Source organism: Mustela lutreola, chromosome 3 (genome assembly GCF_030435805.1).
Source record: "Mustela lutreola isolate mMusLut2 chromosome 3, mMusLut2.pri, whole genome shotgun sequence".
Taxonomy (NCBI): Eukaryota; Metazoa; Chordata; class Mammalia; order Carnivora; family Mustelidae; genus Mustela; species Mustela lutreola.
The window spans coordinates 36,526,110-36,670,288 of NC_081292.1; the positions used below are offsets into that span (position 1 = coordinate 36,526,110).

General features: G+C 41.5%; 2 protein-coding genes and 3 long non-coding RNA genes across 12 annotated transcripts in view; 3 read left to right on the forward strand and 2 right to left on the reverse strand.

Annotated features, from left to right (window-relative positions):
* The first annotated feature begins 13,033 nt into the window (after nt 1-13,033).
* Nucleotides 13,034-72,386, forward strand: SNX31 (sorting nexin 31). Of its 5 annotated transcripts, none has more exons than XM_059165910.1 (14): nt 13,034-13,272; nt 13,384-13,458; nt 23,522-23,636; nt 28,130-28,194; nt 35,671-35,781; nt 39,706-39,796; nt 40,747-40,834; nt 44,084-44,153; nt 50,169-50,261; nt 54,883-55,086; nt 60,528-60,641; nt 63,525-63,602; nt 69,455-69,511; nt 72,102-72,386. In XM_059165910.1, the coding sequence occupies exons 1-14, from the start codon at nt 13,207-13,209 to the stop codon at nt 72,192-72,194; spliced, it is 1,320 nt and encodes a 439-aa protein (XP_059021893.1). In that variant the 5' UTR covers nt 13,034-13,206; the 3' UTR covers nt 72,195-72,386. The 5 variants fall into 5 exon arrangements, with proteins under 5 accessions (XP_059021893.1, XP_059021894.1, XP_059021896.1 ...); XM_059165911.1 differs by having other exon boundaries at nt 69,458-69,511; XM_059165913.1 differs by lacking the exon at nt 54,883-55,086.
* Nucleotides 72,387-77,789, forward strand: LOC131826544 (uncharacterized). Its single transcript, XR_009351641.1, has 3 exons — nt 72,387-72,944; nt 76,765-76,946; nt 77,048-77,789. It is a non-coding gene; the product is annotated as an uncharacterized LOC131826544 (long non-coding RNA).
* Nucleotides 77,790-83,229: 5,440 nt separating this feature from the next.
* On the forward strand, nt 83,230-117,130 carry ANKRD46 (ankyrin repeat domain 46). 3 transcript variants are annotated; one of them, XM_059165915.1, is made up of 5 exons: nt 83,230-83,315; nt 106,285-106,385; nt 109,150-109,487; nt 110,686-110,844; nt 115,139-117,130. In XM_059165915.1, exons 3-5 carry the CDS (start codon nt 109,177-109,179, stop codon nt 115,353-115,355), a joined length of 687 nt encoding a protein of 228 aa, XP_059021898.1. In that variant the 5' UTR covers nt 83,230-83,315; nt 106,285-106,385; nt 109,150-109,176; the 3' UTR covers nt 115,356-117,130. The 3 variants fall into 3 exon arrangements, with proteins under 3 accessions (XP_059021898.1, XP_059021899.1, XP_059021900.1); XM_059165916.1 differs by lacking the exon at nt 83,230-83,315 and adding an exon at nt 83,401-83,521; XM_059165917.1 differs by lacking the exon at nt 83,230-83,315 and adding an exon at nt 83,551-83,574.
* LOC131826547 (uncharacterized) lies at nt 83,521-118,802 on the reverse strand. 2 transcript variants are annotated; one of them, XR_009351643.1, is made up of 4 exons: nt 118,407-118,802; nt 97,332-97,434; nt 93,360-93,511; nt 83,521-83,920 (listed from the first exon to the last, which is right to left on the reverse strand). It is a non-coding gene; the product is annotated as an uncharacterized LOC131826547 (long non-coding RNA). The 2 variants fall into 2 exon arrangements; XR_009351642.1 differs by lacking the exon at nt 83,521-83,920 and adding an exon at nt 84,422-84,791.
* A 21,327-nt stretch (nt 118,803-140,129) lies between these two features.
* The window catches only part of LOC131826548 (uncharacterized), a 17,513-nt gene continuing 13,463 nt past the window's right edge, over nt 140,130-144,179 (reverse strand). Inside the window, exons 2-3 of the long non-coding RNA XR_009351644.1 lie at nt 141,252-141,322; nt 140,130-140,516 (exon numbers count right to left, since the gene is read on the reverse strand). This is a non-coding gene — a long non-coding RNA (uncharacterized LOC131826548). The remainder of the gene's footprint in view (nt 140,517-141,251; nt 141,323-144,179) is intronic.

Here is a 144,179-nt window from a genome sequence, read left to right on the forward strand (position 1 = left end):
TAAAAGTACATCCCAAGGAGCTAGAAAAAGAACCAACTAGGCCCAAAGTCAGCTGAAGGAAGTAAATGAAATCAAAGAAATAAATGAAATAGACAATGGGGCAAAAATAGACAAGGTTAACAAAATAAAAATAGCTTCTTTAAAAATACAAAGAACTAAGAAAACAAAAACCAAAAAAACCTAAAAATCTATAAACCTTCAGCTAATAAACTCACCAAGGGGGGCGGGAAGAGAACTCAAAAATCAGAAAGAGGAGCCATTACAATTGATAGCACAGAAATAAGAACAAAGGATTAGAGATCACTATAAAAAATTATACACCATGAAACTGGACAGCCTAGAAGAAATGGATAAAATCCTACATACAACCTACAGACTAATGAAGTATAGAAACTCTATGCAAGCCAATGATGAGCATAGAGATGAAGTATTAAGAAACAAACAAAACCTCCCAACAAACAAATTTCAGGACCACATGGCTTCATTGGTGAATTCTACAGAACATTTAGAGAAAAACTAACACCAATATTTCTCAAACTCTCCCCCAAAATTAAAAAAGCACTCTGAATCTAATTTTAAAAGACCAGTATTACAATGATACCAAAGTCAGATAAAGACACTACAAGAAATGGACACTGAAGATCAATATCCTTGATGACCATAGGTGCAAAAATGCTCAATGAAATAATAACTGAATTCAACAATATATTACAATGATCATGCACAAGGACCAAACAAGATACATACCAGAAATGTAAGCAAAGTTCAACATACAAAAATATACATCATATTAATTAAATGAAAATAAAATCTTATCTTATTAGATGCAGAAAAAGTATTTTGACAAAACCCAACATTCATTCATGATAAGAACTTTCAACAAATATAAAAGGAATGTCACACAAAAAAGGACATGTATGATGGGCCCAGGGCTAACATTGTACTCAAGAATGAAAGGTTGAAAATTTTCCTCTAAGATCGGAAACTAGACAAGGATGCCCACTCTCACCACTTATATTCAATATAGTACAGGAAGTCCTAGCCAGAGCAATTAAGAAAGAGAAAGAAATAAAGGGCATCCAAATCAGGAAGAAGTAAAGTGGTCACTATTTGCAGATGACAGGACATTGTTTATAGGAAATCCTTAAAATTTCATAAAAATACTGTTAGAATAAATGAATTCAGTAAACTGAAATGGTTCCAAATCAATGTACAAAAATCAGTTGCATTTCTATACACTAGCAACAAAATATCTGACGAAAGAAAACAATCCCATTTATAATAGCAACAAAAGGAATAAAATACTTAGGAATAAATTTAACCAAGGAAGTGAAAGATCTGTATACTGAAAACTATAAAACATTGATAAAAGAATTTAAAGAAGACATACATAAGTGGAATGTTATCCCATGTTCACAGATTGGAAGAATATTTTTGAAATGTCCATTCTCCCAAAGCCATCTATAGACTCAATGAGATGACTATCAAAATTCCAGTGACATTTTTCACAAAAATAGAGGAAACAATCCTAAAATTGATATGGAACTACCAAAGACTCTGAAAAAGAACAAAGCTGGAGGCATAACACTTCGTGATTCAAACTATATTACAAAAGTATAGTTAACATAGTATGGTATTGGCATAAAAACAGACCTGTCAGTAGAACAGAATGGAGATCCTAGAAATAAAGTTCCATACATACAGTCACCAATATTTGACAAGGGAGCTAAGAATATGCAAGAGAAAACAGTGTCTCCAATAAATTCTTGTGGAAAAACTGGATATTCACATGCAAAAGAATGAAATTGAACCCCTATTATATACTCCTCATAAAAGTTAACTCAAAATGGACTAAAGACTTAAACATAAGACCTGAAACCACAAATCACACAGTGAACACATACAGAAAAAGCTCCTTGATATTGGTCTTGGCAATCAATTTTTGTATATAGAACACCAAAACACAAACAAGTAGGCCTACATCAAACTAAAAATCTTCTGCACAACAAAAAATAAAAGAGCATTTTCATCATTTCATCTCACATCATGAAATGTGAGAAAATATTTTAAAGCCATATATATGGGAAAGGGTTAATATGCAAAATACATAAGATAATTCTGTAACTCAATAGCAAAAAATAATCTGACTAAAAACATGGGCAAAGACAAAACAAGTCTTTCTTTAGAAGACTGAAATCATATTAAGCATCATTTCTAAGTATAGTAGTAGAAAACTTGAAATCAATTACAGGAGGAAATGTGGAAAATTCATAACTACATGGGGATTAAACAACATGCTACCGAACAACCAATAGATCAAAAGAAATAAAAATAAATACCTTTAAGGCAACCGAAAATGGAAATACAACATACCAAAACTTATGGGATGCAGCAAAAACAATTCTAAGAGGTAAGTTCATAATGATAAATGCCTATATCAAAAAACAAGGAAAATCTCAAATAAACAACCTAACTGGACACCTCAAACAAGAACAAAGCCCAAGGTTAATAAAATGGAAGGAAATAACAAAGATCAGAAAATAAACAAAGAGAAAAGTAAATAAAACAGACTACAGGGGCAATAGAAAAAAAAATGACTAAGATCTGGGATTTCTTTTTTTTGAACAAACAAAATCCACAAACCTTTAGCTAGACACACAAGGGAGTGGGGGAGAGAGACAAAAATCAACTACTATCAGAAATTAAGGAGGAGACATTGTATTCTGATGATACAAAAATACAGAGGATTGTAAGAGTGCTATACCAATTATACACTAACAAATCAATGTAGAAGAATGGGTAAATTGCTAGACCCATATAACCTACCATGGAAGTACTTAAGCATGAAGAAAGAGAAAATCTGAAAAGACTCAGTACTAGTAAGGAGATTGAATCAGTAGTCAAAAACCTCCCAAGAAATGAAAGTCCAGGATGAGAAGGTTTAGCTGTTGAATTCTATAAAACTTTTAAATAAGAATACCAGTCTTCTCAAACTCTTCCAAAAATAGAAAAACAGGGAATACTTCTACAAATCAAAACCACAATGAGATATCACCACACACCAGTCAGAATGGCTAAAATCAACAAGTCAGGAAAGGACGGATGCTGGCGAGGATGCGGAGAAAGGGGAACCCTCCAACACTGTTGGTGGGAATGCAAGCTGGTGCAACTACTCTGGAAAACAGCATGGAGGTTCCTCAAAATGTTGAAAATAGAACTGCCCTATGACCCAGCAATAAATACTGGGTATTTACCCTAAAGATACAAACGTAGTGATCCAAAGGGGCACGTGCACCCGAATGTTTATAGCAGTAATGTCCACAATAGCCAAACTATGGAAAGAACCTAGATGTCCATCAACAGATGAATATATATACACAATGAAATACTATGCAGCCATCAAAAGAAATGAAATCTTGCCATTTGTAACAACATGGATGGAACTAGAGCATATCATGCTTAGCAAAATAAGTCAAACGGAGAAAGACAACTATCATATGATCTCCCTGATATGAGGAAGTGGTGATGCAACATGGAGGCTTAAGTGGGTAGAAGAATAAATGAAACAAGATGGGATTGGGAGGGAGACAAACCATAAATGACTCTTAATCTCACAAAACAAACTGAGGGTTGCTGGGGGGAGGGGTGTTGGGAGAAGGGGGTGGGGTTATGGACTTTGGGTGGGGTATGTGCTTTGGTGAGTGCTGTGAAGTGTGTAAACCGGGTGATTCACAGACCTGTACCCCTGAGGATAAAAATATATGTTTATAAAAAATTAACAAAAACAAAAACAAAACAAAACAAAACAGGGAATACTTCTAAACTCACTTATGAGTTTAGCATTATCTTAATATGCATTAATTAAGTTAGCATTATCTTAATATCTAAAAAAAATCAGACAAGGACACCACAAAAATAAAACAAAACAAAAACAAAAAATTACAGGCCAATATACCTGATGAACACAGATGCAAAAACCCTTAACAACAAAAAAATTTTTAAAGATTTATTTATTTATTTATTTGACAGACAGAGATCACAAGTAGGCAGAAAGGCAGGCAGAGAGAGGAGAAAGCAGGCTCCCTGCTGAGCAGAGAGCCCGATGCGGGGCTCGATCCCAGGACCCTGGGATCATGACCTGAGCCGAAGGCAGAGGCTTTAACCCACTGAGCCAACCAGGCGCCCCCCCTTAACAAAATATTAACAAAAAAAATTTAACAATACATTAGAAGGATCACACCATAATAAGAGAGATCTATTCGAGGGATGCAAGCATGATTCAGTGTCCACAAATTAGTCAACACCACACTAACAAAGGATAAAAATCATATGATCAATAAATGCAGAAAAAGCATTTAATGAAATTCAGTATCCATTTATGATAAAGAAAAGAGAATCCCAACAAAATGGGCATAGGGTGATATGCATAAACATAATAAAAGCTATAGAAGAGAAGCCCACAATTAATATATGCAATGGTGAAAAGCTTTTAGCTTGTCAGAAAGGGAATAACACAAGGATGCCTACTCTCCCCACTTTTATTCAACAATTTAAATATTGGAAGTCCTAGCCAGAGCAATTAGGCAAGAAAAATAGAAAGTATCGAAATTAGAAAGGAAGAGGTAAAATGGTCACTATTTGCAAATGACATTATATGTAGAAAACGTCAAAGTTTCCATGAAAATGGTTAGAATTAATAAATCCAGTAATATTGCAGTATATGAAATCAATATGAAAATCTGTTGTATTTCAGTTATCAGATATCAGAAAAATTAAGTCATAAATTGTAACATAAAGAATAAAATACGTAGGAATAGGTTTCACCAAGGAGGTGAAAGACTAGTACATTAGATCGTATCAGACACTAAGTAAAAGGAATTGAAGAGGAGACAAATAAATCAAAAGATACCCTGTGTTCATGGATTGGAAGAATTAACGTTGTTAACATGCCCAAACAATCTAATGCAATCTACAGATTAAATGCAATCTCTATCAAGATTCCAATGGAATTTTTCACAGAAATAGACCAAAACAATCCCCAAACTTGTATGGAACCATAAAAAACCCTAAATAACCAAAACAATCTTGAGAAAGAACAAAGCCAGCAGCCCCATGAGCCCAGATTTCAAGCTATATTACAAAGCTACAATAATCATGTGGTATTGGCATAAAACAGACACATAGATCAATGCAACAAAATAGCCCAGAAATCAACCTATGAGGCAAGAATGTACAGTAAGGAAAGGATAGGCTCTTCAATAAATGGTGCTGGAAAAACAGGACAGCCAAGAGTAAAAGAATGAAACTGGAGCACTACCTTATACCATATACAAAAATTAACTCAAAATGGAATTAAAGACTTGAATGTAAGACCTGAACCCATAAAAATCCTAGAAGAAAGCTTTGCAGTAACTCCTTGACACCAGTCTTGGGGGGTGGTTTTTTGAATTTGACACCAAAAACTAATACTACAACATAAACAATAAACAAAGTAGAACTACATTATACTAAGAAGCTCTGCACAACAAAGGAAACCATCAATAAAATGACAAGGTATCAGTGAAATACTAGCAAACAGAATCCAATAAGGCATTAAAAAATCACTTACCACCATCAAATGAGATTTATTCCAGGGATACAAGGATAGTTCAATATGTACAAAATCAACATGATACATGACATCAATGAGAAAAAGGATAAAAACCATACAATCAGGGACGCCTGGGTGGCTCAGTTGGTTAAGCAACTGCCTTCAGCTCAGGTCATGATCCCAGCGTCCTGGGATCGAGTCCCACATTGGGCTCCTTGCTCAGCAGGGAGCCTGCTTCTCCCTCAGCCTCTGCCTGCCATTCTGTCTGCCTGTGCTCGCTCTCTCTCCCCCTCTCTCTGAAGAATAAATAAAATCTTAAAAAAAAAAAAAAACCATACAATCATCTTAATAGGTATGGATAAAGCATTTTACAAAGTACAACACACATTCATGATAAATGCTTTCAACAATATATATAAACCCACAGCTAACGTTATACTTAATGGTGAAAAACGGAGCTTTTCCTTTAAGATCAGGAACAAGACAAGGATGTCCCCTCTTAACACTTCTATTCAACATAGTACAGAAAGTCCTAGCTGTAGCAATCAGGCAACAATAAAATGCATCTAAATTGATAAAGAAGCCAAACTTTTGCTCTTGGAAGATGACATGATACATCTTAGAAAGCCCTAAAGACTCTACCAAAAAGCTATTAGAATTCATAAATTAATTCAGTTAAGTTGCAGAATTCAAAATTAATACACAAATCTCTTGCATTTCTCTACACAAATGATGAAGTAGCAGAAGGAGAAATGAAGAGAACAATCTCACAAGTGTACCAAAAAAAAAAAAAATAATAATAATACCTAGAAATAAACTTAACCAAGGAAATAAAAGACCTGTACTCTGAAAACTATAAAACATTGGTGAAAGAAATTAAATAGAACACAAATGAAAAGACATTCCATGCTTATAGATTAGAAGAACCAATATTGTTAAAATAGACATACTACCCCAAGCAGTCTACAGATTTAAAGTAATCCTTATCAAAATACCAATATTTATCACAGAACTAGAATAACAAAAATTTAGGTGGAACCACTAAAGACCCTAAATAGTCAAATAATCTAAGAGCAGAGCTGGAGGTATCACAGTCTGACATGAAGATACTGCAAAGCTTAAAAAAAAAAAAAAGATACTGCAAAGCTGTAGTAATCAAAACAGTATGGCAACACTGGCACAAAAACAGGCACATAAATCAATAGAACAGAATAGAGTGCCCAGAAAATAAACCCACCCTTACATGGTTAATCTGTGACAAAGGAAAAGAGAATACATGATGAGTAAAAGATAGTATCTTCAAGAAATGATGCTGGGAAAACTGGGCAGCTACAAGAAAGAGAGTGGAACTGGCCACTTTCTTACATCATACACAAAATAAATTCAGAATAGATTAAAAACCTAAATGTGAGACTTGAAACCATAAAACTAGAGGAAAATAGGCAGTAATTTCTTTGATACCAGCGATAGAAGCTTTTTTTTTTTTTTTTTTTTTTTCTTTTTTTTCTGGAGGCCTCCTCAGGAAAGGAAAACAAGAGGAAGAATAAACTTTTGGGACTACACTATCCAATAAGAGGCTAATACCCAAGATCTATAAAGAACTTACAGAACTCAATAGCCCCAAACCAAATAATCCAATTAAAATGGGCAGAGTGGGGTGCCTGGGTGACTCAGTTGTTAAGCATCTGCCTTCAGCTCAGGTCATAATTCCAGGGTCCTGAGATCAAGCTCTGCATCTGGCTCCCTGCTCAGGGGAAGCCTGCTTCTTCCTCTTCCACTCCCCCTGCTTGTGTTCCCTTTCTCGATCTTTCTCGGTCAAATAAATAAATATTTTAAAAATAAAAATAAATAAATAAAATGGGCAGAGGACCTGAACTGACATTTTTCCAGTGAAGATCTACAGATGTCCAACAGACACATGAAAAATGCTCAACGTCACTCATCAGGGAAATGCAAATCAAAACCACAATGAGATACCACCTCACATCTGTTAGAAGGGTGAAAATCTAAAAGACAAGACATAATAAGCATCGGTGAGGATGGGGAGAAAAAAGGAATCCTCATGCACTATTCATAGGAATACAAATTGGTATAGCCCCTGTGGAAAAAGTACGGAAGTTCCTTAAATAATTAAAAATAGAATTAGCATATGATATAGTAATTCTAGTATTGGGTATTTACCCAAAGAAAACCACAACATTGATTTGAAAAGACATAAGCATCCTTATGAGTATTACAGCATTATTTTCAATAGCCAAGGTATGGAAACAACCCACGTGTCTAACCATAGATGAATGGTTAAAAAAAGGTATGTGTGTGTGTGTGTGTGTGTGTGTGAGAGGATGGGGGTTAACAGTACTCTTATCACAATGAGCGCTGAGTAATGTATGAAAATGCAGCACCCTTATGTTATACAACCGAAACTAATAACACTGTATGTTGATTATACTTCAATTTAAAAGGATTAAATGGCAAAAAAAAAAAAAAAAAAAAAAAGGAAAAGAAAAGGCAACCTACTGTATGGACAAAAATCTTTGCAAGATACATATCTGATAAAGGCTTACTACACAATATATATAAAGAATAACTACAGCTCAATAGCAAAAAAAAAAAAAAAAATCCTAAAGTATGCAGAGGATCTAGAAGTTTTTCTGAAGAGGACTGATGGCCAATAAGACTTGAAAAGATGTTCAACATCACTTATCAGGAAAATGCAAATCAAAACCACAATGAGACGTCACCTTACACCTGTCTGAATGACTATTATCAAAAAGACAAAAACAATTGTTGGCAAGGATATTGGTGAAAGGAACTGGACCCCTTGTGCACTGCTGGTGAGAGTGTGAATTGGTGCAGTTGATATAAACAGCATGGAGTTTCCTTAAAATATTAAAAATACTAACTCAAAAAAATACTTAATCCCCCCCAGTCACTGCAGCATTATTTACAATAGCCAAGACATGGAACCAACAGAAGTGTTGGGTGAATGAATAAAAAAAAAAGGGGGGGGGGGTGTGGGCAGCTCAGTCAGTTGATCACCTGCCTTTGGTTCGGGTCATGATTCCAGGGTCCTGGGACCAAGCTCAGTATGGGCTCCCTGTTCAGCAGGGATCCTGCTTCTCCCTCTTCCTCTGCCACTTCCCTTGCTTAAACATGTTAATAAAAATCTTTAAAAAAAAAAAAAAAAAAAGAAAATATGGTATATGTATATTTGTAGGATATATTTGTCATTTTTTTAAAAAGGGAAATCTTTTTGAGAAAATCATTTGAAACAACATGGATAGACCTTGAAGGCATTAGGTTAAATGAAATAAGTCAGACAGAGAAAGGCAAATACCATACCATCTCACTTACTGTGTGGAATCTAAAAAAAAAAAAACAAAAAACAAAAAAACAAGAAAAACAAAACCAGAAAAATTCTAAATCCATAGAGAATAGTGGTTGCCGGAGCTGGGACTGGGAAAAAGTAATGTGAGAAGGTAGTCAAAAAGGTACAAATTTCCAATTATAAAACAAATTTCTGAGAATACAATGCACAGCAAGGTGACTATAGTTAATACTGTATTGCATATTTGAAAGTTAAGAGTAAGTCCTAAAATTTCTTATCACAAGGAAAAAAAATTTAAGTATATGTAGGAATGGATGGTAACTAGGCTTATTGTGATGATCATCTCACAATATTTGCAAATATTGAATCATTCTATTACACACCTGAACCATGTTTGACATCAATTATTTCTAAATGTTAAAAAATGGGCAAAGGGCCTGAATAGATATTTTTCTAAAGGTTTACAAATAGGCAACAGGTACATAAAAAAGTGCTCATTATCACTAATCATGAGGGAAGTAAAAAAACCACAAGGAGATGTCACCTCACACAGTTAGAATGGCTGCTATCAAAAATGAAAGAGATAACAAGTATTGGCTAAAGTGTGGAGAAAAGGGAACCCTGGTGCACCAATTCAGTGTTGGTGGGAATGTAAGTATAGCCACAATGGAAAGCAGCATGGAGATTCCTAAAAATATTAAAAACAGAACTACCACATGATCCAGCAATCTCACTCCTGGCTATAAGGAAATGAAATCACATTGCAAAGAGATATTTTGGGGCAACTGAGTGGCTCTGTTAAGCGTCTGTCTTTGGCTCAGATTGTGCCTGGGATCAAGCCCCACTTTGGGCTCCCTGATCAGCAGGGAGTCTGCTCCTTCCTCTGCCTGCCACTGCTTGTGCTCTTGCTTTCTGACAAATTAAAAAGGGGGGGGGGGGGAGAAAGAGAGAGAGAGAGAGAGAGAGAGAGAGAGAGAGAGATTTGCACCTCCAAGTTCATTGCAGCATTATCATAATAGTCAAGAAATGGAAACAATCTAAGTGTCCAGGAATGGATAAATTGATAAAGAAAATGTGATACACACACGTGCGCGCACACACACACACACACACACACACACACACGAGTGTTAATTGGCCACAATAAAGAAGGAAGTCCTGACATTTGCAATAACATGAATGGATCTTGAGGACATTATGCAAAGTGAAGTCAGATAGAGAAGGGCAAACAGATGATCTCACTTCTGTGTGGAACCTAAAATAGCTGAATTCATAGAATGAGTAGACTGGTGGTTGCCAGGGATGAGGGGTAGAGGAATGATGGACAACAGGTAACCGGTTCCAGCTGGGAGGTGAGTGAAGTCTGGAGATGGCATATACAGCATATATTGTATATTTGAAAGTTGTTAGGAGTGGATTTGAAATGTTCTCACTACAAAACACCCAAATACAAAAATACAAATGGTAACTAGGTGAGGTGGTAAACATATTACCGCAATTACTTCTCAATATGCACATATATTAAAAGATCATGTTGTACCTCTCAAACTTACACAGTTTTATAGGTCAAGCAGATCTCAGTAAAGTTGGGAAAAATAAGATACAAAATACTCTGGCAAAAATGTAATGTTCATTGAATGAGTCAAGAGCAAACTGGAGGTCCTGTTCCAGATCTGGCTTAGTGATTTGAAGGAAGTGGCAACTTGGACAAGGCTAGGAGATAGAGGCATACCCCAAACAGGTGGAAGAAAGTTTCCAGGAGGATGGGCTCTGCTTTGTTGTCCTGAAGACCAACAGGGCCAGATCTCAGAGCCTACCTGATCAGCCTCTACCAGGGGACACCCAAGGATACTCCAGGTCTTGGTATTAGGTGGCCTTCCAGGTCAGTGATGGCCTATCGGCACGGGAAAACCCCTAATGTTCATCTACCCTGGACTGAAAAATCCCAGAGTACAGGTTTTTTTTTTTTTTTTTTTTTTCAATTTGACAGAGGGAGAGAGAGTACAGGCAGAGGGAGAGGGAGAAGCAGGCTACCGGCTGAGAAGAGCAGGGATGCAGGGCTCGATCCCAGGACCCTGGGACATTTCAACTGACTGAGCAACCCAAGTACCCCCTGGAATACAGGTATTAACATGATTTCATAAAGGAAGAAAATGCAGTGTAAGAGTCCCCTAACTTGCCCAAGGCCCCACAGCTAAAAGCTACTGGAATAGGAATTCCTCTTGCCATTCTCTTAGGCTCTACACTACACTGCCTCCCTCACTTAACAGCCCTAAGACTCCATTTCCTTTCTCAGAACCATCAATGCTTCCCAGCTCACAATGTCTGGGGAAATTCAGTGGTAGAACGAACAGAAACAGGAGAGCCCAGGACTCAGTAAGCGAGCAGGAAATAACGGGTGTTCGGCAAGTGTTGTTTCTCCTTTGCTAGTCTCAGATCCCCCTTCAGGCGCTCAGCTCTCACCCAGGGAGGACTTGCATTACAGAACAAATGGAGGGATGATGGAGGGAGCTGGGCGGGGGATGGGCGAGGTGGATGACAGGGATGAAGGAGGGCACTTGTTGGGACCAGCACTGGGTGTTCTGGGTAAGTGATGAATCACTAAATCCTATACCTGAAACCAACTTTACCATACATGTTAACCAACTAGAATTTACATAAAAAACAAAACAAAACCAAAAAAGGACTTTCAGTGTTATCACGAATCCTAGAATAAACTACTCAGACCAGTGGGCGAGGGGGAGGAAATCACATGTGACCTTGGAAAAGGTCTTCCACTCTGGACCTGTTGGGTCAGTGGCAGGAAGGTGCTCTGGATGTTTGCCCATAAGAGTTAGGAGATTAAGGAACAGGAGGAAGCATGGAGGCAGCTCAGTGCCTGCCTAGTGACAGGCACACAGGTAACTGCAGCCTCCCCTTACTCCAGTCAGTGACCTTGATCATGGTGGTGGAGGGGGACAGGAATTCTAACTTGATTTCACTAGAATAAGGGAATTAATAGGATTACTTTACACAGCTACTAAAGATGAAAGACTGTTAAAGGAACTTGGGCTGGTTATTCTAGAGGACACAGGTTAGTCTAGAGGACTCCGAGCCAACTGGGCGCTGACACATTTTAAATGCAGGACTTCCTGGGAATCAAGAGAGGCCCAACCCCTTTTCATCTGATAAGGTTTCTGTTATATTAAAGGGGGAAAAATGTTGAGGTTTCCGGTATATTAATGGGAAAAATCGTTTTTAAAGGAAAAATATTGTGTTAAAAAATACTAAATCGGGGTTATAAATACCAGTGTTGGATTTAACAAATGTTACCACACAAAACTAAAGCTAATATAATTACGCAGGTCCTAGGGCAACTAACTAGATTTATGTATTTCTGGAAGATCTTAACTCGCAGAGCACTGCAGGCAGGCACCGGTAACGGGAAACAAACGTTTTTCCGTCCTGTCGGAGCACCTACTTTGAGAAAAGGTCAACTTATTGAGCTTGAGGGCGCATCTGCATGGAATTGGGTCTCTCACCCCCTCTCCCCCTGCTTACACGACAGGCCCATTGGAAGGGGGGCGGGACATTCTACAAGCCGCGGGGTCAGAATGCGGCCCTGGAGCGGACACTTGGAGAGAGGTTTCTCCTCGGCAGGCCTTCCTTCTCCCCCCACTCGCCTCCCCCGCACCCGCACCCCCCTCCCCTGTACCTCCCCATCCTAGCACCTAGCCCCATCCTGAGACCTTGGGGCAGGGTGAGAAGTAGTTACATGGTTGGCACATGGGCAGGACATTTATGTAGCTGTAGCAACCATTTTAAACTTTTGTAGGTTCTGATGAAAAATTTTTTTAAAAACCTAGAATCTTCTCCCCAGAAGATTTCGCTCTCCCCACGCAAGCACCCACTCAGCCACCCACGCAGCAGGATTTTCCCGCCAAGGAGCTCGGAGAGGTCTACACCCCGGGGTGACCCCCAGCGAGCTCCTACTCCGTCCCAGGCCCCACCTGGCCCCTGGGAGGCGAGCTGCCCGCAGGCCCGGGGCCGCTGCGGCTCTGCGGGGAGCTGGGCGGGGCTTGGGGGCGGTGTGGCCCGGGGCCAGCCCCACCTGCGGACGCCGGGGGCGGCGCGGCCAGCCAGCTCTGCACCCCGCGGCCACCGCCCGGGCCACCGCTCCGGGGCTCCGACCCTAGACCGCGCGGCTGCAGACCCGCTGCGCAGCTGCTCCCGGATCCCGGACTCGCGGACGCGCCGCCACTGCCGCCGCTCGGTTTGCCACCGCTGTTCCCGGGCCGCCGCCGTGGCCATGAAGATGCACTTTTGTATCCCGGTATCCCAGCAGCGGCTGGACCCGCTGGGAGGCCGCTACGTGGTGCGCGGGGGGGTCAGGGTCCGACTCGGCTAGGGAAGGTCGGTGACCTGGCGGGGCTGGGGGGCTCACCTGCTCGCTCAGCTAACCGGGGGCGGTCTGTCTCTGTTGCAGCTGTATTCGGTGTACCTGGACGGGTACCTCTTTTGCAGGGTGCGCTACAGCCAGTTGCGTCGTTGGAACGAACAGGTGAGCAGGTTTGAGGCAGCAGAGTGCTCCCCAGACGCGGGACTTCTTGAGGACTCTAAATTCCTAGTCTGTAACTTGGTATCGCTTGGCGTACCTCTCCATGTATATAGGTGGCCGCTCCTAACCATCTACAGCTGGGAGATGAGGGAATCGGGCTCAGGTCCTTCTCCTAAACTCTTTTCAGCCCAACGATTCCCCAGCGGCCCCACCTGGCAGGGTGCTGGGAGATGGTGGGCCCCATTCCAGTGCCAGGTGTTTCCCCAGGACAATGTCCCCATTCAGAATGAGCATACTCAGCCTAGACCAAGGTGCCTTAGTGATCTTGTACATAGGTATTTAATCTTCTTTCTCCCAGAGTTTCTTAGGCTTCTTAAAAAGGTGTGTCTATTTTGTTTTCAAAAATTGTATTTATAGGCTTCAAGTACTGGCAGGCTGGAAACCTGGGAAACAGATGAATTATCAAGACAGGAGGCCATTTCCCACTATAGTTTCTCACTCAGATGTGCTGGTGGCATTTTCTTTGGGAGGCAGCCTGATTTATTAACCTGCTCTAATGGGTTTTATTGTCCTAATAAAGAAGTGTTATAAGTCTTCAAAGTGGGTTAGAGGATTAAAAGAAAGCTTGGAAATAAACTTCACCTCCCTTCTGCCTCCCTGCATAGTGTTTTCTTTTTAATCAATTCTTTTTTTAGATTATATACCCTGATTTTAAAGAGAATATACCTAAAATTAGAAAGAAAGAAAGAAATAAAATCTTAAAAAAAAAAAAGGGGGGGGGCGCCTGGGTGGCTCAGTGGGTTAAGCCGCTGCCTTTGGCTCAGGTCATGATCTCAGGGTCCTGGGATCGAGTCCCGCATCGGGCTCTCTGCTCAGCGGGAAGCCTGCTTCCTCCTCCTCTCTCTCTCTGCCTGTCTCTCTGCCTACTTGTGATCTCTCTCTGTCAAATAAATAAATAAAATCTTTAAAAAAAAAAAAGAAAGAAAGAAAGAAAGGGGAGCCTGGTTACCTCTGTGGGAAGAGCATGTGACTCTTGATCTCCGGGTCCCGAGTTTGAGCCTCAGGTTGGGTGCAGAGATTACTTCAAAAATTAAACTCAAAACAAAACCGAGAAACAGACTTGTCCAGGCTATTAACATTTTGGGGAGAATCCTTCCAGGAAATCTGGGTTTCTAGTGAGTCGATACACCTTCTGTTGAAGGGCAGCTGTCAATATCATTTTTTCACTAAATGTTGTGTTTTTTCACAACATTGCAGTAAACCTTTCTGCTCATATTAGAGGGCGTTGGAAAAGTCCATTTTCAAGGTATGATTACATTTCTTTGGAATCAACCAAAAACAGGTGTAATGCACTTTTGTATGGTCCTGTCTGAATTGCTAACACCTGCTGCAGTTGCCCCAGAAGGTTCTCAGCAATGATGGTGGTCTGATTCAATAAGAAAGGGCATGGATTCAGACTTTGGCAAGATTAGAAGCTACTTGTGACCAAAACGTGTCTGGGGATTTGAGAGGACTTAAGGAAAGAGAAAGTATAGGTGTGTTATGTATTTGGAGGAAAAGGTTGAGTCATCATCTCCCCCACTAATCTGTCTTCTCTAATGTGAGGTGGGGTTGGGGTGGTTGCCATTCATAGCACATAAAGCATGAGACAGCAATGGGGAGCAAGGGGGTTGTGGAATTGACTACTCCCTGGCTCGTCACCTTACCTTCTTTCTGACCTTCAATGTTTTTCATCAAAAATAAAAAGAAGATAGGTGGCCATGGGTATCCACTTTCCAGGGTACTTGTAAAGAGTACGGGCCAGTTCCTCCCAGAACCTGGGACATGGTACGTGCTCAGTAAACATTTAGGGACTGAGAGTCTTAAAGTCCTGAATCTGGCCCTTCTTAACTAACAGACTCAGAAAAATGCTTGTTTTCAGAAAAATTAAGACCTGTTGAATCTTAGCAGGTTCAGAAGCAGAGACATAAAGTGAGTAAACTTTTACTCTAGATCTTCTATTTTGAAGCCATTAACAACAAACTGTTATTCACTTTTTTTTTCTTAAAGATTTTATTTATTTGTCAGAGAGAGAGAAGAGCACACAGCAGGGGGAGCAGCAGGCAGAGGGGAAGCAGGCAAGGAGCCTGATGCTGGGCTTGATCCCAGGACCCCAGGATCATGACCTGAGTGGAAGGTACATAGTTAACCGACTGAGTCACCCAGGCATCCTTTTTTTTTTTAAGATTATTTATTTGAGGGAGAAAGGGGTACCTGTGGTGGGAGGGACAGAGGGAGAGAATCTCAAGCAGACTGCCCATTGAGCATGGGGGACTCAGTCTCAGAACCCAGAAGATCATGACCAGAGGCAAAACCAGGAGTTGGACGCTTAACTGACTGAGCCACCCAGGTGCCCCATTTCAGTGGACTCTTACATATTGAATTGCCATAGCCTGGTGCTCAACATGGGGTATAGTATAGATATTAATACTTCATATTAAGGAGCACCTGGGTGGCTCAGTCAGTTAAGCCTCTGCCTTCGGCTCAGGTCATGATCTCAGGGTCCTGGGATTGAGCCCCCTATTGGGCTCCCTGCCCAGCAGAGAGTCTCCTTCTCCTCTCTGACCACCCCCCGTCTCAAATAAATAAATAAAAATAAAAATTATTATTTAAAAAATACTTCATATTTGTCTCAAATTTTTCAAAATCCTAATGTAGAGATTTCTTTACGCAGTTTCCAACTATCTTACATCTGGTACTTAGCATTTTTCTCCTTTCAGTAGGAACAACTTCATTTTAAAGAAACTATTTAGAATTTAGGTGGTTATTTGCATTGTTAACTTAAAACCACAACAAGCAGTAACTGTATGTTAAGGTTGGTGCTGAGGGCTTTACATGTAATATCATGTTTAATTTTTATAGTAGTTCTATGAGCGAGGATTATAATTAGCCTCATTTAACAGAGGAAAGCCTCTGAGGCACAGCTTGCCCCAAATCAAACTGCTAGTAAGTATTGGAGTCAAGATTTGATCTCCAGAACCTGCTCTGGCCCCTTATATTTTGTGGTTTATTACTGAAGTCAACAAAATAAATTGTATCAGTAAAACAATTGGGTCCTAAAGTAAAATTAGAACATTAAAAAAAATGTCCTATTAGAAAAATAACATAAATTTTCCCAATTTTAGTGTTCAGTGTGGTGAATTTTGGTAAGTGTATACACTACTACCACCATAATCAGGATAAAGAAAATTTTGCCCTCTGAAAGTTCCCTTGTCCCCTTTGCCCTCGATCCTTTCCCTCCACTTCTTTTTTTTTTTTTTTTTTTAAGATTTTATTTATTCATTTGACAGACAGAGATACAAGTAGTCAGAGAGACAGGCAGAGAGAGAGAGAGAGAAGCAGGCTCCCTGCTGAGCAGAGAGCCCAATGTGGGGCTGGATCCCAGGACCCTGGGATCATGACCTGAGCAGAAGGCAGAGGCTTTAACCCACTGAGCCACCCAGGCGCCCTCTCCCTCTACTTCTGACCCCAGGCAACCAAGCTCTACTTTCTGTCTGAGTTCTGGGCCCAGGATTGTATCCGACTGCCCAGCCAGCCTCTGTGGGGTCCACAGTACGCTCATCAGCATGACTCCCATCTTGTATGTAGTCTGAGTAAGGTTGTCGGATTCAGCAAGTAAAAACACAGGCTCCCCAGTTCAATGTGAATTTCAGATAAACAGCCAAGAAGTTTTTAGGTAAGTAGATTCGTGCAGTATCTGGGACATACTTAACTGGGCATCCTGTGTTTTGTCTGGCAACCCTGAGTCTGAGAAAATCTAGAGGACTCCTCTCAGGCGCTTCTCAGCTAGATCTTACTCTTCTATTCCACTGGAGATTTGCAAATGGCTCAGAATTCTTAATCTGACTTACTACAAAATGCTTTTAAAGAGGAAACAATAAAAGGCCCCATCTGTGTGTGCGCTGGAGTACATTTCCTAGGAAGTTCTGTATCCTGATAGAACAAACATGTCATCTTAGAGAATTAACTGACTTATTTAAGAAATATTTACTAAGTTCTTATTAGATGGCATGCATTGTGGTATATTACATGCAGATGGAACTTCAGGACATGTGATTTTTTTTTTTTTTTAAGACCTTATTTGAGACAGAGAGTGTGTGTTTGAGAGAGAGAGCACAAGTCAGGGAGCGGGAGCAGGAGAGGGAGAAGCAGGCTCCCCGCTGAGCCACCCAGGTGCCCCATTTCAGTAGACTCTTAAATACTGAATTGTCACAGCCTGATGCCCAATGTGAGGTATAGAGTAGATATTAATACTTCATATTTGGGGATGCCTGGGAGGCTCAGGTCATGATCTCAGGGTCCCGGGATCAAGCCCCACATTGGGCTCCCTGCCCAGCAGAGAGTCTGCTTCCTCCTCTCTCTCTCTGATCCTCCTCCCCACTCTCTCAGTCTCAAATAAAAAAGTAAAAATAAAAATAATTACTAAAAAATACTTCATATTTATCTCAAATTTTTCAAAATCCAAAATAGAGATTTCTTTATGCAGCTTCCAACTATCTTACATCTCGTACTTAACATTTTTCCTCTGTCAGTAGAAACAACTTCATTTTAAAGAAACTGTTTAGAACTTAGGTGGCTATTTGCATCTCAAGCCTCACCTCCCCTGGGAAGTCCTCCTTGATTGCATGAGATGCCTTCCTCTGATTCCTGGGTCACTTCATGTTTAGACCTTGTCACATTCCTCCTTGTGTGTATATATTTGCCTTCCCCAGGTTATTTAGTTACAAAAGCTAAATATTTACAAGAAGGAATGAATGAAGGCTGTGGGTATGGTATACCCAGCATGGACTCCTTCTTTAGTAGATGCTCAACAGAGATTTGGTGAAGGAGAAAAAGAAAAAATGAGAGAGAAGGGAAAAGTAATGAAAATCTGCCATTCCTTAGTTTATAGGACCTTAGATCTCCCAAGCTTCAGGTTTCTGTGATTATAGTGTAGCTTTGATGTGAAGGTGGAAGGATGACATGTTGATGGTGGCAATGATCGTCTACTCCACGGGACTATTTTGAGGACCAAATGGAAGAATACGGAAGCTCCAGGCTAATGTTCTTTGGATGCCACAGATGCCACAGTCTGGATTGCTTTGTGCTGTGGTCCTTTATCTGGTGACTCTGGGGTTTTGATTCAAAGGGGCCCTAGAGAGGTGGGATGGATAAGTCAGCATTAGAAAGGACACTGTGTCTGTAATTCCACTTGTCCCAGGTCACCACTGTGGGGTAAGCGTGGGGGGCTGGGAGTGCATAAGGCAGGGAAAGAGAGGCTATTTTCCATTGGCCAGTAAAGTCCTCTTCATGTTAAAAAGCAGAACTGTCTGATGGAGAAATGCAGGAGATTGTGCTGGGATTAAAAATATATATTATCGGGACGCCTGGGTGGCTCAGTTGGTTAAGCAGCTGCCTTCGGCTCAGGTCATGATCCCAGCGTCCTGGGATCGAGTCCCGCATCGGGCTCCTTGCTCAGCAGGGAGCCTGCTTCTCCCTCTGCCTACCATTCTGTCCGCCTGTACTCGCTCTCTCTCCCTCTCTCTGACAAATAAATAAAATCTTAAAAAAAATATATATATATATATATTATCTAAACATGGCCTTTCAAAAACAAGCAAAAACCCCAAATAAACAATACATCGCATAATAAACAAAAGAGGTGTGCTTTCCTTTGGAGAACTTTGAAGAATCTTTAAAAAGAGTCTTTGGGCTACACTCAAATACCAGGCAATTCTTAGCATGCTGTTGGTTTTAATGGCGAAACTGTGTGCTGAGACCAGTAGAAAAGGTCATATTTTGCTGGAGTTGAAGAACTTGGGGAGTCAATGATTGATGTTTGGCAGACGTAACTACTCAGTTTATTATATGTTTATCTTCTGCCTTAAACCAGTATTAAAGAAAGGAGGGGAAAGATTCCTTGGGAAGTGAGCTCAGGTTGTAAAACCGGCTGGGAGAGTTTGGGCTGTGTTGGGTATTTGAACCTTAAGCCATGGTGACATTTCCCCTAGCTCTTGGACTTATGGTAGGGACTTCCCCAAGATGCTTTCCTGCCCATGGAAAACACAGATGGCTCTGGTGGCTCAAGGCTGCTGTGATTCAAACCAATTTGTGAACATCTTCGACATTTATGAACGCATGCCTAGGAAGACAGTTGCCTTCTAAAATCGCTTAATCCATGGATCAAGAAATAGTCACATGCAGAGAAGACCCTTTTCTGCTCCTATTTCATTGAGTTAACAGAGATGGGATACATAAATCCCAGGTTGTTTGAGCAGTCTTGCCTGGTTTGATGCTCCAACTGGGGTGTCTTTGGACAGTGTTTAACATAACACAAAAATTGCCTTGAATTAAAGAAAACTGTTGCTGTAACATTTTATGCTAACAGATTTAAGGGAGGAAAGGATGCAAACTTCAATGGCTCTAGGGGTCGGGTAGGTAATTGAAATGAGAGGCGGGTGCCAGGTGAAAGGCGATGGGGACTGGTGGAAACTCCTTAGGCCTCCTCTAAAGGGGATGATTACCCAAGGAATGTGAACCCAGTGATTCCAGAACCTCTGATTTTTCAAGAAGCCAGAGCATCAGGATTTTGTTGTTTTGTTTTGTTTTCAATAAACTTTATTTTGGTGGATCAGTTTTAGATTTACAGAATAATTGCAAAGACAGTACAGAGAGTTCCCATATATTCCCGCACCAAGTTTGCCCTGTTGTTTTCCATTAGTAGGGAACGTGTGTTACAGTTAATGAACCAATGTTAACACACTATGATGAACTATAGACCACAGTTCAGTTCTATTTCTTTAGTGTTAACCTGATGTCCTATGGCTGCCCCAGAATCCCATCTAGGACCCCACATTACATTTAGTTGTCTGCCTACTCTCCTCTTGACTGTGTCAATTTCACAGACTTTCATTGTTTTTAATAAGCTTTTTGAGGGGCGCTCATCAGTTATTTTGTGAGATGTCCCTTTGTTAGAATCTGAGATCTTTCACATGATCAGGCTGGCGTTATGGAAAACCACAGAGGTCCAGGTCGTCCTAATCACATCACAGAAGAGCATCTGCATTAACGTGACTTACCACTGTTGATGCCTCGATCACCTAGCGGAGGCTGTGTTTGTCAGGTTTGACCACCGTGAAGTTGCTCTTCTTTTCTCCCCTTCCCAAAGTGTACCCTATGGGAGGCAGTCACTCTGGGCAGTCCGCACTGTGAGGATGAATGCTCTGTGTCCTTGTGGAATGAGGATCGATAGAGATTATTCAGGATTCTTCACAGATTTTTCTCTTCTCTCCTACATATTTATTCAGTAATTGATAGCTGCATAGACTTCTGGATATTTACTTTAGACTTTGGGTTATACTTTGATACTGCTTTATTTTGTTATGTTAGCTGTTCCAGCTTCAACGGAAGCTCCTTCAAGTTTGCTCCTGGAACTTTTTCGCATGGGCCCACTGTTGCTTTTGTTGTTGTTGTTTTGAGCACTTTTTTGTTTTTTGGTGCTACAAGATGCCCCAGACGCCTCTTCTATATCTCCTGCATCAGTCCTAAAAATCAACTATTTTCTTCATGGAACCCTGGTTGCTTTAGTTGGGGAATGGTTAAGAGAAACCAAGATCTTGGACTAGGTATGTTCCTTGCTACTATGGTATTATCGCTTCAAGGTCCTCTCAGCTGACAGAGCAAGGAAATAGGTGTATACGTGTAGCTATAACTATCTTTATATGTAACCATCTGTGTTTATGTTAAGCTAAACATGAGTTCATATCGACATCTCCAAATATAATCCACCACCACATGGGTCATTCCAGCCTAGTCCCCTTGCTTTTGTAAAAACTCTCACTTCAGTAATGAAAAACCTGATTCCCATCACTTACCATATTACTTAACGTATTTTACCTATAGGCAGGCATTTACTAACTTTTCTAGCTCTTGGACCAGTGCTGTCCAATAGAACTTTCTGTGCTCATGGAAATGCTCTATGTTTGCTTTGTCCAGTTCAGTAGCAGCTTGCCACAAATACTGTTGAGTATTTGAAATGTGCCTAACAACTGAGGAACTGAATTTAAAATCTTATTTCATTTTAATTTATTTAAGTGTAAGTAGTCACAGGCGGCTAGTGGACATTCTATCGAATGGCATAGCTCTTGGCCATTGCAAAGATATTAGCTTTTCCTTGAGTGAGATAGGAAGCCAGAAGGATTTTGAGAAGCAATGGATTGATCTGGCTTACCTTTTTAGAAAGTTACCTTAGATTCTGTATTAAGAATAAACTGAAGGGGGCAAGGGCAGAAGCAGAAAGTTCTGTTGTGAAGCTGTTGGAGCAGTGAGGCAAAGAGACGACAGTGTTTTGGACCAGGATAATGACAGTGGGGGTGGAGAGAATTGGTAAGTTGTCGTGGTTTTTATTTTATTTTATTTGAAAGAGAGAGAGGGAGAGACAGAAAGCATGAAGAGGGGCAGGAGGCAGAGAGAGAAGGAGAAGCAGACCCCCTACTGAGCAGGGACCCCCCCCCCCCCATGTGGGGCTCCATCCTTGGACTCTGAGATCGTGACCTGAGCCAAAGGCAGACGCTTAACTGACTGAGCCACCCAGGGGTCCTGAGAGCTGGTAAGATTCTTGATGTATTTTAAAGCTAGAGCCTATGCAAGGTAAATATTCACCAGATACACACTGTATTTGTGACAAAGGCCATGGAATTAAAATTCCTGCCTGTTTGTTTCTCTTAAATATGTTCTCATTTCCTTTAAGCTACTGACTATGACAATATTAAGAGTTTTAGTCCTTCTCCCAAGCTAGGGGCGCCTGGGTGGCTCAGTGGATTAAGCCGCTGCCTTCTCCCAAGCTACCATGTTTAACCCTGATTTCTGGCTAGTTTTCTTTCTCATATTTTATTTTTCATTTATTTTTAAGATTTACTTATTTCAGAGAGGATAGGGAGGGACAGAGAGAGAGAGAGAATTTCCAGCAGCCTGAGTGTGGAACCTAACATGCGGCTCCATCTCCAACCCTGAGATCATGACCTGAGCCAAAGTCAAGAGTTAGAGGCTTAACCCATCCAGCCACCCAGGCGCCCCTTCTTTTTCTTACTTTAAAGAGAATGATGTCATGCCTTATCTTCAAGCTGCTACTGTAAGTGTAGGGCTGAAATGAAGGAAGATGCACTTTTGATCATCTAATTTAAAACATATTTTTGACATATCCACTATTTAGCTTGCATAAAAATAACTGCCACCTTGGTCTTATGTCAACATTTGGGTGGGTAGAAGCCTGGGAAGGGCCTCACTGGATTTCTACAGGGATCATATGTCAGTCTTATAGGAATTTTACAAGCCAGCACTGTCCTATAGAAATATAATGTGAGCCATATATGTAATTTAAAATTTTCTGGTAACCCAATTAAAAAGTGTGAAAAGAAACAGGTAAAATTAATTTTAATTAGTCGATCTAAAATATTACCATTTCAAATATAATCAGTATAAGGGGTTATTAGTGAAACATTTTACTTTTTTTCCCTCTGTACTAAGTTTGGCAGTCTGGAGTGTATTTCATACCGATGGCATATCTCAAGTCGGACTAGCCATATTCCCAGGGCTCATTAGCTCTAGCTAGGGGATACCTTATCAGATAGCATGCTGTAAACGTCTGTGATGTTCAGACTTGGTAGAGGTGGGATGGGGAATTAAATCCCTAACTATGCTCATTGGTATCACAGATACTATTGGAGAATGAGTTAAAGAAACATTGTATGGTATGAGTAGTGGGCACTCTTGCAAAAACAAATGAAAAATTAAAAGGTACCCCAAATCTACCAAACTCAGGCTCAAGAGGTCATTCTGTAGTATGTCTAACAGTATCCCCAGAAACCTATCTTGAAATAAACTTCTTGGGAAAACCAAAGCAACCCCTTTTCTTCCTTGTGGCCACCAGGAGGGGGTAGTTTTAAATTAAGTACTAGAATGAGACTTGCCTGAAGAGGGGATGCTTTGATGTCTCATCAACCTTGAATTGGGGGTTCTTTGCATTAACTGTGTGCTTTCTGCATTTCAGCTGAGGCGGGTCTTTGGAAATTGCCTGCCTCCCTTTCCACCAAAGTACTATCTTGCAATGACCACATCCATGGCTGATGAGAGGAGGGACCAGTTGGAACAGTATTTGCAGAATGGTAGGTATTTGCATTTTATGTTTACAGATTTATTGAGATACAGATTATAGACTGTAAAATTCACACATTTAAAGTGTGCAGTTCGGGGGCGCCTGGGTGGCTCAGTGGGTTAAAGCCTCTGCCTGCAGCTCAGGTCATGATCTCAGGGTCCTGAGATCAAGCCCCGCATCGGGCTTTCAGCTCAGTGGGGAGCCTGCTTCTCTCTCTCTCTCTCTCTCTCTCTGCTTGCCTCTCTGCCTACTTGAGATCTCTGTCTGTCAAATAAATAAATAAAATCTTAAAAAAAAAAATAAAGTGTGCAGTTTGGGGTACCTGGGTGGCTCAGTTGGTTAAGTATCTGCCTTTGGCTCAGGTCATGATCTAGGTCCTGGGATCGAGCCCCATGTCCAGCTCCCCGCTCAGTGGGGGACCCTGCTTCTGCCCCTCCCCCTGCATGCTTCTCTCACTTGCTGTCTCTTTCATATAAACAAATTAAATCTTTTTTTTTAAAAGTGTGCAATTCAATGGTTTTTAGCATATTTACAGAATTGTGCAACCGTCCACCATAATCTGAGAACATTTTTGTGACCCCAAAAGGAAACCTTGCACCTATTATCAGTCACTCCTTATTCCTCTCCCCCACATGCCTCTATCACCATCTATATTAATTTCTGTCTTACTAGATTTGCTTGTTCTGGACATTTTATATACATGGAACATACAAAATACGGCCTTTGTATTTGGTTTTAAAAATATTCTGCTTTCACATTTGCTTTTGGGTGCTGTATATTAGCATTGATTAAGAAGTCAAAGACCTATTCCCTGGATCAAGACTGAAATGGAGGGATGAGATAAACTGTCTTCCTGAAAGCTCTCAGGAAATATCAGAGATGCATTTCCATCTCTGTCCTTGCCAGGGAGCCTCCCAGGTCTGCTCTGACCCTGGTGAGGCTTGAAGTGTCCTAGTCCTTGCCCCTTGCTTGCATTCTGCAAATGTTGTGCACAGCACAACATGTGATTGGCAAAATCAACCATGCTCAGAAAGGGGTTTTGGGAGAAATAGCAAAATTGGCATTCAAGTATTTAAAGATTTTGAGAAGAGGCAATAGTAGGTACACGAAATATTTTAAAACTTGAACTGTCTCAAGAGTATACAATGAAAGGTACATTCCCTTCCAGGCCAAGTACCACCCCCCCCCCCCGCCCACCCCTAGGCCTCTAGAAGTAAACATCATGGCTTAAATATTCCTTGGAAACAATTTCTGTGTCTACTGGTGGGTATGCACATCCCTATTTGTTAAACACAAACTGGAATGTACTCTCTATGCTTTTTGGTACCTGACTCTTATTTTTATTTATTTATTTTTTTTTTGGTACCTGATTCTTAAAAACTTTATTCTGAAAGAATTTCTGTCTTACAAAACACGTGCAGAGATAATGCAAAGAATTTCTGTATAGTCTTCACCCAGATTTCCCAAATGCGAACATTTTATATTTGCTTTATCATCCTCTCAATTTCGTGGTATGTGTGTATTATATGTATATAACTTTTTGAGAGGCCTGGGTTACAGACATAAGCCACTTTCCCCTTAAATACTTCTGTGTGTATTCCCTAAGATCAAGGACATTCTCATTGACAACCTCAGTATAGTTATCAAAAGCAGACAATTAATACTGATATAATAATGTTATCTAATCTAGAGACCTTTGTCAAACTACACCAACTAACCTACTGATACCCTTCATACACAAGAAAAAAACGTTTTTTTCTTCTGTAAGTTGATTTTTCTCTCTTAAAAATCTGTGTTTTATAGACCATTCTAGATTAGCCATTATAGACTTTATTCATTACCTCTCATGGTGGCACTTGTTTCCTTAAAGATAGTCAATAAAAATTCTAGAAGTTATCTATTTCCCATTCATCTTTTGTAATGAAGAATATGACTCTTTTAGACCTGTTAGATAAGCCCTTTCAAACTCAAAAATGTAATATCTGTTGAATTTTTCTTCTCTCTTGGTTTGATATCTCATATCTGAGGGAAATAACTCCTTTAACTACTGGCCTTTCTGCAAATGATCACAGAGCCTACAGGATTGCTTTTCCAGGCCTGGCCTTTGTGCACAACATGGGGCTGTCTCCTGCCTCCTCTTCAGGCAAGGCAGAGCAAGGAGAGAGAAGAGCTTGGTGTTGGGGCTAAGACATGGGCTCTAGAGTCAGACCCAGAGTCAAATCCTAGCTTTGCATTTCACTGGCTGTATGACCTTGGGCAAGACATTTACCCTCTTTAAGCTTTAGTGTCTGTCTGTAAAATAGAGATAATATTTATCGTAGGGTTTGTTGTGAAGATTAAATGAATTAAAATATACGAAGTGCTTAGCAATGTACCTGGTTCTTAACAGTTGCACAGTAAGTACTAATTGGATGAACATTTTTTTTTTAAAGGTTTTATTTATTTATTTGACAGAGAGAGAGACAGAGATCACAAGCAGGCAGAGAGGCAGGCAGAGGCAGAGAGAGAAGCAGGCTCCCCGCTGAGCAAGGAGCCCGATGCGGGGCTCGATCCCAGGACCCTGATCATGACCTGAGCCGAAGGCAGCGGCTTAACCCACTGAGCCACCCAGGCGCCCCTGGATGAACATTTTTTTTAACAGCTTTCCCCATCTCCAAGAATCCATGCTAACAATTATGTTAATTTGCATATCTACCACATGGATTCCAGAAAATAAGACAGGGCTCCCCACATCCCCAAATCATCTCCCTTTAAAAAGAGGGAATACCTTGTACAAAAAGTTTCTTGTAATACTGGAGATCTTCTTTTCATTATTTTCTTTTGAAAAAATGTTGCATTGTTTGGGAAAGATACATCTTTTTTTTTTTTCTTTTAAGATCTTATTTATTTATTTGAGAGAGAGAGTGAAAGAGAGCATGAGAGGGGAAAAGGTCAGAGGGAGAAGTAGACTCCCCGTGAGGCTGGGAGCCTGAGGCTGGGAGCCTGATGTGGGACTCAATCCGAGGACTCCAGGATCATGACCTGAGCCAAAGGCAGCCACTTAACCAATTGAGCCACCCAGGTGCCACAGGGGAGATGCATCTTGAAATGACTTTGCCAGTGCTAGTTTTGAATGTTAGTAGAAGTGACAGTGAGGCAATCACTTGAAACAGCAACAAAGAAAGAAGGAAAGGAAAGGAAAAAGGGAAAGCAAGAAGGAAGGAGCGAGGTAAGGAAGGAAGGAAAGAAACAGAAAAAAGAAAAAGAAAGGGAGGGAGGGAGGAAGGAAGAAAGGAAGAGGCATGGCAGGGCTGGGGGGTGGAGGGGTAGGGGGGTGGGGAGGGCGGTGTGGGAAGGGAAGGGAAAGAGAAAGACATTTGCTATAGATTTAGTAAGCATGCAAGTTTGGTTAGACTGCAGGGTCCAGGAGAGGCCTTACAGGGAAAAGGGTAAGAAATGAGACAGCAGGGGCGCCTGGGTGGCTCAGTGGGTTGAGCCTCTGCCTTCAGCTCGGGTCATGATCTCAGGGTCCTGGGATCGAGCCCCGCATCAGGTTCTCTGCTCAGCGGGGAGTCTGCTTCCCCGCCCCACGCCTGCCTCTCTGCCTACTTGTGATCTCTCTCTCTGTGTCAAATAAATAAATAAAATCTGTAAAAAAAAAAAAAAAAAAAAAAAAAAAGAGACAGCAGGCTGGGGAGCACCTCCTGCAGGAGTTGGAACTTTTCACGGGAAAGCTTCTGCCCCTCTGCTCTGACCACAGCACCTGAATATTGGTATCTGAACTTTAAAAACTATGAAGGCGAATACTTTTACAGGTATAGAAGAATAGAAACCTTGAAATCGCTGACAGCCTTCTAATCACTTCTCTGGGGATAACCTCTTGAGAGCTCCTATCCCTAAGCAAGGTACTCGGAATCAGGGTTTCTTGGTTGATTTCAAATTTTCAAATTGAGAAATGTCTTGCCAAAGTAGGAGTTCAGGTCCAAGTTTGAAGATCTTTTTGCCTTTTCCCATTAATCCCATCCTCACTCTGGTATACAGCAGCAAGCTGTAGAGTGAGCGATACGGGGGTCTGTGAATAAAGTGGGACTCCTGGAACGGATATAATGGTTTCGTGTTGCTGTCGAGGCTGCCTAGAAGAGGCAATCTTTGTGGATTTGCATGTATTTGACAGGTCATAGCTCTGTTTCCCAAGGAGACAGGGGTGCTCCGGGAGGACCTTCAGGGCTCCCTAGAGGACAGAGAAATTTTTTTTTTTTAAGATTTTATTTATTTATTTGACAGAGAGATCACAGTAGGAGAGAGGAAGGGAAGAGATCACAGAGAGAGAGAGGAAGGGAAGCAGGCCCCCTGCTGAGCAGAGAGCCTGATGTGGGACTCGATCCCAGGACCCTGAGATCATGACCTGAGCCGAAGGCAGCGGCTTAACCCACTGAGCCACCCAGGCGCCCCGAGGACAGAGCAATTTAACAGAGAAGTCAACCCAGCCCCATGCTAATCTAACTCACCATCCATATTTTTCAGTAACTGTGGATCCAAACATGTTGAGAAGTGACATCTTCATTGACTTTCTAAAATTCGTACAGCTGGTAAGCATGCTCTTCTTTACTAAGATCATTTTGCTGCTGAACATGTCTCTTAATTACCATGTGTGTGTTTCTGGCCATTGACCTCACAATGGAGGAATTGGAGAATGCTTCCTATTTTAGCTTTTTTTTGGGGGGGGGGGAGGTTTAGATTCTAGAAGGAAAGTAAGCATGTCACTTGACCTTTGAACTTAATTAAGCAGATACTTTTTAATCCTGTAGTCTAAGCATCGTACATCTCAAAACTGACCATGGGGAAGAGAACCTTTTATTATTAAGGGCGCCACAACAATTCGGGGACCTCCTTCTGTAGCTGGGATCCAGTGTACCATAGTGAAGACATCGAGACAGCAGTAGGAGCTGGACCAACTGTTCCTTGTATATTCTCTGCTCCTGACTTTGTTGTAAGTGGATCACAGAGAAAATTCAGTGTGAACAGAATGGCAGAGCAACTCCCTTTCCTTTGTTGGTCTACAGAACCACTGGCCACTTGCCTGTAGAGGCTGGAAGTTTGCCCAGTAGGCTTGGTTAGCACACTGCTCATTCTCGTTGTACACGGGGAAACATTTTTATGCCTACAAGTATGTTCTTGACTGAATGGAAAGCTTTGCGAAGATTGAAGTCATAAGAATAACATGATTTTTTTAACTGGATCCCTAGCTAGGGGAGGAATGATACTTTGATGGGGTTTGTAAAAAATGGAAGCAAATTTCATTTATTCAGTGGTCAACCGTGTTGGTATAGTAACTGGTCCATTCAACCTGAGAAGTGACCCTGGAGTCTCCCATTGTGTCACCATTCATATTTTCAGCTGTATTTGATGGCTTAAAAAATACGTATTTTCTTTTTCTTAGAGTTTGTTGTTGAAGTGTTGTAAAATTCAAGAGGGTTGTAAAATTCAAATAGCACAGAAGGGCGTATGATTCCACCACCAACCTCCAGCAACCCTCTTCAGAGGCAGTAGTTTCCAGTTTATTTTTTTATTTTTTATTTATTTTAAGATTTTATTTATTTATTTGAATATATGTATATAGAGAGAGAGACAGAGAGAGAGAAAGCGCGCGCACGCGCATGCGCGGGAGCAAGCATGAGTTGGGGGGAGGGGCAGAGGGAGAGGGAGAGGGAGAAGCAGACTCCCTGCTGAGTAGGGAGCTTTTTGAGAGACTTGATCCCAGGACCCTGGGATAGTGACCTGAGCTGAAGGCAGACACTTAACTGACTGAGTCGCACAGGTGCCCCAGCTGTTTCCAGTTTAATGTGTGTTCTTTCTACACATTTCTGTGCATCCACATGCATTCATATCTATGCATATCCTTTCTGTTTTACAAATAAGCACATATTCCACACACTTACTGAAACTTTTTTTTTTAATTCTCATCTTGCAAATCCTACGCCAGTCCCCAGAGGTACAGTGGCCTCAGTTTTATTATCTTTTTTATGTACATTGTGGCTTTTCCATTTAGCACTTTTTCAAAAGCCATTCATGGGGTATCAGTGTCTTGGAGCTTTGAGTGTCTTTTCTTCTGATACTCTGAAAGATTTTTGCCTGGTTTTAGTTCTGTTAGTGTTTTACCTTACCTTGCTTTCCACAAGGTTTCCACTTTTGTAGTGGCTTCATTTTTCTCCTCTATGTCTTCCATCAACGTGGCCAGCTTTTCAACCTTTTTGTTATTGTACCTCTTTTTTGAGGCCTTCATCTCTTCTTTGAGGTCTTAGTTCAGAGAAGCTCTATTTTTATTAAGATATCTATCACTGGCATCTCCTTAGTGGCATGGTTGGAGAATATAGTTTTTACCCTAAGTTGGTAACGATTCCTCCTCCTTCCCGGCAGGAGTTTTGCCGAGGGCTCTGGCTATTTCTCCTCTGGCAGTCACTCAGCTTTGGAAGGGTCTGTGCTTCATGAGTCAGCTGACACTCAGTGTTGGCGAGGAGCTGGGATTGAGTCATTTGAATCTGTCCATTGTACTTCTGGATCTTACCTCTTGTTTCTGAGCACTTTCTCTAACATTCTGCCCAGAGCGCCGAGCAGTGTATCTAGCAGTGAAGCCATAACCACAGTTCCACACATCATGATCTAGCATTTTAAATCCTCTTTTTGGGTGCCAGGGTGGCTCAGTTGGTTGGGCATCTGCCTTCAGCTTGGGTCATGATCCCAAGGTCCTGGGATAGAGCCCCATGTTGGGCTCTCTGCTTGGTGAGCAGCCTGCTTCTCCCTCTGCCTGCCACTCCCCCGCCTGCTTGTGCTCTCTCTCTCCCTTTCAAACAAATAGATAAAATCTTTAAAAAAATAAAATAAAATAAACCCTCTCATTGACTAAGTAGTTTTAGGACCGGCTCAGTGTTTAAGAGTGCAAGGTAGAAGTGTGATGACCCAGGTTTCAATTTTGGCTGCCCAACTTTCCATTTGTATGGCCTGGGGGGCAATGTACCCAGCTTCTTTGTATCTCAGTCCCCCAGCTATAAAATAGGGGAATCATTCCTGCCTCACAGGGCTATTTTGAGGATTGAGTAAGCCTTTAGTATCTTTTAAAGCCCTTAAATATCATCCAGCAAACTAACACTTACGAAGTACTTGCTACCATTAACACTGGTCTTTTCTTCTCTTCCCAACCATGCTGAGAGATTGCTTTCTGCAAAGAGAGTGTGTCTGTACATTTTCTTTTTTCGGCCTCACCTGCCACCTGGTAGTGTCCAGTTGGCCTGTAGTTATATTCCCAGGCACGCTAGTCCCTGGGGATTAACTCCTTGCAGCCGGCTTCCCTGTGACTTGAGCTCCCTGGTACCTCCACCCTTCTGCTTCTCTCCTCCCCAGCCAGGTCTGATTTCAACTGCGCTGGGCAGCCCCTTTGAAAACCCAGTAGTGGTTCAGGCTCCAGACAATTTTCAACTTCTCCCAGGAGGATCTTCCTTCCGGTTGTTTTCTGTCTCCAAAAGAAGAGCAGGATGGATGGTTTATAAAGAAGCTTGATGATTTTGAAAAAGGAGTTTAAATCAGGAAGGTGGTTCCATCTCCCCTGCACCCCTGTCCTGCCTTATGCTGTCCTTTATCATTCACACATGGAGCAAATACCTAGTGAGTAGTGAATGCGCTCTGAGAGCCAGCACTGCTCTAGAGGTGGAGGAGACCCCAGCAAATAGCACCAAGTCCAGCTCACAGAGTTTACTGTCGTCTTGGGGAGACAGAAAAGTTACTGGGCAGGGCACTAAGTGTAATGAATACTGTGAGATGGGACCACACGCCATGATACAGGAGCACGCGCCATGATACAGGAGCGCGCACCATGAGATGGGACCGTGCATGGTGACGCAGGAGCCTGTGCTATGAGATGGGGCCATGCACCATGATGCAGAAGCACACATTGAGACGGGACCACGCACCATGATACAGCAGCGCACACTGTGAGACAGGACCGTGCACCATGATGCATGAGCACGCACTGAGATCGGACTGCGCACCGTTTCGCAGAAGCATGCACTGAGACGGGACCATGCACAGTGATACAGGAGTGCGCACCATGATGCAGGAGCACACGCTGCTGAGCCGGGACCACGCACTGTGGATGCAGGAGCACCTGCTGTGACCCGTGAGAAAAGGTCCAGGAGACACTGCCTTAGGATGAGTGTGTGTCTGGGGGACTTTCTAAAGGAAGTGACAACAAAGCTGGTATTGGAGATTTCTGGTGTGGGCAGGGGTATCAGATTATACTCTAGCTTTTTTCTTTCGGTTAGGGACAAAACACATAGTGTCTGGCCTTCTGGAAGCCTCAGGACTGATATTAGTAAAAGGGAAGCAGTAGCCACTTAGCAATGGGGGTGAGTCTACTCCAACTTCCAGGAATCCCTTCCACGACCACCTTGCAGGGCCAGAGGGATGTACTGGCGGTAAATAAATGCAGTAAATGCAGAAGAGGTCAGCCCACCGAGCTTGCAGATAGATTGCTTAGTGCAAGGCGCATGGGAGCCGGGAGAACTGGAATGAGCAGTGGTGATACGTGGATTTGCCAGACTGTGAAATGAGACTGAGGAACAGGGATTGGCCGTTTTGCCCAGGTCAGTATTCTACAGACCTGCATATTTGCACCTCTTCTGATAAGTGCTTGGCCTGCACTCAACAAGTGATTATTGCCAGGTAATCACAGGCTCCCAGGCCGGGCTCTTTGGGCTGAGCAGTACAAGAGTATCTTCTCTCTGGGCAAAAACACAGGACATGAGAAACCTGAATGCGTGCAAGTTTCCCACCAGCCCTCCGGAGGAAACCCTTTATCAAGGATGATCATATGCAAGTTGCAAAAACAAGAGGGGTTTCCTGCTGTGGGGTGATTTAACCTGGGCGAGGCCTGGTGCTTTATGTGCATTCTCTCCTTTATCCCGCATAACTTGTTGAAGGAGGTGCCATTAGGATCTCTTTTTCAGGTGAAGTAACTTGTCCAAGGGCACATATCTCATACATGAAAGAGCTGGGATCTGAACCCAACGAGCCTAGACCCAGAGGCCCTGCTCCATGGATGTTATGAGAAATTTCTAGAGTGATGGTAGCCCACCCAGCCCTGCCCCTAACCACACATCCCTTTTGTTTTGTGTCTCTAGACTCCCTTCATTTACGGTGCACGCTCTATGTTTTTCCCCTGTGATCGCCTTGGAGATAAAGGGATTTTTGAAAAGGTGAAATCAAAGTCTTTAGACCAAAGATTTTTTAATGTTCTTGATTCTTAAATTGTAGTATTCTATGGTCTGATGTGAACAACATGTTTGAGAAAAAGAAGACTGAGAAGGTGTTTGGAATAGCTTTGGTGCGCTTGGAAAGTTAGGAGCCACCTACTGACCTGGGAAGTCTAGTTCATTCTGGCTTTGCTTGGGGGATCTGAGAAGTGACTATTTCTTTACTTCCCCTTGAGAGTGTTTATCACATGCCTGTGTGATAAGACCTCCATAAGAGTCCCCAAACCATGGGGTTCAAAGAGCTTTGGAGTTGGTTTGGAGGGGGGACCCTGCTTCTCCTTCTCTCTCTGCAGCCCCCACCCCCGTTCGCTCACTCATGTGCTCACTCTCTCTTTCTCTCTCGCATAAATTTTAAAAATAAATTAATTAAAAGACTGGAAGCCAGGAGGCCATTGCAGGAGTCTGGGGGAAGAGATGTCAGTTGGGTCTAAGGTGCTGGTGGTGGAGAGGAAAAGTGGATGGATTCAAGAGCTAAGAGTGTAAGATGTAAAATACGCACAACTCAGAACTTGACTGGATAGGAATGTTAAAAAATATCTTCCTGACTCTTTTCTTGAATCCTTTATTTCTTACCTGTTGGCGCTCATTCTAATGAAAGGGACATGATTTCCTCCTCTTTCCTTCCACTAGCAATAATGCTACCATATAACATAGCTGGGCATTTGCTGTGAGTACTGTTCCCAGTTCCACACCTTGCTTCCTTGAATCTTGACCACAGCCCTGTGAGGTGGGCACTATTACCATCCTTATTTTAGAGCTGAAGGAATGAGGAATACAGAGGGCAAGTAACCTCTCCAGGTTGGCACAAGGTCCCATGTGGTGAGTGCAGGAGTTGGGCTTGGAACCCATTTTCTCACATGGTCCAGCCCAGTTCCTTGGAACCTCCAAGGGGATGACTGCAGCTGACCTCTGAGTTCCCCCCACCCCACCCCGCCCTCTCTCTTCCCACTCATTTTCACCACACAACCAGGCAGGTCTTTCCATAACTCTGTTTCCAGCCTTCTGCTTTCTTTTGTGTTTTTAATAAAATTCTCAAGTGTCTGATTTCAGGGCTCTTTATAATCTGACCCACTCTGCCAATCCAACCTGCTTTCTTGCTTTTGCAGAAGAATTTAATAAAGGTATGCCTTTATATCATTTTAGCTGTTCATGTAATGTAGCTATCTTACCAGTCTGCAATTTGGTTTGAGTTGGGAGTTGCCAATTTATAAGATAATATAGTTAATGCTAGGAGTTCTTTCAGAATCTTACCAAAAAGCAATGGCATTCTTTTCATTCATTTTGAGTGTTTTTCCCCTGACGTAAGAGATCTCTGTGATTATAGGCCCCAACACTTGAGGAGCCAACATCTAGGCAAAGATGTACCTAGAAAGAGACTATTTGCAACAGTTATTTTGAGGGAGCCCATAGAAACTTAGTAATTTTAAGTACATGAGAGGGTAGTTAAAATTTAAAGTCAAAGATTGCCCTTTGATAATAAAATTAGGAAAAGTAAGCCTGTCATTAATGTATCGGCCTTTTGAGGTACCTGGATAATACAGTTGAGTTGTTGGAGTCCCCCAGTTCCCTATAAAACTTGATCTGTCATATCTGTGAATGTGATCGGGGTGAGGAAAGGGGAGGTGTTGCCTGTTGAAGGGAAAGGTCCCAGTTGGTCAGCTCACCTGAGTGCTACTCTCTGATCTCTGAACTCTCTTTGGACTGGTCATTTGGTTCTTCTCTCCCCAGCCTGATACCAGAAAGGCAGTAACCTGGGCTGGGTGCACATTGTCTAGGCGCCCCTGTATTAGTGATATTCTAGCTTTTATAGTAAGCTTAGAACACAGACAGTGGTTTCTCTCAGTTCTCCCCAGGATGATACATAACCACTGTTATTCTAGATGCCGAGGAGAGAAGCAAACTCATTGCCTACAGTAGATGCGTTGGTGCATTAGGGTTTAATCTTCTCGTAGATCCTGGGATCAGAAAGGCTGTGACCTGAATCAGCCTCCCAGAGATGAGGCAGCCCTGTGGACTGAGAGCATCCCACTTGGCAGGGGCTAAAAACAGCTTTCCCCCAGACATAGCTGCCCTGGAGGCTCAGTAGGCAGCACTGCCCATGCCTCCTCCTGGGGACCCCCTCCCTGTGGTAACTGAGCACCAGTTACAGCTTCACACTTTCCTGAACTCTGAGGTCTTCTCGGGGTCTCTAGCATGTCCTTGACATTTTAGAGCATTTCACCCAAGAACTTCACAGGCCCCCAGGTTTGCGGTCGCCTCTAGTGCACATGCAGCCCCTTGCAGAATGGGTAAGTACGAGCAAAGCAGGACTGGACACTCGCTCCCCAGATAGTGACATGTTTCCTCATTCAGGCCTCATGGTTTGCACACTTCAGACTTTTGCTATAGCAAAAGCATAAATTATTGCAGATGATGCACTTTTAGGGAGGCCGGGAAATAGTCAAAGTGAGAATTAAAATCTGAGATGCCTCGGGGTCACATGGATAGCTTTTCTTTTTCCCCTTAAAATGGATGCTTTATTGTTTATTTGGAAATTTTTCAAGCTACATGTCATTGCTTTGTCTCAGCCTCTCCTCACGCTGCCTCACCCCACCCTGCCCCTCAGGACTCCATCCACCAAATCCATGTAGTCAGCTCTGTGTGTCTCTGGATGGCGTATGCCCTGAGGGCCCAGGTAGAGGAAGTCACTGACTGTTCCTGCTCTGTGTGCCCCATTGAAGGGCACTGTGAGGGCTCACTGTACTTTTCTTTTGCTTGCAGGACACATTTAGCATCACTACCAAGACAGCCTCTCTGGATATATTTCTGCCAGATGGAAGGAATATTCCAGTCGAAATTCTAACATCAGACACTGCTGAAAGAGTCCTGGAGGTAAACTTTGTCGAAACTCCAGAACCAAATTTAGGAATCATTCTGTTTAAAGGCAGGGACTAGGATAAAGTTACCTTCCAGAAGCTTCCTGCCTATCTTTTTTATTCTGGATGACATATCTGTTGAGATGCTGGGATTTTCTGGGAGACGGACCAAGGAATCTGAGCTACAGCCAGTCCTCAAGAGCGTCTTTGGTTTTACTCTCCTGTGGACATCAACTTCCCAGACATCTTTTAGACCCTCCCCAAGGCTGCTGTCAGTCACCTGGGACTCAGCCAAGGTTGTACCCTGGAAATGTGCCAAGTGCTTTATTATGGGATGCCTCATAGTTGGGAGCAGGAAAGGGAGTGGAATCCAGATGAGGCTGAAACAGGCAGTACCCAGGTAGGTGGTGACAGGTCCTGTTAGAGAGTGACAGAGGAATGCTGAAAAGGCTTTGAGTTGTCCTTCCTCCCCCAACCGGGAAAACCCCTGAAACCAACAACCTAGCAGGTCTAACTCTGGGTCCAGTGGGTCCAGACCTGAATTCTAGTTGGTTCTGTGAAGAGTCTGACTCTTCACAGAGAGGACAAGACCCAGAGACTACCCTACCCATCTTTCGATGGCAGCCGTTACCAGCTCTGTCCCTGGGGCTTCTCCTCCCTCCCCTGGGTGCCAAGAAGACACTGGCTTCTCACATCCACACACTGTTCCTAGGCCCTTTTCCTTTGGAGGGTTTTAGTTCTAATCTTCCAGAGAAGTATATGAGGGAAATATAAAGTTATAACAAGGTGGAGGTCAGGAAGTTTCTAGGGTCTTCCAAGGACAGAATATTCTTGCGCTAGGGAGTTGGTACCTGATACCTTCTGGGCAGGAAACAGTTCCTCCCTGTTGGGTTCCCAGCTCTCAGGCCCACTTTTACCTGAGACCGTGGCGTGGGTGGACGGCCTCTCCCGGCATCATGGCTTTTCTTTCTAGCCTGGGATTTGAAGCTGGCCCATGCCTTCTTGGTCTCCAAAGAGCAGTTTTGTCCCCAGACTAGGAAATATCCTTTCTCTAGGGTCTTGGCTCTGCCCAAAAAGTGATTGTTTTGGACCTTCCTTCCTACGATAGTCACTGCACACTACCTTTTCTTGGCTCCTGTACCGTTGTCCTGTTGAAATAGCAGCCACCTCATCGCTGAGGCCCTCCATGAAGAAGTTACCCCAGGGTCCCCTTCCTTAACCAACCCCCGCCCCCCCCCAAATCCTACTGACCTCCAAGTGTCCCAAGTCTCTCTCCTAACAATTCCCATCTCCATTTTCTCCATTTTCTCCTCTCCATCCTCATACCCTCATTTTGAGCCTTTATTTCTCAACTAGATTTCTCTAGCAGCCCCCAAAAGTAGTCCTGGCTTGCAGTCTCTCCAGTCTTCTATACTGACCTCCAGAATGACCTTTCTAAAAAACATCAGAGGCCCTGGACACTTCATGCCTGAGGGGATTTATTTTAAAAAAAAAAAAAAAGTAAAACAAAAAATCCTCTCAAATACAAAAACACTCTTCCCTAAATTGTCCCCCAGAGGACCTGCAGAGCGGGAGACTGACACATCAGTGAAAGAGAAGGACAGTAATAGGGCAGAGGCCACAGACCCAGATGCCTCCAGGGCCAGGCCTGTAACGCAGGGGTGCCAATGAGGGATGTGAGATAATTCTGGAACAGGGCGGGGGGTTGGGCATGGAAAACAGGAGAGCCCCTGCCGTGCCTGACAGCTTCATTATTGACATGTTTGTCACATCCTGGCTCACTGGGCTGTTGAGACATATGTGCCGCTGAAGTTGGCTGCTGGTGGGAGTTTGGGGTCTCTACTTCCCTGGGGTCAGGGCAAGAGCTGGATTCAAATGATGGCACTGCCACGTCATAACTGTGTGGGTCTGGGTAAGTGGCTTACTCTTTCAAGACCATGTCCAAGTATTATAGAAATAGCCCATGTTCCATCAACAGTGGTGGTTATGGTTATTTCTCAGTATGGGTATTATTATTGATAATAACAATTATTGGAGGGAGTGTTGAGTCGCTATTGAGTAGGGTAGTAAGCCTAGGGTTCCGCAATGCCATCTATTTTGCCCAGTTCCTCTTGTAACTAATAGGATAGATTTAAGGAGGTGCATTTGTTGTCTCAGAAAAATATACTTTCCCTCTTCCAATCTCACTGACTCGTGAGAAATTCACACCCCTGACACTGACAACATTAACATCAGGGAAGTTCACCTGGAGGTTCCACCCTCCAAGCCACGGAGTTTCTATTAAAAGTAAAATGAGCCCTCAGCCAGGCAGACAGGTGAATTCTCCAGCAGCTGGGAATCTCTCCAGCTTGCATAGAAATGTAAGTTCAATTTTGTAACTGAAAACCATTGTTTATATCTCCTCAAGCATATGGGCCCCACTCTGCACCTCACCACCATCCTGCTGGGCTCCTTAAAGAACCAGCAACACGCTAAAATCTCCTTTTGGTTTTTAACACATTTGCGCTAATTTGGTTTTACTGGTGGTGGTTGTGTTTTGAAGTGTCCTTAACATTTGCTAAGAAGAAAATACTGGGTCTCTTTTTGTCGACGTTTACTCCTCTCAAAAGAAGGTATGTGGGTTTATGTCTTTATAAATTACAAAAGGCTTCTCCATTCTCCCCCCCCCCCCCACTCCTTTATCTGTCCTGACACGAGAGCTTGCTGTTTTCACGGAGTGAGTCAGAGGAGAGAGGAGTCTAATCTAAACGGACGTGGATCACACTCTAGGAAAAGATGTCTTTGCAGCCTGTTACAACCCAGCACACACTCACCCCTGCGCACCCAGGAGTACTGCGTTTGATTTGGGGTTTTTCCCCCTCCCCTGGGCATGGGCATGGGTGAGGTAAATAGAAGGTGAATGAGGACAAGCCTTGAGTGAACGTGTGAAAAGTTCCCAGGCTCCCCTTTATTTTCAAAGCTCTGCCGAAAACACCCCCTCACTTCACCCACCTAATAAGACCGTCTCCTGAGGTAACTTTCAGATCCCTGATAGGAAAAGGACCCCTTTGAGCCTCATATTTGTACAGCTATCCCCTTGGAGCCATGCTTAAAGCATCAGCTCACACATATGGCAGTAAAGGTGAACACTTGAGGGTGCCAGAGGTGGTCTAGTGCTTTTAGGGGGTGCAAGCAAAGAAATCACTCAGGGGCCCAGTCTTCAGTAGGGAGGGTCTGGGTGAGTGAAGAAGGGGAGAGTCTTTGGTAACATGGGCATTCCCGCTGAGGGAATGTGAGTCAGTGTAAGACACAGGGAGCTTCCAGCCTCATGAGCCACTGGCAAAAATGAAACCGTTAGAAGGAAAGCCGTTTGACAGAAAAGCCAGGGAGGAACATGAAATGAAAGCAGCCTGTGCCTGGGATCTGAGGTTCACTGAGCGAACGCCAGACAAATTAGACTTGACCATCACTGGAGATATCAGACAGAAGCAGGCCCAGGGAGTCAAAGACGGCCCATAGCTTGGACGGCCAAGTGGCAGAGCATGTCCCTTTTCCCTGTGTCAGATAAACCAGCCCGTAGGAAGGTCAGCTGGTGTGGGGGCCCCAGCGGCTGACCGCAGAAGGACAGACAGACATGGAGAATGGCTGCTGCCCTCCAGTGGACTGTAAAGACCAAAGTCTCTGGGAGACACATCTGTGTCCGAGATGGGACAACCAGCCTTGGCAGAGGTTGGCTCATGTCCATTGTGCTGGAGCTGATTTTTATTTTCTTCACTCTAATTTGTTTAATTTCTTAATTTTCTAAAACGAGTATGATCACTTTCAGATTCAGAAAAGATTCCTTTTAATGTCAGTAGCCCATCAAAGCCCCTTTTTATCGACATTTATAGGCAGCTTTGAAATTCTGCCCATCACCGTAAGCATGGCGGACGTTCCTAACTTTTCTTGTCTTTGGTTACAGGTGGTGTCACACAGAATTGGACTGAGTCAGGAGCTCTTGGGCTACTTCAGCCTCTTTCTCATTCGGTTTTGCAAAGAGGGCAAACAGTCTGGTAAGGAGAGAAGGAGTGCAGGGCAGCCAGGAGCCGGGGAGGGTTGGTGTGGGTGGGTGCCCAGCTCACAGGATGCAGGAGATACAGCCCAGTGAGGGCCGTGCATGGGCCCTACTACTGTCCCAACCCCTGGAGCAAAAGTGGGGGATGGAAAGTTGTGTCTGTGTTCAGGGTAAGCTGGGGCTGAGCAGAGGTGGCGTGGGGTGCACAGACAGTAGCAAGATGTCAGGTCCTTCTAGCAACTGCACTGCATCACGTGCCTGCCCTGGTCCCAGGCCCAGGGCCCGTCTCACCATGACCCTCGCACCCTGGCTGCTGACCACCAGCCGTCCTATAACCTCAAAGTGGATAGCTAGACTCCAGGTGTCAGGACATCCCATCACACCATCACTTCTCCTTGTTCGGGAATGTTGGCTGTAAAACATGGATGCTATCGATAAGTTGTCAGATTCTTAAAACTCATGTAATGAGTTAGTGAAAGATGATGGTATGATTCACATGGCTTTCGTGTTTCTTTACACTGTATGTCTAAGATAGGACAAGTTATTTACTTATAACTGAAGGCAGTTTCCATATGTTCCATATGTTCCCAAGAAGCTACAGAGAGGTGGTTTTGAGTTGGAATTAAGGGGTTTGGGTTGCGACTTGGCCACTGAGATCTGCCTTGGGCTGGCGAAGGTACCAGACCTCTATGAACCTCAGGTTCTTCTTCAGTATCCCAGGGTAAAATACCCCCTACTAAAGGTGTTGATATTTTATGAGGATCAAATGCTACTTATTTTTTTAAGGGAATTTCAGAAACTTAAAAATTGTGTACAAATGCAAAGGAATATTATTGTTGTGGTTATATTCTTTCCAATGTAATGCTTGATTTTCTCATTTCAAAAGCCTCGGTATGTAAACTATATGTGCTGTTTCAACCAGTAGGACTCTCTTTCCCCTTTCTCTAGTCATGAAAAAGTTGGTGGACTTCGAGCTCCCTTATGTGAGTCTTCGAAGCGCTGAAGCAGAAAACTGCAGGGTCGGACTGAGGAAGTGGTAAGCATTTATGGTGACCGGAGGTATTTTGAGGATGTTCTGGATTCCTGTTGAGAATTTGTTGGTCTCACCCTGTCAGCTCCCAACCTAACAGCTAGAGACGGACCAGGAACATGGGGACAGTTGAGAGGAGAACAATAAAGAAGAGTGAGCGGAGAGTGAACCAGAATATTTGTCCTAAACAGTAAGAGGATGGCTTTCACTGGTCTCCCCTAAGTACTTGAGGGTTCTTGTCCTGGAGATGGTGGCCATGAACGCAAGGCTTGAAAAGCCAGTGCTGTTGGGGTGGGGATGGAAGCAGGAATACCGAGGGACTGCGGATTGTGGGCTTGCTTTGGAATGGATTATCAGCTAGATTAATTGAAGGAATTGGTTGATGATTCTAAGCAGGTACGATTCATCTGTTGAACCGTGGTATTCCCTGAGGGCAAAGGATGGACTCAGCCAACTTGCCATGAATTTGAACTCTAAAGTATTATTCCGCTCATGTTCCTAGAGGATTCCAACAATAAATGCATATAAGCCAGGGCCAGCCATATCCCTAGACTGATTGAACATCTTTGAAAAAATACTACCCTTTCCCCCAGAAACAGGAAGCCCTAAGGAGAGCGAACAAACAGAAAATAACAAGAAGTACTCCAGGATGCCTGGGTCCTGAGTAGGCTGAACATCTGACTCTTGATTTCAGCTCAAGTCATGGGTGTCAGGGCTGTGAGGCTGAGCCCTGTGTTGGGCTCCATGCTCGGTGGGGAGTCTGCTTGGGATTCTTTCCCTCTGCTCCTCCGCCTATTCCCGTTCATGCGCGCTCTCTCTCTTTCAAATAAATAAATCTTTAAAAATAAATAAATAAATAAATAAGAAGCAAACCCCCCCCCCCCCCCGTATATCCCATAAAGGGTAGACTGCAATGTTTATTACCATGGCTGTACTGGATGTCTTCTTTGGCTCACTGTCTCCCAGCCCAGCTATTTTGTCATCTGATCACAGAAGTTTTAAAGAAAGGCATTTTGTAATCTAGGAATAGTAGCGATCTTGACCTCGTGATGCCTCCCTTAGAGCTCCAGTCTATGGTTTTGAATTTTGGAAGGATGTTCTGGGCAAGGCTAAAAGTTCATATACTGCTATTCAAAGTATTCTGAGAAACTGTCAAAATCTGTGGCATGGAACCCTGAGAAGGGGAAAAGGAAAAACCTTGAGCAGTTCCAGCTAAGTGTTTCTGGAAGCTGTATAGTATGAAAAGCTAGGCTGAGAATGACTGTTCCCGGGGTCAGAGTATGTGAATCTAAATCCCAACTCTCTTGGGTTTGAGTTGAATAACTTTAGCCAGGTTATTCAAGCTCACTAAGCCTCAGTTTCTTTATCTGTAAAATGGGAATAATAATAAGAGTCTACCCCATACGCTTAGTATGAGGGTTAAATAAAATCATTTCACATGCTCAATAAATTTTGGTTTTATTTGTTGCTGTTATATTGAGGATAATAATGATAATAGTAATAACAGTAACAACAGAAATCCCTGGGGCTTAGACTGCTTCGCTCATGGGCTCTCCAGAGACCTTGACATCAATGACATGAGGATTCTGTCCCTCATCTTGAAGCCTTCATTGGAAATTGGGCTTTGCCTATGTCTTCATTAAACAGGTATATTCTAGATCATCAGTGCAAGAGAAGATGTCATTCACGTGTCAGCCTCTCGGATCCAGGCAGATTGCCTTTGCCTATGGGAACTGGGAAGAAGAGAGGTCTCACTCCAATTGTTAGAGCTGAGGGTCACGTCGTCTGAGGGGGAGAGCCTGGAGTATGATCCTGAAGGAGCTTTGTCCTCTTTCTAGGAAAAGTCTAACTGAGTAGGAGCAGGGAGGCTGGCTTGGCTGCCATAAACTGTGGGATTCCTGGCAGGTGAAGCATCACAAATGAAGCCTTGCCAGCCTCTGGGGGATTTTTCACTCTCTGTGAATTCTCTGCTGGCATCTCTCTGATTATGATACGGTTCCTTGCAGACCAGAGGGAGCCTGCTCTGGCCTCTCAGAGCCCCAGTGTGGAATGGGTCTGGGGGCTCTCTAGTTCTGATGCAATAGTTCTTCTCTGTCACAGAGAAGAGGGTACGTGTGCTGCGTGGCAAGTCAGCTAAATAGAATATAACGGAGTGCTTCCAGTGCCTCTCCCCACCCCCCAGGAGGAAGGTGATCTTCAAGTCACATTTTCGTCCTTTCCTAGTCTGTGCCAATCCCATTGGTTTGTTAACCATTCATTTCTAAGTGCAGTGATTCTGCTGACGTCTGCCTTCAGATTGGTTTAGACCAGCTGCTGTGGGTCCTTTCCAGACCATCTCTATCCATTCTTAGCAGCTCCTGTGCTTATACAGGAGCTAGGATTTCAGTTTATCCTGGTGAGTCTGGATCCGTTAGACAGACATGGAGCCCTGCCATTTGCAAGTTACTCTGCAAAGGTCCAGAGGGGCAACTCCAAATAGGACGAAGCCCTGACCTCCCTGGTGTCGGGGTCCACATGAGGGAAGCAGTGGTAGGAGGAATTTAGGGTGCTAAAGGATGGAGTGGAAGCCTTGGGGAGTGGGGACCAGAGGATGCCGGAAGAGGCAGGCGAGTCAGGGCTGGAGGCTGGGGAGGCTAGTGGTCTTCCAGGCAGAGGAAAGAACACATGGTTGGAATGTAGAGTGTGAAGGAGGGAGGTAGGTCATAGATGGAGCTGGAAATGAAAGCTAGGTGTCGCATGACGGGCACCTTGGAGAGGAGCAGCATGAATGATCTAACTCCTGGGACCAAGAGTCCAAAGGTTACTCAGGAAAGAGCACTCAGGTTAGAATATAGCGCCTGACCCAGAGGGGCAGGGCTGAGGCTGGCGGCCTGACAAAGGAAGCGGCTTGGGTGGCCTGGGCGTGGGGCAGTGATACAGATGTGGGTACAGGGCTGATGAAGACACTCTACTGTGGGGTGGGGAGAGGGCTTGCACAGTCGGGGACTGAGTGCGAACAGGTTGTGGGCCATTTTCCATCAGCTTTAGCGTTTGGCATCTTTCCTCTCAGGGTCCACCAGGCAAGAGCGCAGAGTGTAAAGAAAGTTGAGGACAGAGAGCTGGAGGGACAAACTAAAAGCTAGGCGAGGAGAGGGGTGTTAGTAAGGGGGGGCTCAGTTTCAAGTGTAGGGGGCCACCACTGCAGAGAGCACTGGCTCCCAGGTGTGCCCACCGGCCATGGCATCTGAATGACCTTAATGCTCTTGAACCACACAGGTACATGGACCCGTCCCTGGACTCCGTGCTGATGGACTGCCCGGCAGCGCTCCAGCTGATCTACATGCAGGTGAGCAGGACCGAGGACTCGCAAAGCACCAGATGGTCTTCACCATTTGGGATTGAAAACATTAGGAAAAAATGGGTAATAGTTAAGAATTCTACCTCCAAAGCTAGGAGAGACAAATTCACAGAGACAGGAAGTACAATGGAAGTTATTAGGGGCGAGGGGGCAGGGAGTTATTGTTTAACGGGGACAGCATTTTTGCTGGGACTGCTAAAAAAGTAGGTGTAAGAGAGTGTTGATGGTTTCATGACCTTATGAATGTTTTTAGTGCCCCTGAATTGTACACTTAAAAATGGTTAAGAAGTAGAGCCCCCGGGTAGCTCAGTCAGTTCAGCTCTGCCTTCGGCTCAGGTCATGCTCCTGGAGTCTCAGGATTGAGCCCCACATTGAGCCCCACGTCAGGCTTTCCACACAGGGCTTCCTGCTCAGCAGAGAGCCTGCTTCTCCCTCTGCCCCTCCCCTATGCATGCACACTCGCACACACACACTTTCTCCCTCTCTCTCTAAAATAAACAAATAAACCTTTTTAAAAATGGTTAAAAGGATACATTTTATATATATTTTACCACAGTTAAAAAAAATTTTTTAAGAAGCAGAATTTAGAAAGAAGAAAAGTTCTACCTCCATTTTAACAATCTCTCCGAGTTTTCCAGCCAACACTCCATCATCTGGGCCAATTTACCTGAGCCTAGAAATGATGTCCCTGATAATCTAAAGCTACATGTAGTCCCCAAATCTCATTTTAACATCCTCTTCTTTTTCCCTGAGGCGACAAGCATTGTACCTACCCACATGGCCCACTTCAGAGATGTGTAGCCTGTGAAGCAGCACTGGGCCCCGTGCTCAGAAGGGCGCCAAACTTGTTTAAGATTCTGCTGTTGCCATCTTGAAATCCTTAATTTTGGAACAACAGAACCCACGCTTTCATTTTGCATTAGGCCCTTTCAAATTATGTTGTTGGTGCTGCCTACCCCAATGCCCTAAGTGTCCCACCCCCATCCCCCGCCCCAGAAAGTACATTTGGAGTTTGGCCTCCTTTCCTTTCCCAAGGCGGGTGGTAAAGGTTCTGCTAAGCAGAGGGATGGTCAGTGGGTGCTGCCCCTGTGATAGGTCTCCAGTTACGTCCCCAGCCCTACCTTTGTTCCCCTGCCTCACCAGCCCCCTGTCACTACAGACACGATGTTTCTCCACGGAATGAGAATTACCACTTGCACAGAAAGGCAAAGACAGAGTGCCTGGTGGCTCAGTCAGTTAAGCATCCAACCCGTGGTTTCATCTCATGAGATGGACTCATCAGGCCCCACACTCAACAGGGAGTCTGCTGGAGATTCTCTCTCTCTGCCTCCCCGCCCCCTGTTCACTCTCATTCTAAATGAATCAATGAATCAATGAACCAATGGATAAATAAATAAACAGTTTACAAAAAGGCAAAGACAGAGTGACAGATTTCCCTTTTATATTTATAAAGCAGAAGCTCATCTTTGAAGAAGTGACCACATTTCCATATTATCTTGTAAAGCAACCACTAGGTGCTTTATGTGCTCAGAGAGAGGAAACTTCTGGGAGTTTTACTGAGCTGTATGCCAAAGGACTGCCTAGCACAGGCCAAGCAGGGAAGCAAGGCAGGAGAATCACCAAATGCCTCAGAAGAAAGAAGCTGGGAAAGGTCAGCATGGTGGGTCCATGCACCGGGCCCCAAAGTCACAAGGCACGCCACCATTTAACCGGCAGTGGTTTTACTTAGTGTCTCACAAAAACGTGGTACCAGAATCCGTGGTGCCTACAATCTGACAAAGTAAAGCATCACTGACATCTCTGTTTCCCCCACTAGACCACCCGCCTCATGCATTGACCTTGGCTTTTCCATCACAGGTTGGAGCACCTGGGTGTAGGACTGAGCAGACACACAGAGCCCAGAGGCCAGAGTGTTGATAAGGGGTGACCTTCTTATGTGACCTTTTTTTTTTTTTTAAAGATTTTATTTATTTATTTGGGAGAGAAAGACAGAGATAGCGAGCAGGAAAGAGAGAGAGAAGCAGGCTCTCCATTGAGCAGGGATCCTGATGCAGGGCTCGATCCAGGACCCTGGGATCATGACCTGAGCCAAAAACAAGAGTGAGACGCTTAACGGACTGAGCCACCCAGGGGCCTCTCTCAGGTCACTTTGCAAGAGACCAAGGCAATCTAATAAATCATCTTCACAAAGCTCTTCTAAATTCTAAGGAGGCGAATCAAAATATCACTTATTGAATATTTAATGTTCACTACTGTAGTTTAATGGCTAGAATAGTTTTGAGCTCATTTCTGATCATCCTTTGATCCATGTAATTAAACCCACATGGTGTGCGTTGGAACATAATTTACCATTTTAAATGTCGTCTGAGGCTCACTGCTGTTGTAACCTTGCTATTATTGTGCATTATGAGTTGTGTCTGGTCTATTTGATACCACATCCTTGGTGGAGAAAGCATCACCCAGTTCCACTGTTGTTCTGGTGGGAAACAGTCTTTCTGGCCTGGTTTCCAGGATACATTGTGGGGAAAAGCAGAGGCTGCCAACGTCATTAGAGGAATTTTATCTGTCTTCATCAAGGAGTTATAAACCAGAGAGAAATGCTCTATATTTCCTCTGCTTATAGTTTTGGGGGAAAATGGCTTCATGGAAAGCACACTGAATTCAGTCTCGAAGATGTATTCTGTCCCTTGCTGTGCTGTGGGCTGTTTCTCCGGTATGATCGAGGGCCCGCCACCTTCATTCTTCTGATCCTGATCCAATCTCATCGCTTAACAACGTCCCCCTGTTAAGTGATGAGATTGAAGGAACAGTTTCTAAGTTCTCTCTCAGCTTGAATAGACTATTATCCAAATTGTAGATCTTTGCCTGGCAAAGTCTTCAAAAGATGGTTGCCGATGGTTATAACCGTCTGTGCCATTACCATCAATATTCTCATTGTTTGCTGAATCCACACAGAGGTACCAAGAAGTTGGCCCCTGGGAGTCACAGCCATCATTGTAGCCTCTTTTGGGGAAACTCTTCTCAGCTCCCCTCGAAAGAAAATGTCTCCCTTCCTCTCTGCTCCTGTGGTATTTCGTTTGTACCCATTATGGTCCTTCTCACCCAGCCTTGAAAATACTGCCCACATACATATTTGCCTAACTAGACTCTGAAAGGCCCAGGGCAGAGACTGTCCTGGGAGCTTAGGAGGTGTGAATGTGTGAGAAGCAATCATCCTTTTAAAAAAATTGATGCAGAATGTTCTTAGGAGTTCTTCTGGTAAATAATGGTGCCATCATAATTGCTTTTGATTTTTCCAAAGCAGCTGTGCCTCGTGACATCCTGGGAGCCAAGTGGACTCCCACATTTTTTTTTTTCCTTTTTGAAAATTTGAGGAAAAGGAACAAAATGGAAGATTGTATATATAACATTTCTGGATTTTCTCAAAAATATTGTTTCATTTCTGGATTTTCTCAAAAATATTGAGGCTTGGTCAATTCCGGGTCTGCTTTTCAGCACCACTGGCCAGAATGATAATTTTGTGCAAATTAGAACAAGGGGTCCCTTCCTCCAGGCAGGCTTAACCCTGTATCAGGGCCTGTGGTTCAGGGAAGGGAGCGTGGGTTGACCATTACCTTTCCTGGAGCCCCAGAACCTGGTGCCCTTCATGCAGACCCAGGCCTACCCACATAGTCCTGGCCTTGCTGTGCCATGCCTCCCCTAGCTGGACCCGAGTGGCTGATGCCTTTCTCTCCATTTCTCACTGCGGGGGATTTGGGATATGTGTGATGGAAGCACATGAAACCCATGGCTTAGGAGATTTCACTGGATTTTAAAAATCAGTATCTACAGGGTGCCTGTGGCTCAGTGGGTTAAGCCCCTGCCTTCAACTCAGGTCATGGTCTCAAGGTCCTGGGATCCAGCCCCACATGGGGCTCTCTGCTCAGCAGGGAGCCTGCTTCCCTTACTTTCTCTGCCTGCCTCTCTGCTTATTTGTGATGTTTCTCTCTGTCAAATAAATAAATAAAATCTTAAAAATAAAAAATCAGTTTCTATAGAAGTCTTCAGCAGCCAGTCTTTGGGGGGCCAGAGAACTGAGCAGAGCCATTTGTCTAAATTTGACTCTCTCATTGTTAGGAGAGGTCCTGTATGTCATGTATTTGATGACTCTGGAGCCCATAATCAGGGTTAAATCTTTTCAAAGGTAGTGAAACAAGAGCAGTCTGGTCCTGCTGAGGTATGGCATTTAAATCTCTGTGTCTGAGAGTCCCAGGTCCCCTAATGCTGAATGACCTATCTTCAGTGAGTCCTTACTGTTGTGATTGCTGTTTAACTTCTTTCTTTAGTCATGCTTTCTTTCTGATACCTCTGCCCTGTGATAACAGCCCCTTATGGGACTCTACCACCAAGTAAAATTGGGAAGAGGAAAAGGTGTTCCATTCTTCACACCCACATCAATTCCATTCTGACAGGGTGTCTATGCTTAGTCTTGAGAATAGTTGGTGGCCAGGAGAAGGTCTTGGGGTGGGTAGCTGTCCACATGCTCAGAATTCAGTGGCTTGGCCAAGGACAGGAGCCCATAATCAGGAGGGTTGATTATGGACAGGAGGACTCAGGACAGGAGAACTCAGTGCAGTGGCCATATTGGGATTTTAACCCAAATCTTGCCAGGTTGCCATGGTCTCAAAAGCCATAAACTCTCTGGACCTCAATTTACCCATCTGTAAGATGGGGGGGGGGTGTTCCTATCCCACAGAATAATTTGGATAAAGTCAATAAGAAAACCTATCTAAAGCAGGTTCTCAACAAATATTATTATTTTTTCTCCTCTCTAAACCCATCTCCTTTTCCTCAATCTAAATAGCTAAATCAAAACTTTATTCAGCTTTTCATTCTCCATTTGGAGATAAGGCATCACCAGCAACACTGAGGAATGGAACACATAAACCTATACTTAGACTAGGGTGTAAATAAGTGTCTGACAATTAGTGAAGAATTGTTGAGTGTTTGCTGTGTGTAAGACCTTGGACAAGAAACACTGAGGTGAAGGACTCAAGGTTTTCCCCTGAGGGGTTGACAGGTTAACTGAAGACCAGTGGAAAACTTCTTTTAAAACATGTAAATAAAAGCAGTACAGGCTAATCATACTAGTTTCAATCCCATCAGTTCTATATGGAACTTCCTGTTTCCCTCAACCCTTGCTAGCCCTGAATATTATATATATTTTTAGTCTCTGCCAAGTCCAGAGGCAAAATATATGGATTTGTAATTTGGAATTCCTTTTTGTTGATTGCTGATACAAATCCCTTGTTGACATTTTTCTTATTGCTTTACATAAATAATATCAACTTATCCCCACATATAATGCAGTCGTTTTCTCTGGTTTGGCATTTATTTCTTAGTTTTGTTCTTTTTTTTTAAAGATTTTATTTATTTATTTGACAGAGAGAGATGACAAGCAGGCAGAGAGGCAGGCAGAGAGAGGAGGAAGCAGGCTCCCTGCCGAGCAGAGAGCCCAATGTGGGGCTCGATCCCAGGACCCTGAGATCATGACCTGAGCCGAAGGCAGCGGCTTAACCCACTGAGCCACCCAGGCGCCCCCTTAGTTTTGTTCTTGATGGCTTTTATGTATAAAAGTTTTATATTTTCATGTAATTACATATTCCTTTATATTTTAAAAATATTATTCCTTACCTCAAGATCAGGCTTTTTTTCCCTGACTTTTTAAAAAATATCTAAACCTTTATCTGGATTTATTTGATTGGGTGGCATGAGAAAAGAACTAACTTTATTTTCTCTTCCAAGTGTGGCCAGTTGTCCCCAAACTATTGAACGAATTCTTCCTATACCCACTAATTTAATACATAACCTTTATAACATGCTAAATCCTTGTATATGTCTACTTGGGTCTGTTTCTGTAGCCTTTCATACATGAATGTGTTTTTGCCAGATTAATTCGTTTCTGCTCATCTTGAGCAAGCAAGTAAGTAAGGTTGCTAATCTTACAACTTCTGTTGTTTTAAGGCAGTTCAGGACATTGAAAAAGAATGGGCCAAACTCACACAGGCACAGAGGCAGAAATTACAGGCTTTCCAGAAAGAAGACAACCAAACCAAGGTAAATCAGATATTGCATCAAGAGAAATCCCTTGGAGGGGAGTTAAAGAAACATATTAGAATTGAGCTGTTTTTAAATTTATAAACCCATCAACCACAAAAAATGGTTTAAGATTAAGAAATGAGAATATCATCATTATTTTTTCTGATTATATTATTTAAAGATTCTGAAAAATACAGACAATAGATTGTGATGAACCCTTTGCCCAGTTAATATAGACCCACAGCATTTTTTTAAATAACCACAGAGTATTCTGTTTTATAGTTATCATTTAGCTAACCAATTTCTTATTATTGGAAATCTGGTGGTTTCCAGATTTGCTGCTATAAATCACTTTGGCAGCAAGCACCACGAGGCCCAGGACTGTGTCTAATTTATATCCTGTATGTTCCCAACACCTGGAACTGTTCCTGAAGGTCCCTGAACACTGCAGCCAGCATCCTCTGTCTTGGAGTACGTGTTCTATTATTTCTTAGAATATATTTCTAGAAGAATGGTTTTAAAGCTTCCATAAAGATTGTACCAACTCGTACTCCCTTGTGTCCCCAAGCAATGATAGAAGCCTGACGAACAAGGCATAAGTTAACAGAAGAAATGGACTCTGTTTCATCATGTTGTCTTCTTTATCCTTTAAACTTCGCTAGTTCACTCACTGATTTTAAACAAAATGCAAACAAAATTTAGAGGACTCATTTGTACCTAAATTGATATAGAAAGTAATTCTTCAAAAGCTCAGATATTTTGAGAATTGTACCGATGGCAGGATAAGAAAAGGAAAAAGTATCTACTGCCATGATTCAATATTTTCCTTCCTTGGTATTCTGCCTCAGCTTGTTATGAAAATTTTGGAGTTCAATTTCAATTATAGTGTTTATTTTGATGGACAGAATATTTGGATATAATCAGTTACATCAGCTGCTTTGGATACAATTACAGATTCTAGATACATTTCTGCTTCCTAAACTTATTAATTTAATGAATTTAGTAAGAATATTATTTTTACCATGTGCTATACTCCCCCCAAATTTGTATTTGTATTTTTGACACAAAACAAATTTTATTTTACCATACTATTTGTAGTAGTTATCTTTAAAAAACTGTACTTTGAATGCATGAAATAGATGGGGAAAAAAAAAAAAAAAAGAACTGAACCATGATTCAAATTAACTGATATTCTCTTGAAGGATCTCAGGATACTGACATAAAAACTGGCATTATTTAAGTGTTTATGAAGTTCTTCTGCTAGTAGATAACAGCACGTTAACAACTATCGCTTTACTTTATGTCCATGTGCAAGAAAACCTGGAGTAGAAATTGAGGGAAATTAGGGGCACCTGGGTGGCTCAGTGGGTTAAGTGTCTGCCTTCAGCTCAGATCCTGATGCCAGGGTCCTGGGATAGAGCCCCACATCAGGCTCCCTGACCCAGTGGGAGGTCTGCTTTCCCTTTGCCCCTCCTCCACTCACACTCAAACTCTCTCTCTCTCTCAAATAAATAAAATATTTAAAAAAAAAAAAGAAGAAGAAAATGAGTGAAATTAACTTAAAGGAGGAATGTGTTGATCTATATCATAGGCGAACTACAGCCTGTGGACCACTATTTTCGTAAATAAATTTTTTTAAATTTTTTGTTTTTAATTAATTAATTAACTAATTAATTAATTTGACAGAGAGAGAGAGAGAGATCACAAGTAGGCAGAGAAGCAGTCAGAGAGAGGGAGAAACAGGCTCTCCGCTGAGCAGAGAGCCCAATGCGGGGCTGGATCCCAGGACCCTGAGATCAGGACCTGAACCAAAGGCAGAGGCTTAACCCACTGAGCCACCCAGGCACCCCATGAAGTTTTATTGGCATGTGGCCATCATTTACATACTCTCTAAGACAGCTTCTTGTGATAGGATGATTGAGGTGGGTAGTTGCAGTAGAGACCATATGCCCAGAAACTGAAAATATTTACTATGTGGCTGTTTACAGAAAAGTTTGCCAATCCTCAGTCTAAATGAAAATATATGAACATGTCCTTCGCCGTTATGCATGTTAAACTATCTTTTTTGGGTGTAAGCTTCTTTAAAAAACTAATTTGGGTGTAAGCTTCTTTAAAAAACTAATTTTCTTAAAAACAAAAAACAAAAAAACAAAAAAACGAATCCTTGCAGATTTCTTTTAGTTTGCATATGGTCAGTAACATCACTACACGCACTTGTTGAATGACAAATGCCCACAAGTATTTTGAACGAGTTACTGATTCATCACTAACTTTCTAGAGAAATGGAGCTTAATTTTTAAACAGTTTCATCTCCTTGAGAGCACATTACAAAAGGTTTTTTAAAGTGTTACCATGCAATGAGATAAAGATCTGTACCATATAATAAATAAGAAACTATTGTAGCAAGAGCTTAAAATTGCTCGGGTATGCTGTGGCAACATTACTCTGCCCCTACCCCACCCCTGCACGCATGGTGTGACTCAGGACCTGTCGTTTCTGCCCTTTCCATTGACCTAAAGGGGGGGCCAGGCAACTTGACATGTGTCTTAAATTGAAGGCAAGGACCACAGCACAGTAAGCTGGTATGACGATGATGTGTGGCTGGAAGGGAGAGGAGCCTGAACACCTCTCCCGCCTTGTAGTGACAGTCAACTGTCCCTCACTGCTCATATCTGTTCACATTTCACTTCATCAGAAAGTGCTTCATATAGTCCTTGAAAGAACTTGCCTTCCTTCAAGAAAGGATCTGGAAAGTGCCAGGTTGTCACTAAGGGTTCTCTCTGATCACATTCAGTCTTCTCTGATCGTGTGAGAACTCCCTTTTCTTCACACCCATCCCACACAGCATCAGGCAGGACCATGGTGGAAAGCTGGAAGAATAAGATAGAGGTTCGCAAACTGATACCAGCTTATTAAAAAGCAGTGGGTAAAGGGCGCCTGGGTGGCTCCGTTATTAATCTGCCTTTGCTCAGGTCATGATCCCAGAGTTCTGGGATCGAGCCCCACATCTCGGGCTCCCTGCTCAGTGGAAAGCCTGCTTCTCTCTCTCCCACTCCCCCTGCTTGTGTTCCCTCTCTCCCTCTCTGTCAGATAAATAAAATAAATCTTTAAAAAAAAAAAAAAGCAATGGTTAATAATAATAATTTTTTTTTTAAATAATAATGCTTTCTTACAAAAGTGAAAAGTCCCGGATACCTATTGTCAGGGCAGGATGTCTAGACCGCAGGTGTGAACTCCAACTGTCCTCTGTTCTTAAGCCAAGGCAGAAGCAGAGGGAAGGGGGCAACTGGGTGGCTCAGTTGGTTAAGCATCGGACCCTTGATTTCGTTTGAGAGATTGAGCCCCGTATCTGTCTCTGTCCTGGGTGTGGAGCCTGCTTAAGATTCTTTCTCTCCCTTTATCTCTGCCCCTCCCCACATTCTCTCTCTCTTTGAAAAACAAACAAACAAACAAAAGGCAGAGGGAAAAGCTAACCCTTAAGAGTTACATAAAGGTTAAAAAAAAAAAAAAAAAAAAGAGTTACATAAAGGTGTTCCCTTAACACTATTTGGGCTGTCTATAACTCTACTTAGAAAGCAGGCTCACTCTCTGATTTTATTGCCATTTGCAAAATCTGTTCCTCTGACAATTCACACCATCATCATATAAAGCTGACTGTAAAAACTAACTACTTTCTTTCTACATAGACCTCAGCTTAGTTTTTTTTTAATGGCTTTTTTAAAAAAAAGATTTATTTATTTATTTATTTGATAGCGATTACAAGTAGTCAGAGAGGCAGGCAGAGAGAGAAAGGAAGGGAAGCTGGCTCCCTGCTGAGCAGAGAGCCCGATATGGGGCTCGATCGGAGGACCCTGGGATCATGATCCGAGCCGAAGGCAGAGGCTTTAAACCACTGAGCCACCCAGGCGCCCCCAAAATGGGATTTTTTTACAGGAGGCTTGACATCCCCTGTGGGGATTGAACCCAGACCCTGAGATCAAGAGTTGCATGCTCTCCTGACAGAGTCAGCCAGGCTCCCTAAAAGCATTTTATTTATGTATTTATTTATTTATTTATTTATTTGAGAGAGAGAGAGAGAGAGCGCGCACCAGCAGTGGGAAGGAGCAGAAGGAGGCACACGGCACTAATCAAAGAGCCTGACGTGGGGTTTGATTCCAGGACCCTGAGATCATGACCTGAGCTGAAACCAAGAGTTGGCGCTTAACAGACTGAGCCCCGCAGGTGCCCCCAAACAGCATTTTAAATGTATACTTTTCGTTTATTTTGCTGTTGTAATTTGCTGAGGTAGAACCCTCTCTACTCGTTCATTTGATTCCCCCATTCTTCTCCGTTTGTCATTCAGTCACCAAATATTTTCGTCCCCACTATGTACCAAGCACAGTAGCAGGAGGAGAGACACAATGGTGAATGAGGCAGAAATGGTTCGACCTTGGCAGGACATACCATGGACTTCCCCAGCCTTGTTGTCAGGGAGCACAAGGGGCATTGTCTTCATTCGTAACATCCAGAAGAAAAAGGCGCTTTCACTGTGGCTCCATTTTGTGCATTGTACTAGGACGGCAGTAGCTTCTGACAGAAGGTGGTCACCTTTTTCAAGCAGTCTTTTGCTTCTTTTGGCTCACCTTCACCGCCGGAGCAGTTTCTGGAGCTGTCCCGAGAGGTCCGGCACTACGGGTACTGGCGGCTGGATCCGTGTACCTGTGACTACCCACAGCCAGGCTGTGGGGCCGTCCTCTCTGTTGGCAAGGACGAGATCAGCTGCTGCATAACCCTGCCTGATAACCAGACCCAGGAAGTCATTTTCCAGATGAACAGAGTGAAGCGCTGGCAGGTCACTTTCCTTGTAAGTATCTTGGCACTTGAAAGTGATTTAAAGTCTCTACTTTGGTTTAAAAATCCTCTTGTCTTTGGATGACAAAGTTGGCAGTAGGGACGTGGTTCTGCCATTTGCATCACCACATTGAGTGGACCAGCATCTAAGCCACATGAAGCATCACCTGACGGTCAAAGCTGTCTATCATCTGGTTCAAATGTCCCATCTATAGCAATAGAGACACCCACCTTCCCACTTTGCTGTGACAGGCTTCTCTACTGCTTGAAGGCTGGCTATAGTACGAGAAGCATAGAGAAACAATGGCTGCTGTTAGTGGAATTCCTAACACAGACTCAGGACTGACAAGATCTCTACCCTTACAAACGAGACGCTGACCAGTAGAGCTCTTCTTAAGGATCCCTTTCAATCATACCTACATTGCCATCTCCTCCCAGAGAAAACCCTCTGATCAGATGTACTGGAGTGCCTCCTTTGGGTCAGATGCTGTTCTGAGTACTGCCACATCTATTATTTAATTAAATTCTTGCAATAACTCAGTGAGCTAAGTGGGATTATCCCCTTTACACGGGAAACTGAGGTTAACTAGGAGAGGACAAACTCAGAGCAACTGTAATCCCCAGTTGCTAAATCTGCAGAATCCAAGGGGATTTTTTTTAGCTGGGACAATACTAGGCCTATTTGTGGCACTTGGTGTTGTCAACCATTTCTTGCTTCTCAAAATTCCCTCTCCTTCCTCCCCTGTTTTTGTGAGCTGCCTCTTCCTCTGAGCATTTCTGAAGCCCTCATTAACCTGGGGTTCCATTTCCATCTTTCTACTTTGTATTCTCTGAAATCAATTGCCTACATCCCTATGGAAAGGTCCAATATTTCCTAATGCCTCCTAGGCATCGACACTAGGTGTCGCACAGACATCCTTGCCCTCTCCTGCCCATCCTAGGGATCTTCCCCCTCTGTGTTCCCCATTTTGGCATATAGGACTTCAACCACCTGCTAAACGCCGAACCGGCAATCTTGACGTGATCAGCCTATGATTTTAGTCTTTTAAATTTATGGGAACTTGTTTTATGGCCCCAGATCTGGTCTCTCTTGGTAAATGTTCCATGTGTACTTGAAAAGAATGTGTATCCTGCCACAGTTGGATGGAATATTCTAGAAGTATTAAGTCAAGCAGTTGACAGTGTTCAGATCTCCAGTATCCTTGTATATTTGTATATTTTCTTGTATATTTCTTGTATATTTTCTACTTGTTGCTGAGAGAAGAGGAATGTTAAAACCTTCAGACCTAATTGTGGGTTTGTCTATTTCTTTGAGGTTTATCAGCTTTCCCCCTCTTTTCCTGCCTTCTTTTGATTATTTCATGATTTGATTATTTTGTGATTATGAAAAAAACTTTATTTACACCATTTTTTAGCTCTACCTTTTCATTTATTGTTACATTAGACTTGTATACTTGTATACAAGTATATAAGACTTGTAGACTTGTATAATGTATACTTGTATACATTATTCTTGTATACTTAAACTTATTACATTCCACTTTTAATTATTATACCACATCACAAAACGCATAACAACATTGTATTTCTATTTTCCTTTTTGTGATAGTTATTGCCATATTTCCACAAATATAAGCCTCATGCTGCATTATAATTATTTTTGCTTTTAAACAGTTGATTCTTTTGGGGTATCTGGGTGGCTCGGTGGGTAAGCCTCTGCCTTCAGCTCAGGTCATGATCTCAGGGTCCTGGGATCAAGCCCCGCATCGGGCTCTCTGCTCAGCATGGAGCCTGCCTCCCCCTCTCTCTGCCTGCCTCTCTGCTTACTTGTGATCTCTGTCTGTCAAATAAATAAATAAAAATCTTTAAATAAATAGATAAATAAATAAATAAAGGCAATATGCAATATGCAAGTTGCATCCTTAGTTTTTTAAGAAACTGCCAAACGGTTTTCAAGAGTGGCTGTGCTAATTTCCATTTCCACCAGTGATGGATCATGACTGATGGAGTTTCTCTGCAGCCTCAACAGCATTTGGTATTGTCACTGTTTTTTAGTTTAGACATTTGCCTAAGTGTGGAATGGTATTTCATTGTGATTTTAATTTGCATCCCCCTCCTAGCTAATCATGCTGACCATCTTTTCATGTGCCCATTTGCTATCTGCATATCTTCTTTTGTGAGATGTTTTCTTCCATATCTTTTGCCTATTTTCTAATTGATTGTTGAGTTTGGGGTTTGTTTTTTTTTTAAAGATTTTATTTATTCATTTGATAGAGAGAAATCACAAGTAGATGGAGAGGCAGGCAGAGAGAGAGAGAGAGGGAAGCAGGCTCCCTGCTGAGCAGAGAGCCCAATGCGGGACTCGATCCCAGGACCCTGAGATCATGACCTGAGCCGAAGGCAGCGGCTTAACCCACTGAGCCACCCAGGCGCCCTGGGTTTTTTTTTTTTTTTAAAGATTTTATTTATTTATTTATTTGACAGATAGAGATCACAATAAGGTAGAGAGGCAGGCAGAGAGAGAGAGAGAAAAAGGAGGAAGCAGGCTCCCTGCTAAGCAGAGAGCCCGATGCAGGGCTCCATCCCAGGACTCTGGGATCATGACCTGAGCTGAAAGCAGAGGCTTTAACCCACTGAGCCATCCAGGCGCCCCATGTTGGAGGTTTTTTTGTTTATTTGTTTTTTGTTTTTCATTTTTCACTATTGTTTTGAGAGCACTTCATATATTCTAGTTACTAGTCTTTGGTTGGATATGTAGTTTGCAAGTATTTTCTCTTAACTCTGTAGTTTTTCATCCTCTCAACAAGATCTTATGCAGAGGAAAAGTTAATTTCGATGAATTTTAATTCATCAGTTTTTTCTTTTATAGATTGTGGCTTTTAGTGTTGAGTGGAGAACTCTTTGCCAAACTCTGGATCCTGAAGATTTTTTTCTTAGAGTTTTTTCCTAAAAGTTTTACAGTTATAGGTCATACATTTAAGTCCATGACTCATTCTGAGTTAGTTTTCATCTAGGGTGTGAAACTCAGAATGACATTCCCTTTTTTGCCTGTGGAAGTCCACTAGCTCCGAACCATTTGTTGCAAAGCCTGTCCTTTAACTGACTTGCTTTTGCACCTTTGTCAGATATCAGCTGGGCACATTTGTGTGGATTTATTTCTGGATTCTCTAGTCTGTTCCATGATGCATGTGTCTATCCCTCCCCCAGTACTACATACACAGTCATTCCCTTCCTTTGTAACAGCTTTATCAAGATATAATTCACATACCATGCAATTCACTTATATAAAGTGAATTCAGGGGCATTTATTCCATTCACAGAGTTTTACATCCAACACCACAATCAATTTTAGAATACTTTCATCACCTCAGAAAGAAGTCCCATATCCCTTAGCTTACGCCTGTAAGCTACCTATCAGCCCTAAGAAGCCACTAATCTGCTTGTCTTTATAGATGCACCCATTCTGAGCATTTCATGATTAATGGAATCATATGTGATCTTTGTGACTGGCTTCCTTTACTTGGTATAATGTTTCTAAGGCCCACTCTTATCATAGCATGTACCAACACCTTATCTTCTTCGTGGTCATAGAATATTATGTTGTGGGGCGCCTGGGTGGCTCAGTGGGTTAGGCCGCTGCCTTCGGCTCAGGTCATGATCTCAGGGTCCTGGGATCGAGTCCCACATCGGGCTCTCTGCTCAGCGGGGAGCCTGCTTCCTTCTCTCTCTCTGCCTGCCTCTCTGCCTACTTGTGATCTCTGTCTGTCAAATAAATAAATAAAATCTTTAAAAAAAGAATATTATGTTGTATGGATATACTAAATTTTGTTTATTCAGTAACGTTTCTCTCTTTTGGTTGTTATAAGTTATGCTGCTATGAATGTTTGTGTACAAGTTTTTGTGTGGACATAGGTTTTCATTTCTCTCGAGTATATGATTGGGAGTGGACTTGCTGGGACTATGTTGGTAATTCCATGTTTCACTTTGTAAGAAACTTCTAGACTATTTTCCAAACAGTCTGCTCCATGTTATACACCCCCTGGCAGTGTATGAGGGCTCTTCCCACACTTGCAAAGATCATTATTCAGCCGAAGGTCTGAAGAGAGCTCTCTAGAGCTCTTAGTCTATCTAAAGCCCTTGTCTGTGATCCTCTGCCCCATCGATTCTAAACTCAATTTCTTCAAACTTTCATCCCTTTCTCCTCAACTCAGCAAGACCTCTGGGCTCTGTTTGGGGTCCCCTTCCCTCCACTGCCTCCTGGAAACTCCAAGCAGTAAGCTAGATGGCTATGGGGCTCACCTCATTTGTTTTCCTTCTCCCCGGGTTAATAGTCCTGGATTCTATGTGGTTCAGTATCTGAAAACAGCTATTTTTCAGTTCATTTTCACCCTGATGCAGTCAGATGAATGCTTCTAATACATAAATCTAATCATGTTGTTATCCAGCTTTTAAAATCAGTGAATGCATGCCTGTTGCCCTCAAAATGAAGTTCAGACTTCTTAACTTAGCTTATCAAACCTCGAACAGCTAGGGCTCTTTGGTGGCCAGCAATAGAAAGCAACACTTCTGGCTCTAGTGAAAAAAGGGGATTTATCAGAGAGGCATGGAATAACCCAGTGACTCAAAGGAAGGCAGAGGCAGAGGCTTAGGAAAGTCAAGAACAAAATGAGCTCAGTGTTTCTAGGAAAGAAGGAATTCTTTATCAGGACATGCTCTTTGGATCTCTCCACTCTGGAATCAAAGAAGGCGCATAGAAGGCATTAGCCTGAACTTGGGTCATGTGCCCTGGCCTCCAGGAGGGCAGCGTTCCCTGACAGCCCTACCTACATGGGCACAGGGAAAGAGAGACGTTTTCCCAAGGGCACAGGGGACTCCATTACTAAGAGAAAGAGGGATAGATGCTGTATAGCAAAAGTCAAATCTGCTTCCTCCAGAGTACTCAGGATCTGGCCCCACACTGCCTCTCTGAGGTGAGCCTCTTCTCTCACCACCCTGCCTGCCTTGCAGCCTGTGCTTCCGCCCGCCACACTCGGTCTCTTGTCACGTGTCCAGTGTGCCAGGTCCCTTCATGCCTCAGTGCACTTGCACTTGTTATTTCTTCTACCAGAACCACTTCCCACCGCGCCTGCACCCACCTCCTCCTCCAAAAAACCCCACAACATCAAACATGGAAAATTTCTACTTCTGCTGCTTAGATATCACCGCCTCCCTCCAGGAAGCCTGCCTTGACCCCTCTGAGTCTGGATCAGGTGTCAATCCTACCTCCTTCCGTAGACCTGGATTTGCTTCCCTTATACTATTCATCATACCAAACTGTGTGGCTTACTTTCACAGCCCCTCATAGACTGACAGCTTCCTGGCAATAGTGACGGTATCACTTGCTTTGGTATTTGCCCAACAGTTAATAGCTGCTTCCATTTCTATCAGATATCAAATAATCTCTTTTCTCTGTAGGGAACTCTGCTGGATACAGATGGACCCCAGCGAACTCTGAACCAGAACTTGGAGCTCCGATTTCAGTTTAGTGAAGAAAATCACTGGCCCTGGTTTGTTATTTACACTAAGCAGGTGAGTTCTCAGGGCAGCGTATGAGAACCAGCGCTGAAATGCTCTCTTGCTTGCTGGGGTGAACAAAGCATATTACTCTTACCCAACTGAGCAGGGTCTTAGAATATGCTATACATCCTCCTTTTTGGCCTGTAACACTGTTGGGTTGTTGATTTTTGGTTTGGGTATTTTTTGTTTGTTTGTTTTGTGGGGTTTTTTTGGTTTATTTTTTGTTTGATTTCATTTTACTAATCACCACAGTCTTCAGGTCAATTAGAAATAGATGTAGTTACTAAATAACAGGAGACACAACTAATAGTGGCTTAGACAAAGTGTTGGTGAACTTCCTCTCAAAGGACCAGATGGTAAATAGTTTAGTTTTGGGGTCCATCTGGTCTCTGCTACAACTACTGAACTCTGTTATAGCACAAAAGTAGCCACAGACAATGTGTGAACAAATGGGTATAGCTGTTTGCCAATAAAAATGTATAAAAACAAGTGAGGGGCTGGATTTATTGACCTCTGACTTAGACAATACAGATTTTCATCTCACTTAACAAGAATACTAGAGATGATTGATACCCCTTTTATCTGGAAGGCAAAAGCCCAATAGGCCTCCCATTATGTCTCACTGACCAGAAGTAAGTCACATGACCATCCCTAGCTGCAAGGGAATCTGGGAATCAAGTATCTAACAAAAAAGAACAGAATTCATGATCACCCTAGAGTAAGTGTGAGCTGGGCCCTTTGTCTCAGACAAAATCCAGGTTCTGTGAGGAGAGGAGAGACTGTTGGACAACAAACTATGCAGGTTTTCCATGACTTTATAACTGAAGTTGGAATAAATTTTTTTAAAAAAACTTAATTTTCTGAACACCAAATTCAGCTGAAAAATATTATGAACTAACTCAAGCTATTTCAAATTGGAATCAAAACTACAAACATTCTAAAAGGAAACCAAAATACCAAAGTAATCTTTGCGTCAACATTTCATTCAACTTAAGTCGTTGGTGATCGCACTAGTTCCATGGAGCATTTTGGTTTCAGGTAGCGAAAGCTCCCCAAGACTCTCTGCTTTTAGTATAGTTGCAATCAAAAGATGATAGATACCAAGGTCCTCTGAAAAAACATGAAGTGCGAAACCAAATTCTAGGTTAAAGAAACAGGCCATCAGGTTCACCTTGGTTATGAAACATCCTTAGGGAAATGGTAGGATGGTTTGCAGTCACTTGGAGAGATGCAACTAGATCTTGGCAATGAAATTGCCTTCCCTTGCCCAGAATGCTAAATGCAGTAGTTAAATTTTATTATGGTCTTTTAATCTAGTCTGTACCAAATGAGTTTAAGCCGCTACAGAGAGGGCAATAAACATTCTTTTAAAGGATTCCTAGTAAGGTCTTATTTCCTTTGGAGTGTGGGTTTATTGATACACACCCAAGAGCTACTTCTGCAAAAGGCAGAAATGTGGCTTGTGTGCCTTGGCAAATACAAATGAGGGCTGGGATCCTAATATTTTCTAGACCCTTTAAACAATAGCTCACTGCATCTATATTGAATAAATCTTACCTGGTTTATAGCCAAGTCTTAACCTACATATCTGTGCACATTGTATGGAATATGGAATCAGTCCTCATCTTTTATTAAAAAGTATTATTAAACACCCTTCCATGCTCTATCAACTCAGTGTATGTTGTTTAACTCTTTCGTACCCTGGTTTTATGTAGGTTATAAATATGCACAGATAAACAGGGTTAGTTTTTAGCTAAACCAGGAAATCAAAATTTGTTTTTGTACATAAATACCAACTCTTTTACTCTTTTCCTTATTGGTAATAGTGCCTTCCTTCTCTTCTACCTCCTTTTCTCCCTTTAAATAAATTAAATTCTGGTCAAGCTCCACAGTCCTGCAAGACTTTGAGATGCTACCCATATGTAGCCATTCTCCCTCTAATTCTCCTTTCTATGTCCTGTCTCCCAAGAGTCTCTACTTTGGCTACCATCCCAACCTGTGTTTTCTCTCTTTCCTTCCTCCTCCTCTCCATCACCACCCTCCCTTCAGTGCCAGTGACCATCTTTGGACATAAATTTATACCAAGGGCCTGCCACCTCAAGCTTTAAGCTTTGTCTCAAACTCTAGTAGGGCCAAAAGAGAAAAGTACAAGCCAAGGATTGAGAACAGGACAAAGGAAAAAGAGGATTAATGGGAAGGGAGCAAGTAGAGAAGTCATAGGGAAACTTAAATTGGCATGTGGAGTGAAGATCCTAGAAAAAGGAAACCCCAGCTCTTGTGTGACAAGATATCTAATGTGGGTCTTGACACTGACAACGCTGGGCCAACAAGAAGTCACAAGTGATACTGGGAGCAACCATCAGTCTTAAAAGTGAGTGATTAAAGGTGGTTGAAAAATAAGAACATGATGAAAAATAGGGTTTTTTTTTTAGTTCAGTAAAAGCCATAAGGTGCTAATATACCCTTTTAAACAGGTTACTATTTATGTCTAGTAATAGGTCTCTCAATAATAATGTATACAGTTAAATGTAAGATCAACCATCCTTCCTTGATTTGATTACAATAGTAAATACTTTTTGTTATTTGTTGCTTGTTATTTGAGCTGCTTACAAATTAATGTGAAAAAATAGGAGGGGAAATTTTAAAAGGGGAAAAATTAGGAAATGTAATGATTCTCTGTCTTTTTAAAAATTTAAGTACATCCATGTAGTTAAGGAAATGTATGGCTACTTGTTAATTGCATCTTATACAAATTTATGGAAATTAAAGATGAAATCTAAGTTCTTAAAAGCGTGCTATTGGAGAGCAGAGTTCAAAATCTGCTTTGTGATGTGAGGAGGGAAGAAAGGCAGGATCTCTTCAGTTGAGCAATTTCTTTATTTCTGGGTTCTTTAGGCTTTTTTGCTGAGTAGCTGCTTGAAAAAGATGATCTCAGAAAAGATGGTAAAGCTAGCTGCAGAGAATCCAGAAATGGTAAGTGCTCTTATCTGTGTATCTTTTTCACTTTAAGTTCCTACCATCAGCCAACATTAACCTACAGGGATGAATTCTGGTTCTCTGGGATAGAACCCAACCTCCCAGAAGTGAGCTCCTCTGCCTTCTCTAAAGAGCTCAGTCTTTAGAATTCAAGCCATTTTTTAAAGAGAAGTGTCCTTCCATTGCTCTCTATTCTTGTATCTCTGCTTTCCCCCAAATGGAAGATTCCAGATTTACCATAAAAACCACATCATAAAGTCAGGATCCAGAGGGGTCTTAAACACAGCAGCAATGAACTTAAATAAGCTCTACACTTCTATCTCTCGAAAGAACTCACAGTTTTTTGAAGCTTCCACTGTGCCAAATTAGAATGCCATTAGCAGTCAAAGGAAGCCATAGAGAAAAAGAACTTCTTAAGGCCATAAATTGTTCTCAGTGTAAAATTAAACTTTGCTTTTTCTAGTCTGTATCTCTTCAATAAAGGCCTGGTTTCTTATTGAGAGGGCTGCCTGTTTCTTATTGAGAGACTGTAAAAAGAGACACTGAGATTTTAAACTTTTCGACTTGTCTTGTTACCATCATGATATAAGCATATCCTGAATAAGACAGTACAATTGGAATTTTAAAAATGATTCAAATACTCATACTTTAGTATTACTGATACTAATACTTTATTAATACCAATACAAATACAAATGCTTTTTTAAAATACTAATGCCTGGTTGACATGTATAAACTTTTTTTTTTTTTTTTTTTTAGCAGAATGTTATACTGATCCTTAAAAATGCAACAGAAACAGAAACATTTGGAAATGTTCCCTAATGTTTTCATTTAAATTGAATCCTTTATAAAGAGGATGGGTGACATCTTTTGTTAAACACTGCTTTTTACTAGACTTTAAGTCTAGTAAGGACTAGAGAAAATAGTTGCATTTTATCCTTATTTCTCTTTCTTCTAGAATTGAAAATATTTTCCTAGGGAAAATAAAATTTACTGCCCCTTGGTATTCAAACAATTCAAAGTGTACCATAGAGTAGCAAATCAAGCAATGAAAGAATCATGGATGGTCTTTTTTAAAGAGTCATAAAATCTAACCTCTGAGGCAGGATGGACCCCCTTAGGCTTCCATTATTATATATAAAAAAAGAAGAAGAAAAAGTTGTTAACTGAAGTAGCCCCATTAAAGAGAGAAGTACTCTCAAATGTGGCTGAATAAAATGTAAGCTACTTGATGCAGGAAATACTTGTACAATGAGTAGCTAAAGCATTTGCTGAATAATAGAAGGTAGTGACCTATTTAAAGTTAAAAAAAAAAAAAAAAACCACTAACCACATTCTTTAGATTTGCACACAAATTGAAACCTATCCTTTCCTGTGGCAGATAGTGAAATCAGCATGTCAGTCAGCATTGCATGGCTTAATCCAAATAATCACAAGTTTTAGTTCCACAAGCTCCTTTTCTACCCCCTTTCTTGTTTTGGTTCTTGGAAAGAAAAGTTCAGACCCTTCCTCTGGAAAATCGGGTTTTTGAGGCACCTGGGTAGCTCAGTCAGTTAAGCATCTAACTCTTCATTTCAGCTCAGGTCATGATCTCGGGGTCCTGGGATCAAGCCCTGTGTCACGTTGGGCTCTGCACTCAGCAGCAGTTGGTGGGGGTGGATCTGCTTGAGATTCTCTCCCTCTGACCCTCCCCCCTGCTCACTCTCACTCCCTCTCTCTCTTATTCTAAAATAAGTTAAAAAATTTTTTTTCTTAATTAAAAAAAAAAAAAAAGAAAATTGGGTTTTCAAGGGGATATTATAGGGATAGTCCATATTTCAACCTGAAATTTCATCTACAAACCCCTGGGTAGAATGAGACCCTGGAAAGTGAAAATTGCAGACAGATCAGTTCTTTGAATGTATACTGGGTTCTGGGTTTCCTCACAAAGCACAGTTGACCAGAACAAGTCATTTTGTGGAACTTTAAGTAGCCATATAAATGTGTGACTGTGACATCCACTCATTTTCTAGGTAAACAGAAAATCTGAACTGACATGTGTCACTTATTAAAGGCTTGTATGGACTAGGATCCAGATCCTATTTTGCAAGATAGAATAGATTCCAAGATTTTGAAAATCAGGAAGAATCTGGAGAGGGGGGAGAGAAATTGAGGAAACTATAACCAAATGAACCCCATAAATTAGATAGTTCCTAGAAGCAGATTAAATAGTACTATTTTATCCTAGTAAGAAGGAAGGCTTTAAAAGAAGAAATTTAGTGCTAACTTAATTAACTTAGCTATACGCATTGCTTTCAATGATAAGACTTGAACCCTTCTGAAGAGATCATTAAAATTTGAAGTCAAGGGGCACCTGGGTGGCTCAGTGGGTTAAGCCGCTGCCTTCGGCTCAGGTCATGATCTCAGGGTGCTGGGATCGAGTCCTGCATCAGGCTCTCTGCTCAGCAGGGAGCCTGCTTCCCTCTGTCTCTCTCTGCCTGCCTCTCCATCTACTTGTGATTTCTCTCTGTCAAATAAATAAATAAATAAAAGATTTGAAGTCAAATGCACTAAAAAAAATGTGAACATACAACAATATTATGTTATATTCTTTTAAAGGCAGTATTAACTGCAAACCAGAAGGGGAAAAATTGTAACATTCTTTTTAGAGCTGTGCTCCTACGCAAAAACCTATAATCAACAAATTTTGTTATTATTTGCTCCTTTTTTTTTTTTTTTAAAGATTTTATTTATTTATTTGAAAGACAGAGATCACAAGTAGGCAGAGAGACAGGCAGAGGGAGAGGAAGGGAAGCAGGCTCCCTGCTGAGCAGAGAGCCCGATGCGGGACTCGATCCCAGGACCCTGGGATCATGACCTGAGCCGAAGGCAGCAGCTTAACCCACTGAGCCACCCAGGCGCCCCTTATTTGCTCCTTTTAACTAAAACAGAATTTTAAGAAATATTTTATGTGAAAATAAAGTGTATTTGTTACCAGTAGGTTTAGCTATATATAATGAAGAGCAAAACAAGACAGAAGAAGTGTCCTAGGTAAAATAAAAGTCTATATCTTTCTCATCTAAAAGAAACCCAGAAGTAGGCAGTCTAGAGCTGGAACAGTGACTCCATGATGTCATTAGAGACCTTTAGTGTGTGGCTTTCCCTCATGTTTGAATATGGCTGCTGGAGCTCCAGTCATTACATCCACACCCTAGGCAGTAGTATAAATGGAAAGTAGGAATGGCTCATCTCTCTTCTTTGAGGAGGGGTCCCTGAAATCCCACAGATTTCAACTTACAGTTCATTGGTCAGGAGTTAGTCACACCACAGGCCTATATCTACCTGCAAGGGAGTCTGGTAACTGTAGTCTTTTACAGGTTATGTTGTCTCTCCAGATTAATTTGGGTGGCATTACTAAGAAAGAAGGGCAGAATGGAAAATAGGATGGGCTACCAGCAATCTCTGCCATTGAAAGAAATTTAAAGGACATTAAGAAAAGGAAGCAGATATATTTTAAGCAATAGATGTGTTCCTAATGAGTTTCTGAAAGTATATCATTATTATCTTGTATATTGAACCATAATCTGAATATATGCAAGAGATAGGAACTTATTCCTATGGTGACTAATTTTCTGAATTGAAAAACAACTTAGATTTTTTATTAATCCATACCTAGTTTGTTTTATTAGTTTGTATATTTTTTCCTTAGGTTTACTAAAAAGTGATTCTGAATCTCTAAATTGGTTTTCTGGGAATGTCAGACTTTGAAGAGTTGGTGCTATCTAGAAAACAGAAAGTACAGGTACATCACAACCCACTTGAGAATGGTGTGAGCATAGCAGGTAGACAGAATTTTAGAGAGCCAGGTGGAAATTACCCTGTGAGAGTAAGTAGTTATTAAAAGAAACTACCCGTTGATGAAGAAGCGTATACAGGAATACGGCGTTATGAAAAAAGGATTTGTTCGCTTCCTCCCCCCAACTTTATTCCCCCTAGTATATAAAATATTTAAAGCTCTTATTTGAGCAAGTCAAGGAAACAGGTATCAGAAATAGCTTAACATCCATAGTTGGTTCTGTTTTATTTATTTCAACATAGGGAGGGGAGGAAGGGGAAGGAGAATAGGAGAGAGAAACATTCTGAGCTGTTTACGCCAACATCTGTATTTCATTGCACAAGGCTACTTACCAGCGATAACGTAATATTGTAAACAGTAACAATAATACTATAACAAAACGTGTAAGACTACAGAGCATTAATTTCTCATTTACCAAGACTTAATAACTGATTTTTTAAAAAGATTTTATTTATTTGATAGAAAGCCCGTGAGTGGGGAAAGGGGCAGAGGCAGAGGGAGAGGGAAAGGGCGTGAATCTCAAGTAACCTTTGCATTAAGCGCTGAGATCATGACCTGAGCCGAAACCAAGAGTCAGACTCTTAACGGACTGAGTCACCCAGGCATCCCTAGTAACTGATTTTTTTTTTTAATTATTAAGCTGGTTTTCAAATACATGAACATCCCTATTAATACTAACCTAAAGGAAGTCCTTTGCATCCTTCAAAGCAATCTATTTTATAATGATATTAACTGTAGTTCAAAGGCAACGCTCTTTTGTGGTGTCATGTTACTTATCCCAGTTATTTTGAAATGTTCTTCCTCCTTATATTCTTATGAAGAATAAGCAGTAATAAACAATTCACACCTTGTTCATTTTTTTTTTTCCTCACACGTCATTCTTGCATTTACAAACGCCTACATTTACCAGGCAGAGTCAAGGACTTTATGTGTTGGAGGAGAGAGGTGGTAGTGTGATACGGTAAAACCCGTATCTTAACACTAGTGGCTGAGAAGAGTGTTGTTTTCCTCGAAGAAGCATCTAGGAGTTCCTTCTCCTGAGCCCTGCCCAGGTCACGTTTCCTGGCTGTGCCAGGCCCTGCTTGCCTTTCCCAGTTCCCGGTGCACTCTCCTCCACCCCACTCTGTGCTCTGGAGATACATCTCCGTGTGTTGCCATCTTGCTCTCGGGCCTCCTACTGGGGTCACCCATGGGAAAACCCAGCCACAGTGGATGGAGTGTGGAAGAAAAGTGAGATTGTGGGATTTATTTCTTCAGTTCTATCGCTGCCGGGTCTCTGTGGTCGGCACAGCCTTCTGCTGAGGGCCAGGCTCCTGGAGGTGGCCTCTCCTCCCCACAGCTCTGGCTCCCCTCATTCCAGTACCAGCTGCTACCCCTGCCCCTTCCGGCCTAGGAGTGGAAAACATTACCCTCCAGCCCCTCACAGCGAGCCCCTAGGGGCTCCAACATCCCTTCGCTGATTCATTTAATCCTGTCCGCACCTCCATGAAGTAGTTCCTTTTTTAAAAAAAACTGCTCCTCAGGAGTGTGCCATCTGTTTTCTGCCGGGACCCTGACTGTTATATTAAGTTTACCTCATGTACGGGAGGTATATTCAAGTGTCTTGAACTTCCATTTGATCTTCACTTGATTCATGGTGCCTTTTGATTAATCAAAGCCCCCATTTGGCTTTGATTCAGCGTATGGATTGGAGCTCTGGGGATTATTTCAGGATTTAGGAGTTCATTTCGTGTGAAGTCCTCTTGGAAGCTGTGTTAAATCACAAAATCTATAGGCAACCACTGGTGTTAAACGCGAACCTTCACTTCACTTTCAGGGGCTCCATTTCTGCCACGTTTGTATATTTGCAAATGAAGGGGGGTTGTGTGGATGGGAAGCAGGTGTGCCTGCTGACAGGCAGTCTTGGAGACCATTAAGAGGATTATTGTAGAAGGGGAAACGTGCTAGTTAAATAGATTATTTGTGTGCTTGCTTCTCCAGGCTGTGCTGACTGACATTTTACTAATCTATTTAGCAGATTGAAGTTCCAGAACAAGGCAACCGTAAAAAACACCGCGTTCAACAAAGCCAGGTCTGTGAGTAAAATGATATAATTGAGACATTATAATTTTGATAAATCTGTCCTTTTCCCCCTTTAAGTAACCAAAGTCATTCATTCTACTTTTAAGAACAAGCCAGAATTTTCTCCCCCAGAAGCTCGTTCACGTAGGATTGTGCCAATGGGAGGACTACCACAGAAGGATAGTATTTTTTTTTTTTTTTTTTACTGTAGTACCCAGCAGGACCGGGAGACAAACTCTCCTGAATTTTTACATAGAAAATTTCCAAGAACATAGAATTCTTTAGTGATTTTCTCCTACACTCCATGCAATTTTTTTTTAAATCCTCTTTCTGGTTCACACTTTCCTTTCATGAATTCTCTGCAATGTACTCTGTAGAAAACAGCCTTTAAGTTTATTAAATACTGTTTGGAGCATTTAGGTCTGTTGGGCAGATAACAATAACAGTAAATATCAAAGTGGAAAGCATAGTAGGCACTCAGTGCCAGGCACTGTTCTAAGCATGTTTATGTGGATCACGACATTTATTCTCACCAAAGTCCTATAAATCATTGGGGGAAACAGGCACAGAGAGGTTAGGTGACTTGCCCAGGTTGCACAGTAATCAATGGGGGGAAGAAGCAAGATGGTCTGTCTCCAGAGCTGTGCCCTTAACTAACTCTTCCTTTCTACGTTCAAATCCTAGTGTATGTAAGTGAAATAAAGGTGACCTCCAAGTAGCATTTGAATGGGATTTATTATCGATCCACTCCTGTTACACAGTCTGCTTGCTGTGTATATAAATGCACTAAGTATATAAGGACAGTACTTATGAAAATAGAAGGTCCTCTCTTGAGTGACTAAGCTCAGTAAAAAGAAAAAAATTTTAAATACAGACTAAATGCAAAGTTTCCTCTCTTTCATAATACCAGCTTTTCTGGCTGCTTAGATCAGAGATAGAGGGTAAGAACTCCACCATGGACTGGTGGATATGTCCTCAAACAGATCAAAAACTAAATGTTTAAGGGACTCCTGAGGTGCTTATTAAAATGTAAATTCCTGGGCCCCACTCCAAAAGAGAGATTTAGCAGATCAGCATTTATAGCAAGCACCCTAATGGGGAACACTGCACCGAGGTTCAATTTCTTTACCTGTAAAGTGTAGGTAGTAATCACTCCGTCACTCCCATTCATCAGCAGCATAGTGATTAGCACAGAGCTGTGGTTCTCAACCTTGGCTACGTGCTGGAATCACTTGGGGAGCTCTAAAAACAAATCATGGCTGGGCCCCACCCTCAAAGACTCTGACTTAATTGGTCTAGGGGCCTGGCAACAGAATTTTTAAAAGCTCCTCAGGGCATCTAATATACAGCCAGGATTGAAACTATTATCCTGGAACAGTGGTTCTCAAAGTTTGGTCCCCAGAGCAATACCATCAGCATACCTTGGGAACTTACTAGAAATTTAAATTCTAGTTTTGGACCCCAAACCTACTTCATCAGAAACCCCAGGGATGGAGGCTAGTAATCTGTGTTTAGCAAGCCCTCCAGATGAGTCAGATGCATGTCAAATTTTGAGAGTCCCTGTTCTAGAACAATAGATAACACATAGCACAACTATGATCAACACTGAAACTAATTCAGATGTCCTCTCAGATGAATAGCAATGCTAAAATAGGCCAGCCTCCCTTATGCTCTAAGCAGGGCCAGCATGTCAAAAGTTGTCCAAGTGTATTGAATCCCAACTTATTTAGCAAATCTTTATATAGAGCTTATCCTGAGCCAAGCACTGTTCTAATTGCATTCCACATGTAACTCATTTAATCCCCATAACAACCCAGCTATTATTATTATCCTTGGTTTATAGCCAAAGGAACTGAAAACACAGAAAGGTTAAGTAACTTGCTCAAGGTCACACAGCAAGTAAATTACAGAGCCAGTATCAGAACTGAAGCAGTATTTATTTGTTGTTTAACCAGTAAAGTTTGTTTATTTCTTTAAACACTTTGCCATGGGGGCCTCTCTATCGAAACAAATCCCTCAAAGAAAAAAAACTTTTATTTAGCTTATCTGGCCATTAAGGAACATTTGTTTCACCAGTGACAAAGCCATGACCTTGTCTTTGAGGTTTCATAAATATTGAAGGCCAATTCTTCACTCACTGAGGGTTTATAGCAACCATAACCACTTATAATGTTTTAAAATATAAAACTTGTTAGAAATTTGTATTTGTGTAGGGTGTGCATAAAGATTTGACATAGAGTTAAAAATGGAAAGTTGCATAGCTTTAAGGGGGTGAGACTGGGGCGGGGGAGGGTAAAAGGATGAGGGCAGCATCCAAATGTTACCTGGGGACATACTAGTGCCTGGAAAGGCCCTCTGAACAGGTCTACCTCAGCTACCAGCAGGAGGCACTCTTGGTCCTAACACAGACACCTAACCCAAGACAAAGCTTCTATGGGGAAAAAAAAAAACAAAACTTGAAATAACCATCTTTTAAATAAATGTAACCTTTCTGTTGCCTTTTTAATATGATTTTAACATTCTCGTGACTTTCTAATTATTATTGTTGTTATGGAAATTATTTCCTCACATACATTTCTGACCTGTTTATTTCACAACAGAAAGATGTTTCTCGTTTTCTACCAAGAAAAAGCAAGATTGAGATGGCCAATGTTGACTGTGTTTTTGGGACCATAGAGGAAGAAGACCTTTGATGAGAAACTCTCACATTTTTAAATGTCCTCTGGGCTGTCTCGACAGTGAAAGAGCTTGGGGATTAAAAGTGGGCTGTCCACCAGCAGTGGAAGAAATGGAACCCCTTCCCATTTTCTCTTGCCATTAAGATGAAACAAGATGGGCTCGGGAGGGAGACAAACCATAAGAGACTCTTAATGTCACAAAACAAACTGAGGGTGGCGGGGGTGGGGGTAGAGAGAGGGTGGTGGGGTTGGTTATGGACACTGGGGAGGGTATGTGCTATGGTGAGTGCTGCGAAGTGTGTAAATCTGGCGATTCACAGACTGTACCCCTGGGGCTAATAGTACATTACATGTTTATTAAAAAATTAAAATATGTATATATAAATGCATTGCAAAAAATAAAAAAGATTGACCGTATTCACCAAGGGTACTTCAGAGCTCTGTGAATCTTAAGATTAAAAAGAAATATGAACCAAGTTATACACTTTGCTTTTAATGGCTCATAAATGACAAGTGGCAAATCCAAATCAATTAGTATGAAGTTTGTTTGTTTTTTACTCTAACAGATGTTTACCTGGCTTGATGAGTCTTCTGTATGTTCTGATACTACATGAATGAAAAGCTTAGCATAAAACACTATAAATGTATTTGGGGTTAAGTTCTGAAGACATGACTCACCCCCTCCGGTAATGTGGCTCTAGGAAATGGAATCATTGAAAAAGAAATCTGGACTTCACTGATCCATCCATAGCACCGAGTAAGGAGGTGATGAAATACTAATTTCTTTCCTTACATAATCCTGAGCCTCTCCCAATAGGGACAGACCAAAAGTAACAGTCTGCCCATTTCTCTACTTCTCCACTGATGTAACTATATTTTATCTTTGAATATGAAATTCAGTTTAATAATCACATGCTATTTTGAATATTTTTTATTTTGGAAAGCAATGGGACCCTGCACTCAAATTCAGATACTCTGTAAGTTTCTTAGCTTTAAAACCATGGATATTTTTTTCACTAGATTTTTCCTTATCTAGTTTCAGTTTATCATGATAATGAATGAATGTAATTATATATGGAATTAAGACTGCAATAAGGGAGAGGGACAGAGGACTCTATGTAATATAATTAGATAAAGTGCAATATTCTAATGTTTTCTCACTGGATTGTGTGACTAATTATGTAATAAATGTGAAATATATTCTAGTGAATATAAAATTTACTGATGAAAATTCTGAGATGATCTTTCTGAAATATAGAATCTATTAAAGTCCTGTAATGTTTATATAGCAGTGCCTCTAGCCATAAATTCCAGTGCCATTAAGTTTTGTATTTATATTTTAGGCAGTAGTAGGAGGTTTTGCAGGGGAGGGGGTATAATAAACATCCCAAATCATCCATGGTGATGGTATTAATGGATTAGGATACATTTTCAGATTAAAGTAGAAGTTTATCTACTATTTTGCCAATTTAAGAATAGTTTGTCAATTTATTTATTTATTTATTTATTTATTTGATAGAGAAAGTGAGAGAGCACAAGCAGGCAAAGCAGGAGAGGGAGAAGCAGTCTCCCCACTGAGCAGGGAGCCCAGTGCGGGGCATGATCCCAGCACCCTGGGATCATGACCTGAGCGGTAGGCAGACACTTAACAACTGAGCCACCCAGGCGCCCCATCAATTTCTTTTTAATTGCAAACCCTACACTGTGTAAGAGCCTACTAGAGAGACTAGGAGTGCAAAAAGAACTTGTATTTGGGGGTGAGAAGGTACATATACTAGATTGAACTATACCTAATTGCTGTTTTGTAGGTCAAAAAGAGTTTTATGTTGTCAGTTTCATATGTTTCAACCTGATACCTGAGAGCTGATAATCCCAGACAACACATGGCTGGTGTCCAGTGTGTAGTGTGGACCTGTGTGTCGGAGGAAGTTGGGGATGGTCAGGAAGGCCCATGGGGAAGAGAGACTTTGAAGAAGGAGTACAGCCACGGGGAGGAGAGACACATGTGAAAGGGTAGGGTAGGCTTTAACAGGACAACAAGTGGGAAATGATGAGCAAAACCACACTGTGTGCTGGCAAAGTTTCAGGTTAGGGAGTAGTTAGGAGATAAAGCTAAAAGAGAAGAGGGATCGGTACCTATGCAGACACAAATGCAGCATTCCTTTCTTTTTTTTTCTTTTTAAGATTTTATTTATTTATTTGACAGAGAGAGAGAGAGAGCTGGAGCGCAAGCAGCGGGGAGAGGGATGGGGGAAGGCGACTCCCCACTGAACAGGGAGCCTGATATCCGATTGGATCCCAGGACCCTGAGATCATGACCTGAGCTGAAGGCAGACACTTAACTGACTGAGTCACCCAGGCGCCCCACAAATGTAGCATTCCTATAAAATGAGCAGAGTGGTTTATCCCTTATTTGAAGATGGCAAAAACAGAAGGATTGTATTTAATAGTTTTTTCCCAAGACATAGAGATCATCATCAATATCAGGAAATAAGAAGAAACAAGTACCTTCCATAGTATGTACCATGAAGAATAAAGGAACTGGGGTGGTGGAAGACAAAACTCAAAATTTACTTTGTAAAATGACATATTCCTTAGCAGTTATGTGGGAGAAGAAAGAACCATTAGCCCCTTTGGGGATTACTGGGCCTGTTTTTATCGAGAACGAGTTGCAGGCTTGAATTACTTCTGCATCAAAACACTTCATCAGTGGGTGAAAAGTCTAAACTCCGATCCCCAGAGTGGCCTTCCCTGCTGCAGGCTCCGAGAGAGGCCAGCAGTGGGCCCCCATCTGTCCTGAGGGTGATGACCTCACTCTTGTGTGGTGCTGCTGGGCGGAACCTTCCCAGCAGCCTAGCCCCTCAGCCCAGGACAAGACATGAGCCAGTGCATGAACATTGTTAAAGGTGGGCAGCTCCTGAAACCATTCAGGTAACTTCTGAGTGGTGTGGCAAGGCTTTGGAAATTACCAGCATATGCTATCGTCTATAGATTCTCTCCCTTATACCTTTGTGACTGGTCTCCAGTCAGCCAAATTTTCTCCTGATGCATCTGTTCTCACCAACATCACTTCTCCCTGCTTCTAGACGCATGTATGTGTTTCTGTGGCTGTTCATTCTCCTAAAATTACTGGCCTAAGCCCCTGGTTCACAGGCCAACCCCAAAGTGTGAAAAGTTCACAAAATAGAAGAAAAAAGGGCAGAGCTGATTCAATTGTGATTAGGCCCCCCAAGGGTCTGAGCCCCTGGGGGTTCTGGAGAGAATCATGTGAGGCTTTGTCTGGAGGGCCGACATGCTCACTTCCTAAAGCCAGGTCTCCATGTAGGTTCGTATGTGGTGAGACTGTGGCTTGCGCACATCCCCAGCTGGGCCCTTGGGAAGCAAACTTTATGCTACCTATGTAAGTGAGAAATTACCCAATGTTTACCCTCAAAGTGAATTTGAGAAGGGCTGAGTGACCCTAATTTGTGGAAAACCAAACAGGTTCCAAGTCTCAGTGGGAAAATAATGGCCAAAGTGATCGTACAATACAAAACAAAAGAAAACTCAGCAACAGAGTCAACTCTCCTTCTCCAGGTGCTTTTTTAGCCCTCCCCCTGCCGTGTGTGGACCAAGGCTCACCAAGAGGACTGCAGCCAGGGGCCTATGTGGACTCTGGACTGAGGGATATGGGGTACGAGGTACTTTTCTCCTTCGTGAGAGTGGTCTCAATCCTGTCCTCAGGGATCCCAGAAAAATAGTCAAGAAAAAGTTAGACATATTTTTCTGGCTCTTACACTCCAAAATAAAGCATGCTGAGTTAACCTAGAAAATGTATAGCGGGAGCACCTTGCCCAGTCATTTGGGTGGCTGACTTGATTTCAGCTCAGGTCACCATCTCAGGGTCCTGGGATCAAGCCCCTCATTGGGTTCCCTGCTTAGTGGGGAATTGGTTTTAGGATTCTCTCTCCCTCTGTCTCTCTCCTCTAAAATAAAAAGTCAGAAAGAGAGAGAGAAAGAAAGAGAATGAAAGAATGAAAGAAAATGTATACCTAACACCAATAATCCCTTAGAAAATGGCTTTTTGAGGCGCCTGGGTGGCTCAGTGGGTTAAGCCTCTGCCTTCAGCTCCGGTCATGATCTTAGGGTCCTGGAATCGAGTCTGGCATCGGGCTCTCTGCTCGGTGTGGAGCCTTCTTCCTCCTCTCTCTCTGCTTGCCTCTCTGCCTATTGTGATCTCTCTGTCAAATAAATAAATAAAATCTTAAAAAAAAAAAAAAAAAAGGCTTTTCAGGGATGCCTGCATGGCTCAGTCCATTAAGCATCTGCCTTCAGCTCAGGTCATGATCCCTGGGTCCTGGGATCAAGTCCCACATCAGGCTCCTCGCTCAGTGGGGAGCCTGTTTCTCCCTCTGCCTGAAGCTCCCTCTGCTTGTGCTCATGCTCTCTCTCTAATAAATTCATTTAAAAATTTTTTAAAGGATGGCTTTTCGCCTTATCATTGTATTCGACTCCCTCCACTTTATTGATGTATAATTGTACTTTGCTTATAAGTTACCTTATAATAGCTATTTGTTGTATTCTTAAGAAGTCATGTGTTGAACAGTTTTCCAGATAAGAAAAATTAGAGCTATGGGAAAAGTCCGTGGTGGGCTTGGCACTTCGGTCCAGCCGTGTAGCCTGTTTACTTTTCTGTGGGGCAAAGTCTTCAGCTCACCAGTTGGGCTTTGGTTGTGTAACATCTTGGAAGAAGTCGGACACTCCGTTGATTTAAAGGCATTGACCTTGGTGAGTTTGCACAGCTCCTGCACTAAATGTGGTTTTCATCCCGGAAATGTGGGAACACGGAGTTGGCTGTACTTCCTAATGGCTTTTCCATCTGTCCACAGGAGCCCTCATTGGACCGGCTCTGTGGTGCAGCCGTGGTCTGGGGTGGAGGCGCCTGGAGCTGCAGGCTGAAGCCGGGAGTATGAGCTGGCCTCTCTGCGCGCATGCGTGCTCTTCTTCGCACTGAAAACGAAGTCCCCACAGAATGTCTGGGGAGGTCCCCCTCTTTGTATCGCGTCTAGTGTGCAGAGGAAGAGGAGATGGAAATCTACTGCATCTGGGTCCTCATCAAGGGAAGTTAGAATTTGATTTTCTGCAAAATGTTGAGTAAAACAAGTGAAATGACAGTGATGAAACATACATGTGGCAAAGTCAACCACTTGGAGACGGGTTCTATTCAAAACTCAACTGTAGCTATTTTGCCATTGCTGGAGGAGCTTTCCAGAGGCACCATTCCAGCAAGTGCACCTATTTATGTGCAAAGAGAAAGCGGTTCCGCGTCCCAGGACTTGTATGGCATCGTGTTAAGGGAGAAAATAGGAAGGCTGTATATCAGAGGTGGGGTTTTCTTTTCTTTTCTTTTCTTTTTTTTTTCATATATTGACTGAATACATATCACAGTAGTTAAATCGAAGATTTCTTACAGGTGACTGGATTTATATCAATTATGTATGTCGGTATTAGTTTCTCTTTTGCAATTAACTATGGGTCATTTGTGTCAAGATGTCTTTTTCCCTTGTTTTTCTTCTGTCATATCCTCTTTTCCCTTTTCATTTGTCAGAATTAAAACAAAAGTGATGTGTGGGCTAAGGGTGATAATGAAGATGGGCTGAGATCTTAGTGAAATCACTGTAGGAAAAAAAAAAATCCTAAAACCTTCCTGTTCAAGTGTGGTAAGGAATTGTTACCTGGGACTTGTTAAAAAATCCTGCTGGATGATGACAAAAACAAACACAAAAGACAACTAACTCCCATTTCTTCTTTTAATGTGTCTCATGAGCTTGGAAGATAGATATATAAAATACATTTTTGAGGTTTATAAAAAAAATCATTTGAAAGTCTTTTCTGATTCTGTTTGCCTTAAAACAAATGCATAGGCTAAGAGTAATTCGCACTACTTATCCACTCCTCCCGCCCCCCTTTTTTCCCTATAAAAATGTCACAAGTTTCCTTTCTTGCTGGTCAGAAGTTTTAAGTTCAAAAGATGTTAGTCCAGGTGTATTGGCAGAAAATAGTTGTCAGAGTAGAATAGCCTCGGGCTTTCTCCTGACTGGGGCATCACAGTTTCACAAAGGTGGAAATGAAAGCACCAACTCTGTATTTGGAGAGGAAGAGAGCAGAACTGAGGCAAGTTCTGATAAAGCTCATTCCCTAGAGTGTTTTCAGGACTGAGAAGGAGAGGAGCTTGGCTTCTGTTTGAATGATTGCCAGGAGATTATTTTGAGACTAATATAAGAGTTAAGATCCCTCTAAGCCAAAAATGTCGGTTCAGTGTGAGCCCCCGGAGTGAGCTTAGCAGCGTTCCAGGGTTGAAGCAAACCCTTTAACAACACAGATTGTTGGAATGAGCTGCTCATTTTCTGGACCAAGCAGACATTCCAGAGCCCTCTGGGACCAGCATGTACCCTTCCCTAGCTTCTCCTCTCCCACACTGAACAAACCCTAAACTAACATGTTCTCTAAGGGGTGGGAATATTAGAAGGTTAGGAAGGAAATTTAGGGCCAGAAAGGAAAGGAGAAAAGACTAGACCTTTTGGTTTGGTTTCCTGTTGGTTTTCCTTGCCTGCTTCTGAAAAAAAAATTTATAAACCTACTGACTTCTGAGTTTCTAGTGCTTGTTTTGAAGTATAGAATAAATGAACAACATGCGGACCTCATCATTTCTTATGCAATAAGAATAATAAAATATAATTAAAATAAAATAAAAACTCTGAAGAGTTTTTATTGACTTTTTCAATGACATACAGTGTTGCTCTTTGGGACATAGTCTTTTAGGTTCCCCACATAATCCCTATATGCCAAGTAAGATATGGCTTCCACATTCCTAAGAGTTCCTATCTCATTACTGAATGACTGATACCTGCTGATCACAGGCATAACTTCTCACCAGTTGCTTTTAAAGGCTTTGCAAATCAATGCATTTGCTTACACCTTTGCAAAAGGTATTCCCTTGCTAATGATCAGTTCCTTAACTTTTGGAAGGGAAGCTTAATCAGGGCTAAGCGCTATATACTTTCCCATCACATACATAGTTAGTCTAATATATTCATCTGTGTGGTTCTGGCATGTGTGGATAAGAAAACAACAAATGGGTATTGCAGAGAAGGAGTCAAGTTCTTTTATTCTTTCCAGGGATCTAACCCTTATCTTAGTAACTCCAGAAATTCAAGATCTAAGATGTTTACTTTGCAATTAACAGAGGGAGAGAGATCGCTTTCTGAGGGTTTTGCTTGCATACTTAATTTCTAGTTATGGTTGGTTGCTAGAGGGACAGATTATCCCCTGAGGCTCCCAATTTTTTCCCAGTGTTGCAGATATAATAATGCTTGGCACACATGCAAACTTCATTTTTTTCCTGGTGGTTTAAATGTTTAAACTCTTGGGGAACCGAAATAAATCTAATTCTTGTGTAGATAAATATATGCAATTTATTTATTCGATGGTTAAGCCTTCAGAATCCCTAGTGTTGTTAAAAACACCTGATTCTCCCTAGCCAGGAATGAGAGATGGGACGCCCATGGAAGCAACATTTTCAGGAACATGTCTCCCTCTGACGGTCACTTATTAGTACTACAAAAACCAACCTGGAACAGGAGTAAAGCTCAAAAACAAGTAGAAATCCCTCTTCCTTTGAGGTATGGTGTTGTTTTGTTTTGTTTTGTTGTTTTAGGGAGGGAGAGGGAAAGAGAGAATCTTAAGCAGGCTTCACACCCAGCAAGGAGCTCAACACAGGGCTCAATCTTAACCATGAAATCATGACCTGAGCCAAAACAAGAGTGAGACACTTAAGCAACCAGGCACCTCACTATGATGAGTTTTTAAAGCACTTTCCCATTCCAACATATCTCTTTTCTACAGTGTAACAATTGGTTACACTGGGATGGTTGCTAGATCACTCTGAGTCCCTTCTGATAACTGTTCAATTATGTTTGGGAAAATCCTTTCTGCATTTCCTAAGACTGGATAGTAATATATAATCAGTCTAACCCTTTTTTCCCTATCCAGAAAAAATGACCTAAAAGAAAATCCTACCCCAAGCAAATCTTTTCTGTCATCCATTCACTCATTCACTCGCTCAGTTGTATCTGACACAGCAATTCTCAGCCCTGCACATTGGCTGCATATTGGGATTTCCTGAGCAGCTTTTAAAAATGTAGATGCCGGGACCGTACTTCAAAATAATTCTGCCTTGGTTTTGACTAGGACGTAGTTGTTGGTATTTTTAGGCTCCTGTGGTGACTATAATGTGCTACAAGGGCTGAGAACTACTAAGCTAATATTCTTGAGCACCTACTATGTGCCATTCGTTGTGGTAGTGCTAAGGTTCAATGGTAGGGACACAAATGGGCCATGCTCACCTTCTTCTTTCTTCTTTCTCCTCCTCTTCCTCCTTTTCTTTCTCCTTTTCCTCCTCCTCCTTTGTTTTAACTAGGCTCCATGCCCAACGTGGGCCTTGAACTCAGGACCTTGAGATCAAGAGTCACATGTTCTACTGACTGAGGCAGCCGGGCGCCCCCACACTGACCTTCTGACACCTCCATTCCCAGGCCATACATACTATCCCCTCATCTGGAACATTGTCCTTGTTCATTGCGTAAATAACTCTTCCTCATCCTTTGTGTCTCAGGTGCAATATCGCTTCTTCAAAGGTATTGCTGCCTTACCACCTAAATTAGGTCCCATATTATTTGCCTTTATATAGCATCTCTTCTCTTCCTTCATAACACTTATCCCAGTTGTAATCACAGGTATTCCTCCCCAGTGGAAGTCTCACAATCAGAGCTCGGGATCAAACAGACTTTGATATTGAGGAAGAAGAGGCAGATTTACCTGAAAGGAAAAGAATTGGAGCTTCAGGGCCCTGTAGTGGGCTGAATAACATCCCCTCAAAGATGTCCATGTCCTAATTCCCAGAACTTATGACTATGTTACCTTGCATGGTAAAAAGGACTTTACAGATGTGATTAAGTTAAAGACCCTGAGATGGAGAGATTCTGGATTTATAAAGAATGGCCGATGTTATTCAAGTGTCCTTATAATGAGACAGGAGGATCAAAGTTAGAGAAGACATAAGAGTAGAAGCAAAGGTCAGAAGGAGAAATGATGCTAGATGGCTGGATGGACGAAGGAGCCACAGGCCACAGAATATGCACAGCCTCAGGAAGCTGGAGAAGGGAAGCAAATGGGTTTTCTCTAGAGCCTCCAGAAGAAGGCAGTCTTGCCTACATTTTGATGTTAGCCCAGTGAAACTGATTTTGTACTTTTTACCTCCTAAACTGTAAGAGGATGATTGAGTGTTGTTTTAGGTCATTAAGCCTGTGGTAATTTGTTACAGGGACAATAGGGAACTAATACAGCCCACCCCTTCTTTGTACAGTTCCCTTCCAAGACCCTGAAGTACGTTCACAGGCCAAATGTTTCTGTAAAGCTTGTAAAATTAATATATTTTAGCTACAATAAAGGCTGCTGTCTCTTTCTACTCAGATTTCCCAAGGCCTCTTCGCCAGTTGAGTAGCACTGGAGTGAATATAGATATTTTGGTGCTCTTGCTAAGTAGAAATGCAGTTGGGAATACTCTGGTTTGCATTTAATGAGATACATTCATGTGGTTCATGATCACATGCAGCATTAAGTTATTGTTGAAGCATAGAAATGGCTTCTATGAATACTCCTAATGACCAATTTGCTGACGTCCCCAGGTGTGGTGACATGGAGGAATCACAGAGTATGTGTAGTGTGCATCTCACTCCTTTAATCTCATCAGAGAAAAAAACTGTGGGGTGCCTGCATTTTTTCAAATCAAACAAAAAGAGCAATTCACAAAGGGGAAGAAATATGTTTGAATAGAAGTAATAAATAGGTTCTCAGATTGTTTAGTAAGCCAATTAATGGAGAGAAGTGCATCCCATCAACACACTGGGAAAGGTTTAGATTCTCTGCAGATTTGACACAATTTACCGGCATCAATGAAGAGATTATAAAGTCAACCCAAACCACAAGGGAGATATCCATGACATTTTGGTTAATAAAAGTCACCCATTCAGAGAGTACTTATGATTAGTCACTTTACCAGAAAATGTGAAATGCCTTGAAATCATAATTCTTATGTGAACGAAATTTGAGAGAGAGTCTCTTGAATTTGACAGTTATCTTAAACATTTACATGACTTTACCAAGAACAAACTGTTAGACTGAATAATAATGCTTGAGTGAATGGATCTGAGACATCCCAGAGGGTGACCTGGTCAGGCGAGAGGTGCTAGAATTTGGAGAAGGGGTAATCACTGTGCAGAGGAAGTCTGTCGGAACAGAGCTGGTAAACTAAAACATATATATATATATATATATATATATATATATATATGTATACAAATATATTTATATATAAACATACATATATGTATTTATTTACCTAATTATATGTATACCTAATATAAATATATATTTGTATATATTTATATTTTTATATTATATATATAATTTTATGTTTCCAGTAAATTAACTTCTACCACCCCACTACCCACTACATTTTTAGCGAGTTTTGGCTGTATACACGTTGCGTTTAGTTCAGGGATCCTAAAAAATGGGATGTAAATATCCAACCATTGTTAAAAAAACAAAAACAAAAACAACTTTGCATCATATTTTAGAATTAAAGCTGTTACTATTATGAGTTTGTCCATTTGGCTTCTATATTAACTTTACCAGGAGGCCGGTGACTATTAATTGATACCTACGGCTTTTAATAAAAATGGTCCTTGCTTAGAAGCCTTCATTTAGCTGAGGGGGTGGAATGTCTATTTAGAATAGGATAGTGCAAAATGCTCCTGGACTCGAGTCCGAAAAACCTCTTCCTGGCCTGTCATTCTCTTCTCCCTGCGCCAGGTTCTGTCTTTTCCCTAATTCAGAGCAGGCTCATTCCGCGTTTCCAGTTCTGGGCAAGCGGAGCAGCCTCTCGGGCCTCCCGCCTCCAGGGGGCGTGCGGCCCGACGCTGCGTAAGACCGCTCTAGCCCGGAGGTGGGGCTCCGCCTGTCTCTATGGCCCGCCCCTCTCCTTTCCTCAGCCTGCTGCAGCCGGCGCTCCCTCCTCAGCTCGGCCGTGTGTCAAAGGTACCTGGGTCGGGGCTTGTGGGCGGCCCCAGGACTGAACCGCTGACATCTCCCCTGCCGGCCCTGACGCACTTGAGAGGCCCGGTCGAGGCTTGACCGAGGAGCGAGGGGTGGAGAGCGAGGCCGCCGGGGGTCCCCCGCACCTACTCGGCGGCCGGAGGGAGCCCGACCCGGCGTCGCGGGTCCGCCGTGGCTTCCCCCCAAGGGTGTGTCGCTCGTGAGGGCAACGAAAAGGCCAGCGAGGGTTCTTGTTTCGCGGGTAAAGGTTGTGGTCGTCCGCAGGAGAGGGCCAGCGCGGGTTTGCGGGCCCCGGCGGGCGGGCCCGGGGCGGAGCGCGCTCACGGTTAATCGGGAGGACCGAGTCGCAGCCCTCCGCCGGCGCCTCGCTGTGGCGCCCGGAGCGAGCGTGTGCTTTCGCGGCGGGGGCGCGGCGGTTCGCGGCGGATCGCAGGGAGCCCGCAGCCTAGGTGTGAACAGCTGTTGCGGTGAGACCGAACCGTCTCGAGTGGCACCTGGCCCCGTGTTTAAAGAGCCGTTTGCCTCTTAACGTGCAGTGCGAGGAAGCGGGCGGCTTACCGGCCGGGTTTTCCAGTGCAGCGCCCTGCCTGGGGGAGAAGATGCGTTTATTCTTTAAAATTGGCTACTGAATATAATTAGGTAAAAAAATACATATATACCGCTGAATAGTGACACGTCTCACTCTTAAGAAAATAAAATAAAATAACGGTGATACCAAGGAGCTCCTAGTTTAAACAGCTGCAATGTCCGTGGTACAGGAATCATAGGGATAACTATTTGCAGTGCTTGCTGTGTGTCAGACAGGACGCCGAGTGTTTGAATACTTCTGTTTAATTCTTGTAGCCACCCTGGGAGGTAGGTACCCTTTCCGTTTTCCAGATAAGGAAACCGAGCACGGAGAGTCTGCGTTCACTTGTTGAAGGTCAGACAGCTAGCAGGGGGTGGGCTGGGGTCTGAGCCTCATCCGCCTCACTGCAGTGTTCTTGCTTCTGTTACCGGTCCACCCGTGTTTTAGTGTGTGTGTGTGTGTGTGTGTGTATGCATGCTTATGCTTATGCTTTGGTTTGTCGCCTGGTGTGTGTGTGTGTGTGTGTGTGTGTGTGTGTATGCTTTGGTTTGTCGCCTGGGCCGATTTCTCCCAGCCGTAATTTTCCTGGCTATGCTCAAGAGCCTTCTACGAACTTCTCTTTAGTTTTGAAGGAGTTTCATGAGAAAAGTCTTTGCTCATTACAGATTATAGTGGATAGTAAGTCAGGCTTGGCCTTGGGCCCTCACCACCACCAATGCAGTTTGATTTGAAATAGAGTTGGGTTTCTTTGGTTGTGTGTGTGCGCTTCGTTACTATTCTTCATTACTTTGTCTTTGCAATATATTAGGACAGTGGTGCTGAAGGGAAATGAACGGGTTTTCGTTGACCGTTAACATCTTACTGGATGTAGGAAAGGCACTGGAGAGAGACTGAAATAAAAAGGAATGAAGAGATTTTAGGCATGTTGTTCAGAGCAAATTGAGTTACTTACTGTGAAGGATAAAGAGTCTCCAGGGTTCCTGTGAACATCAGAAGGGAAGTCCTTGCTTCCCAAGAGGAAAGAGGTTGGACACTAGAATCTCCCAAATCTCTTAGCCTTAACAGGATATAGGAGTTTATATACTCAACATTCTTATAGCAAAGGTATATTGAGTGCCTTCCATGGCCAGGCACTGTTCTACTCACTGGGGAAGAGGAGTGGGGAAAAATATCTTTGTGTTCATGGAGCTAACTTTCCACTGGAGGAATGTGAGAATGGGTACAATAAACAAAATAATTGAAAAATTTAAGTATATCCAGTCAGATGGTAACTGTTGCTAAGAAGAAAAATAAAGCAGCTAAGGGAGATAAGAAGAACCAGAGAAGAAACAGATGCATTTTTTAAATAAGGAACAGCGTCATGGAGAAGATTCTTGAACAAAACTGGAGAGGGTGAGGGCCAGCCATGGGGCTATCTGGGGGAATAATAGTATACCGGGTAGGTGCAGAAGGCCAGAAACTGCCAGTCCTACTGGAGGACCCGCAAGGAGGCCAGCAGGTTTCAGCAGATTAAGGGAGGGCAGAAGGTCTGAGAGCTGACTGGTTCTGAGTGAAGAGGGGAGTGGGTGGAAGATTTTGAGCAGAGGAATTGGGGGATCTGACTTAACGTTTTTAAAGAGTTGCTCTGGCTGCTTTATTCAGATCGGCTGTGGGGACAAGGATGAAAGAGGGGAGACTGGTTAGGAAGCGTTTTAGGAATCCAAGTGAAAGGTGATGGGAGTCCCTGCCTACTTGTGATCTCTGTCAAATAAATAAATAAAATCTTAAAAAAAAAAAAAAAAGAAAAGAAAAAGAAAGGTGATGGGAGCTTAGACCATTTGGTAGCTGCCAGGATTTCCTGATGTATTGGATGTGGAGTATAGGGGTAAAAGAATGAAGCCTAATTCTAAGGCCTTTCCAGCTGTTGGAAGGATGGATTTGCTGTTTATAGAGATGGGGAAGATTTAAGGGTGGAGAGTTAAGGGGAGGTGGGTGAAGTGGGAATTAAGAGTTAGTTTTATATGTGTTAGGTTTGAGATGCCTGTTCACATGGAGTTATATGAGGCTGGAGTTGATGGGAAAGATTGCAACCTGAAATAGAAATTTGGGAGTCATTAACAAGTAGATAGTATTTAAAACCATGAGATTGTATGAAATCTGGTCTAAAGAACAGAGGATTGAGCTCTGGGCTTTCCACATACAGTGGTTGGAGAGATTAAGAACCTCAAAGACTGAGAAGGAAAAAAAGCCCTTTAAAGGTAGGAATATGGAGTGCTGGAAACCAAGTGAAGAGAGTGTTTCAGGAAGGAGAAAGTGATCATCTGTGTCTCCTCCTCAGTTGACAAGTCATGTAAGATGAGGACTGTGAAATGGCCATTGGATTTAGCAATGTGAAGGTCTTTGGTGACTGCGCAGGAGTACTTTCAGGAGAATTGGGGGGGAGAAAACCTGGGCTAAAACCTGGTTTTACAGAGAGAATAGGAGAGGAATTGGAGCTATAGACAACTCTTTAGGAAAAGTTAGTTGTAAATTTTTCATACATAAATTATTTGAAAGCACTGAAGTCATTTTCATAGTGACTAATTTTATTTCCAGCTTCACCCACTTAGCAGCTAGACTTGGATTATTTTATCAATAACTGTTGGAAGTAAATAACTATGCTACTACTACCGATAATAGTAATGTATTATTAACCTTCAAAACCAATACACCAGGAAGCTTGTCCTTTTGATATAACACATTTCAGGACTCATGAAAGTGCTTCAGTGACATGCGTTCTTTTACCACTTTGTTCTTACCTTAGGTTAAAAAACTAACTTACAACTGTTACAGCTGTGTATTTAAAAACAAAAATACATGGATCCAGAAATTGAGAACTAGGATTTATTTTGAAGTGTGCTATCTCAGTAGTAGTAAGAACTGACCGTGCCGATATACATCATTTCTGTTTTAAGAATTAATTTATAAGTAACAAAGCAACGCTTGTCTTGTTACTTACAAAGTGTGAAGACGAATACTTCTTTGCAAATAAATAATAATATAAGACAGCATGGTTTTAAAAAGGGAGTAAATGTAAAACAAAACAAAACCAGACTGTGGTTTTTATTTGAAGACATGAATTTAGGTTCTTGTGTTTGCTCTGAGTAAGTTAATGCCCACATACAAATACAAAGTAATCAGTAGGTTACCCAGCATATGGTATATTTACATCATCTTAGCTGTGGGTGTAAGCTCTTTCCCTGATCTTGTTGTATACTGTTTCCATAGTAGCTACAGCCATTTGTTACATTGTAAAGATTTAGAGTGATCAAAATATTTCAAAGTTCAGTGTTATGACCACTGATTTTTTTAATCAATCAATCTTATCTGCAAGATGCAGGTCCTTCAGTCTATTTTTTCAGCTGAGGCAAGTATTTTCTTAAGTTTGTGCCTTTTGTTTTGTTTTTTCATTTTTCATGTTTTCATGTTTCATTTATCATGTTTCATTTTTCATGTTTTCATTTTCATTTTTCCTGTGGGAATTTTTCATGGGTTGGCTCTGGTTTCTAGTTATGTTAATCATGTCACAAATCTTTAAGTTTTTTCTTTTCTTTTCCATCACTTCTTAAAGAGGCCTTTCTGTCCCCGATTTGATTTTCTGCAATATTTGTTCTGTTTCTTACTGCTCACAATTTGGATTTACTTTTTTTTTTATGTTTTTATTTAACTTAGAGTTTTATTTTATCCCAATCTCCTTCTAGTATTTTTCCTCTCACCCTGAGTTCTTGGTTTTTTGCATATTCCTAAAGCACATTTTTTACCCTGGATTTTTTCAGTTTATTATTTTAAGTAATTTTCAGTGGTATGGTTTTCTTCATGTAAAGCTGATGAATCTCTTCTGGTGCAAAATTTTTCATTGATCCATGTTGATTTTGTTTTGTTATTCATCCTTTTAAAAATGAAAAAACTTTTGAGATTGTCACTATACTATTGAATTGTCATGCCAAATTTGCTTAATACCATTTTACTAAAGACTTTTTCTAGATTTCTTACAAGGAAAATAATTAGAGAATTGGATTGTGTGTAGGCATTCCATAAAGCACTCTGTTGTAGTGTGGACAAAGGATTTACCTATTTAAAATAATTTTTGCTATTAAAACTTATGTTTATAGTTAAGTCTTTGTAATAAAGTCCCTTTTTTATGAACCAGTTAGTAGACATAAGAATGATCAGCTTAACTTAAACTTTATATATAAAAATAAAATCAGGGGCATCTGGGTGACTTAGTGGGTTAGAGCCTTTGGCTTGGGTCATGATCCCAGGGTCCTGGGATGGAGTCCCACATCAGGCTGTCTGCTCAGCGGGGAGCCTGCTTCCTCCTCTCTCTCTGTCTGCCTCTCTGCCTCCTTGTGATCTCTGTCTGTCAAATAAATAAATTTAATTAATTAATTAATTAAATCTTTAAAAAAAAATCAGTGGCAAAGGAACAGCTAATTTCCAGATTAAAAGGATGCTTGTCCTTTTTCTTCCAGCTTTACTGAGGTATTAGTGACAAATAAAATTGTATATATTTAGGTTGCACAACGTAATTTTTTAAGGGGTACAACGTGATGATTTAGTATTCTTTTACACTATGAAATATTTACCACAATCAGGTCAATTAGCATATCCATTATCTCACATAGTTAGCTTTTTGTATGTGTGTTTAAACACCGAAGATCTACTCAGCAAATTTCAAGTATATAATACAGTATTACTATAATCACTATACTGTACATTAGAACTTCAGAGCTTAGTCATCTTCTAACTGAAAGTTTATGCATTTTGACCACTATCTTTTCCTCCACCCTTCAGTCCCAAATAACCACCATTCTATTTTCTGGTTCTATGAGTTAGGCTTTTTGAAGTTCCACATATAAATAAGATCATACAGTATTTATTTTTCTGTGTCTGGCATATTTCACTTAGCATAATGTGCTCCTTGTTTAAGTATGGTATTGTAAATAGCAGGATTTCCTCCTTTTTTATATCTGAATAGTCTTCTATTATATATATATATGTGTGTGTGTGTGTGTGTGTGTGTGTATCTGTATACACACACACCCCACATCTTCATCTTCTGCATTATTTAGCTGTTGACTGACACTTAGGTTATTTATAAATTTTGGCTATTGTGAATATTGCTGCAATGAACATGCGGGTATCTCTTTGAGAGAGTGATTTTATTTCCTTTGGTTACATACCCAGAATTGTGAACTTGTTCTTATTTTATAGCTAAGTTTTTCTGAAGCTTCTCTTCGATCACTAAGACTGTTAGCAATTCCTCCAAGGCAGTGTTTAGAAACCTTAAATATTTATTATCTTTATGGCCAGTAATTATTAAAGAAACAAAACAATTCTAAGACCAAAACATGTCCAGTAAATAGTAGAAATATACCCATTTGATTAAAAAGTGGACAATTTGTTGCCTCTAGCTCTTTCATGTCACCATAAACACATATTTACAAAAAAAATAGTGATATTTGTATGTATTTGATAAGCTATCCAGTAAGTAGACTTATTTTCCCCCTGGAAGTTTTTGCCTCTTAATCTCTTTCACCTACTTTGCCTATTTTTTAATCAGATGTTTATTTCGTGTTGAGTTCTGTAACTTCTCTATATATTCTAGATATTAACCCTTTATTGGATATACCATTGCAGATCTCCTCTCCCATTCAGTAGGTTGCCTTTTGTTTTTTTGATGGTTTCTTGTGAAAAAGCTTATTTGGTGTAACCCCAATAGTTTATTTTTGGTTTTGTTTCCCTTACCTGCGGAGACATATCCATAAATATGTTGCTAAGCACTAAAAAGTACTTTCCACAAATTTCTGACTATAATCACTTAAAAGACATGTGCATGATATTATTTAGGAATGGTACCAAGTCAGTCAGAACTGCAAGAACATAGTTTACTTAGCTACCTTTTCCACATTGGGTCTTTATGAGACTAGATACTTCGTTGTATTACTTTCTAAAACAAATGTATTAAAATTAGCCAAATAACCTATGTATTTTCTCTTACTAATTACATTGTCTTTTTTTCCTTTAACCTAAGTTTAATTTTTTTTTTTTTAAAGTAGGCTTCATACACATTGTGGAGACCAATGTGGGGCTTGAATTCAGAGCCTTAAGATCAAGAGTCAGATGCTTATCTGATTGAGTGACCCAGACGCTCCATCCTAAGTTTACCTTTAAAATAAAATGTCCTGAGTGTGACGTTGTTGGAAGAATTTAGACATTTGTAACTTTGGTGGCATTTTTAGCCCTAAAGTCAAGTCAGTCATTTTTTTCCCCACTTCCCAACTGGCACTGCTTCTTTCATTTAAATCTTTATCTCACCCTTCCCCATCTTTTGACTGTATTTTGCCTGTTGACTATTATATTTATTTTTTCTTGAAAACAAAAACTGGTATTTCCTAAAAAAAGGGTTTTCCCACAGTGAGCTTATTTTTATCTCACTTGTTTATTCAAGGTATCTTTTCAACTTGTTCTCTGGGTTATCTCCGTGGTCAGTTCCTAGAATTTACCACAGCTCTCAGCATCCAGTTCCTTGTGCTATTTGTTCCACTTAAGTGTGGGATTTCTTAGGCCTTAATTCATCTCATTCTTGAAGCGATAGATATCTTTACACCCCACCCTTCCTTTGACCTTTGTCTTTTAATGAAACATGTAACAAAAACAGTATTTTTACTGTATTTCTTTACAGTATTTCTTAGAAAGCAGTTATAGGTGCATGTAACAGTAGGTTAGATACTAAGTAGTAATGATCACTCTAGGTTCTGTGTTAAATATTTGGCTCTAAGTAACAGAAAACCTAACTTAAACTGGCTTAATAAAAAAATGGAACTTCACTGATGCCTGTATTTCAAAATTCCACAGTTAATATGTGCTTCAGATGAGGTTTAATCGAGGCTTGACTCCATTTTTCTCTCTGTGTGCTTCCTATATGTGTGTGCACACATGCATATGTGTGTGTATGTGTGCACATGTGTATAAAATATATGTCAAAATGACAAACAATTTTTTGGTATTATTTACACACACCGTATTTTTAGGAAAAAAAGAGAATGTATCACTCCAGCATTCCAAGCAGAGACTTATTGGACTGGTCACATGTTTATCTCTCAATAAACTACTACAGCTAGGGGAATATAAATATTAAATGGCTTAATATAATCAGGTCTGACCCCTTTAAGGCATGTGAGCAGTGAAGAGTTGTACTGTTGGGTACTCTGGTGCAGAAAAACGTAGGAATAGATACTAGGTTGGCAGCCAGTGTGTCCACTACAGTGACAGTAGCCTTCTGAGGATAGAAAAACACATATAGTTGGTTTAGATCAAAATGGTACATTAAGTTCACATTTCAGTACATGGCAGTAATTAATCATATATAAAAAGAAGGAACCAGAAAAGTGTAGTGAGAACAGGACATGAATTAAACATCTCTATGGAATAGAAGCACAGTTTGATAAGTGGAGCTGCAGCTGTTCTGGAAGTGGGCAGTGGTGGGCAAATATTTGGCTCCTGCTGGGTGATGAGGATTACAAGTGCTTATTCCACACAGGACAGGAGTGGAATAAGATTATGGCTTAAAGTCAAGGCTTTGGGTAGAAATTCCCTAAGCAGGAAAGGAGTCCAAATAAAACTGTTCTTGAGTGCTGTTGTAATCAGATGGCTTAAAGAAGCTGGACCTAGCAGGGCAGAAGGACATGTCAGTCTCACAGCCAGGAACTGAACTGGGCTTTGGCTCAGTGACTAAATCTGTAATAGCCCCATTATCACTGAGAGACAAGAGCTTAACTTACATTCTATAAGACCTGGTTCTGGACTACATTCCCAGGTGGCAAAGTGGAGGCAGCTATCAGAAGGAGTGAACATAGGGGAGAAGGAATGGAGAACAAAAAACAAACAAAACTTTCTCCCAAAAGAAGCTTGCAGCACAAATTCTGAAAGGAATGAAGAAGATGCTAAGTGCACAAATTCTGAAAGGAATGAAGAAGATGCTAAGTGCTAAGAAGAACTCATCCAACAATATTAACACTGGAACACAGATTCAGTCCTGACAAAAACTTTTAGGAAACCATCCAACAAAGATTTTTAATTAAGTGTCTATATGCTCAAAGAGAAAAAGGACTCACATTTATTAAAAATGAAGAGTAAATTATGAAATGGAAAATAAAGTGGATATGAAGAATTAATTAGAAAAGAAAAATTATAGTAGTTGAGGTTTTTTTTTTAAGGTGTAATAAAATTTTAGATTCAAAGTAGCCTGAGCATAAGTAAATTAGAAGATGGAGCTGAGACACTGCACTTAGCATGTAGCACAGAAAAACTTTTTTTAAAGGATATGTTGATCATTGAGTTTCCAACATATATCAAATAGGAAGATATTGTTGAAAAGCACTATTTGAAGAGAATTTGCCAGAATGCAAGAAAGGCATGAGTACTTAGATTATAAATCCATTCTGAATTCCAAGCAGGATAAGTAAATTCTCCTGAATAGATCCCAGTAAAGTGTAGAACATTGTAGAACATTAAGGATAAAGTGAAAAATTTTAAGCCAAACAAAGAAAAAGACATTCCTACACAAGAACAACAGTTAGACTGAAACAGACTTCTCCTGGCAATAATAAATGCCTGGAAGCATCAGGGCGAAAGCTTCAAGATATTGAGGGAAAGTGACTGGCAACTATAACCTCACGATCACCTGAACTTTTATTCAAAAATTAAGTCAAATCGGGACGCCTGGGTGGCTCAGTTGGTTAAGCAGCTGCCTTCAGCTCAGGTCATCATCCCAGAGTCATGGGATCGAGTCCCACATCGGGCTCCTTGCTCCGCAGGGAGCCTGCTTCTCCCTCTGACTCGGCTTGCCACTCTGTCTGCCTGTGCTCGCTCTCGCTCGCTCGCTCTCTGACAAATAAATAAAATCTTTAAAAAAAAAAAAAAGAATTTAAAAAATTAAAAAAAAAAAGAATCAAGTCAAATTAAGTCATCTGCACATTTACAAAGACTGAAAGAAGCTACTTCTTACATATCCTCACTAAAAGAAGTAGAGAGTGAACTTCAGCCAGAAGAGTGAATCCCGAGGGAAGGCATGGGATTTTTTGAAAAAGAGTGATCTGATTGATAAAATGTTAATAAATTTAGTTGACTTTAAGTTTTAGGGGTTTCGGAGAGGAATTTTTTAAAGGGAAAGCTAAAACTCAGACAGAAATCTTGGAGCCATGTATGGTGGTTAGTGCATTCTGGTCATTGTGTTCAGAATAAAATTCCAGGTAATTTTAGACTTCAAGAAACATTATTAACATGTATATTAAAATTTTTAAATAACTCGGTAAAAAAAAGAAATAAAAAAGATAAACAAAACACAAAATAGATGATAAACAGAAAACACACAAAATAGGTGGAAATCAATCCAAATAGGTTGGAAATCACAGAAAATATAAGTTGATTAAATTCACCTGTGGGGGGACGCCTGGGTGGCTCAGTGGGTTAGAGCCTCTGCCTTCGGCTCAGGTCATGATCCCAAGGTCCTGGGATGGAGCCCTGCATTGGGCTTTCTGCTCAGCAGGGAGTCTGGTTCCCTTCCTCGATCTCTGCCTGCTTGTGAACTCTGTCAAATAAGTAAAAATCTATTAAAAAAATAAATTCACCTATGGGGAAAAAATCTTCAGAACTGTTTAAATGCAATCTAGTTTCCTGTTTACCAGACATATACCTAAACCAAAGCTATACATAAAGGTTGAAACAGAAAAATATCCCCTCAAAGTTATAACCATAGAAAGATACTACAATAATGTTAATATCATTAATGTCAAATGTTGAGGCAAGAAACATTAATAGGAATAAAGAAGCACACTAATAAAAGAAACAGTCTTCTGGGAAGATAGAGCAGTGATCCATGTACCTAAACATAGTCCCAAAATGTAACCCCAAATTACATGGGATTATAAGAAAAATCGATAAATTCACCATCATGGGGAAAAACTGTTAACACTACTTTCAGAAACCAATATATCAGATGGCAAAAAATTGGAAAAATACAGAATATTTCCACAACAAAATTAACAAGATTGATCAAATGTATGTATATGAAGAGTAGAATCCTGTCTTCAACTAATGCTTCATACATTCATTTCAGATACACATGGTGCATTAACCAAAAGAAAGTCTAAATTTTAAAAAATTCTTGCCCCAAAGACCATTTTCTTTTACCACAATGCAAATAAATTAGAAATGAACAAAAAGATTTTCAGATCCCATGTATGGGTATTTAAAATGCATTTCTATATAATTAATAGGTTTAAAAGAGGACATCACAGAAATTATATAATATTTAAACAACAGTGTGAAATACCAATGGGGTCCAGTTGACACATTAATGTAAATTTATAGATTTTTTTTTCTTTCTTTTCCTAAAAAAATTATATAGATTTAAATAAATTTGTTAAAAGGTAAGATTAAAAGTGAGTTAAGGATACAAATCAAGAAGGTTAAAAAAAAAAAAAAACCACATATAAAACTTAAAATAGAAGAAATTAAAAAGAAAAACCAGAAGCAGTAAAACAGGAGAACTGGTTCTTTTTTTTCCCCTCCAGATTATTTATTTGAGAGAGAGCAAATGCACACATGCAGGGGGAGGGGCAAAGGGAAAGGGAGAGATAGAACCCTCAAGCAGATTCCCCACTGAACTTGGAGCCAGATGGGGATGTGGGCTCAATGCCAGGGCTCTGAGATCCTGACCTGAGCCGAAATCAAGAGTTGGCTGCTTAACCGACTGAGCTACCCAGGCGCACCAGTTTGAAAAACTAAATATACAAACTTTTACCAATAATGATCTAGGAAAGAAAAACAAAACAAGAAAAAGCACAAATAAACAGCATCGGAAACAAAAAAGGAAACTATGCAGATATAATAGAGATTTTTCAGTCAGAAGCGTGTGTAATGTATAACTTTACGCCAATAAATTGGAAAACTAAAAAGTTTAAAATAATAACATCTGTGGGTCAGAGATTTCAAAGTGGCTTGCTTAGCTGAGTGGTTCAGGCTCAGTGTATTTCAATCAAGATTTCAGCCAGGACTAGCCATCTGAAGGCTTGGCTGGATCTTTTCCAAGGTGGCTCACTCACAAGTCTATTGGCAAAAAGCTTCAGTTCCGTGCTGTTTACTGGCGGTACTTCATCACAGAAACGTCTATAGTACTGCTTGGATGTCCTTATGACATGGCAGCTGGCTTGTTTCAGAGTGAGTAATCCGTGACACAGTAAGAGGGAGGCTGCATTGTCTAATTTATGACCTGTCTTACAAGCCACTTCTACCATGTCCTGTTTGTTAGTGGTGAATTAGTAAGCCTATACTGGGGGGAGTGGGAGGTGGTGGTGCATAATTTAACTTGACCTCTTGAAGAAAGGTGTAGTGAATTTTCAGGCATGTTTTCAAACCAGCGCCCTGTACTTAATGTAAGTGATATGGCAATACATAGAAAATTCAAGAGAACCTGTAGATGTATTAATAGAATTAGTAAGAACGCAGCAGGGTTGCTGATGTGAGTCAGCACATATGCATCAGTTTCGTTCTTTGTACTGGTAATAACCAAAGTAAAACTGTAGTAAAAAGAGACCTCAATCACAGCAGAAAGAACAATGGGTTTTTTAAAAAATAAAATGTATAAAAGATATACAAGACCTTCATGGGGAAGATTATAAAAATGTATTAAAAAGATAGCAAAGAATATCCAGAGAGTTCACGTTCAAGGGTATGACTTTGTGTAGTAAATAAAATTTCCAATAGGCTTTCTGTGGTACATGTCAAAATAATCCTGACCCTCAGATGGGATAGAAGATTGCAAATAATTGTTATAATGATTATGAAGAACAACATTGTGAGACTTGCCATAGAAGATATCAAGAACTAGTGATGATGATGACACTAAAGTTATTAAGACCGTGTGATATTGGCACATATATGTTCCACAGACTGTTAGAACAGAGTAGAGAGCCAGAAACATATATATAGAAGAAATTTGTTGTATATTAGAGCTACATTATCCAGTATTGTGGCTATTTAAATTTTAAATGTAAAGTGCCTAGCATTCACAGCTGCAGTAGTGGTTCTCAGCATTCTGGTGTTCTAGTATTAATGCTGTTTTTCGGTAGTTGGGGTGATATATTGTGGGGTTTAGGGGCATTTTTAAAACTTTTTAAAGTATTTATGTCTTGGAACATACCAAGGGAATTATATGGAGAGCCATGTAACTAAAAACTTGAGATCCTTGGTCACTGATCACTTTTTCTCATATTAGTCACAATGACCTGGTCGGTCTCTGGGCAGTTAAAAATAATTTCTTGGGAAACTGATACAGGGATTTGCCAGCCCTACTCCCATTTCTGAAAAATTTCCTAGAACTCTGAGTACATAGACTTGAACTGAGCCAACTCATAGATCTGCCATTTTAACAGGAGAGGCTTTGTAGGGGCCAGGTCTCAGTCAGAAAGAATGTTGTTATAATTCATTGTCCTTTTCACTCAGAAATACTGTTCTATTGACGAAGCTATCAGGACTGCTGATTCAGCTCTGCCGTAGAATACTGGCATTTCCCACTTTGTGCCCCACATTTTAGGTTCCTAACTGGCAGCTAGAAGAAAGCTCCAGCCAAAAAAATACAAATTCTCCCTGTAATTCTTATTTTTATCCTTCTAAAATGGGCCGAAAAATTTAGGGGGGAAAATCCTTATTTTTCTTTTCTTTAACCTATAGTCATTTGTATGTCACCCCTTATTTTCTTTCTCTGGGTATCAGAGGATGCCTCCCCAGAATAGGTTGCCCCTCAGTCTAAAAGGGGGCAGCAGGCAAGGAAACAAAGGCTCTCCTTAAAGTCTCAGACATCTGTTCTTCATCCTTTACTCTCTTTCTACCAAAGGTCTTATCCTTAATTCTTAGGGAATTAAGGAAAAAGAAGAAATGTCTCACACCCCCAATGGTGGTCCTTTTGTCACTGTTCATAACCATGCCATTTTTAGAGGCTGTTTGGCTTAGTTGGTTCCTTAGTCCTCTCTTCAGTCATTTTTTTCATTGTATATCCTTATTTACTAGGGTCCCCAGAGGTTCAAATAAGTGAGGTAGGACACGAGTCTAATAATGACATGTCAGGAGTTCTTGAATTTTAAGTGTCTTCATAGGCGACATCACTGTAAGCAGTATGGAGCCCTCGACCACAGTGGTTCATATAGCTTTACATGCAATAAGAGCACACCTCAAAGAAGTCTGCTAGATCATTTGTGGGCTTGTATAGCCTAAGGAGGTCCCTTGTCCACCCTATGTCACTATGTGAAGGATGCCATACATGCTAGCATCCATCTGGTGCACAACTGAAAGCATTAGGCGGGGACAGATTACAATAAAACTGTGACAAACTTATGTTAAAAATGATGTACCTTATATTTCCACCGTGAATCATGAATGGAGCTAGAATCTTGAGGGTAAGGGGTAGTTTGCTTGTCAAGTAGCATGTTAACGGCCTTTCTGATTCTCAGTATCCTTAAATGTAAAATAAGGAGATTGAGTTGAATAATCCTGAATGGACTTCCTGGCTGTAAAAACTTCATAGAAGTATTCAAGGTTCTCCTTAAAACAGAGTCTTGTGCCATCAGATTGCTTGAGGTGAATCTGGTTTACATTTTGTGAACTATTTAGAAAATGAGTAATTTACAAAAGTTGTAGTTCCTGTATTTTAAAATAACACCAAATAAATGAATAAGTCTTTTTTTTAGGGGGGGAAGGGCAGAGGGAGAGAGAATCTCAGTTTCACAACCCTGAAATCATGACCTGCGCAAAAATCAAGAGTTGGACGCTTCACTGAATGAGCCTCCTAGGCACTCCAGGAGTGTCATTTTTTTTAACACTTTAATTTTGTATAAATGAAGTCTGTTAGGGTGGGTTTAATGAGATTTAGATCTCTAAATAGTCCTGGAGTTATATTTATGCTATTAATATGCTTGGTAAACTTTTAAATTGAGGTATAATTGACATACAACATTATGTTAGGTAAACTTTTTTTTTTTTTTTAAGGAAAATTGAGCTTTATCTCCACTCTGAATTTCACTAATTAAGAATTCTAAGAGAATGAGGGCGCCTGGGTGGCTCAGTGGGTTAAGCTTCTGCCTCCGGCTCAGGCCATGACCTCAGGGTCCTGGGATCAAGTCCCGCATCAGGCTCTCTGCTTAGCAGTGATCCTTCTTCCCTCTCTCTCTCTCTTTGCCTGCCTCTATGTCTACTTGTGATCTCTCTCTGTCAAATAAATAAAATCTTTTTTAAAAAAAAGAATTATTGAGAATAATAATAATAGCAAGTAACTGTGAAATAAAACGGGAACGCCTGACTAGTTCATTCAGTAGAGCATTAGTCTCTTGATATCAGGATCGTGAGTTTGAGCCCCACATTGGGTGTAGATATCTAAAACAAGTAAGTAAACTTTAAAAACAAAAACAAAACAAACAAAAAAGAAATGAACAAAAACTTCAAAGTACTTCCTCTTGCTGTATTCTGGTTGTAGATGCTGAAGTTGTACTTGAAGCCCAGGTAGGCCACAAGGTGGCACCATTAGGTCACAGATAAGATGTTGTTGCAAAAAAACAAAAAGAACCCTGATTTTTTAAAAAATCACTTCATTACAAAAATAATTCATATGCATGAAAGACTTCAGATTGACATTCCAGTGCTTATTTAATATCTTTATTATATAATTACAAATTGTAAACTGAAGACTTCTATGGGGACAAGTCATTTGCTAAGAATATTAAACATTCTGAAATTACACGGTAAAGATTTTGGAAAATACTGAAAGGTATTAGAATAAAATAAAATATCCACGGTACCAGTACTCCATTTGTGAACAATTAATTTTTATTTTAAGCCAATATTTCTCCAAAAGTTGAACTGAACTAAATTTTAGTGCAAGAATATAAGTAAAGTAGTACAAACATTGGAGAAAATATATAACAGAAATCCTTGTTTGGTGTTTTTTGATTTTCTGATGGAGAAAGAAAATTTTACACAAGTGTTTTCTCACTATCCCAATGAGTAAGAAATCCATGAGAATAATGACTCCAGGAATTTAGTCACTTCCTATAAAGTAGAAAATATTCCCAAATATTTTGTTGTTATTTTCTCACACTTAGAAAAGATTACTTTGAGAAGATTGCAAAGAGTTAATTCAGAATATATGACTGAATGTTTCCTGTAAACATGGACCGATGTTTCCTGTGAAGTAAGAAACATTTCCAGATATTTATATCGTTTTCCTGCAGTTTGAAAAATTTACTTTGAATGAAATGATTATAGGGAGTTAATTCAGAATATGTGGGCTAGACTAATGTTTCCCTTTACGTAATCTTTGATGAAAAGTTTCCTAAACTAATTCATTATATGAAAAAGAATTTTATGAAAGCAAACTTAGTGCCATTTGTTTTTTGCCCATAAAATGAGGATAATTGATCATACTTACCTTTTATATAAGACTTATCTAAAGGTTAAATCAATCATTCCAGGAAAAACAATAAGTGCCTGGAATATAATAACTTAGTAAATGTTAAATATTATGTATCTCATGTTGCTAAACAGTTGTTGCATAGTAAGAGCAGACATATAAACAAATTCTTGTTTCTTTTTTCATTAAGCTTTCTTTCCTAAGAGTGTTTACTAAGTAGTACCCGATTAGCCTACTTTCAATTATTCTATGAACTTAAACATAATGAACTGGCCTTTAGTAGCATCCTATAATTCACACATTTCAATTAACCTCACCTTTATTGTTTTAATAAAGTTTTAATTAAGCAATTGAAAGCTTGGCATTGAAGAAATCACAACGTTAAGAATTTTAAACAAATCAAGTTAGACTTGGAAATATCACAAAATCAATGTAAAGTAAAAATATATCTGTAGGAGATCCAGATCTATCTAAAAATTATTCTTTTTGAACTTCTGTTAATTATTTTTGAGACTTGAAAGTAAAATTTGGAGGGTTCTATTTATGAACTTCCTCCTTCAGATGGTCTTCATGGTGCTAGAATATCCTGAAAGGATAATATTCTCAATTCTTTTTCAATTTACTTTCATGCTATCAAAAAGGGGCCTACCTTTTTTCTTTTTTAAGAACTCAAAACAAATATCCACATATTTTGCCTTTATTTTGGACAGATAAGTCCAAGGTTAAGAATTGGGATTCTAGCCATACAATCTGTGAGAATTTATTTCCCAGGCCCTTCTAAGACAGTCATCCAAAAATCGATAAATAGGCGTTCTAAAAGGGATTCAGATTAAAGTGAACTATAGTTTAACATGAACCATACACCAGAATCTTTGAAGTTTTTATTGTGAGCAAAGCAAGCATTACATCAGGATTGCTGTCAAAGTAAAACTGTTTGCCATAAAGAAATAAGACCAGGGCCACCCCTGTGACTCAGTTGATTGAACATCCATCCGACTCTTGGTTTCAGCTCAGATCATGATCTCAGGGTTGTGGGATCAAGCTCCAAGTGGGGCTCTGGTCTCAGCAGGGAGTCTGCTTAAGATTTCTTTGACTCCCTCTGTCCTCCCCCTGCCCCCCACCACATTCTCTCTCAAATAAATAAATAAATAAATCTTTAAAAAAGAAAAAGAAACTAATTCCACATTGTAGCTGGATCCATTTGTGTCACATCTGTTAAATGCATTGCCTGGGAATCCATTATGATAGATTCCATTACGAGAATTATGAGAACCTATCATGATAGTACTAAAAATACTATTTAAAGGTCTCTTAGACTATGTTTTGTTTGTTTTTTAAGATTTACTTATTTTAGAGAGAGAGAGTGAGCAGGGGGAGGGGCAGAGAGAGGGGGAGATAAGCAGACTTCCTGCTAAACAGGGAACCCCACACAGGGCTTGGTCCCAGAACCCTGAGATCATGACTTGAGCCAAAACCAAGAGCCGGTCACTTAACCAACTGAGCTACCCAGGTGCCCCTCTCAGACTATGTTTTTATGAGCTTAAAATGTCAGTGAATTTAAATTCGGGTAATAGGAAAAATGCTAAGCAATTTTTTTAATGTGCTAAGGAATTTAATAAGGAAATTATGGAAAATTAGTATATTAAAGAATAACATCATTAAAATTATTTTTTGAAAACTGGTAATGTAGAAGGGTGTTCATGATACAGTAAGTTAAAAAGTTCAACATTTGCATTTATAGTATGAATTAAATATATATTCATATAGAGAAAAAAGGCTGGAGGGCCATAGCACCAAAATAGTAATAATAGTTATTTCTAGTTGGTAGGATTATGGGTAACTTTTATTTTCTTCTCTTTGTTCATATTTATTTTCTTAATAAATTCTAGGTTTGGTCATAAAAAATGTTACCTTAAAATCTTCTTAAGATGGGGGTGCCTGGGTGGCTCGGTCAATTAAGCATCTGCCTCCAGCTCAGGTCATGATCCCAGAGTCCCCGGATTGAGCCCCTCATCAGGCTCCTTGCTTAATGCTGAGTCTGCTTCTCCAACTCTGCCTCTCAACCCGCTCGTGCTTTTTTTCTCTCTCTCTTTTTCTCAAATAAATATTTTAAAAAATAAAATAAAATCTTTTTAAGATGAACTTAATTGAATGTGTAATCCACAAAGAATTATTGGATTCTCCTATGTCTAGATTTCAGAAAAAATGTGCCAGGCACTATGTAATATGCAAGGATACACAGACATCTCAGACCCATTTCTTGCATTTTAGAGACAAGGTCTGGCAGGAATTTTTGCAAACAGTTGTAAGCAAGCAACCGAGCTTTGTGTGACCCATTTCCTATTGATTATCTTGATAACTGCATAGAGGTGGCATATTAGAAATAGTGTAGACTAAATTTGAAGCCCGCTCTGCCATTTAATAGCAGTGCGGCATTAGACTCATTAACCTCTCTGAGCCTCAGAAATTATTAAGACCACTATGTTAAAGAAATATAGCCATTGAGGAAAAGCAGGCTGAAAAAATATATTATTAACATTTTGAGAAGGAATTGTTAAAATTTTGACTTGTGCAGAGCTAGATTTCTTTTAGATGTGGCTTTTTTCCCTTACCCTAGTACCTGTGGATCTGTACAGCACTTGGATTTTAAGAACAGTAATTCTAAAGTGCTAGCAGTTAAGATTTAATGACTTCATTGGAAGTTCTTATTTTATGGTTCTTTGAGGTTATTTTTGTATTTTGAAACAACTGTATCCTTTTAAAAGTTTAAGAATAATCACATGAAGTATAGAGAATCCAGATTTGGGTTTCCATTTACTGTATATCACTCTCAGTTTTAGTACTTTTCTAGGACATTAGAAAATGTAGGCAGTCCGATCTGATAATGCGTCTCTCCAGGTATGCCATTTTCCCCTTGCATTTTGCTGAAGTGTCTGATGCTTTGATCTCTGATCAAAGTTGCTATGTAGGCATAATGTCAGTCCATGTGAACCAAGAATGTATCACTTAGTCTTGCCTTTCCCAGTGAAAAGCAAAATGAAAAATAAATCAATACATTATGTATGGTTGGTGATACTGGATATAGAAGATGAATTTAAAGTTAGGTTTAATGAATGTATATTAAAATACAACAGGTTTTCTCCATTAGTTCTTACCCACCAAGAATACTATCTTAAGGTTATATAGATATGGCCCAGTATTGACATAAAAATATAAAAGAAAAATAATATTAATTAGAACTATCAAGTCAGTGACTCACATGCTTCCTCTAAAATGCCCTTATTGTTTTGTCATTTGGATTGAGACATGCGCTGTGTAGCATTAAGAGCTCTTGTTACTGACATCTAGGTGACTGCTTCCCTCCAAGACATGACCCCCAGAGTCTGCCTTTTAACAATCCCAGGGAATTGGCCTCTGAACTAGTCACTGTCCTTCATGGACACTGTCCCTTAGGAACCGGGCTGTGGTGAACAAGGAGAGGATTTGGGGGGCTTGACTGTTCCCACAATTGACTGTTCTTGTGGGTTTTCCTCTGCCAGGAATCTGTTATCAATTTCCTTTCTTGGAAGTCTTTACTCCCCACTAGAGGTCACCCCATTGCTAGATGATGCTCTGTTACCAGGGGATCAATGCTCAGTGTTCCATGCAGGCTATCTTCAGTACAGCAGAGAAGTAGTTCCCCAGAACTATGCCCATCCTCAGGAAGTTAATAACTATTAATTTTTGAGTACTTAAGTCACACAATTAGTAAGTAGCTAAACCGGGGATCAAACCCCAGCTCCAGATACATTCTGGGTGAGGGAGCCAAGCTCTTTTAACATTTTCTGACACTAGAAAAAGTGCCTGTTTAGATTATTATACACTCCTGGAAGTAGTCCCTCAGGAAAGTCAGACAGTATCTTAGCTCTCTCCCTCCTCCTCTTCTACCTTGAAAAGCAGTCTTCACTATGCTTAGATTTTATGTTCATTTACAGGGGAACAGACTCATCCGTCTGTGAATCTGGAAAGATAGTAGTTCAGTTTTCATACTCACACATTAATGTTTCTAACTCTACTTGTGGAATGGTTCTTACTGCACACTACCTTTGGTAAATACTAGGATCTTTATTAACGCTTAATCCAACAAACTCTTCTGTAAATTACCTCTCGCTGTCCTGGTTGTGTGAGCCATCCAGGCAGATGATTCCCAAAGAACACCTTACTTTCTCTTTTCTTTTCTTTCTTTCTTTTTTTTTTTTTTTTTTTTTGCATAGGGACAGTAGGCACCTTCAGATTTGACTGTCTTTTTTTTTTTTTTTTTTTTTTTTTTAAGATTTTGTTTGTTTATTTGAGAGAGAGAGAACACAAGTAGGGGAAGCAGACTCAGCAGCAGGGCCTGATCCCAAGACCCTGGGGCCAGGACCACAGCTGAAGGCAGACACTTAACTGACTAAGCCACTCAGGCACCCCATAAATTTTCATTTAGTCCAAATCTTTAAACCTCCATACCAGCAATTAAACTCCTGGCCATTTGTTTTAGAGAAATGAAGACGTCCGTTCACATAAAAACATATACCTGAATGTTTTAGAAGCTTAACACCTCCAAACTGGAGACAACCAGATGTCCTTCAAAGGGTGAATGGCTAAACAAGCTCTGGTGCATCCATACCATGGAATACTACTCCATAAGAGAAAAGAATCACCCTATTGATACACACTACAACCTGAATGAATCTTCAGAGAATTATGTTGAGTGAGAAAAAAAAAGCCAACCCCAAAAGGTTACATACTGTATGGTTCCATTTATATAACATTCTTGAAATGACAGAATTCTAGAAATGGAAGACAGGATAGTGGTTTCCAGGGGATAAGGTGGGGTGAGGGTGGAAGGGAAGTAGGTGTGGCTGTAAAAGGGCAATATGAGAGAGCTCTGTGGTGATGGAAATGTTCTAGATCTTGATTATCAATGTCAGTATCCTAGTTGTGATATTAGAGTTTTGTGAGATATTAACATCGGGGGAAACTGGGTGAGAGTACACAGGATCTCTTTGTACTATTTCTTTGAACTTCGTGTGAATCTACAATTATTTCAAAAAGTTTAATTAAAAAATCTTTAGTCCTCTTCATTCCTTGAACCATAGTTAATATGTGTTCTGAGTTTTACTTTCATAACTTCTTGAGAAGCTATTAATAGATTTCGAGTGATTAGGTTCTAAATGGGGTGTTAGACATTTTCTTGGCAGGTTTCAAGTATAATTAGGTCTAATGCATTTGTGTAATATTAAATTTGAAATCACATAAATCTGTAATTTGATCAAATGTATTTTCTTATGGGACTTGCCATCAAAAGAAAGTGGCAGAAGTATTGTCTTGTGAATTTAAAGAAACTTTCTTATGGCTTTTTAAAAAATTTTTATTTAAATCCCAGTTAACTAACATAGTGTAATATTAATTTCAGGTATATAATATAGCAATTCAACACTTCAACACCCAGTGCTCATCACAACAAGTACACTCCTTAATCCCCATCACCTATTTAGTCCATCCCCCCACCTACTCCCCTTATAGTCACCATCAGTTTAGGAACTTTCTTATGAATTTAACAGGTCATTTAAAGGGGTAACTATTTAATCTATAATTCTGTCTCCAAATGAGAAGCAAAGTTTGTTCTTTTCATAATGTGAACCCCACTATCTTCAGAATAACATCCACAGCATTTTAACATTGAAAATCATGTATTAGAGGTAGGCTTTAGTCATGAAGATTCAGCCTCCAGTGGTCAGGATAAGAAAGTAAAGGTATTGTACTTTGGATGAACTCAGAATATTTGTGATTAGAAATTGATTAGAAAGTGATTAAGTGGCTGTAATTTGAAGTTTGTTTAAATTGGTACATATAATTTGTCAGCCCTCATCTTCTAGTCTTGCAACGACAACCCTTTTGATACAACCTGATTTATGTATTTAAATGGAGCCTCATAAGATACCATTAATTATTTCTTGTACAAGTTTATTTAAAGGAATTTGATAATATTGAGCATGAATAACCAGTAAAAACTTAATCTGAATCTCAGCCTGAGCCACAAATTTGAGATTTAGTCTTTATACCCTACCACTTAGCATAGTATCTGCCATATTTTGAGTACATAGTAAATGTTAGTTTCATGAATTTACACTGATGTTTTGTGTTCCCTGCTGCCTGTGCATGACCCTACTTCCACAATCCCTTTAAGGGGCAGACAGGGTACTTGAGATGTCTCTTAGTGCAGAGGGGAAACGTGAGGGGGTCCCAGCAAGAGCATGAAGGTGGGACAGCAGCATGTTTCAGGAGGAGCATGGTCTGGCATGTGGAAAAGTCTGCAGATAGATTTGGGCCAATTTTTCTTTCACACTGAAGAGCAAAAGGGACAGAGGATCCATCTCATAGGGAGATTTAAGTATCAGCATTGAGGATGGATTAGAAATATTTCTCCTTAAATGTATCCTATTTGGTTTAAATATAAATATTGACTGTTTTTACTTACCCTCCATAGCATTTTATTTCTAGAAATGCTTTTGTGGACTACTGTGAGATCTAGCCACTATTTATAATATGAAAAATAGGTATTCTGAATTCCAGTGACTTAGAATGAATTTTCAGAGTCCAGTTTGTCCTCTACTAGTGGCACATAATTTGATTCTTTTTCTTTTATCTTGTTGGCCATGCTTTCTAGTTTGGGGCAACAGAGCCACTCCTTAGGAGGCCTTCTGTTCTCCTTTTTCACTACTTTATTACTTGTCAGTTACTACTAGCCTCACAAATTGATGCTTTACCAATAGATTTTCTGGAGAATATCCACAGAGCCCACCAGCTTTTCTGTGTTTAATAGAACAGCTAGACTTATGTCACACCCTTATTAGAACTGAAGTTTTTGTTTACTGTAGGTCCTTGTTGTCACATTTCTTGATACTCTGTTGAACCTTCTTAAGAATTCAGAGAAACTGCTGGGTGACCACTGAAAGAAAGATCTAATCTCCAGGCTTACGTGAGTATTTTTCTGCTGTCAACTTCCTCACAATATGTGAAAGCTACGATACCTTGTTTTATGGCTTATTCAGTTCTGTGATCAAGATGAAATATGTTATCTATCATTGGCCTTACTTAATTTGGGGGTAAAGTTAGTTTCTCAAGGACACAAAGAAAATCACAAAATACACCACTCTTATTCTCACTTAAAAAATAAACAAGGAAGACTTTTTATCCCCCACCACTGAGCCAACATTCAAAAGAATCCCAAGTCTTCAAACCACAAGAATTCTTACTGTGTTAGAACCAAAAATATCAAGTTTGTTTTTCATTATCTGTTTTTATAGAATTGAACCAAAAGACGGTATCTCTTGAAAAGCACTTGATATGTGGTATATTATTTTTTTTAAATGCCTCTGATAACTTTGTCCTTTTTAATTATCTAATCCAATGAATATGGAAGGGGAAAATAGGTTACCCTCAAAAGAGAATTCTTGATTATTCTATTTTATTAATTTTTTTTTTTTAAGATTCTATTTATTTACTTGCCAGAGATCACAAGTAGGCAGAGAGGCAGGCAGAGAGAGAGAGAGAGGGGGAAGCAGACTCCCCGGTGAGCAGAGAGCCCGAGGCAGGGCTCAATCCCAGAACATGAGCCAAAGGCAGAGGCCTAACCCACTGAGCCACCCAGGTGCCCCAATTCTTGACTATTTTAAAGAGTAATTTCTTCTTCTTCTTCTTCTTTTTTTTTTTTTTTAAAGATTTTATTTATTTATTTGACAGAGAGAGATCACAGTAGGCAGAGAGGCAGGCAGAGAGAGGGGAAGGGAAGGAAGCAGGCCCCTGCCGTGCAGAGAGCCCGATGCGGGACTCAATCCCAGGACCCCGAGATCATGACCTGAGCCGAAGGCAGCGTCTTAACCCACTGAGCCACCCAAGAGTAATTTCTTCTTAATGGGTTGATTTCTTTAAAAAGCATTATATAGTGTCATAATCTGAAATCTGTTTTATCTCGATCTCTGTATTTCTTAATCCTTAGCAGGTTTTTCCCATATTTAGAATTATCCTTAAGAATAACTTCTCACCTATTATATGCAGCATGTCATTAAGTTGTGCTAATTCTATCTTCTCTATCCTTCTCCATTGTGATCCCATCTATCTGCCACTGCCTTTGATCTGGCTGTCATCATTTCTTAGTGACCTGCTGATCTTCCAGTCTCCAGCCTCAACCCCCTCTAAACTAACCTTTCCTTCTGACAGAGTAATCTTTCTGAAAGACTAATATAATAAGACCATGCCATTTCCATGACTTGAAATCTTTCAGTGACTAAAATTCTAAAATTCAGTATAATAACCCTTACATAGAGTTGTTAGGAAGATTAAATAAAATTCATTAGACACCCTTGGTGCGATGCCTGCCTTGGAACAGGCCTTCAGTGTGTGTTAATATTATCCCTTTGCACAGAGAACCCATGAAACCGGCAGAGCTCTGGTGGAAGGTAGCCCACATCTAGAAGGACCGTGGCTCTGTTGGGAAACCAGGCTAAAAGGAGTGGTGGCCAAGAATCTCAACATACTCGATAGCCATGCTTTCCTGAATCCCCTTGAGGTTAAACACAAGAATAGATTGGTCTAATATCCAGCTCTATCAGTGTTTCAGAAAGAAAGCCTTTATCTGACAAATTACAAGCCAACCCTGTCTGTGACTCAGTTTTTGTAACTATGAAGTGAGGGAGTCATCTCTATAAACATATTGGTCTTTGCCTTTGTGTTTTCTTCTTTTGGTTTGCTTTCTCTTGAGTTTCATAGCAAGGTTTCTTTTGTCAGACTTTAACTTTTCTTAAATGAACCAAGAGGAGGTCAGGGAGATACACACACACAAACACACACACACACACACACACAGACCAAGAGACTGCTGGGGTAGTGAAGTATCAGTGAAAGAGGTGTGGACACACTGGAGAGGCTAGGTTGTTCAGTTGGATTAAATTTGCAGAGTGGAAACAGTTGGGATTGTTGCCTTTGTTCAGCCTCTATTCCCAAACAGACCTATTTTTCTTCGTCTCCGTCTTCAGACAGTGGTAGTTTGGCAAAATCCGATTATTTAGATAACCACAGAATAGTAAAATAGAATCAATACTATAAAAAAGTCTGAATTGATTTCATGGTATTTCCAATTTTTCAGTTTAGTTTGTTGCTTTTCTTAGCTTTTCTCCTTCTATGAAAATTGAAGTTTCTGCTATAGACAAAACATTCAGCGGTCTTTATTAAAAACGAATAAGCTATTTCATTGTTTTTTCTTACTGATTTAATTAACTTTTGAGTAGGTAGTTCTGTTTACCATGTAGAATATCTCAAATATGATAAAAAAGCACATATGGGAAAGAGAGTTACTTTGTTTTAAATAAGAATCTCTACCAGCAGTAGCATGTGTTTGAAGTTTAAGGGTAATGTTATGTATGTCTTCTGACAATGCAATAAACTAAACTCTAAGCAATCATATCTTCCTTAATTTTTAAAAGTTCTTAATCTTTTGCCTAATAAAAAACAAAATAGAGCTTTATAGTAATTTATTTGCAGTTTTGATCAAGTGGATATGAAGAAAATAAGACATTTTAGTGAGAAATAAAATCTAATTGATAACTTTGTTGTTGTTTCTGTTTGCTGAGGTAATTTATTAGAGGCAGGAGGCCAAGAAGGATAAGAAATAGTGCTTCTCTAAATGACTTCATTGTCTTGATTTAGTTTGGCTTCTCCAGATCTCACCTCATATTTCATTACAGGCATAGTCCATCCACTCCATCAGAATAATGTCCTACGTTTTCGTAAATGATTCGTCTCAGACTAATGTGCCCTTGCTACAAGCCTGTATTGATGGAGACTTTAACTATTCCAAGCGGCTTTTGGAAAGTGGCTTTGACCCAAATATTCGTGACAGCAGGGGCAGAACCGGCCTTCACCTCGCAGCAGCCAGAGGGAATGTAGACATCTGCCAGCTGTTGCATAAATTTGGTGCTGATCTTCTGGCCACAGATTATCAAGGAAACACAGCTCTTCATCTCTGTGGCCATGTGGATACTATTCAATTCTTAGTTTCCAATGGACTCAAAATTGATATTTGGTAAGTGCTCTGTGGTTTTTGAAGTCGAGTCATTTCTTCCCATTAGTTTGTCAACCAGTGGTCCAATCTCAGAGTCTATTGATTCTGCATTCTCATTGATCAGCTGCAGTGACAAGGTCAACAAGGCATGGAGGACAAGGTAATCTTGTTAGGGGAGTGAGAAAACGAGAGGCCAACTTCTAGATTTATGCTGAAGCAGTACAAGTTTTCTGTGAAAACAGTGGTGAGGTTCTGCTACCAGTTATTGCATATTGACGGATAAGAGAAAAAAAAAAGGAAAAAACTAACATTTGTTGAAAACGTGTTATGCACCAGGTGCTGTGCTTACTTACATTAGCTCATTTAATCCTTAGAATGAATAGCTCTTAAGGTTGTTGTTATCTTCATTTTGCAAATGCAGCATTTGATACAAGAAGGGTTTAAAACAAAGACAGAGGTCACACAGCTGGAATTTGAACTTAGTTCTGCCGGATTCCAAATTGTTCTGTCTTCTATCGTATAATATTCCATGCTGGCTTCATAATCTCTCTGGGACTCAGAGTCCTTTTTATACTGAACAGTTTGAAGAAATAGTGTTTGTTTTAATGATACCTTGTCTCAGAGTGGAAAAGGTGTGAGACCATCTTTAAAACTGAGCTTGACCTTTAAACTACACTTATATGTTGCATTGATTTATTGGTGCTCTGCTGTCCCTAAATCTGAAAAAGACAGCAAATGTGATGGACAAATGTGGTGCAAATTGGCTTTGGGATTCACTATTACTTGGCTCTTTTCTCTTACTAGGGTTCAGTAGCTAGGTGAGCCAGAGCAGCTTGTTTGGTTGCTATGGGCTTTTATTTGCTTTTAATTCTTAAACTTAAAAAAAATATATGCCCTATTGCCATAAAATATAAATGTCAGGTAGGAATGAATTTAGAATCTAGAATTTGCAGTTAGTTTCTAAGAAAATGCCCTATGTTTCTTTGATTTATTCTCATTTATTTACACTTTTGCCTATATATTCTTCTTCCTTTTTCCCTATAAGGAAAAAAAATAGCTTAACTCAAAATTAAAATTCCAGTTCAGTCATTGGTTCTGCTCTGGTCTTTGAGTTAATTTGGCCCACTCCTTTGTCACTGAGAGCTAAACAAGAGGGTACTAATGATATAATCCAACTATAATGATGACGTCTTTATATTTATGAACTTTTTTTTTTTAGTAATCATCAAGGTGCTACACCCTTGGTTCTGGCAAAGCGCAGAGGAGTGAATAAAGATGTCATTCGATTGCTGGAATCTTTGGAAGAACAAGAGGTAAAAGGATTTAACAGAGGAACTCACTCAAAACTGGAGACCATGCAGACAGCTGAGAGTGAAAGGTACTTAACAATGTAATTTTTTAAGAGACAAGTCACTTTAAGTCTTTGGATCTTTTATAATAACTTTGTGAGCTTTCTATTTATTTGCTTTCAAGTACAGAGCTTTGATACTTTCTTTGAACTTTATATAAGTCCGTATGGCTCCAGATTACAATTGAGAAGCTATTAAGAGAAAGTACTACGTGCCCACATGCACGTAATGTTCTGTTAGTCCCTGTGCAAGGAAGCCTTGCAGTATTGTCAGCACAAGGGTGAAGAGGTGGTTAAGAGCTGAATTTGAGGGAAAGAAACAGGAGTTTGAGAACTTTAAGTGCAGGTCACAAACAGAATGGAATTGCTTAAAGCGGGAGAAGGATAAGTAAGACTAGAAACTTGGACAACATTAGAAAAGACTGGAAAGGCCATTTCAAAGGTAAAGTGGAGCACTGAGGAAAAGTAAAACAGGAGGAGAGAAATGAAAATTTAACACCCAGTTCAGGAATGTGAAAGTGAAAGTAACTTTCTCATGATTTGGAACAAATGAAATTTGGTCTCCTGTAAGTAACTGAAGCTAAGATGTAGTGACTGACAGGCCTTCAGTATCTCATCATTTCTCATCTAGAAGCAGTTTACAAGACGGTTCAGGGAGCTCTGAAAAGGTGACAAATCATCTTTTCTCCTGGCCCCACTAGCTCAACAGGTAAAGTCCATAGTTCAGACCGAGTTGTACTAGCATGGAGTCTGGTTGATTGCCACAAAGTTTCAGGCTTCCAGGTAATTGCAAGGTAGGACAGGTGATGAACCTGCTATTGTCTCCTCCCAAAATTTTCCGTGGAATATATTTCAAGGGTTCTCATGAGCTGTTGACCCAGTAGTTTGACTGATCAGGACTTGGAAATAGGATCATATGCTCCAGTTAGACTGTTGGGATCATTGTTTCTGTGAGTTCTAATTGAAATTGTCTATTTTTCTTTATAGTTGACCCTTAATTTTATTCCTTTGTACCAGTGATTGCTTTCCTTTCCTTCATGTGCTGGCTGGTATACTCCTTAGGAACCATGAATTCTACTCTCAATCTTAAGACTATTTGTTTAGATACTTCCAAGAACTTATTACTGTCCAAAGAAATTAAGAGTTTTACTTCTAGAACAATGCATGCTGCTCATGAGTTATCACTGAAAACTGACATGTAGATAAAATAAGAAGTCCAAGATATATTGCAAGCTCTTTTGCTCCCACCTGTGTACTCTGAATTGGCAGAATGTCATAATCAATATGACAACATTGAGTTTTCTATTATTTGTTGAAGACTGTGTTATTCCAAAATATCTTGAAATTTATTTTCATGAATACTTTAAGTTTCTTTACCATGAAAAAAGTCCAAGAATGTGTTTTTGCTTGGTATGTTCTGGGGACCTTGCTTGCTACATTTTGTTAATAGCCAGTTTCTTGGCATCTCCTTATCAGAAATATATGTCTAACTTTATTTTGCCTAGGTAGTGATTACTTACTAAGTAGTAGAAATAATTAGTCGTTTGAGCTGCTCCACATGAAATATTTACTCCTGCTTCTCTCACATACCTGTCATTTCCTTGCATAAGGATTTGTATTATTTATAGCATTGTGTAAAGCCAGTTCTTAAAAACCCAATTACTAATACTTGTACTGTGTGGTTGCACTACCTTACTCCTGCCCTTCAGTATCATGGCAGACATGTGGTAGTTGAAGTTTAAATTAAAAAACTCAAGGACAACATCATTGGTCATTAGGGAAATGCATAGCAAGGCCGTAGTGGGTTACTACTTCATACCAGTAGGATGGCTACAGTCAAAAAGATGGAACAACAAGTATTGGTAAGGATGTTGAGAAACTGGAACCCTTGTACATTGCTGGTGGGAATGTAGAGTAGCAAAGCTGCTTTGGACAACAGCCTGGCAGTTGTCAAAAAGCTATACAGAATTACCATATGACCCAACAGTTCCACTTTAGGTATATACCCAAGAAAATTGAAAACCTGGTTTCGTACAAGAACTTGTGCACAAATGTTTATAGCAGTATTATTTATAATAGCCCAAAGGTGGAAACCACCCAAAAGTCCATCAACTGATAAATGGATAAACAAAATGTCATCTGTGCATCTAGTGGAATATTACACCATAAAAAGGAATGAACTACTGATATGTGCTACAATGTCAGTGAGCTTTAAAAGCATCCTCCATAAAAGAAGCTGGTCAAAATGCCATATATTATATAATTCTGTTTATGTGAAATGTTTGGAATTGGCAAAAAGAAAGTAGGTTAGTGGTTGCCAGGAGCTGATGGAAGTGGCAATGGGAAGTGACTGCTAAAGGGTACGGAGTTGATTATAGAGGTGATTAAAATGTTCTGACATCAGTGGAGGTGGTTGTATAACTTTGTCAATATACTAAAAAAAAAACGCCTTATTGTACAAGATGAATTTTATATATGAACTATACCAATAGAAAAAGTTATGGAATAAAGCTTAATGGGATTGGCTAGCACGTGGCATTGTGGCAAAGCTGTGTGATGATTAGCAGAACATAAAGCAAGTTTTGAATGTACTCAGTATTTTCCATCACTCTTAGGATTCTCTGAGACATAGCATAACTTAAGGGTCTATAAATCAAGATGATGAAAAATATTTTCCCACTCCCCCATATATCCTAAATTTAATAGTTATTTTAAATTTGTGGGTATAGGATGACAAAGACACTGTAGATGACACACGTACAAAAAAACTTCTGAGCATTCAGTAGAAAACATTTCACTGGATAAGGTCACTATGGAAAATTCTGATTGGCAGAGCTTCTTAAGCTCCTAGAGATTGCTCAGCGGAATTCTCGTTTTATATCTAATATCTTTGAACATGAGATCACATCAGCTTGGACATTCACTGTATTTCATACAAGTCCGAATTAACCTCTCCTGAACTTCTTTATCTAATCATGGTATCATGTGTTTAAACCTTCTCAAAGTTCCAATCTTATTTTTGAACTTGCTTCAGTTTTCTTAAATTTTTGTATTCATATAGACTCCCACTGAAAATGTCTTTTCTTATTTAGAGAATAAACATCTTTTAATATAGAAGAAAGAAAAGCTTGGATATCAAGCAGAGTGGCCAATTAGGAAGTCAGCTTCCTATGATTAGAGAAGACCTCTAATACTAGTAAATGCTGAAGAATGTCTGGTTAAGTGTCAAGAAGTAAAGTAAAATTATAGGTTAAATAAAAATGCCAGTTTGTAAGACACTGTTTTATTTTGTTTCCATTGTTCTGAGCCCATACGGTTGGAAGAATATGAAGAGAAAGGTTTTAGGAAGGGTGGTAAATGATCTTTTATAAGCAACAGATAGTTGATACATAGGATTATGGTGATTGTGGCTTTAATCTAAATGATACCCTGTTATTGGACCTGCATTTTGTGACATAATTGCAGGTGCTAATTGCTCTGAGCTTTAAATTCTTCACAGTGTGGCCATCCACATATCAAAGTCAGATACCCTGTTTTCTACTTTCAGGGGTCATATTTCTCATTGATAGAGTTCTGAAAACCAGAATTATTCTTATGGCTTTTGTGCTACCTTATTACCTATTGTGCTACCTAGATTCAACCTTTATGCAGAAACAAAATAAACTTATTTTGTATTATTGTACAAGAGAGAACTACAACCAGTGGGTGGAAGCTATTAAGAAGAATTCCTAATGACTAGGCTTGTTCAGATGTTCAACAGACTGAGCTAAGTGTCCATTTTTAGAGGATTACAGTTAAAAGAAGTAATTCCTTCATTGTTCAGATAATTTAAAAGTTAATGAAAATCCCCTTTTGACTTTAAGATTCACACACTGTGTAAAAGTGAATCTAAAATCATTTTTAGATTTACCCATCTTTGCTTATTTTCATTAATATGAATTCTTAAAATATGAATCTTTGTTTTGAATTCTTCTAAATTTAAAGTAACTTAGATACTAAGAGTTTAAAACAACTCATTTGACCTACAGTCAAGACTTCTGCTTGGGACCTTTTCATTAGAAAAGGATTTTTGACTCTAATTCTGCTGGATACCAAACCAAGAAACATAATCATTGCGGCTTAATTGGCAATTGAATGTAGATTGTCCTGATACATGCAGATACATACATCAGTACATGAATGTATGAGAGCACGTATATGTCAGATTTCTTCTTGCAAGTGTTGTCTTGGCTTTTCTAAGTAACATGGTTGCTGTTGTATCTTTCTGAAATGGGTGGAATGTGTTGTTCATGCCCCTTTCCTTTGTCTTTGCTCCTTTTCACAGTGCCATGGAAAGCCATTCTCTCCTCAATCCCAACCTGCAGCAAGGGGAAGGAGTCCTGTCCAGCTTCCGAACCACATGGCAGGAATTTGTCGAGGACCTGGGCTTCTGGAGGGTGTTGCTCTTGATCTTTGTCATTGCTTTGCTATCTCTTGGCATTGCGTACTATGTGAGCGGGGTGCTCCCCTTTGTGGAGAACCAGCCGGAACTGGTGCATTAAAGGAGCCCATGGGGGTGGGGCCTATGTCTCTGGCTTCCACTGTTGTCCTGAGTTTCTCAAACGTTTTCTCTTAGTGCAAGGCAGTGAGGGCTGTACATTTTTTCTTTGTGCATTTTTATGTATTGTAATCCTTTTCGAACAACGTGGTCGTTTGAACTAACCACATACCGTAGTCAAGTATACTTCATCCTAAAGCTACCTCTGACTCAGCCCAACTTGTTAGAATGCCTTCACATAGCCTTGTTTCATAAAAATGTGGAGGTGACTGAAGAATGAAAGATAAAGGAAGAGACGAGGGAGTCCTTGCTATAGAAACCTTACCCTAATATGGACCAACTAAAGTGAAGTGTTCAATAGGAGAAAGATTTTCTTATGTGATTACTTTTTTGTTAGTTGGTTGATTTGGGTTTTGTTTATTTTTGCAGGAGCCCCTTTTCTTCTTTTTCTTCTTCTTTCCTGGGAATAGGGGAAAGAATGAAACATTAAGCTTAAAACTTGAAGTGCTTTTTTTCACATCCTGTATAGCAAATCAGTATTGTGGGAAGCTGTTTGGTTTATTTTAATATTTTTAAAGTCTAGTTACAAACCGAACAGAACTCTAGAAAATTAGCTGTGTTTTCTTCAAAAATGATTGATTTGATCTTCTATTTATTTGTTTATAGGATAATTTTGATTCTCTTTTTTGTAAACTGCTTTGCTTGTTGTTAATATCTGTGAAAAAACTTAAGTTCATTTAGTTCACTTTCATGTTTCCCCTAGTGTTTTTATCAAAGATCTCCTGTTCATCAAATATTTAGTCAGGAAACACTTTTTCTACTCAGTAGTTAGCAGGGAAAGATAATTTGAACATCTGTCACTGTAATTCTGTAGTGTAATTATTGTGGAAAATTCAGCTTTACAGGCTAGCTGTGCTGTCACAACTGTACATGCAGTCCTGTTTAGAGGCCCTGTTAGAATTGTCTTAACAGTTTCATCTGTGTCAGTAATTCTCTGATGCAAGAACGGATGGAGTATTTCTGAGGTAACCATGTTGAGCACTGCTGTACTGGGTGCCATTAACTCTTTATGGATGGTAATATTATGTAAATCGAAATCTGGTCCTCAAACTATATTGCAGCTTTCAGCAGTATGTTTGAAGGGCTCGTTTGTTAATGACTCTGTTATGTATAAATCATATTCTTGAGTTTTTAAAAAGTATATGAAGTTGATAATTATTCACTGAGTGTAGTCAGAAAATTGTAGTGAAAGAACTAATGGTTTTATTTTTTAGAACAAAGGCATCTAAGCTACTGCTAATTGAACTGTTGTTAGAGGTAGAAATTATAGTTTAGAGTAGGATTGGCATTTCTGTGATTCTCATTGCTTCTTGATATTTTCTCTTGTATTTATATATGTAGGATGAGGTGTTTTCTTTCATGTGGCTTTATCCTCTCTTAAAGAACTGTTTAAAAATTCCTGATTTTACTGACTGCTTCAGGATCAGCTCAGAGAGTCTTGTTTTTAGGATAGAAACAAAATAAATAAAATACGATAAAATAAAACCCGACTTTAGAGTGGAGAACACTAGAACTCAGAATCAGAGTATATTCAGAATGAAAGCTTTGGAATTTGCTTTATGTTTGTAGATCTAAATAGATAAGCAGGATTGGTTAACATATATGTAAAGATACTGCATTTTTAGAAGATTTTAAGTGCTGATTTCTTTCTATTTTAATCTCTGCATTCAGCATTCAGTAATACTACCAATAAACGCATTTATAGTCTCTTAATCACAACCCATTTTCTTAGTGTGTCATTGTTTTCTTTTAATTTAGGACTCTTTGTAATGGGTTACAATTGCCTGTTTAAAAAAATATTTTTTTCAAACCTGATATAACAGGTATATTGAATTTCACATATGTTTGCCTTGTAAGTGCTCTGAAACTAATTTGGGTGAATTGCTTGTGGATTCAAGAGCGACAGTAGCTACCATGATCAAGCACCTTTCTTATTTTTACTTAACGTGCCTCATCTTGTGCTGCCTGTCAGTCCCCTGACGCAAGCTACATTTTCCCATTTTGCAAAGTGAGAAAACTGACACAGGGAGCGTTGTGACCTATCCAAAGTCAGACAGATAGAACATAGTGGAACAGGGATTCCAAGCTGAGGCTCTACCCCAATTATAAGTTTCTTTTTTCCTTCTGCCCCACTGTCATACACCTAACAATGGAGTAATCTAGAACCTTGCCTGCTGCCATCACAGTAATACATTACTAAATTTTCCACCCACATTCCTAAAAACTTTCCTCCTCCTCTAATGCTCCATTTACCACATCTTCTTAGTATTACCAACCTTTAAAATTAAAGGTCTAACTCTGGCATGTTCAGAAGACCTTCCCTAGTTAACCTTGACAGCCCATTTCTCTGCCTCTTATTTCCTCATCAATTACCATACTGAATAAACAATGTTTTTTCATTTGTCTCTTATTATAAGCTTCATGAGAGCAAGGGCTTAATCCCTATTACTACCCTATTTGTCCACAGTACCTCCTATGCTGTGTAGGACTCTTTGTACACACATACTGACAGCATTGCTTTTTCACCTGTAGCTGTATTTTTTCTTTTCAGATTAAGTAGCTTTTTACCTTTCACATGTTCTAACAGGCTGCATGTGTGAATGGTGTTGTTCATTCTTTCACAGTATGCCTGTCACTTGATAGAAGAATTGCACAGTTATGAACACTGTGGCTCCTTTACTAAGAGCATGCAGGCTCATTTACCATAGGTAAAAAATATATATACACACACATATATAATTGATGTATTCTTGCTCTAGAAGTCCAGGAACAATACTTAACCTGTTAATGTTGTTTTGATTTGGCTTTTTTTTTTCCCCCCCAACCAGGTCTTATTCTTTGTCTTGTGAAGTTGTTCATGTATGTATCAAAGTACTTTTAGCTGCAGGAAACCAAAATCCAAATTAAAAGTGGTTTAAACCATAGGAAGTTACTGACTGATACAACTGGAAGTGTAGAGGTAGAGTAGACCCCAAGGGTGATAATCCAAATTTACCTCAGTTCTCCTGTGCTTCTGGCTCTGCCCTCCTTGCTTGTTCACTTCATCTTCCAGCTGGTTCTGAGATGAGCTTAGAATTTTCAGGCCTCATATCCATTTGTAATCATGAAGAGAAAAAGAAAGAAACTGTCTGTCCTGTGGTTTTCTCCTAGGAAACTTCCTGCCAGGCGCCCAGCAAACTTGCTCTGTGTTTCATTGGCTGACATTACATCATGTTTCCTCTTCCCAAACCAACCACAACCAGGCACTGGACAGTGAAGCCTGGATTTATGAGCCAGATACTGGTGACGGTGGCAGTGATAGAACCCATATGATTGGCTTGGAGCAGTGGTTTTAGAAAAATGGTTGGAGGTTTGCTGGCAACTAGTGGGCAGGGGGGTCAGCTGTGTTTTATGTCCCATAGTACATGGGAAGGTTTAACACAATAAAGAATTGTTCTATAGGTCATGATTCTTGAATGTTCTGTTGAATATTCAGAAAAAAAAGAAAGTTTAGTTTTCTGAGCCTTAAACCCAACTCCATTTTTAGTTTTTTTTAGCCTCTCTAAAACAACTGATTTTTGCATATTCTCCTTATGACATATAAAGTTGACATTGCTTACTGACAGTGAACATGTTTGAGTCCTTTTCTTTGTGCTTAGTGTTACATTACAGTATTTAAATTTTAACCCAAGTCGTATTTGAAAAAATTATATGATATTATCAACCATGTGTTAGATGTATAAGACATGTACTAAATTTTGACATCCTAAAAATTTTTTTACCTAATACATTTTATTAATTGTGTTATGTTAGTCACCATACAGTACATATAGTACATATACAGTAATGTACAATGTACATTCAATGTACATTGAATTTTCCAAGAATACAACGATGCAATCAGTGAGGGAAGATTTTACTTTATTTCATTAAAACTTGACCTAGAACTGTACCTGTCTCAGAAAATCTTGTTACCAGTGCTACTGGTGATAATTGAGTCACCATCACAGGTCTGTGTATAGGTATTGATGACTTTATTGCTTCTTGTGTGGCCGTGCCTAAGCATTTATATATTGAAATACACATTTTATTATCAATTACTTGACCTTTATTTTGCCTTTATATTGCGTGACTTATATGAAATCACTTTATTGATTTTAGCAGTTGTTACTTTTTTCTGGGACTCATATCCATACTATACCTTCTCTCATTTAGTCATCTTAATGTACCCTTTCCAAATAGTTTATCCAGGAAATAGCATTTCATGAAGTTAATAGAACACTGGGGGAAAAAAGAGGCCAGCATCTGGTTAAACTACCCTTTAAAATTGTTCAGGTCCAGGGTGCCTGGTGTGGCTTAGTCGGTTAAACATCTGCCTTTGGCTCAGGTCATGATCCTGGGGTCCTATGGTCCTGAGCAGGGAGCCTGCTTCTCCCTCTCTCTCTGCCCCTTCCCCTGCTTATACTTTCTTGCTCTCTGTCTCTTGAATAAATAAATAAAATCTTTAAAGGAAATAAAAATAAAATCGTTCAAGTCCAAACACTTCCAACTCTGCTGATCGAAGTAGGATCCTGGGATCAAAGCCCATTCCTTTGTGCTTTAAAGTAGCTTCAAAGCAGTTTTTTAGGGATGATCTTGGCCTTGCTGTGGACACCTCTTTGGCTTCCCTCACAGCATAGATAGGTGGGCATTCTGTTCAGTCACCTTGGACTTTGCACATCAAAAATGGACAGGTCCATAGCCCAAGGAGTAGGAACTGTGTTTACCTGGCAGTGGAGGTGGCCACACACCAGTTAGATGTCAAGGAATACGATCTGGAGAACTTATTGCCAAATACTCATCAAAAACTTGCAATGGTATTTAGAGAATATTACTTGGAAGACGTTTATAGATAAGTACTGTTTAAACTTTCTGAAATTTCTATATCTGTGCTGTCCAGTATGGTGACCACTTGTTACTTGTGGTTATTTAAATTAAATTAGAAATTCAGTTCTTCATTAACAGTTATCTGAGCCTAAAACCCAACTCCATTTTACATTTGAAAGCAAAACTAGCCACATTTCTAGTGTTCAATAGCTACAAGAGGCTAGTCTATTGAATAGCACAGATTTTTGCAGAAGTTCTTTTGGACAGCACTGTCCTAAAATCTATAGGGTCAAGTTAGATCGGTGTACTCAATTGTATTGTGGCAGTGCCCACCCTAATTACTTTTACTAAGCTCTTCATTAAAAGTGGTAACACAATACAATGCTTATTAACTTGCTTAATCTTTGCAAATTGCTGTTGTCCTCTCCACCTCACAGTTAAAGAAACTAAGGACCCGTGGCAGGTCAGAATAACCTACCCAAGGTCACCCAGCAGAGCTGGGATTTGAACTTGGACAGTGTGGAACTGGAGTTTCTCCTAACCATCGTGCTATGATGCCTCCCACTGTGTGAATGTGATGCTATCACTTTCAAGTAAGAATTGTCTTGAGGACTAGCCCTGTGTACCCACCCACTGCATCTATTTTAGGAGGGTTACTGAGGATGCTGTTTGCACAATTCTTTGTGATGACCCCCAAAGAGGAGCTTTTGCTTCTTCAACCATAAGCAACTGCATTTCCGCTGAGCTTTTGCTTTCATCTTATTTTCTCTATGAATTATGTAATTGATCAGGTAGACTTCCTCATTCACACTGGGTGCTGGAAAACTTAATGCCAAATTTGGGTTCCACTAGAAGTAGGAGTGCCTGGGTAGTTCAGTGGGTTAAAGCATCTGCCTTTGGCTCAGGTCTTGATCCCAGGGCTCTCTGCTCAGCGGGGAGCCTGCTTCCCTTCCTCTGTCTCTGCCTGCCTCTCTGCCTACTTGTGATCTCTGTCAAATAAATAAATAAATCTTAAAAAAAAAAAAAAGAGAAGCAGTTGTAATGTTGACTGTTAATGGTGATTTATTAGATAGAACCTCATTCCTGACTTATTTTGTATGCTCATCTTTAATTTTATTTCCCTGTTCTAAATGTTCACTTTTTATTTATGCAATTCTGTATTATTTAGGCCCCTTTAATTTTTTAGATCATGATAGCAGATGATAGTTAATTAGATCGTTATTTTTATTAATATGAATTGATAGGACTACTTGATAATTCATTAGTATGAATTGACAGCAAAACTGTCAGTTTCTGGAAAGTAACAGCAGAAAATGCACTGACTTTTGCAATGGGAAACAATAGTTTTTACCTCCTAATCAAAATACAGTTATGGTTTCTGGTGTAGCTGCAGTTGTCAGTTTACCTTATTCATACGTCTCTCTGTTCCACAAAAGGATTTAAGTTCTGCTGAATAAGCAGGTATTATTCTAAGCCTTGGAAATTGAATGTCTTGGTTCTCTTCTAGCATTCGGATGAATCATGTGAGTGGAGCCTAAATGAACATTGGGGCACCTGGGTGGCTCAGTGGGTTGAAGCCTCTGCTTTCTGCTCGGGTCATGATCCCAATGTCCTGGGATCGGGCCCCACATTGGGCTCTCTGCTGAGCAGAGAGCCTGCTTCCTCCTCTCTCCCTCTCTTTCTGCCTACTTGTGATCTCTATCAAATAAATAAATAAAATCTAAGAAAAAAAATGAACATTATAACAAGTTACTATAATCACAAAATTCTAAAGATGAAGGGACATTAGGAGTCAGGGAAGGGAAAAAGACGGAGAGGAATGGAATGACTGGTCCCACAAGTAAGAAAGGGGTAGAACGGTTGTATGAATCCAGATCTAGTGTATTACTCTTACCAGACTTGCCCGTATCCACATCTCCAGGCTCCCCATAGGCTATCAGAAATGTTACTTAAAAATACAAATATCTCCGGGCACCTGGGTGGCTCAGTGGGTTAAGCCGCTGCCTTCGGCTCAGGTCATGATCTCAGGGTCCTGGGATCGAGTCCCGCATCGGGCTCTCTGCTCGGCAGGGAGCCTGCTTCCCTCTCTCTCTCTCTCTGGCTGCCTCTCCATCTACTTGTGATTTCTCTCTGTCAAATTAATAAATAAAATCTTTAAAAAAAAAAAACAAATATCTCCTGTTGGTTACATAAATATAAATTTTCTTGCCATGGTGTTTTGTGTACTTCAGTAGTTAACCAAGACACTGATCTAATCAGTAAGTTGATCATGTCATAAACCAAGAATGTATTTTTCTGTAACCCTATTCTGTTTGTTTATGGGGGAGTCACCATAAACCTATCATCTTCTCTTGATAAACACTTTGAGAAATCTTTCACTTCTCAAAAAAAAAAAAAAATTGACATCAGATAATGCACATTATCTGTAAAGCACCTTACACCATGGAAATGCTGTGGGGAAGCCAAGCAGAAGGCTCCAGAGTTGCTGTCAGAGGCACAGTGTTGCCTATTTTTCACTGGTCAGCCACAATATCTTTTCTTATTAGAACAACTAACTATTTCTTCAATCCCATTGTCTGTTGTATACTTTTAATTCAAGGTAGGAGGTTGATGGCAGAAGGACTGTGACTGTGAGCCCCGAGTTCTAAAATGCCCTGCTCGATGATGCTTCACACGGCCATTCACCACTTAGTTCTCTCATGATTCAGCCATGTTTTACGGGTGTCAAGCGGGCTCTTCAGTACATGTTCCCATGTGTCCTTTCCCACATCTCTGGTAGGAGTTTTTTAAAAAGTAGTGAGAAATGAGTGAAGATAAGAGAATAACCCAAAGTTAGAAGAAAACTATCATTGTATCTGCTTAGGACTCATTCACTTAGGGTGCTCAGTAGATTCTTCTTGCCCCCTTTTTCTTCCTAAAGGTTTTCTTTTTAATCTGGGTTATTTATTCATGTCCAAATTAGTCTAAGGATCAATGTAATATTAAGCTCTGACTTAGGGTAATTCCAACTTGAGATGTACAGTAGTTAATCTACTCTTAGGAAGAAAAAATACTAGATGGATTAATTTTTTATTTGTAGGAGTCATCACCAGTTAATGTGTGCATATATTATTTTATGATCAAACCTAGTTCAGCAAATTTCAGGTGTTTATCTTTCTCTTTTTTACAGTATTCTTTATGTGCCTTTAAAATTGTATGGTGTGCTGCGTTAGCTCTACAGAATACTTGTGTATTTTTGTATGTGTCCATAAGCCAGAAAACCTTTCTGGAGGTTAAAGAATATTTGTCAGCCTACTTCTCTTGCAGCTTCCCGGTGTAAATGGCAAGTAATTTCAGCTTTAGAAGGGTGGCATTGCAGGGTTAGTTATTTCTTCCTATAATTGGGCTAGGAGAAGGTTATTCTCTGTCACAATAAAAATTAATATTCCCTTTCTTTGGGGATTGATTTCTAAATTTAAAGACTCCAGGTCAGAGTTGGCTGGGTTTTTTCACTGAAATTTCAGCCCCTAAGAAACAAAAATAGGTTTTGGAATAGTTTCTAGGTCACTGGCACAGAAAGCCGGCAAAAAGCGCTAGCTTGCTTTGGATGGTCCTCGTTAGTCCAATTTCATCAGTACGGCCTGTTCCTTCAGCCTGTGACTCAAGTTCAGGAGGAAATAAAATGTAAGGATCCCAAAATTTGTACTCTGTAGTAAATATTTAGTCTTGGATTCTCCTGTATTTTAGTAGAACCCCTGACTTAAAGGGTAGAGACTTATTTAATCAGATGTCAGTTCTATATTTTACCCTACTGAACTGTTCACATTCATCTGTTATTTTACTCTGTGTTCCAGTTCTGAATCAGACAGTGGAGGCTGGGCTTATATTGAAAAGCATGCAGTCTTGGGAGGTGATAGATCTCAGCTATTCTTAGTGTGGACTGACCTTGATCAAATAACATAAGCTTTCTAAGCCTCTGTCTTCATCTGTAAAACAGTTAATACCTACCTCACAGACTTAACAGTGAAGAAAAATAACTTACTTGAGAGCTGTGCGCCTGCAGGTATGTGTACCTAGCCCTTTAAGTGTTGATAGTGTTATTATTCCCATAAAGAAAACAAGGCTTAAAAAATTTAGTATGTTTCCTGAGGTCATGGAGTAGACCAAACCAAGAATCTGTCTAATTCTGGCAATTTTGTGCATAGCCGTTAGAACATGGTGCTTCTCCCATTAAGTGAGTCACCACGTCTGCACGTACTTGGTACTCAGTATAGGGACCCACTATAAGTTCTCCTTTTCTCTTGGCAGAATAAGTAATGTGGCTTATTGACTGAACTCTCGATTTTTATGTGCAAATGATCTATACTTTATTGTACAATTTCTGATTCACTGAGGATGGTTTAATAACTCCTTTATTAATTAAAATTCCTGTCTGTGATTTTTTTATACCTGCAACCTTGTAAGAGCTCGTAGAACCTCTTAGGCATCATCTCATTAGCTCTGACTGCCCCTTCTCAATGAAGAAACTTCTTATCTACAAAGAGAAAGCCCAGAGATCTTTCCAGGCACAGGGAAAAGGAAAATGCACAGACTCATGACTGCTGGACTGTCCAATCTCAAATTTACATTGAGAAGGGAAGTGTACCTTTTAAACCAACTGTTGAGTTGTAAAATGCCAAATGTACACCATTTAAGACTGAGAAGGACGATTTCCATTGAGTTCCATGAAAAAAAGATCTGGATGTGGGTAGCCATGTTGACTATATTCTTTCAAAAGGGGTTCTTCTTATGGAACTACTTTTGAACATAACAGAGTAAATGAGAATTACGGAAGCTTATATTTTCTTTCTAGTTGAGCTCTTTTTTCTATCTGAGAAACATGATATTTTTTCTCTCATGATTTTTGTATCTGTGATTATGTTGGCCATGTCAGATCCCCAGAGATGTGGTGATATCATTTTGCCTAATTATAAAAACGTTTCAGTGGCTGAGCTTAGAAACCCAGTATACTTCTTATGATCTTCAAAAAGCATGTGTTGGTCACATGAACTGGGAATGCACTAGATCTTCAGTTAAACCTGCAGCCATACTGGAATTCCCATTCTGGAAAGTGGCAGTCCCAGGCCCCTCCCAGGAATTCTGCCCTATCTTATTTCCCCTTTGACAAATGTGACACCTTTCCAAGGCCTGCCCTGCCCTAGCCTTGAGCTGCAGTTGGAAGAGAGAAAGACTTGAAAAGTAAGTTCTTGTTCTTTTGGTCCTGACTCAAATAATGCTAAAAATAGAAGGGGCTGGAGCTCCCCTCGTGCAAAATTCCGATTCTCTTTGCATAGATTAAACATCTGACCCTCCTCAGAATACAACTTCTATTTAACCAGAAGTCTTATTCTTATTAGAAAGAAATCATTTTGATTCCAGAGTTAAGTGGCGAAGCCCCTTTTCTCCTGCTGATTGAGATTCTTTGTCGTCATTAATAGAGCCCTGTTACTCATACTGGGGCTTAACTTTGGTTTCCTGGTTTACAGCTGCTCAAATAGCATTTCCAGCTGTGGAATAAATATAGGTGGTTAACTTATTTCACACATCAGCCTTTTAAAATATGTATATGTGTATGATGTTTCTTGATAATTTAATTTGGATAAGATAAATTGTAACAGACTGTTGCTTCTGGGGCTTCTGTGTTGCAAGAATGGATATGAAGGGATGAGATAAGATGCCCCACCTTCAGCATTCCAAGGGACATGCAAACACACAACTTGTTCTCTCTACCTCACTATTTGCCAGGCTTATATAAAAACAAAATAAACAAGGCACATCTTTCCACAGGCATCCTGTGTTTGTGATTGGGAGACAGAATGGCTTAGTGGTAAGCACGTGGGCCTTCAAGTCGGACCTGGCTTTGGATCTCAAGCTTACCGCTATAGTGGAGTGGTCTTGGTCAGGTTGCCTACTCTTCTCCCCTAGCTTCAGCTTCACAATCTGTTAGATGAAAATAGTAACACTAACCAGAGGCTCAAATGAGATAAGCAAATGCTGGACGCAGGGTCTGGTAACTGTCAGTTATTAGTGTATTTATGTGATTAGTTCCATTTAGGCCAACCACTACCTAGAACTGAGCCAGCCCGCAATGCTACACTTCAGGAGGCATTTAAAAGGACAACTTCTGTTTTCTTATAATTGGTCAGGCCCTCAGGCACTGGCTGATTGGATTCCAGGATGACTGGATGGCTTCCTCTCTGAGCTTTCTTCAAATAATACCTTAATTATTAGCTCAAGAGGGGGTTGACCACAGTCTCTGCCAATCTCCCAAAACCTTCCCTGCAGGAAGCCCAGAAATTTGAGGAGCTACAGAGCACTTCCCATCCAATGTTGAGAGATCTAAGGCAAGAACTGGAGAAGCAGGACCTGTGCTTGCCAGGTCCAGACATTCATCCCCTTGTTTGGTCCCAGTTCTACTCCATAGAGTAGCAGAACTGAGATTTTTTTTACCCTCCCCACTTCTACAGAGAAGGAAACTGAGGCCTGGAAGCTTTGCAAAACAAACAGAAGCTGAGTCCAGACTATCTAGCCTCCAGGTGCTCTCTGTACCTGGCTCTTACCACCTGAGCATTGGAAGCCAAGAAAGGAGGGACACAGACATCAGTATCCCCGTGCCTGTATCCCCAGCATGACTGTGTTAATGGAGCTGCATCTCCATAGAGAAGAAGCAGAGAGACCTCACCGCCAGGCCCCTCCTGTCTATTCCTGTCCTGCAGTCCACCTGGCGTTATCTGTGGCCTTCCCAGTTCCTCCAGCTGAGCCCAGAGGACCATCCCCTTTGCTGGGGCAGGATGCACCCTCCACAAAGTAGATCACATGCATCTGATCTTGAACAAAAGGCTTCGACCGTGTCTGAAATGACAACTCCCCAGTGGGTGATGTCATGCTGTTTTGTCTCCATAGACTGTGGGGATCTGATTTCAGTTGTGAAGAAAAATGGTCTGGGGAAGAAAGTTACTTCATTTGGAAAATTCCGAGAAGCCATAAATACAGTTTGCAGCTGATGAAAGCACATTCACAGGCAGACAATAGCTTTGGGATGGAAGAAGAGCCCTCTTGAGAGGCCAGGCCTTTCACCCCCACCCACGGCCAGCAGTGGCCCTGCTTCTCCCAGGCTTCTGGCAAGATGGAGAGCAATCCCTCTCTCTGCTCAGGAGACTCTCTGTATCCCAGTGGCAGGTTGGCTAGGGACAGATTTTCCCTGGTTCTCATCCTAAATTGCCTCTTGCCCAGTTCATCCTGGAGTGTCTGGCACAGTTGGGTCCACCTTCCTATCCGAAATGGTTGACCTGCATTTCTGAGTTCTAAAAGCAAATTAAAAATAATATTTTGTTTTGTTTTCATTTCTTACTCACTTTCTAGCCTTGGAATCTCTCTTGAATCTTTTTCACTTTGCATATTCTTTTCTCTTTTTCATACAGTTGGCACGGTAGAAAAGAGGGAGAAAACAGAGGATGAAATTCTGTTTTGCTTTTCATAAGAAATTTAAGAGTATAATTCCTAGTCCAGATCCTCAGGCCTGAGTCAAGAAGGAATATAACCATTGCCAGGAAAGACCAGAGGCAGAGAGCTTAGAACTGGGGGTAAGTTTTCAAGAGATGTTGCATCCCCCTGACAAGCTCCCCCACCACACACAATAATATAAAAACAATATGACAAGATTACAGAATTTGGGGAGATCAGAGAAAGTTTTCCTAATCTATCCCTTCCTTTCATCATTGTATCTTCCTGGTGTCAGGTCCCTAGTTCACGGAGTCCCTCATTCTGTCTTTCCTATTCCCACAACCCCCAGCTTTGGGGCACCCTTCTCTTGGGGTTTGGCCTCCTAGAAGTCCATGGTCTTCCCAGACCACAGGAGCTGTTTTTTCCTGAAACCCACCCACAGCCTCCGATTTCCATCCCCAAATTGGTTCCTAGAGATGACGAGCCCCTTGTGTTTAGTCCTGAGAAGGGGAATCCCTTACCTTTGGCCCTCAACCTGGGTGCCTCCTGCACAGGTCTGCCCCAAGTACCTGCAGCCCTACCAGCTGCCCATCTGCAAAGTCTGAGCTGGGCCCCTGTGGTGCAGACACTGCCCCAGGCCTGGCAGGCCCCACCTGGTTCCTGCCTCCACCCCCCCCACCCCCCCACCCCCCCACCCCCCCACCCCCCCCCCGTGAGCCTCAGTGACCTGCCAGACTACAGGTTCAGGCTCTTGGAAGGAGAGTCCAGTTCCTAGAGTTGGTGCAAGTACAGTGTCAGAGGAACCTTGGGTGGAGACCACATGTGTCCTTTGGGGGGTTCTCAGTCCCTCAGGCACAGCATCACCAGATAACAGAAGAATAAAAACAAAGCCAAAGCTTCTGGGAAAGTCCCCATTAACCCAATTAGCCAAATCCTGAAGGGGCTTTTGTCTTCATGGAATTTGACTATATCTCAATATTACTTGAAATTTAAAAAAAAATCAATTCACATTTAGGAAATGTGGATTTTAAGCTCCTGGGATTTGATTTCTAGACATGAATAGTTTTGCCTCATAGATCAGTGTTGCCCCATAGAAGTACAATAAAAGCCAACTGAGTAATTTTAAATCATCTAGCAGCCACATTTTTAAAAAGCAGTAAGAAACAGATGAACTTAATAGTATATTTTATTTAACCCAGTATGTCCAAAATAGCAACATGGAGTCAATATTGAGAACTATTAATGAGATATTATATATTCTTTTTAGTGCTAAGTCTTTGAAACTTTACTCTTTCAACATACCTCATTTTGGACCAGCCACTTTTCAAGCACTCAGTAGCCACATGGCGCTAGCGGCTGCTGTGCTGGGCAGTGCTGTTACAGGCAACTGTCATCTCTCCTGCGAAGGTTCCCTGTGAGAGAAGATCCTGGCAAGTAGGCCGTGGCTCTGAGAACACAGCCACTAGAGGCTGGCATCTGTCAGAGAGCATAGGGTACAACCAAAAGCAGTGGAGGAGTCCATTAGAAAGCAAGTGCTATGGGGACAAAGGAAAAATAGAGCAAGATAAGGAAATAAGTGCTGGGGTGCGTCAGGTTGTAGTATTAAAGAGAGTAGGCCTCCAAGAAGGTGAGATTTGAGCAAGTCTGTATGCAAGAGCTGAAAGAGAAGTTGGCCTGTAGAGCATCTTCACAGGACAGCTAGAGCAAAGGCCCTCGGGTGAGCAGGCATACACCTGGCATGTTTGAGAAATAGCAGAGACACCATTGTGTCTGGTGAAGAATGAGCAAGGGAAAGAGTATTAGGAGATGAAATCACAGAGGTAAGATGGTGAGGGGCTAGATCATATCGGGCCTGACAGGCCATTGAAAGGACTTCGGCTTTTATTCTGAGCAAGAATCACTATAGATTTTTGAATGACATGATCTGACTTAAATTTGAACAAGGTCACTCTGGTTGCCGTATTGAGAATAGAGTGTAGGAGGGCAAGCGTGGAAGCAGGAGGACCAGTTAGGAGTTTATTCCAAGGCAATGGCAGTTGGGCCAAGGTAGTAGTAGGGAACATGACAAAGAATACATGCCTTATGGATATATTTTCAAGGTAGAACCAGTGGAGTGTGAGAAAAAGAATAGTCCAGGGAGCACCTGGGTGGCTCAGTGGGTTAAGTCGCTGCCTTCGGCTCATGTCATGATCCCAGGGTCCTGGGATCGAGTCCCGCATCGGGCTCTCTGCTCAGCAGGGAGCCTACTTTCTTCTCTCTCTCTCTGCCTGCCTCTCTGTCTACTTGTGATCTCTGTCTGTCAAATAAACAAATAAAATCTTTAAAAGAAAAAAAAAAAAAAAGAATAGTCCAGGATGCCTCCTAGGATTTTGGTTTGCATAAAAATCTGTCATGGCATCTATGGGGGTAGAAAAGGCTACAGAGGTACAGGCTTATGGGAGAAGTTAGGAGTTCAGTTTCAAATGTGTTTAGTATGAGGTGTCTGTTAAACATCCAAATAGAAATGTCAAGTAGGCAGTTGGAATTACGAAGCTAGAATTTGAGAGGTAGGTCTGGGCTTGAGATACAAATTTGAGAATTTTCAGCATATGCTTAGAATTTAAAGCCCTGAGATTCAATGAAATCAAATCATATGAGTACGTACAGGAAGAGCAGCCTAAGGCACTCCCAACAGTAGATGGTTGGAAGATCAGGAGAACCAGCGAGGGATACAGAGAAAGAGTAATCCGAGATGGAAGGAAAACCAAGAGACTGTCATGTCCTGGAAACCAAAGGAAAAGAGAGTGTCAAGGAAGAAATGGTGAGCTGGATGGGATGTCCTGACCGTCGGATCTAGCAGCCTGGAGGTCACTACAGTCCTGATGGAGCAGTTCCATGTGTGATGGAACAAAACGGGTGTGGACAAGGGGAGAGTCTGTGGGGCAGAACTGCAGACAACTCAGCCTTGCAGAACAGCTGGTGGGGTGAGTGGGAGCAAGAGAAAGCGTTTTTTTAAAAATCAACTTTATTGAGGCATAATTTAAATTTACGTCTGAAGTATACAGTTCGGTGAGTTTTGACAAAAGTAGACACCCATGTAACCACCACAACAATCAAGATATATAACACTTCCACTACCCCAGAAATTCCCTCATGCCCCTTTATAGTCAGTCTCTCCCACCCCCGCCTCCCAATCCCCAGCCCCAGGCAACCACTGTTTTGTTTTTTGTTGCTGAGCTTTGTTTCACCTTTTCTAGAATTTCATATAACTCGAATCATAGTGGATGTACTTCTGTGCCTGGGTTCTTTTGCTCAGCATGTATCAGTAGTTCTTCCTTTATATCATTGAGTAGTATCCTGTTGGACAGATAGACCACAATTTGTCTACCCATTCTGTTGTTGTTGGACATGTAAATTTTCTAGGTTGGGGCTGTTATGATTAAAGATGCCAAGAACATTTGTATACAAGGCTTTGTGCGGACATAAATTTCACTTCTTTTGGGTAGGTATATACCTAGAAGTAGAACTGCTTTATCATATAGTAAAGTATGTTTAATTTTATAAGAAACTACAAAAATGTTTTCTAAAATGACAATGTAATTTTATATTCTTACCAGCAATGTTTGATTTCCAGTTGCTTCATGGATTTACCAACACTTAGTACTGTCAGTCTTCAAATTGTAGATGAAGATTTTTGTGGAGGGGGAATAGACTTTTGATTTTAGAATAGCTTTGTGTTCATAGACAAGTTGCAAAGACAGAACAGAGAGTTCTGGTACACCCTTTGCCCAGCTCTACCCAATGTTACCTTCTTATAAAGCCATAGTATATTTGTCAAAACTGTCATTGGCACAATTCAAGTAGCCCCACCATGGCCTCTACCCACAGCTCACCAGTTTTCACACTAATGACCTTTCTCTGGATCAGGAGACTTTCTCTACTTTCTGGAAGCCACTCACTGAGTCTAGCTGACCCTCAGGGAGAGGGGATGCAAGTTCCAGCTCCTGGAGTGGGTAGTATCTACATGTATTACTTGGAATTCTTCTCTAAGGAAGATTTCCCCTTCCCCTTTATTTCTTTGTTGAATCATTTATTACAGAGAAAACTTTCTTTTTAAAAGATGAGAAAATAACAGTGCATTTGTATGTTGGTAGAAATGATCCAATAGAGAGCAAAATATTATGGGAGTTTCTTTAGTTTTTTCAGCAAATGTTGAAAATTTTTTCACTGTTAAGAGTTTCTATTGGGTCTTTTCTCATGTCATTTTAAACATCACTTTTTCCTGTAATTGTTTCCATAGGTCTCACTGGAAGTCAGAGGAGTTGTGGAGGTCAGGGCAGAGTTTTCATAGATGGCCCAGGCGTTAGGTCTGTTCATCCAGCAGAACTCCTTGGTACTTGTCAAAGGATGGCTCCTCTCCCCAGCCTTCACACTTTCTAACGTCTCCCTCCTCAGCCCACAGTAGCCCAGGCAAGACAGAGAACTCCAGAACTGGGAAAGAGCCTGTGTTTCCCCTGGGTAGGAAGGAGCCAGACATCTGTCACAGGGATCTGTGGCAGCTGGAGCCCTCTCAAGGGGACTCTGGGGGCTGATAGAGTCTGAGGGGGAGAATTCTAGGGGAAGGAAAAAGCAGATGGAGCTGCTTGGCTCCAACTCAGAATCCAGAACAGTGGGCTCTATTTCTTCCATCCCCTCATTGGGAGGACAGAGCTCTGAGGACAATAGTCAAGGCTCTGAGCCCCAGTCCAGTGTGGGGGGTTGTTCCAAGAAGAACCCAGGGCAAGATGGGGGGAGGATGAGATATGAATGACCTTAGAGGTTCGGGTTAGAAACTCAGTGCTGGAAGAGATACCTGAGGAGAGAGGCCCAACAGGCCTTGGAAGGGACAGGGGCCACTGCCAACCAGCATACCAACCCCACTTCCCCATCCCAACCCCCCAATCCCTACACACAGAGACTCTCATCTGACCTCCAACTGGGGAACCCCAGACCCACACGCCTAAGACTGCAGGGTGTGGAGGTGGTGGAGAGAGTGGTTGTGACAAGAGGTGACGTATTTTGGGCTGCAGAAATGATCTCCAGGCTTGTATTTTGCAGAGGCCAGTGGTATGGTGTCTACACAGATACAGATATTTGTAGGTGAATCAATCCATACCCTGCCGTGACAGCAGAAGCCCCGCCACCATAAAAGAAGGTGGTAAATTCCCTCTCATTCAGAGAATGCCTCTCTCTTCTCAACCAGCTGCCCACGGGTTTCTCATCAAGATAGTAATTAATTGTACAGGGAAGGGAACTTACCCTGGGGAAATTCCCACTTCCTCCCGAGAACAGTGTGCACAGTGTTAACCTCGGTGGGTAAGAATCCCCCTGCTCCCCAAAGGCTGCTTTTCTTTTTGGAAGCCTGCAGCCACTCTAGGTCTTATCCAGACCTTCTGTACAAGTCTGAAAAATGCCCAGGGAAGACCTGGGGGTGAGCTCAAAAGCACCAATAACCTGATTCATAGGAACAGATATGATAACGTTCTTTCTGCCCAGCATCTCCTTCTGACGGCAGCCCTTAGGTTTTCCTTTGGGGTGGTAGCTCTTCTCTCCTGTCCATGTGCTTCCACAGGCACAGGCTGCCGGGATGGACATGGGCTGAGCCAGTCAGAGCCTTGGGCAGGTACTGCTAGTCTGGAGTCCAGGACAGAGCCTGCCTGAGGACGGAGTTGAAGCCGAGGGAGCACTTGGCTCCAGCTGGTCTTCTCAGTTACAGATCAAGCAAATTTCTTTCCTGTCTTCCTCCCTCCCTCCCTCCCTCCCTCTCTGTCTCCTGCCCACCTCCCCCACTCCCACTACCTTCCCTTTATTTTGTCTCGGTCCAGCTTGTGGTGTTTATCTCTTGCCCTAGAATTGTTCCAACAAATACCTTAATGCCATAGCCACCTCACGTGCCTGCCTGCGCCCCCTCCCCTATGCCCCAACACTGTCTGAGAAAGCTTCAAACTCTGGTTTTTCTCAGGTGCCACAGGGCTACTGCAGGAACCATCCCACGGGTCCAGCCCACAGTCCCTTTTGTCCCCTACAGAATAAAGCGAGAATGTATTTTTTTAAACTGAATACAGGTGTCTTTCTAGTATACAAGAACTTATTGTTTTAATTAGAGAAAAGGGGGAAATTATTCATAATGCAGCTGCCATGAGGATTTTAGCTTATTTCCTTGCAAATGTGTCCCTAGTACACATGGACATAGTTGTAGCCCGAATGCACACACAAAATGCACCTGCCTGCAGCAGCCTGGCGTTGGCAGTAGCGTTTCTCTCTTTCTGTGGTTTTTCACTGTCTCTGTTCTCAACAGCTCCCCTTCTCAAAGGTCCAGCCTTGAGACTGGAGAGTCAAGATCTCCCCTAGTATAAGGTAAACCTGCTTGTTCAGGTGAGGACTATTCCTAACTCTTTCCAGAAATCTGGCTAGCCTCAGCTGGAGTTGGACACTGATGCCAGGGTCGCACCCCTAGGCAGTCTGCTTCAGGGGCTCTGGGGTGGGTTCCAAGAATGTGTATTTCTGAGTAGTTGCCACATGATCCTAATGCTGCAGGTCTCAGTATGCAGGGTTTACCTGGAAGCTAAAATGCATTTGCTATTCAGGTGACCTGTAGGCCCATTCCAGTTCAAGAAGCCCAGATAGAGACATGCCCCAAGTTTCAACTTAATAGTCACTTACTAAACACTACCTCGTGCCTCTGTGGTTTTTCAGAAGCCTACCTTTTTCTTGGGGGTGAAGTTTCCAAGTGGGGTAGGACCTTACAACTTCACACCTAAAGCCCCTGGGAACCCCCAATTTCACATAACCTAAAAAAGGAGGGTTATGGGGCGCCTGGGTGGCTCAGTGGGTTAAGCCTCTGCCTTTGGCTCAGGTCATGATCTCAGGATCCTGGGATTGAGCCCCACATCGGGCTCTCTGCTCCGCGGGGAGCCTGCTTTCTCCTCTCTCTGCCTGCCTTTCTGCTTACTTGTGATCTCTGTTTCTCAAATAAACAAATAAAATCTTAAAAAAAAAAAAGGGGGGGGGGGGTTATGTGAGGGTTTCTTTCACTGTTTTCTTATAACCCTCTCCTGTTGGTTGGAGATGAAGAGGCAGGCTGTGGGGGTTTGGAACCTCAGGTTAGTTTCATATTTATTGAGTGTTGGGGAATCTAAAAATAAATGAAACATGGTCCTTGTCCTCTAAGAGCTGATGGATAATGGAGAGGTAAACACTAAATAAATAAATGCTCATAAGCTGAGAAGAGCGGGGCAGAAGAAAGCAGTGTTCCCTGGGAGCACAGAGAAGGAGCACTCAGCTGGCCGTATGGGATGGGGAAGCTGAGCCGAGCAGAATTTTGCAGTCCTTTAGCCATGAAGGAGTATGGGAAGGGCAAAGGAACAGTGAAAGCCAGGGGCCCTGAGACATCCTGGTGCTGTCAGGTGTAGGATGGTGAGAGACGGAGCTGGGGGGTGAGGTGGGCCTGTTGTAGACCCTCTGAGCTGAAAGGACACTTTAGAACCTCCCATACCTCTGGTCCTCTGGCCCAAGAACCTGACATGGAGCCAGCATAAGACTATTGGAGGATTTTGAACCAATCCACTGAGTGGAATGACTTGGTTTCCCTTATCATTTATAATTTCACCCCAGAGGCACCAAGTTTGGGTAATAATTGTGAGGCCTGCACATACCTAGCCACCACAAGATCTCACGAATGGCTCCTGCAGCTGAAACCACATGTCTGCTTAAGGATGAGGACAATGGGTTGGGTTGGGTTGTTAGTAATAAAGAACCAGATAGCAATGAGTTTATTGAAATCCAGTCATAGTTCCTCCAGAAGGCAGTCCAGGATTCATACAGGGGCCATGTGGTCAAACTCAAGAACTTCTAGTGTTCAAATCCATCATCCTTGACTGCCTTGCTGCTCAGAGTGTGAGAACCGGTTAGAAAAATGGGAAGGGCCTGCTCCAGACCTGCTGAGCCACAGCCTGCATTATAATCCATCCCCAAGTGACTTACACACCTATAATTGAACAACCTGGGCATATCCTCACTGCAAGGAAAGATACCACATATCTTGGGCAACGGTGGACCATCTCAGTAGGAAGGGGTTTGACAGGAAATGCAGGACTTGGCATTTGGTTGAGTGAATTTAGGGAGGACCCAAGAAAGCAGTCATTTGCTCTGGTTTGGGTTTTGCCAGGAAATGGGATAGTTCTATGACTGAGTATCTTAGTAAATCTTATCGATAAGGAGGGTAGATGTGACCCAAGCTAAATGTGTAATTGGTAAAGAAGTAGCCACCACTCCCTATTAGCAAGGAAAGGAAGGCATTTAGTATTTTGTGGTGGTTTTTGTCTATTCTTAAATAAAATTATGAGGCAGTCCATTTGACTCGCTTCAGAATAGTTGCAGAGTGACTTTGACTGATGGCACTCTGTGAGATTGTTTATGTCCAACAAGAAAACATCTAGGCCAGCTTCAGACAAATTAAGGCCTAGCTGAATGTGTCAGGCCAGTTCCCAGATGTCAGGAGCTACTTTCTCCTTTCTCAACTTTAAAGACTGAGAGTTAGTGTTTTAGAGTGTGGCTTCCTTTTTCAAGGTTATTTCTTGGGCCATATCGTTGCTAGAGCACCAGCAATCATAGTAGTATTCCAGGGACAGGGAGGGGAGAGTTGAGAGCACAGTTCCCAGCTCCGTTTAAGAAGCTGCATCCAGCTCCTTGCATTTATACCTCATTGGCTCTCCCTAGTTTCAAGAGCACTGGGAAATTTAGATCTTTAACTGGCTGTGTTGCTGCCCTTCCCCCAATTAGGGACTTTTCAGTAAGGCAGAAGGGGAAATTGGGTACTGGGTAGGCTACTGGCAGTCTCTCTCAGACAAGGAAGACTGGGCTCAGGAATGGGGAAATTCTGGGCCCAGGAGGGTAGCAGGATTTTATCTTCCCCTCCAGCAACCAGAGCTGGCTAGTCACAGTGAAAAAGAATCAGGAAGTCTCTAGTGTCTGCAAGAAATTCTTAATAAAGGTAGAATTTGCTTCTCAAGTCTTCGATACCCCTGGCTGGGAAAGCAAGAGTGCTGTAAATATACAAGCCAGAACTGCCCCCACAGCCACAGGTGGGAGAGCTATTGGAACGAGAAGGACATCTGTGAGAAGAGTCAGTCTGCTCCGTTAGAAGGCTTTCTCCCAACCCTAGGGAGATGAACAGTGGGAGGAGGGGAAGATGACTCCTCAGAACAAGGTATGGGAGCTAATGAGATGGAGGCATGCCTTCGCTTTTATTCCATACACTAACCCAATGCCCAGGAGTCCCAGAGGTCACCGGCCGGAACACACAGCAGCATCACACTGATGCCAGGTCACAGTGATGCACCCTAGCTCCACACCACAACACACACACCACCACCTGAAGTAGAACGGCACTTCCTTCCGAGTGCCCCCATCATTTCCCAGAAGCCCCAAAGGGACCCTTCCCAAGTGCCCCTGGCAATATGCCAGCTGCCCGCTTCCTCACCTCGTTGAACACATTTGCTAAGCACCTTCGAGACCCCAGGCCCTGTGCCAGACACAAATGATTCAGGTGTCCGTGAGACAGATGCATCCTTACCACAGAGAGCTGACAGCTCACTGTGGAAAACACACAAGAATCTACTAGACATAGTTACAGATTGTGCAAATGCTGTGTGAAAGACAAAAACCTGGCAGTGACCAACAGGAACTAGGGTATTCCTTGAAAATACCCCGAGCAGCCGGGGGTGTTCCCACCTCAGAGCACAGCTGCTGTTCTTTCTGCAGGAACAAGTTTTCCCCTACAGTCCCCATGACTCACTCCCTCGCTTCCTTCAAGTCTTTGTTCAAATGTCACCTTCCTAAAGACGCCTTCCCCGACACCCACCCCCAGCCCCCGCTCTCCCTACTTCCTGGCCTTACTCTGTGTTCTCCACAGGTTTACCATCTACCGTCTCACATGTGGGTTAGCTGTCTACCCTCCCCTCCACTAATAGTTTGTTCTGTGACATCAGGGTTTTGTGTTTGTCACTGTCCCCCGTGTCCATAAACAGTACATGTGACCAGGCTTCGGTGAAGGTGTGTTGAATGAAAGAATGAATGAATGAGTGAGTCAGCACAAGAATGGAGCAGTCAGGGAGGGCCCCTTGCGCCCTTCCGCCCAGGAGGCAGAGAAGCCTGAGAGACAGTGATTTGATTTCTGTTTTATTACCAGTCATCTGGCTGTTTGGGGCAGAATGGCTTTGAAAGAGCTAAGCATGGCAATGGAGAGGTGGACAGGGTAGGAGGCCACTGCAGTGGCTGAGGCAGAGAAGTCAGCCGGACATGGCCCTGCAGAAAAGTGGGCAGTCGAGAGCCTTTTTGGAGGTGGATGGGATAAGACTTTGAGTTGTGTCCCTGAGCGGGCTGGGGGGGTGGGGGGTGCTGGCCTCTGCTGCTTGAGATGGAGCAGATGGGAGGAAGAACAGGTATGGAGGAAGCCAAGCATTTCCCTCTCCTGCTCTGCCCCCACTGTGGACCTCTGTAGCCCTGAAGAGACTTGCAAAGGGTCTCAGTGCTGCTGCTGGGACAGAGTCCCCCAGGGAAGGCCCATGGCCCTGCCAGGTTGGGCCCTGATCCCTGCTGAGGCTGCCAGTCCTTGGGGAGAAGAGGGTGTGCCCAACCCCTGCTGGCCCTTGCCCCTCCAGGGTATGTGGGGACTAAGGGAGCAGATCTGCCCCTTCCCATTCTCTCTCTCCCCTTCCAGCACCCACAGCTCCAACCTGAGCTACCCAGTTCAGCTGCCTGGAGGACCCTGCTACACAGGCCAGTGTCCACAGGGTTGAGGCAAATAGTTAACTAGCAGGGCAGCAAGCACCACATTCACTCAGGACAGGGGCCCAGATAACCATCAGCCCCCCACACACCCTCACCAAACCCCAAACACCAAGTTGGAAGGAACAGGATGGTCAGACTCCCCAGAACCCTGAACCCAGCGGGTGACAGACCCCCAAGGGTCAGCCCAACAGCCTTCTCCAAGGGCTCTGTCCCCACTTCCAAGGCAAACCAAAATGGCCTCTGAGGAGCCCATATGCCACCGCACTGAGTCCAGTCTCCTCAAGGTTTGCACCTTATCCCTTTCTCCACTTCCGTTCCTGCCCCTACCTTCCCATTCCCAGACATTCTCTGACACCATCCCTACTCTGCCTCTTCTCCTTCTTTGTGTTTCATTTCTGGGTTCTTTGGCATCTGCATCCTTATTTCAGGATTTGGGACTATGTCCTTCAGCTCCTGGCTTTTTTAATTCCTAGAGGTAAGAGGGCACTTGTTACATGCCCACAGAGTGAGGGTGGCGAGCACAGACTACCCCAGGCAGAAGGTGTGCTCAGGTCCCATCTGCCACGTGTGGCCTTGGGCAAGGAACTTAACTTCTCTGTGCCTCATTGATCAAGAAGGTATTCATGCCTCTTTGAGAGGTTCCTGGAAGAATTGGATGAAACCCTGTTTGTGAAGAACACAGCCTGGTGCCCTGTGCTCAGTAGGAACTCTAGAGAAATCAGCCATTATTCTCATGAGACAAGTCCCTGTGATATCTAACAACACACCAGGCATTCAGGAGGTGCTCAGTAAGTGCTCAGCGGGTAAATGGGCTGAATCTCTGTTTTTAGCTGCTTCACACTAGTTATGTATTAGGGCATCTGTTTCTATTTCTCTATGGACTTGGGTCACAGCTGTGGGACTGGAGAAGCACAAGGCTAATGTCTTATTTCCTTAGAGCCTGAGCCAGCAAAGAGACAGGCAGGTCAAGTTTCCAGATAAGTGTAGACATTGGCTTTGGGCCCCTCTCAAGGGGTGGAGAGAAACTTTCTCATAAATATGTTCACAATTCCTCCCCTCTTTTCCTCGCAGACATCCCTAAAACAAGGGCAGTCTCTGTGGCAACCCTCTGCTTCAAAGACAGATTCTAGAAACTCTCTGAAGACCCTTCAGGTCCCACATGACCTGTTGCAGTGGCTGAGGCTCTGTCAAGGAGTGGTGTGGTCATCGTGATACTTCACTTATTGACCTTGGGGTTCCAGGTCCTGGAGCCAGCCGTTTTATATACATATGTCCCTTGTATCCTCATGAAAACTCCATTCTACAGTTAAAGAGACTAAGACTTGGCAAGGTTTAAGAAAAGTGCTCAAGGCCACACAGTTGGCAAATAGCAGCCCCAAGATGTCTACCCTATTTGACCTCTACAAGCTCATGCTTCTCCCTCTGGGCCACTCCCTTTTGTAATAGGGTAGCCACCAGCCTAGAAGCCAGATCTGGAAACCCGGCTTTGGGCTAGGTGATGGACTCTCCTGCTGGAACTTCTGGCTTATCCCTTTCTAAACAGGGGAATGAAGGTCTATTCCCACCCCACCCCCAACTGCTCACATGAGGGCTTTTGGGTAGGGTCAAGAAGAGAGTAATGAGTAAAAAAACAAATTATTTTAATTTATAGCTAACCAAATTTCTCTCTTGCAACAATTTATATCCATTTCCCCTAATTCAGGCAACTCTGAATATGAGAAAAAGCATTCATTTGTTTGAAGAATGCTATTCAACTCATGACAAAGAACAATTCTTTTGAATCTTTGAGAATTTTCTGGAAGTCACATGTCATTTTCACTTTCACCTATTAAAATCGAAGCTTACATTCAGCTTTTTAAAAAGTTCCTCAGCATGGAGGCAGCCACTAGCTGCTCCTGCCGGCTGGATCTCAGGTCCTTGCCAGGGGTCAACACTGGAATCACAGACTAGCTCAGCAAGCCACAGGCTTGGGCTGAATCCCGAACTGATACTGAAAGAAAGAAAGACCTGCATAAAGATCACAATGAACCAACAATGAACAAATATTCAATGTCTGTCATTATCTCAACTTACTGGGGGCTTGGGAGCGGGATACAGCACATTCCAAGAGCCCCTTGAGGGAAGAATGAACCATGAGGAAATGGAGATCCTGGGCTGGACAGGAGCCTGGGGCCAGGATGAGGCCTCTTCACACATCTGCTTCCCTCATAACGGGTCCCTGACTCACAGGCTCTGCCAGGTGGAAACCAAACCAGCCCTGGGCCAGGGGCCAGAGCAAGGACTTACCTGGAAGAGACCTCTGCTAAGCAATTCAAACCACATGCAAACGCTGCTATTTTAATGATCATACATTTCTATGGCAGGTTCCCCCAGTACCTTGGCTACCATGTGAGTGGAATCATTTTTCAATGTACTCAGTACAGAGGAGACACAGTGCACAGGGCCAGGCAGAGGGTGCATGTGCCTGTGTGTGTGTGTACACGCCTGCATTTTTCGGGAGTGAGGGTATTTGCATAACGCAGATATCTTTGCAGATATCAGACAAACAGGAAGTTTCAGAACCTTTGCCATTTCCTTTCCCTGTGAATCAGCGGCCTCTTTCTTCACACTCATAAATGATGAAAATCACAGGGTATGGCACTGGAACATGAAATACAAGAGAAGAGCACAAAGGCCTGCCAAGGCACCTTCTTTGGTGGGGGGCTTCCCTGTCGCCCACTCCTACCTGCACTCCTCGGGCCATCACCTTCCACCTGTCAGCTTCCTGAGTGCTTCAAGTGATGTTTGGGCACTAGCCTGAAACACAGCAGCAAAACAGTCTTCAGCCCCACAATCTATGTCACACCAATGCTTGGGGTGAGGCCCAACCAGGCTGCAGTGGGACCTCCTGCATCTTAGCTCCTGGCCCCAGGGCTGTATACCAGAGAGGCTCTGGGGAGTAACACGCACACCCTGGACTTGGCACCAGACTACCTGGGCTCACATCCCTGCTCCAGCCAGAGAGGCCTTGGCAAGCCCCCTTCCCCTTCGAGCCTTGGTTTCCCTGACAGTTACATGGGACTGATGGCGACTCCCTGTGGGTTTGGGGCTAATAATACCTGTGAAAGGCAAGGAATATAAGGTGGCAAAGAAAAGCACAGGCATTGGAGTCGGGGATCTGAGTTCAAAACCCAGCTCTGCGGTGTACTGGCTATGACACTTGGGGGAAATTACCTAACTTTGCCAAATCTTACTTGCTCCTTGTAAAATGGAGATAATGAGCACATCTACCTGACAGTCAACGGAGAGGACTAAATGATGTAATCTCTTGGCTCACAGGAAACTCTCAACAACTGTAAACCAGTTTTCCCGCCACCTCCCCCACTCTTCCTTCCTCCTGCCCCACCCAGTGTGGCAGGATCCCTGAGTGAGACCCCTGCTGAGCCTCACCGGGGAGGCCGCAACTGACTTGGCCTGTAATAAATCAGGGGAATGAATGGAGGGATGGATATTCCCGGTCCACAGCAGGTGCTGAGGAAATATATCTGCATTAAATAAATTTATACAAAAGTCACAGACCAAATCATGCCCTCTACATTTTTGAAACTCCTGAAGGTGGAGTTGGGCAGTAGAGAATAGTGATGACAAACATCCGGGGCTTAGACAGCAGTCAAGTATGGCCCGTCTTTTAACTTCGCACTCTGCACAAAATATGGAGAGGCTGTGAAGAAATGGGTCTAATGGGTTCGGTAAGTCCCCTTGACAACCCAGAAAGATGATTCCAAAATTTGACTTCCTTTCCAAGAGGACAGGCCTTGCGACAGGCATCCCTCTTGCCTCATTTCTCTCCTGTCCCTCCTTAGGCCTAACGGTCTTTTCTTGTTGAAGAACTGGTAGGTCTGAAGCCCCACAGCTTCCAGCAGCCTCACGGAGGCCAGTGAGCAACCCCCACTGCCGACCCAGCCTGCAGGAGTACAGAGGTGCAAGAGGCTTGTGTCGGCAGGAGGACAGCACACTCACCGGGGCCTTCACCTCTGGGGCATGGCTGTTCAGCACTCTCCTTGTGTAGGCTATGCCAGAAGAGTGCTCCCTAGCCACTCCTCCAGGAGCGAGTCCAGAGCTCTGCAGACACGCAGGCTAAGCGCCAAGGTCTGGAGTCAGACAGCCTGGCTTTACATCCAGACTCTGCACAGACACGCTGATTGGTCTCAGGCAAGGCTGCTACCTCTCTCAACCTCAGTTTCCTAATCTGTAAAATGGAGACCAGTGCTAAAGCCCAGGCTGAAAACCTTTACTCACTAGCCTGGGGACTGAACTAGGAAGTGAATCCCAGCCGAGACCAGGCTAGACGACTAAATATTAGCTCTGCTCATTTCTACTCCCGAAGCTCTATAAACACTCTGGACATGAGCCGCTGCTTTCACTACACAGCTCCCAGGGGAGGGACTTTCAGAGGAGTGGTGGCCCTAGACAGGCCCCATCATTGCCCTGGCTCAGGTTAACAAGGTGCCCCCTGCCTCTCACTGTTCCCCAGAAAGTCACAGGAGTGGGACACCCTGGGTGGCTCAGTCAGTTGAGCATCTGACTCTTGATTTTGGCTCAGGTCATAACCTCAGGGCCATGAGATCGAGCCCCTGCATCAGGCTCTGTGCTGAGTGTAGAGTCTGCTTGAGATTCTTTCTCTTGCCCTTTCTCTCTGCTCCTCCCCCCACTCCTGCTCTCTCTCTCTCTCTCTCTCTCTCAAATAAATAAAATCTTGAAAGAAAGAAAGAGAGAGAAAGAAAGGAAGGAAGGAAGGAAGGGCGGGGGGAGGGTGAGTCCCAGGAGTGCTGGGGATGGGACAGGACCTTGATCTCATCTGCCTTGTGTGAATCATGCTCCATTCCTATGTTGCCCATGGCAGGAGCTCTTTTCCCTGTGAACACTCTGCAAATCTTTATCACAGCAGCAAAAGAGCCTAATAGCTAGTGGTCTATTCACTGAGCATATATTTACAGTACATATATTGTACATATATGTATATGTACATATACATATACAGCATATATTTACAGTACAAACCAAGCCAGTGTGTGGCTCACATACCACACACTGGGGTACCATGCACTGTCTGGAAGGAAAACCCCAGAGATATTTATTGTGCACATACTCCTACAAAGGATCTGTGTCAGAGGCCAGAGTCACTTTTCCTCATGCTTTGGACCAGTTTTTTTTGTTTTGTTTTTTCTTTTTTTTAAGAGTTCTCAGGACATTCAGAGCATGGAGGCTGCCCCCACAGCAGCAGGAGTGGAAGCTCAGGCATCCTGTGCCCCAAATACCAAGCCAGAAATATCAAGGACACTGTGCCCAGCTGGCTAGAGTCTGGAGGTCATCTTGGCCTCCGGGGAGAGCCCGCTGGAGCTGAGTCTGCTCAGGGCCAGGACAGCCGGTCACCCTGGGGTCCTGTGACCCCCTGCCTGGGCTTTGATGGCCTGCTGGGCCCCCATGGTGAGGGTTAAAAGCGGCCATCGCTCTCCTGCAGACCATCAGTCCCACTGTGTAACTGACTGCCTTTCTATGAACGCCTCTCCTGTCATCTCATAAAAGATGCTCCTGCTGGAGGAATGTGGAAGCCAGCCAGGGAGGGAGGTGTTGACCCCTCAGAGCACTGGCTCTAGAAATGTCACCCAGGCGA

What these genes read in the sequence shown, in the direction of transcription:
- SNX31 (XM_059165910.1), top strand. Translation starts at nt 13,207, where the DNA reads ATGAAGATGCACTTTTGTATCCCGGTATCCCAGCAGCGGCTGGACCCG. An exon ending in TTCTAAAATTCGTACAGCTG is followed by an intron (nt 28,195 to 35,670) that starts GTAAGCATGCTC and finishes TTTTGCTTGCAG; the next exon opens with GACACATTTAGCATCACTAC. An exon ending in CTGCTGAAAGAGTCCTGGAG is followed by an intron (nt 35,782 to 39,705) that starts GTAAACTTTGTC and finishes CTTTGGTTACAG; the next exon opens with GTGGTGTCACACAGAATTGG.
- ANKRD46 (XM_059165915.1), top strand. Translation starts at nt 109,177, where the DNA reads ATGTCCTACGTTTTCGTAAATGATTCGTCTCAGACTAATGTGCCCTTG. An exon ending in GGACTCAAAATTGATATTTG is followed by an intron (nt 109,488 to 110,685) that starts GTAAGTGCTCTG and finishes TTTTTTTTTTAG; the next exon opens with TAATCATCAAGGTGCTACAC. An exon ending in CAGACAGCTGAGAGTGAAAG is followed by an intron (nt 110,845 to 115,138) that starts GTACTTAACAAT and finishes TCCTTTTCACAG; the next exon opens with TGCCATGGAAAGCCATTCTC.